At 38.7% G+C, this 144,179-nt stretch overlaps 1 protein-coding gene across 20 annotated transcripts; it reads left to right on the top strand.

The window, feature by feature from the left end:
- Positions 1-35,746: 35,746 nt before the first annotated feature.
- Positions 35,747-142,864, top strand: SLC4A7 (solute carrier family 4 member 7). Of its 20 annotated transcripts, XM_084990119.1 has the most exons (27): positions 35,747-36,059; positions 74,686-74,767; positions 82,374-82,520; positions 88,410-88,548; positions 89,108-89,268; positions 91,554-91,703; positions 94,708-95,076; positions 99,864-99,979; positions 101,390-101,449; positions 102,203-102,360; positions 104,018-104,105; positions 106,003-106,149; positions 109,937-110,043; positions 112,116-112,290; positions 115,879-116,012; positions 117,073-117,318; positions 119,122-119,227; positions 121,679-121,840; positions 122,231-122,344; positions 125,147-125,308; positions 125,484-125,735; positions 130,472-130,540; positions 131,846-132,019; positions 135,380-135,511; positions 136,493-136,590; positions 139,361-139,468; positions 141,361-142,864. In XM_084990119.1, the coding sequence occupies exons 1-27, from the start codon at positions 36,012-36,014 to the stop codon at positions 141,440-141,442; spliced, it is 3,786 nt and encodes a 1,261-aa protein (XP_084846245.1). In that variant the 5' UTR covers positions 35,747-36,011; the 3' UTR covers positions 141,443-142,864. The 20 variants fall into 20 exon arrangements, 19 of the variants coding, with proteins under 19 accessions (XP_084846245.1, XP_020927123.2, XP_013836883.3 ...); XM_021071464.2 differs by lacking the exon at positions 101,390-101,449; XM_013981429.3 differs by lacking the exon at positions 101,390-101,449 and having other exon boundaries at positions 91,554-91,742.
- Positions 142,865-144,179: the final 1,315 nt, after the last annotated feature.

The raw sequence follows: 144,179 nt of genomic DNA, 5'->3' as shown, positions 1-144,179 counted from the left end.
TGCTGTGCCACAACGGGAACTCCAAATGTGTATCTCTCCCAAGCACATGCATTTTATTTTATTTTATTTTATTTATTTTCCCACTGTACAGCAAGGGGGTCAGGTTATCCTTACATGTATACATTGCAATTACAGTTTTTCCCCCACCCTTTCTTCTGTTGCAACATGAGTATCTAGACATAGTTCTCAATGCTATTCAGCAGGATCTCCTTGTAAATCTATTCTAGGTTGTGTCTGATAAACCCAAGCTCCCGATCCCTCCCACTCCCTCCCCCTCCCATCAGGCAACCACAAGTCTCTTCTCCAAGTCCATGATTTTCTTTTCTGAGGAGATGTTCATTTGTGCTGGATATTAGATTCCAGTTATAAGTGATATCATATGGTATTTGCCTTTGTCTTTCTGGCTCATTTCACTCAGTATGAGAGTCTCTAGTTCCATCCATGTTGCTGCAAATGGCATTATGTCATCCTTTTTTATGGCTGAGTAGTATTCCATTGTGTATATATACCACATCTTCCGAATCCAATCCTCTGTCGATGGACATTTGGGTTGTTTCCATGTCCTGGCTATTGTGAATAGGGCTGCAATGAACATGCGGGTGCATGTGTCTCTTTTAAGTAGAGCTTTGTCCGGATAGATGCCCAAGAGTGGGATTGCAGGGTCATATGGAAGTTCTATGTATAGATTTCTAAGGTATCTCCAAACTGTTCTCCATAGTGGCTGTACCAGTTTACATTCCCACCAGCAGTGCAGGAGGGTTCCCTTTTTTCCACAGCCCCTCCAGCACTTGTTATTTGTGGACTTATTAATGATGGCCATTCTGACTGGTGTGAGGTGGCATCTCATGGTAGTTTTGATTTGCATTTCTCTTATAATCAGCGATGTTGAGCATTTTTTCATGTGTTTGTTGGCCATCTGTATGTCTTCTTTGGAGAAATGTCTATTCAGGTCTTTTGCCCATTTTTCCATTGATTGATTGGTTTTTTTGCTGTTGGGTTGTATAAGTTGCTTATATATTCTAGAGATTAAGCCCTTGTCAGTTGCATCATTTGAAACTATTTTCTCCCATTCTGTAAGTTGTCTTTTTGTTTTCTTTTTGGTTTCCTTTGCTGTGCAAAAGCTTTTCAGTTTGATGAGGTCCCATGGGTTTATTTTTCAAGCACATGCATTTTAAATGGCATTCCTCCTGGCTCTGAATGGTAGCCTCCCTTAGCAGAATCACTGACAGACGTATGAGGGACTTAGTGAATATACCAACTGTGCTTTCCAAAAATAGTTTCCAATTCTTATCCTTTTTTTCAGCAATGACAATTGTTTGAATGCTTATAGGGTACCATAGGTCAAATTTTGAGACTGACCATTCGGTAGTGTCTCTTGGATAGCTTCAACTCATGCTGGTAACAGTGTATCTGTCATTATAAACTGGTATTCCATCCTTATCTGAGAGCTAAGTTTAGATTAAGGAACATTTTGAGCAGCGTAGATATGTTCTAATGCTTGATTTTGTCCCTGGAATACTGTTTCGGTTGTGTTCGGTTTGGCTTTCTTCTGCGCTTGGCATTTTTCCTTTGGTCCCAATCTCTGAATTACTCTAACCAAAGTAATAGGCTGCTTTGAGCATCATTTTTTAAAAACTGAAGAAACCCTAGTTTAAAACATTGTATAAATTTCACATGTGCAACCTTGTATTTCAACCTCTGTATACACCACATATTGGTTGTGGTGTTGAGTATTGTTGAGTATTATTGAGTGTTGAGTATTATTTTTAACTGGAGAGACAGAAATTCCACCATGCTCCAGTCATAAGTCTGTTGCCAAAAAGTTTCCTGAGTGACAGTAATTGTGTATTTGTGTTTTATTAGAGAGTTTTGGTGTTCCAGAATAAGAGTAGGAAAATGAACATTTTAAGGTAAGTGGTGAACTGACTCAGAGAGGCTCTCCCATTCCTTTGAGGTTACTTGCACTCTTAGGAAGGGCGTGTGTGTGTGTGTGTGTGTGTGTGTGTGTGTGTTTCTGGAATTAGAGAAACTGTAACCATTGGTCTATCAAGTACAATCTTGAACCTCTGGTCCCAAAATGAAATGGCCAAAATTGTTATGCTCAGAACAGTTAAAGCCTCTAAACAATTTTCAAAGTCTTTGATCTGAGACATTTTTATGAGTAGGCACAGGGCTTCTGCATGCCTCATACAGTTGGACTGAAGCCTGGAAAGTCAGCCCGGTGTGTTTGAACAAACTGTAGCCCACAAATACCATATTTTTTTATATTGGAACATTCCTTTCCTTTTTTAAAGAGACCCAGTGTCTATCTTGTCCCTTTTACACATTCTTGAGTAGCCTAAGTAGCAGTCTCAAAAGTCTTCAAAAATTTACCTTTTATCATTTTATAAGGCTAGAAAGCAGTAAGTCAAGAATATAAATGCTGGATCTGCAATCTGCAATTCAAATTGGATTAAACATGTGTTTTCAGCTTACAGAATCCTTTCTCTCAACTGACTCACAGACTTTGAAAACAAACTTATGGTTACCAGAGGGGACAGGTGGTGGGGGAGGGATGGACGGGGGGTTTGGGACTGGCATATGCACACTGTGGCATATGGAATGATTGGCCAATAGGGACCTGCCATATAGCACAGGGAAGGCTACCTAATATTCTCTGATAATCTATATGGGAAAAGAATCTGAAAAAGAATGGATGTGTGTACATGTATAACTGAATCACTTCGTTGTATAGCAGAAAGTATTACATTGTAAATCAATTATACTTTAGTAAAACTTAAGGAATTCTCTCTCTTCTGTCTTTCCCTCACACACACATACACAAGTACATGCATACATATACATAGTATATACATGAGTAATAATATAGAGTTAACATTGTCAAAAGAGTACAAACAGCCTATTTATTATACACACTCATATATACAGGTAATAGATGAGTACACATCTTTTCTGCTTTAGTTGGTCATATAGTGAGATAAACTATGTTGATGTGAAAGGGTAGAATCAGGTAAAATATAGTTGAATCTGATGATTTCAAATATTTTCAGAATAGCCACAATTATTCATTCATCAAACTTTTGAATATTTTCTAAAGTGCCCAGATTCTGTTCTAGGCTTTTGAAATATAAAGATGAAAACCGTGAGCTGTCTGCCTTGTGTCTTCATAAATACATCATTGCAGGGATATCTCCAAAAGAAAGAAGGCTGTCATGATATGATGGGTTGGGAGCTGAAGGTTTGAACGGAGTGGCAAGGTGTAGGCTGGCCTCAAGGCTCGGAAAGCCTTTGAGAGAGCAATGGCCCACATGGATTGGCACTTCTTGGTAGATCAAGACGGCGGAGGAAGGCAATTCAAGGAGCATATTGCCCCCAGCCAGTGCAGCCCTGGGAGTGGCTGAGCCAGAATGAAAACTGTGAACTATCTGCCTTGTGTAGGAGGAGGCAGAAGAACAAACATAAGCTACAGTTCATGAGATAAATGCTGTAAAAGATCTTTGAGCAATGTGCTCTGGGAGTGTTATGGACTGAAAGTTTGTGTTTGCCACCCCACCCCCAATTTATATGTAGAAATCTAATCCCCAATGTGATAGTATTTTGGGGGTGAGGCGTTTGGGAGGTGATCAGGTCATGAGGATGGAGTCGTGAGCAGGATTAGTACCCTCATTAAAAGAACTCCTTGGCCCTCCTGCCACATGAGGGCACAGGAAGAAGACAGCTCTCTGTGAATCAGTCACAGAATCTGCTGGTGCCTTGACCTTGGAGTTCCTGGCATCTGGAACTGTGAGAAGTAGATTTCTGTTGTTCGTAAGACTCCCAGGCTATGGAATTCTGTTCCAGCAGCCCAAACCGATCAAGTTGGAGAGCAAACATTTAAGCAACTCTTCTGCATGATGGAGCTTTCTTACTGAAGAGACAGACTTCTTTTGAAACTTGAAGCATGAGCAGAACTAGTTTGGCTTAGAAAAGGGTCAAATACATTCCTGAAAGAGGTGCTATAGCATGTTACAGCATGTTAACAAGGATTGAGCAGATGTGATTTATAAGATGGGAAAAATAGAAATCAACTGATTTTTTTTTTAATTTTTAATTTTTTTTATTTTTGGGCCACACCTAGGGCCTGTGGAAGTTCCTGGGCCAGGGATCCAACCCATGGCACAGCGGAGACCCAAGCCACAGCAGTGACGATACTGAATCCTTAACCCACTGCACCGTAGCAGGAACTCCAAAAGTTTTTTGCTTTAAAAAGTTGGCTTTTTTTTTTTTTTTTTAATTTTTGCTTACTTTAAAATCAATTGATTTTTGTAAGTGGGGTATTTGTATTTATGGAGCCATTCTTGAAGTCATTGCAGACTCCTCTCTTTTCACATTTGCCATATTCTAACTATTGGCAAATGTCATTGGCAAAATCTGTTTAAAACACATCCCAGATCAGATTGTTTCTTCTCATGTCCATGGCTGCTTCTCCCCATCTCCATGACTACTAGCTGTCATCTCTTGTTTGGATTACTACCAAAACATCTTAGTGGACTGTGTTGTTTTTCTGTTGCTGTGTAACCAATTACCACAAACCATGCACGCTGATTTTCTCACAGTTTAAAACCATGCACATGTATTATCTCACAGTTTCCATGAGTCTGGAAGGAGTCTGAAAATAGCTTAGCTGACCCTGCTTAGCACCTGACAGCCTGCAATCAAGATGTTGGTAGGCTGCATTCTCATCTGGAGGCTCGACTAAGGAAGAATCACCTCCTAGTTAAATTGTTGGCAAAATTCCACGCCTTGTGGTTATAGAACTGAGGGCCTAGCTTCTTAGCAGTTCTTGCCTGGCTCTGTCCATACATCATAAAGGTCTCTGACCCATGGCCCACTCCTAGGCCAGAGATGGTTTGCTTCTTCAGCATAATCAGGGGAATTTCTCACACACTGGTCTGATAAGATGAAGTCTTATGTCATGTAACATAACCATGAGAGAGACATCCCATCACATTTGCCATATTCTGTCCCTTAGAAGTAAGCCATGAATCCTGCCTGAATTCTGGGGAGAGTCCTTATCCAAGGGGATGATTTATTAGAAGGCAAAAATTGACTGTTCAATGCTTTGGTCTTCCAGCTTCCATTCATGGCCTCCTGTGGTTTATTCTCCATACAGTGGCTAGAGTGATCCCTTAAAACACGTAAAATAACAATACCATTCTTTTGCTCACATCGCTCTACTGGCTTAGAATAAGGCTTATGGGATCATGCATATAAGAATACTGGCTACTTCGCTAGCTTCATTTTTCACTGGTCTTCTATCTGCTTGTTTCTCTTCAACCGCATAGGAATCTTTGCTGCTCTTCAACCATGCCAAGCATACTTCTGCCTGACGGTCTTTTCAACTGCGAATTCCTTTTCCTCAAACACTACTCCAACAGATCTTTATGACTTGAACCCTCTCTTCATCTAGGTGTCTGCCCAAAAGTCACTTTCTCAGAGAGCACTTCTCAGAATCCTCCAATCTAAAATATCCCCTCCACTCTGCATCTCTACATGTTCCCCCTACCCTATTTTCTTCCTGGCTCTTATCTCTCTGTGCATTTTAGAATATATTTGTTCACTTATTTATTGACTGTTTCTCCCACGAGAACTCAAGGACAGGGACCTTATCTATCTCATTCACTGTTGTTTTCCCAGTGCCTAAATCATTGCCCAGCATAAAGTTGGTACTTAGCATCCTGGGTGTAGATGAATAATGAAAGGAGTTAAGACACATAATAAAACTTTTCAAAAAAATTTTACTGTCGTTGATAATATGTTGAATTTTTCAGGCATGCGGTGACTAAGCTCTAAGCATGTTATGAAATCTTTCTCATGATCTAGTTTTACTGGAATAGTGAAGAACAATAATATCTCAGGTGAGGAGTTCCTGTAGTGGCTCAGTGGTTAATGAATCCGACTAGGAATCATGAGGTTGCGGGTTTGATCCCTGGCCTTTCTCAGTGGGTTAAGGATCTGGCATTGCCGTGAGCTGTGGCGTAGGTCGCAGACATGGCTCGGGTCCCGTGTTGCTGTGGCTGTGGTGTAGGCTGGCAGCTACAGCTCCGATTCGACCCCTAGGCTGGGAACCTCCATATGCCGTGGGAGAGGCCCTAGAAAAGGTGAAAAGACCAAAATAAAAAAAAAAAATCTCAGGTGAGATTTAAAGTCATTTGGGTAACCTCAGAGTGCTGTTTTTTTTTTTTTTTTGGGGGGGGGGGGGGCTTCCTCTACAGCTTGTGGAAGTTCCCAGGCTGGGGGTCGAATCAGAGCTGCAGCTACCAGCCTATGCCACAGCCACAGCAATGCCAGATCCAAGCCACATCTACGATGTACACCACAGCTCATGGCAACACTGGATCCTTAACCCACTGAGCAAGGCCAGGGATTGAACCCACATCCTCATGGATACTTGTCAGGTTTATAACCCCCTGACTAACAGGACCTCCAATAGAGGAAATTTTAAAAACCAAAATTTGGTTCTCTGAAAGCATCAACAAAACTGACATTTAGCCAGACTGACAAAGAAAAAAAAAAAAAGGAGAGGACTCAGTATTGAAACGAAGAATGAAAGAATGTATTATTGGTAATAATACAGAAAAAAAGGGATTATAAGGGATTATTGTGAACAGTTGTATGCCAACAAATAAGATAACCTAGATGAAATGGATGAAGTGTCAAGAAAAAATCAGTGGAGAAAGAATAGTCTAGTTCAACAAATGGTGCTAAGTGAACTGGTATTCACAAGCAAAATAACGAAGTTGGTCACCTACCTCATAATATAAAGTTTCACTCAAAAATAGATCAAAGACCTAAATATGTAAGAGCTATATCCATAAAACTCTTAGAATAAGCATAGGTATAAGTCTTCATGACCTTGGATTAAGCAATTGTTTCTTAATATGACACCTAAAGCATAATCCACCAAAGGAAACACAAATTGGACTTTATTTTTTAATGGTATTTTATTTGCTTTGCTTTTCTCTTTTTTTTTTTTGGTCATGTCCATGGCATGCAGAATTTCCTCCACCAAGGATCAAACCCACACCATAACAGTGATAACACCAGATCCTTAACCCACAGGAAACTCCTGGACTTTATAAAAATGTAAAAATTTTATGCAACAAGAAAGTGAAATGAAACCCACAGAATGGCAGAAAATATTTGCAAATCATATATCTCATAAGGGTCTCATATCCAGAATATATGAAGAATATTTATAACTCAAAAATAAAATGCAACCCAATTTAAAAATTGGTGAAAGTGAAGCTCCCATTCTCAGCAGTTAATGAGCCCAACTAGTATCCATGAGGATGTGGGTTCAATCCCTGGCCTTGCTCAGTGGGTTAAGGATCCAGTGTTGCCATGAGTTGTGGTGTACGTCGCAGATGTGGCTTGGATCTGGCATTGCTGTGGCTGTGGCATAGGCCGGCAGCTGCAGCTCTGATTCGACCCCTAGCCTGGGAACCTCCATATGCCACAGGTGCAGCCCTAAAAACACAAAAAAGAGAAAAAGAGCAAACATTTTGATTAGATAATTCTCCAAAGAAGATATAAAAATGACCAATAGGCACATGAAAGAATGCTCACCATCATTAATCATTGGAGAAATGCAAATAAAAATCATAATGGCAACCACGTCTCATCCACTAGGATGGCTTTAATCAGGAAGTTGGACAATAACAAGTGTTGGTAAGATTGTGGAGAATTTGGAACACTCAAAGATTGCTGGTGTGTAGAAAATGATGATTTTTATTCTGGTAAAAATTCTGGTAATTCTTCAGAAGATTAAACACAGAGTTACCATATCACTTGGCAATTCCATCATAGATATATAGTCAAAAAAACTGAAAACATCTATTCACACAAAAATGTGTACAGGAACATTCAAAGGAACATTATAATAGCTAAGAAGTGGAAAAAATTCAAATGTCAATCAACAAATAAAGAATATGTGATATATCCATAATGAAATATTATTCAACTATGAAAAGGAATGAAGTATTGGAGTTCCCTTGTGGCTTGGTAGGTTAAGGAGCTGGCATTGTCATTGCTGTGGCTCCAGTTGCAGTTGTGGTGCAGGTTCAATCCCTGACCCCCTGGGAACTTCCACACTCTGGGGGTGTGGCCAAAAGGAAAAAAAGAGAATGAAGTACTATACATGCTACAACATTGATGTTCATCCATGGATGTTCATGTTTTTAAGGTTTTTAAGTTTCTTAAAAACATGCTAAGTAAAAGAAGGCACATACAAAAGGACACATACTGTACAATATGAAATTTCTAGAATATGCCGTCAGTAGAGACATAAAGAAGATATTTGGTTTCCAGACGCTGGGAGGAGGAGGGGATAGGAAGTTACTGCTAATTTTTATGCTGTTTCTTTTAGGAGTGATGAAAATATTCTTGAATTACATAGTGATGATGAATGTAAAACCTTGTGAATTTAACAAAAACCCTGAGAAATCCAATTCTAAAAAGTGAATTTGATAGTATGTAAGTTATACATCGGGAGTGGCTCAGTGGTTAACAAACCCATCTAGGATCCATGAGGATGCAGGTTCAATCCCTAGCCTGGCTCAGTGAGTTAAGGATCTAGCATTGCTGTGAGCTGTGGTGTAGGTCACAGATGCGACTTGGATCCTGCGTTGCTATGGCTGTGCTGTAGGCCAGCAGCTGTGGCATCCGATTCAACCCCTAGCCTGGGAACTTCTATATGCTGCGGGTATGGCCCCTAAAAAGCAAAATAAATAGTATGTCAATTAAAAAAAAAAAAAAGAACTAAGAATCTATGAAATCCATAAAGAAGTGAGTTGTGAGGATTCATTTAAGTGACTTAAGAGATACAGCTCTTTGTAGAGTCCATGGCAAGTGTGAGAAACCTCCACCTCCAGCTAGACCTACCTTGGACCTGCTCTCATTCAGTCTTAGCACTACTTTTAGCATAACAGCCACAATGCAAAAGAAAACCGTTTCCCCAATTCCCTTCCCTGTAGCTGGGTTCTGTTCTTTGCTTCGTCTGAATGTCCCCACTCCCCTTAAGAAAGCATTCTGCTAGTCTGTTTCCTTCATTTTTCTTTCTCCTTCTCTCCCCTGTTCTTTTTTCTCTCAGGTCCCTTCTTTGCCTTCACGCTTTTCCAGTCTACTCACCACTCTGTCTCCTGTCTATTTCCCACCTGCCCTCCCACATCTTGCTTCTCTTTCTACTTGTTTCCTTCTCTCTTAACTGGCCATAATGTGGAAATAAGGCATATTTTAAAGTATCTTTGTAACACACATGTACTTTTGGCTGTCTTTCCTCAGGTAAAAAAACGAAGTGGTTTTGTTGCCAAGGGGGACGGGGAGAGAGTGGGATAAACTGGAAGTTTGGGGTTGGTAGAATTTAGAATAGATAAGCAATGAGGTCCTACAGTATAACACAGGGAACTATATCCAGTCTCTCAGAATAGAATATGATGAAAGATAATGAGAAAAATTATATATATATATAAGACTGGGTCACTTGGCTGTATAGCAGAGATTGGCACAGCATTGTTAATCAACTCCACTTTAATTAAAAAAAATTTTTTTAGGAGTTCCTGTCATGGCTCAGCAGTTAACGAACCCAACTAGCATCCATGAGGACGCTGGTTCGATCCCTGGCCCTCGCTCAGTGTGTTAAGGATCCGCCGTTGCCCTGAGCTGTGATGTAGGTGCGGCTCCAATAGTGCATTGCTGTGGCTGTGGCGTAGGCTGGAGGCTGCAGCTCTGACTGGACCCCTAGCCTGGGAACCTCCATATGCCACAGGTGTGGCCCTAAAGAGACAAAAAGACAAAAAAAAAATTATTATAAAAAGGAAGCAACTTTGATGCTTAATATTTCTTTAAGGAAAAACAACTGTAATCACAACGTAGCCAACAATTAAAAAAAATTATCCATTCATGCTATGTTACTAGTTACAATAAATAATAAGGTAAGATACTTTCGTGACCATTATAAAGTGATTTGTAAATATGAGCAGATACCACCTGTAAACACAGATAATATCTAGTACAGCGGTATTCACTGACAGTTCTTCATTCTCATTCAGCTGTGTTATGTGTAGACACACCTGAGTTAACCATTTAGGCTACAAAGTGAAAGCCTCTGACATAGTTTTGTTTGACTCATAAACCTGATCACATTTTCCTTCAGGAATGTCCTTTTTGAAATAAAAACACATAGTATGGCTTGCAAACTCCCCTGCTGTGAATCCATCTCCAGAATGCCCAATTATTCTCTGTTGTTCATCTGGAAGAGCGAGTAAGTACAAAAAGAAGACCATTAACCACCAAGTAGTCATCTTCTTCAAATAAAATTCTGATCTCTGGCTTGAATGTTGCAATGAAAGAGTCAGTGTTTTCTTGTATGAATAGGTCAAGAGAAATGATTTTTTTCCCCCTTGCAGTCTTTTTTTTTTTTTTTTTTTTTAAAAGTTTATTCATTTGTGGACAAAACGTTAAGAAAACGAATTGGTTAAGTTTCACAGGACTTTGTGATTGAAATTCTAGTGCCCAAAGTAGTGGAGTCAGAGGCATCTAGATAATGATCTCAGAAACCTTCCCAAACAATGTGACTATTTGATTCGAAGGTGGGAGGAAGGGAAAGGGTGACTTAATTCTTCCGTTAGCTCCTAAGAGGCCATCTATCTTCTTGGTGAGACAAAGTGCTTTATTGTGGGGACCACTCTGATATCTTGGTACAACTGTTATTTAAAGATTAGAATTTTATTTTATTTTATTTTATTTATTTATTTATTTTGTCTTTTTAGGGCTGTACCCACAGCATATGGAGGTTCCCAGGCTAGGGGTCTGATGGTCACTGGCCTATGCCGCAGCCATAGCAACTCTCGATCCAAGCCGTGTCTGTGACCTACACCACAGCTCATGGCAACACCATATCCTTAACCCACTGAGCAAGGCCAGGGATCGAACCTGCAACCTCATGGTTCCTAGTCAGATTTGCTAACCACTGAGCCACAACGGGAACTCCTAGAGTTGTTTTTAAATATTAAGTTTTAGGCAGCCTAAGAAGGGCTGAAGAACATGAACTCCCATTAACCAGTTCTAGTTCTCAGCCAGCAGGCACCTTTAAGGTCCCCTTAGTATGTGCTGAGAAGCTTTGAATTTACTTGTCTTCCTTAAGCCTCACAAAGGCTCTGTGTCTGGGTCTGTTAGCTATTTAGCATGAATGAGTTTCCTCTTCTTCCCTGTCCACAAATCTATAGCACGTTTCCCAAGCCCCCTTGCAGTTAGTTGTGGCCAGAACCAGTGGAATTGTGCAAAGTTGATGAGTACCATTTCTGAGACTAGACTGTATGTTTGTTTGTTTGTTTTGTTTTTTAGGATCACACCTGAGGCATACGGAGGTTCCCAGACTAGGGGTTGAATTGTAGCTGTAGCCTCAGGTCTACACCATAGCCGTGGCAACACAGGATCCAGGCTGTGTCTGTGAACTACATCACAGCTCACGGCAACGCCGGATCCTTAACTCCCCAAGCAAGGCCAGGGATAGAACTTGGGGCCTCATGGATGCTAGTCAGATTTGTTAACCGCTAGGCCACACAATGGGAACTCCTCTGAAGCCAGCCTTTTAAGAAATAGCCATATCTCCTCCTTGCTCTATGTCTTTATTTACTGATGGATGCTGATGAAAGTGAGGCCTCAGGGAAGGGGAGCTACCCTATAAACATAACACAAAGAGGCCTGAGGTATAGGACCAACACCATCACCCAGAAACAATTTACCTGAGCAAGAAACAAACTCCTGTTAGGCTTGAGTATTTCATATTTTGAGGTCTATTTGTTATAGCTGCTAGCATGACCCTGACTAATAATGCATCTGAACAGCTAGCAATTAAAGGAGGCAGCACCAAGAGATGTGCCTTCATGAAACTCATGGGAAACATTCCAGAAACCAAATCCTTTTGCTTTTCCCTCCTTTTGTTTCTCAGTTTTAGTTTATCATTGGCTCACTTTCTATTTCCTGTTTTAACTGATTAATTGGTTGATAGTGAGAGCTCTTCTTCAAATATGTCACATCAAACACACACCAAATAAGACTGAGTTTGGAAAAAATCACCAGGAAAGATTTTCATAAATTCTCCAAGGATGAAATGAGAGTGATATGGGAGCTTAGTGAAGAGAAGTGCGGTGATTCCTGGGAGGCCTGAAGAAGTAGGCAGAGGATTGGACTGGTTTCCTCCACTGTAATGGTGAGAAGACACAGCCACTATTAGGGATGATGGTGGATTGTTTTCAGGTATGTTAAGTTTTTAATTCTCATTCAACAAAATGCACATTGTTTACATTCCATCTACCTTTCCAACTGTCAAAAAGTAGAGGTAGGCGTAGCATGAACAGCCGGCCAGATAGTGTAAGCCATCTGGTTTATGAAGTATTTTTTCTGTACTTCTTCCTTCTTCTTTTTCTGTACTTCTTCCTTCTTACTTATTTTTTCTGTACTTCTTCCTTCTTTTTATTTTTGCCTGCAGCATATGGAAGTTCCCAGGCTTGGGATCAAATCAGAGCTGCAGTTGCCAGCCTACACCACAGCCACAGCAACACCACATCCAAGCCACATCTGTGACCAACACCACAGCTCATGGCAATGCCGGCTTCTTAACCCACTGAGCATGGCCAGGGGTCGAACCCACATTCTCATGAATGCTAGCTGGGTTCATTATCACTAAGCACAGTGGGAACTCCCCTACTTGATATTTTATAATAACCTATATGGGAAAAGAATCTGAAAAGGAATGGATGTATGTGTATGTATAACTGAATCACTTTGCGGTACACCTGAAACTAACACAACCAGACTCCAATAAAACAAAATAAAAAATACACAGTCTTTGAAGCACTGAGTTATGAGACAAGTGTATATCATATTTTATTGTAAGAAAGCTGAATGAAAGATTCAAGAAATAATTGTTGAATTCCTTCCATATATCAGGGGCTGTTACATTGTCTTCCATGGTTCAACCAAATCTATGCACTTTATTTTTCCATACATTTTCAGCAATAGAATATCAAACACATACTAGCATCTTCCAAGTTTTTGTGACACCATCTTATATGTAAATCTGATATAGACTAGGAAGAGTGCACAGATGATGGTAAGTCGAAATTAAAGCATTTTTATCCCTCTTGATCTTCTCATTTTATTTGGAAGTGTCATAGGTCAGGTTCCTGGGAAACAGATTCAGATTCTGAGACTGTTGTGCAGAAGTTTAATTAGAGGGTGCTGTCAGGAAGAGCACCTGCAAAGACTAAGGAAAGCAAAACTGGCACAGGGAAAAGGTAAACTATGATGAGGTTGCCAAAGAAGCCTCAGCTGATCCCACACAGGGCTTGGGAACTGGGACGGTCCTTTAGGGTTGTTCCAAATGGAGACAAAGCGTCTGGGCCTTTGGGGATACTGGCTCTCCCCAGGGAGAGGCAGAGGGGCCCTCAGCAGCCAATATCCCTCAGCTGGGGGAGCAAGTCCCTGGATCCAAGAGGGATCCCTGGGCACACAGCATCCAGTCTAAGCACATTATGTGGGATGTATCATTTTGTCATAAAAAGAACAATGACAGGAGAGAAATAAACAGGGGAAAAGGTGGGTAAGAAGAGAAGAAAAATAACGTCAGTATTTGGGGAAAAGGAAAAATAAAGAATAGTAAAGGTAAATAAATCTAAAAAATAAAATGTATGGGGTGTTCCCTGGTAGTCCAGGGGTTAGGATTCCATGCTAACACTATGGCTCAGGTTCAGTCCTTCGTCTGGGAACTGAGATCTTACATCAAGCCACCGCCTGCCACAGCCAAAATGAAATGAAAAAAAAAAATCAAATGAAATAAAAAATAAAGTTTATGTGGACTAGCCGCTAACTCTGATTTCACAGCACATCACATTCCCATGGAATACAGGCACTAAAATGGCCAAGGTCACTTGGTACAACAGAATTAGAGTTTCGGAAAACACCTGTGAATCATGATTCAGAGGCCTGTGCCATAACCTTCAAAGCACGTCAAGATGATTGGAAATGCATTTTGTTAAACTATTTACTAGCAAAGTTCATTCAGCCATAAGAACCCTGTCTGAGCACGAAAAAGCAAGTTTGATGAATATTGATGCTGTAAGTGGAGGAACTTAAAGCTAACCTCAGTCTGAGTCTGCCTCTGAATTGTCAAGTTTTGATCATCCTATGGCTAATTTTTAAATTATGGACATTATTCACACACTCATTCTCTATAAAAATTTTAAAGAATTAAAAAATGAATGAAATCCACTTAAAATTTTTTTAATCAAATAAAATTATGGACATTTGAATTTGGAATTTATATAAGAATTTGGAGAGGAGCCAGCTGATCATCTGGCTTTGGGTTTCCCCAGAAGCTGAGCTGAGACAAAGATTCAAGGACTAGGAATTTATTGAGAAGTTTTCCTTTTATTTAATTAATTAATTTATTTATTTAATGTATGTGTCTCAGTATTTTTATTGTTATTCATTCATTCATTCATCCATTTGTGCTGTGCTGGTGGCCTGCAGAAGTTCCCAGGTCAGGGATTGACCCCGGGGCCACGCAGTGACACGCCGGATCCTTAACCCTCTGTGCAATAACTCCTTAGTATTTTTATTTTTATATTTGTTAAATAGCTTGTATTTTATGATTAACGGGATGCTAGGTTGACAGCGGCAGCATGATGTAGGGACAGAGAACGCAGCCCATTAAAGATGTGTCAGGAGCTTAAACACACTGGAGAAAGATCTTGGCCAAGGGGCAGGGAATCGGATAAGAGTCGCCAGTGCTCTTGGTGCCTGGTAAGGGCTGTTCTCTCAACCTCAGGCCTGCACTGTGCATAGGGGAGCAGTCTCCCTGGGCTTAAGGAAACGCCTGGGGGACAGGGACAGAGACTGACTGTTGGAAGCCTGCAAATAAAGCCCAGGGGTGTGCGCAGGGACCTGTCAAGGAGGCCACTGCTCCATGGATGGTCGTAAACATATTTTTCTTGTTAGGATATGAGAGTTGGTTTCCATCCCCAGGAATGGGTCAATTCGTAGCCAGGGGATAGAGAGCTGGCTGTGTGCTGAGAAACAAGAGGAAACCAATGTGATACTACAAATCTTTGGGCATGAGTGGAGAGGGTTGACTGGAGCCTAACCAGGCACTTATGCTATAGGAAGAGTTCTGTGAATGAGCATTCACATGGGCCGTTTCCTCCGTGTGGACCAGAAGACTCCTGAGTTGGAGAATAATAGCAGAGTGGAAAGTTTTCAGGTGGCAGTTACCTTGGTCCTGTGCCAGATTGCATTACTCATTGCTCACAAAGCTCCAGCTGGTATTTACCACCCAACAAAAGGGGAAAGAAAAGAGAGAAGACCTTCTGCTGATCTTAACGTCACCTTGTAAAAAGCATGAGAGGGGAGACAAAGCCTCCCGGGAAGAACGAGAAAGTGGTTCATTTGTTTTTATCACTGGACATCAGTTATTTGCACCGCTTTAGGAAATGTAAGCATCTACAGTGTTCTGAGTCTCCGACTCAATTTTGTTTTTTAACCTCATATCTGAGGAAATAGCATTTAATCGGCTCACTTCCTGAGGGGCTGGTTTGATAGCCTTGACTCAGATTACCACTGTGTGGTCAGGGTCACCCCCTCCTCCCAGGCAGAGCTGAAGGGCAGTGCTGGGGCTCCCAGGACCAGCCACAGAGCATGAACGAGAAACATCCTGGTCCCAAACATCCTCTCACATCTTCACCAAGGAAACCTCCCTAAAAATATATTCTGTTAAAAACTTGCCAGGATCGTAGTATCTGGGATATGAGCAAGCTGTTTAATTCATTCATTGATTTAAAAAATCTTTTTTTTTGGCTGTGCCTGAGGCATACAAAATTCCCAGGCTAGGGATCGAATCCGAGGCACCACAGTGACCCACACAACTGCAGCCACAATGCTAGAGCCTAAGCCACTGAGCTGCCACAGAACTCCTGATTTAACAAATCTCTGATGTACTTTAGGTACATTATGAGAGGGAGTAGGCCATGTTCCTATTTCTCATGGAGATTATTGGTACTCAACACGGAAGGCATGAAAGTGATTCAAAATAAGCCAACAGGAAATGAAACTGTGCTCTGAGATCTTATAAGAGCATGAGTGGTGATCTCCCTTGGCCCAGTAAATCTTATTACCCTTATATTTCATACCTTATTTTTTAGTAGTTTTAAAAAATTCTGCTCTCAATTGATTCCTCTGGCTTTCTCAAGTCAAATGATAACCTTGTTATGGTCAGAAAAGAGATTGTGAGAGCTGTACTTCCTAATCTTTTTGTTTTGTTTTGTTTTTTTAGGGCCGCACCTGCGGCATACGGATGTTCCCAGGCTAGGGTCAAATTGGCACTGCAGCTGCCAGCCACACCACAGCCATATCTGAGCCAAGTCTGTGACCTACACCAAAGTCACAGCAATGCCGGATCCTTAACCCACTGAAGGAGGCCAGGGATCGAACCTGCATCTTCATGGATACTAGTTGGGTTTGTTACCACTGAGCCATCTTGCGAACTCCTGTACTTCCTAATCTTTAAGTGTGTACAAAGGCCCACAGTTCTGCCTACCCAGCAAGCACCTCTGACCAGCTCTGGTATCCCTTACAAAGCTCTGGCCGCACCACTCAGCAAATCAGATTCACAATTGCAAAATCACTTTTGAAACTAGACGTCACTTTTCTTTTTGGCCATGCCCTCAGCATTGAGAAGTTCCTGGGCCAGGAATTGAACCCGTACCACAGCAGCAACCACAGCTGAAGCAGAGACAACATCAGATCCTTAACCAATAGGCCACCAGGGAACTCCTAGACACCACTTCTATTGAAACGGACAGACAAGCTAGGGATTGCTAAAATACAGTAGACATGTCATGTACTCAGAAAATTGTAGGGCAGGAGTTCCCATCGTGATTCAGTTAAGAAACTGACATAGAGTCCATGAGGATGCGGTTTCAATTGCTGGCCTTGCTCACTGGGTTAAGGATCAGGCATTGCCGAAAGCTGTGGTGTAGATCATAGATGCTGCTTCGATTGAACCCCTAGCGTCCAAATGTCGCAGGTGCAGCTCTAAAAAGAAAAAGAAAGAGAGAAAGTTATAGGGCAAATTGAATGTGTTGTGTTGGAATCCCGCCTCCCCAGCTTTACCACACAACGCTATTCTATGTTCACAGGCCTAAAGATTAAGCATAGACACATAGCCCGTGCTGGTTTTTGTTTGTTTGTTGGCAGCAGTTTGATGTGGGAACTCAGTTCCCAGACTAGGAATCAAACCTCGGCCACAGTGGAGAAAGTGCCACATCCTAACCACTAGACTACCAGGGAACTCCCTACCCTGTATAGTTTAAAGGCAATGAAATGTGACTTTATGTTTTACCTCTGGCCCATTCATGGTATTGCTCAGATAACATCCCCTCAGGGTTGTTCTATTTGCTTTACAGAGTAAGTTCTTTTCTAAGGGAGGGTGTGCAGCTACGTCACGGGTTTCAGAATAATTCTCAGGTCTCACGGCTGGGTACCAATCTCAGAACAGTGAGTGGCCAGAGCCTGCAACTAATCTGGTCCAGGCTTTGCAAAGTGGCATGCTCAATGCAGGCTTCACCTCTACCAAATGTCCTGCCCTTTGGAATCTCTCTTCCTCACAGTGCAACTTGAGTGATTTTGGGTAAGACAGGTCTGATCAGTCATTTTCTGTCTTAAAATTCCTCTAAATGGCTCCCATTGCCCTCAGAAAATGTTGGCACTTCCTAACACAATGGAAAAAGCCCCACTCCCCACTTGCCAGCTGTGAACTGTGTGTTCTTCCTCCTGCCACCTGTGTAGGTCCACAGGTTCCACCCCCAGTTTCTCAAGTGCTGTTTCCTCTGACGACAGTCTTCCTCTGGTTTTATTCCTCCTCAACATTGGCCTCCCTTGGCAGTCTCTGCATTTGGCACTCCTTCCTTGACCCTGAGACCAAAGCTATTGGGCTTTGCCGGTATCAACTCTCCTATATGCTGCAGGGTAATTTCCTCTTTCCTTGTCTGCTCTTCCTGTTAGGTAGAGAGGTTCCTGGGCCAGGCCTTATCTTAGTCTTGTTCACATGGGACATTCCTGGCCTAGCACATGCTGGGCTTTCAAGAAGGCCAGCTCCATGAGGACACTGGGAGGGAGCTGTGCACTTGCGGTTTAATGCTTCCACGCTGCCTTGAACTGCTTAATCACTTGTCTCAGCTAGATAGCTAGGTAGCTAGACAGGTAGCTAGATAATATTACATTCATCTGCCCACAGCAGATGAAGTTCCCATGCCAGGAACTGAATCCATGCTACAGTAGCCGCCCTAGCTACAGCAGTGGTCTCGCCAGATCCTTAACCTGCTGAGCCACCAGGGGACTCCTGGATTTACATTTTGTAAATGAAGTTCAATGGAGCAATGGAGCACACACCAGGGGCAGGGAGCCTCAGCTTCCGCCTTGTCCCACCTGGTCCCTGAGCGCTGACTCTCTCTTCCTCGCCCATTTCCCTCCACCATCCCTCTCCACAATTACCCAAGTGTCCAGGGGTCCAGGATGCTGGGTAGCAAATAAAAGACACAATGACATGTCAAGAAGGAGACCACAGAAAGAAAAAAAAAAACATTCTTCTTGTTGTTCCCTCATGGCTCAGTGGATAAAGTATCTAGTGTTGTCACTGCCGTGGCATGGGTTCAATTCCTGGCCCAGGAACTTTTGCATGCTTGGGCATGGGCAAAAACAAAGAAAAAAAAAAAGCACTTTTCTCCTGCTTTTTGAACAAGGTCCCCTGCGTTTTTGTTTTGAACCAGGCCCCATGAATCATGTAGCTCTCCCCAGCTCTCAATGAGTACTGAGAATAGATGAATAAAAACAACTTGATGAACCAAATGCATGTGTCTTCAAAGCAACCACCTTAATGGATTTTCCTATAGTTGTAATTTCCTGTAACATTTCTGGAACTTCTTTTTGAGGAAGTCACCATGTGGTCAACAAATATTTTTTGAGCACTTACTGTGCCGGGTTCTGATGTATAGCAGTGAACTATTCAGATAAAGCTATGGAAAATCTATCCTTAGAATTGCTTCGGGGTGGATTTACTTTTCCAAAGAAGCCAAAAGTCTCTGGGGGTCATATCTGGTAAAGAAAATTACATAGGAGTTCCTGTCGTGGCGCAGTGGTTAATGAGTCTGACTAGGAACCATGAGGTTGCGGGTTCGATCCCTGGTCTTGCTCAGTGGGTTAAGGATCTGGCGTTGCTGTGAGCTGTGGTGTAGGTCACAGATGTGACTCAGATCTGGCGTGGCTGTGGCTGTGGCTGTGGCGTAGGCTGGCGGCTTCAGCTCCAATTTGCCCCCTAGCCTGGGAACACCCATGTGCCAAGGATGCGACCCTAGAAAAAGACCCTAGAAAAAGAACCTCCATATGCCGGGGGAGCGGCCCAAGAAATGGCAAAAAGACAAAAAAAAAAAAAAAAAAAAGAAAAGAAAATTACATAAAATGAAGTAATAGCAATAATAATATGGAACCATAAATCAAAACAATATAACTATGGAACCATAAATCAAAATTATTGGGCTTCCTATGTGGTTCTGAAGATAATTTCTAAATATAAGTTTCCAAGACATTTTGAATTACTTTTAATAAATGAAGAGTATCCCAAGGTATAAATTCTACTTTAAATATAGAAATTCTGGAGTAATAATTTTTTAAAGAAACTTTTTTTTTGTAATTTCTATTTTCTTTTTTTATTTTCTTAAACATTATTTTTTCATCTAATCCCATACACAAAAGAAATCTGCAACTGATCAAAATGTGGTCATTAGTAATAACTTGCATGATTGATTGCATTGTTCTTAAAATATCTATCATGATTTACTTACAAATGATGATTTTGTTCATCATTTTGGAATCCCCTGATAACCTATTTATTTTACCATACATCTCCTGTTTAGGCTGGCCTTTGTTAGCTGTCTAAGATAACTCTTGAACTCTTGGTACCTTAGTTTCCTCAAAGGATTGTGAGGACTAAATGAATTAATACATGCAAAGACCTTAGACTACTGCCTGGTGAATGGTCAATATCACAAGAGAATTTTATTACAATAATAACTGTGATCTGGCCCTCAGGTATCCAGGCCAGGTGTAAGAAAATTCTTTCTCTAATTGGCCAGACGGTAGATATTTAAGGCTTTGCTGGGGGCAGGGGTGATCTCTGTCACAGCTACCCAAGTCTATTGCTATAATGCTAAAATCACCCTTAGACCAATGAATGGGCGTGACTGAGTTCCAATAAAACTTTGTTTACAAAAACAGATGGCTGGTGAGAGTGTGCCCAGGGACAATTCACCTGCTGACAATCTCCCCTCCTCCTTTTTGACAGGTGAGTATATTTAGGCTTGGCCAGGGGTCAAGGGTGGGAAGCACTAGTGGCGTCAGTCACCTGAAGCCCAGGTCGCTGTAGTAATAGGCTTCTCTAGGTGTGATGGCCCAGAATGAGGGCAGAGGTGCCATCTCTGTGGACAGTACAGCTGGTGCTGCTGGAGGCAGTAGAGGAGATGAGCTACAGCAAGAGAACTCCATGAAGCTCACTCTCCAGAATTAATGTCCTGACAAGTGAGCATTTTATAAACATCTGCTCATTGGCTGGGTATGGAATGGTTTACTGTACTTTCATGGTAGCCTATGATATAATTTATGTTTTTTGAAAGATTTCTTTTCTTTTTTTGGCTCCGCCCAGTAGCATGTGGAAGTTCCCGGGCCAGGGCAGTACCCCAAGCCTCCGCAGTGACAACTCCAGGTCCTTAACCCACTAAGCTTCAGGGGAACTCCTTGGAGGGATTTCTATAATGTTCTTTGCCTTTATAGTTCTCGGTGAGTCCAAATATTAGAAGAAAGTGAACCCTTATTTGGTTATACTAGCCCTTGACCTGCCTGGCTATCGATTTCCCCAGAGTGGCTTCAAAGGAGCCAGGAAGTTAAGCTTGTATTTTTTTTTTTTTTCCATATCAGATCAGCATGCAATGTGCTTGCCTAAGTAATAGGTATTATCTAGATAAATAGGTAGATATGGACAGGATGTTTGTTTTCACTATGAATTTGACGTCTTAGTGTGTCTGGCAGTCATCATCTCCTCTTTTGCAATATGCTTCCAGTTTCTCATGGGCACTCTCCTTAAGGGAACAAACGGCCTTTCCCTGCCAGATTCTAACAGATTCTTTCCAGAGGCAGTGTTTCTCCTCCATGCTTGAGGATGACCCAGACTTAAAGTGATCTATGAGATACAAGGAATGAAATTGTGATTCACTGATTGATTATCTGAGAAATAGCTACTCAGCTCCTGATCGTATGTGCCAGATACCATAATGGCCCCTAGAGGTGCAGGAATGGGTAGATACCATTTCTGTTCTCATGGAACCTGCTGTTTGGTGGTAGAGGGACGTGTTAAACAAGAGTATCAAACAGATAAGGACAGCATATAATTAGAACTAGCAAGAAGCGCTAGTAAAGAAATGAAAATTTATAATAACATTTCTCAAATATTGCTGGTCATAGCAATCATCTAGGGACCTTGTTAAAATTACAGATTCCTTGGCCCCATCACAGATCTGCTGAATCATAATCCCTAGAGACGTCCATATATTTCACAAGTACCCCCAGACAAGCCCTATGAACAAGCAAATGGGGAAAACCCTCACCTAATAGAATTTAAAATAAAGACCAAAACTCTAGCTTCCAACTAGGCAGTAATTTTAGAAGCTTTCATTCTAAAGAAGGATTATTTGGCAGGTCTTTGAAGATTTGCTATAATAAGTAGCAGCAAACCTCCAATTCAAATTTGTGTTTGCTGATGCTGGTGACCTATGGACTTAAATGCCACTTTTATGAAACCCTCATTAGGTTGCTAGGCGATGAGCTACTTTAGCAACTGGGTTTAGTTTCCTAGACATGAGACGTTCTGAAGCTCCTGCAGTTTTCTTTCCCTTCCTTAAAAACAAAAACAAAAACAAAAACCTTTCTTATCCAGAATAGATGCCATTGAGAAGATTCACTTTAAGAATTTAACAACCTTCTCCTTTTGGACCCTGCAGCAGTCTTCATGGCAGGTTTTAGTTTAACCCATTCATTTTCTGACTTGGCCTCGATGAGTGAAGTGGTCCCCCTTAACAGGTTATGAATATCATTATGCTACCATTACACTGTGTAGTTTCAATTACAATTCATGTGTTCGCCTTTTTATTTTATTTTTATTTGTTTTTTAGGGCTGTACCCATAGCATATGGAGGTTTCCTGGCCAGGGGTCAAATCGGAGCTACAGCTGCCAGCCTACACCCCAGCTACAGCAATGCCATATCTGAGCCGTCTCTGCAACCTACACCACAGCTCAAGGCAACGCCGGATCCTTAACCCACTGAGGTCAGGGATGGAATCCGAAACCTCATGGTTCCTAGTCAGATTTGTTTCCACTGCACCATGACAGGAAATCCGTGTTTGGCTCTTCAAAAGTGCCATTTAAGTTTGGAATATTCTTATTGTGAAACATAAAATTTCCATTGGTATTTTAGACTATTTTGCCTTAAAAATAATGCTTACAATGTTTTTCTAAATATAAAAGGAGGGAGTTCCCGTCGTGGCTCAGTGGTTAACAAATCCGGCTAGGAACCATGAGGTTTCGGGTTCGATCCCTGGCCTTGCTCAGTGGGTTAAGGATCTGGCGTTGCTGTGAGCTGTGGTGTAGGTCACAGATGTGACTCAGATCTGGCGTGGCTGTGGCTGTGGCTGTGGCGTAGGCTGGCGGCTTCAGCTCCAATTTGCCCCCTAGCCTGGGAACACCCATGTGCCAAGGATGCGACCCTAGAAAAAGACCCTAGAAAAAGACTTTATTCATAGTAGAAGTTTTTAGAAACCTATAAAGAAATTTTAAATTTAAAAACAACCCATAATCCTACTACCCAGCAATGATAACTATTAGCATTGTAGTCTATTTCCTTCTAATCATTTTATTGTTAATTTTTAATATATTACTGGAGTTCCCTGGTAGCCTAGTGGTTAAGGATCCAGTGTTGTCATTGCTATGCCAAGGGCTGCTGCTGTGGTGAGGTTTTGATCCTTGGCCTGGGAACTTCTGAATACCGTGGGCACAGCCCAAAAAAATACATTACTTTCAATTGATCATTCATTGGTAATAGTTATAACTGGGTTATATTCTGTATCAAGTCTATATCCAGATCTTTTAATAGAACTTGGTAGCATGAGCATTTTTCCATTAAAATATAGAATGTCTTTTGGATGAATACATTATATTTCATCATATGATATGCAAACATTTAATAATTTTTCATTGCTTCAGTTTCATATTGCTTTTAATTTTTCATTTTCATACATAACATTGGCACGATCTCCTTTGTATATAATAAGTCTATGTCCATAGCTACGACTCATCTTACAAGACTGTACTAGTCATGAAATTACCAGAGTGAAGGTCATGCTCTTTTTTGAGATGAATACATGTTGCCAAATTGCTTTTCAGGAAATTGGACCAATTTAGGCCCAGAGAATTTCTTTAGAGGGAGAGACTAGAAATGATCCTTGACTAAATGGATCCACTGAGACCAATAAACACTAGGTGTGATTTATGGAAGCATCAATTTGCCTCCCTGTGACCTGTGATCCCTGACTTGTATTCCTAACCTTGACAATATAGTTTCACGAAGGAGCCGTGTCAACTTGTCTCTGCTATTGCATCAAAGTCTTGAAGAACACGCCTTTCTGATGGTACATAGTTGGTCCATCTTTGTATACAAAGGGCAATTATGACTGGAACCATGCTTTGTATCTCTGCTTATATTATAAGCAATGCTGTTTTTATTCTTTTTTGGGGGTAGCATGTCTGCATCACATGGAAGTTCTGGGACCAGGGATTAGTTGCAGCAGTGATGAGATCTGCTGCAGCCCTGACACTGGGTCCTTAACCTGATGTGCCACCAGGGAAATTCTATAAGCACTATTGTTAATTGGCATTTAAAGAGGAAATACAGCTAGTGAATAACAATACTAATCACTGGGGAGTAATAATACAAGTATTCCTATGTGCAGGGTATATATATTCTGAATCCTCAAATGGAAACATTTCCAACTTCTCAGTGCTTTTTCTGATTGTCTTTAAGATGAAATACTGGTGCTTGTAGCATCATACTTTGTAAAATACCTTTTTCTTCTTTCTCTCCCCACTCCTCTTTCAGTTGTGCGTAATGTCTCGATGGATGAAAAACAAGTAAAAGGAAAGCTTACAACTTTTCAGCCCTGGTTACCGCAAGTTACAAGGCCACGCTTATTATATTTAAGAGAAGTTGTTATGTGGGTGGGCATGCCCATTGATGAACTTGCTGTTCTCACCAAATGAATCAGTTGGTATAATAAAGGAATTATAATTTACTTGAATTGAGAGTTTCTGTTGCAACGCAGCGGAAACGAACTCTGCTAGTATCAATGAGAACGAGGGTTTGATCCCTGGCCTCACTCAGTGGGTTGAGGATCCAGTGTTGCCATGAGCTGTGGTGTAGGTTGCAGATGTGTTCCAGATCCCACAGCTGTGGTGTAGGCCAGCAGCTGTAGCTCTGATTAGACCCCTAGCCTGGGAACTTCCATATGCTGCTGGTGTGGCCCTAAAAGAAAAAGAAAAAGAAAAAGAAAAAAATTGAATATATTAGGGCTTATGTTGCTTGTGTGTGTGAGAGAGGAGAGAGAGAGAGGGGGAGAGAGGAAAGTAGGTGTACTGTTTCACCTACAAGTACAGGCTATACCTATCCTTGGCTTCTGGCCTCAAGCAGTAAAGGTTGCAGAAGTCTCCAGAAGACTGGAGAACACTCAGAAGCACCTCAGGGGCTTATGTTCCCACCTGCTCTGACTTCTCTCCACTCTCTGTTGGCAATTCATTACCAGCCTGAGTTTAACAAAGCTGCAGAACAATGAGAGATGCCCAGGTCCTGGATGGGAATGAACCCTTTATCAAAGGTAGCTGTTGTTTGTTTGTTCTGTGCTGGTAGCATGTGGAAGGTCCTAGGTGTACCACAAGGGAACCCCATAGGTAGCTGTCTTTAAGAGAATTCTTCTAGGTGAGGGACGGCATGGGTGGGGGACAGGAAAGAATCTGTGAAATAGACAGAAGCTGGAAGATGCTCCCGGCACAGGGAGAGAGAGGTTCCACACCAGAGACCTAGAAGGTAGGGTCCCCAGGGCTCTCTGTGGTTAAAGTAGATGCAGCAACCATTCTGGTGAGTAGTTTCTTTTCTATTACCTTATTTGGCTTTTGCAACATCTTTGAAATATTACAGGTCTGGCAATCCTTTATTTGAAACCCTTAGAACCAGATATTTTAGATTTCAGAATTTATCAGAATTTAGAGAAGTGATATTATGCCAGTTATGTATGTTATAAAAGCCCCCTAGTTGGGTCTGGGACAATATCTTGTTATCACACATATTAATATTTTGGTAATGAGGAATATGAATATTTGCAGTAAGGAGATAAAGACTATAAGCAGCCTCATCTTGGTGTAGATTCGATTTTTGCTGCCAAATGAGTTATGAAAAGCCATTGAGTTTTCTGAAATTTATGGAGTTTGTAACTGAAGATAAGGGATTATAGCCTCAATTATCCCCATTTTATGGGTGAGGAAACAAAAGTCCAGAGGCATGAAGAGACACGTCCAGTGTTCATTTTAGATTATTTTATTTTACTTTATTTTTGGCCATACCTGCAGCATGCATAAATTTTGGGGCCAGGGTTTAAACCTGAGTCACAGAAGTGACAATACCAGGTCTTTAACTTGCTGAGCCACCAGAGAACTCCAAATTATTTTAAAGTGGGGGTGATTATGCATAGTCTATGATGATCTCAAACAATGCAAGTACTTATTTTAACACTAATGCACGAAGAGTTTTGTTTCGAGAGTTCTGATTAATGGCAAAAACGTTTTCTTCCATCTCTGACTCCCTGAAAATCTATTACATCTTTGTCTCTGTTTCCCAAAATGGGACCTTGGGATTTTAGATTTCCCCTTTGGTTCAGATAAGTTCTTCTCCAAAATTCATTAGAGTCGCAGTCATGGGCCCAGTTGAAGGGACCCTTTCATAAAAGGGGGAAGCGTTCATTGAACCTTAACTATATATAAGGAGAGGTTCTGAGAGGAAAAAAAAAAAGCAGCAATGGTCTTTTGATGCTTCCTTAGGCCAAACACAAAGAGGAACAGTCTTTGGAAAGCAACCAAAACATTAACCACACCTACGTGTACCTAGGAGTGACCGAAATGAACTTGGATTTAGAAAGAACACTGCCTCAATCAAAACGGGCAACAGTTTGCTGGCACATCTTGAAGTCCCAGTTCTGGACTCACTTGCCAGCTGTTCTTTAAGAATCGATTACACTATTCCAAGACCTGAGCAAACTAGATGGTGACCACAGACTCTGAACTGCCTCAGGAAAAACCGGCATCGTTAAAGAAATAATGAGCAGATGTCAGCCAGCCTGGAGCGGTTGGTTCCCGGCCCCTTCCAAACTTGCTGTGTGATTGACCAAGATCTAGCTCACACTCTTTCTTTGAACAATGATAGTTCCTTCTGAATCTATGTGTTAGTAAACGAATTCTGAAACAGACACACAGGTAGTTTTCTATGTATTAGTAAGAAATCAAAATCATTGAAATGGGTCCTTGGAAGCTCTGAAAGTATTGTTTTGTTAGGGATGCTGTGATAGTCTCTTCAAAGCACAACAACATAGAACTACTATTTAATCACAGATATGTAAAATCAGGTTGGTGGAAAAACAAGCAAACCACTAATCCCAGATTGTAAAATGTGTCTGTGCATGTGTGTGTATAATATAGTATGTATGTTTCTTTTTGGTTTTTGTCCAGTTTATTGAGACATTATTTACATGCACATTAAATAAAATTCATTCATTTTAGTACTGAGTTTTGACAGAAGCATACACAGTTTGTAACCACCATCATGATAAAAAAATAGTAAAACAGTTCTATCACCCCAGAAAGTTCTCTCATGCCCCTTTGTATTCAATACCCAATCCCCACCCCCTAAACCATGGCAACCATTGATCTGTTTCCTGTCCTTTGATTTTCTCAAGTCGTATACATGCAATCAGGAAGAATGTAGCCCTTCAAGGTTGGCTTCTGTTACTTCAGCAAAATTCATTTTGGATTCATCTGGATTGTTGTATATGTCAGTAGTTGTTTTCTCTTTTTTTGTAGCTAGGTATTCCATTGTATGGATGTACCGCACTTTGCTTATCCACCCACTCATTTTCCCATAGCTGTCACTTATTTATAATTCTCATTAAAGGACAGGAGTATTGTTTCCAGTTGGGCCATTAGGAATAAAGATACTATAAACATTTGTGCGTAGGGGCTTTTAAATTTTTATTTTATTATTTTTTCTTTTCACGGCCTCACATGCAGGATATGGAAGTTTCTGGGCCAGGGGTCAAATCGAAGCTGCAGCTGAGGCCTATGCTGCAAGCCACAGCAACAACCGATCCAGGCTGCATCTGCAACCTAGGCCAGCTCCTACATTGACACATCAGAGTCACCCAATGTCCACAGTTTACAATATGGTTCATTGTTGGTGTTGTACATCTATGGGTTTAAACAAATGTTTAACCCATATATCCCTCATTACAGTATCATACAGAGTATTTTCATAGCTCTAAAAATCCTCCATGTTCCACCTATTCATGCACATCCACCCCAACCCTCCCATTCCTGGCAACCACTGATCTTTTACTGTCTTCATAGTTTTGCCTTTTCCAGAAAGTCATAGTTGCAGTTATACAGTATATAGTCTTTTCAGATTGGCTTCTTTTATTTAGCCAAATGAATGAAATTAAGGGTTTTCTGCATTTTTTCATGGCTTGATAGCTCATTTCTTTTTAGTGTAAAATAATATTTCATTGTATATATCCACCACAATTTATGTGTCTGTTCATCCTCTGAAGGGCATCTTGGTTACTTCCAAGTTTTGGCAATTATGAAGAAAGCTGTTATAAACATTTCTGTGCAGGTTTAGGTGTGGACATATGTTTCCAACTCCTTTGGGGAAATACCAAGGAGCACAACTGCTAGATCATGTATAGTAAGAGTATGTTTATTTTTTTAAGAAACCACCAAACTCTCTTCTAAAATGGTCATTCCATTTTATATTCCCAGCAGCAATGAATGACAGTTACTGTTGCTCCATATCCTTGCCAGCATTTTGAGCTGTCAGTGTTCTGGAACTTGAGTATTCTAACAGGCTTGTAGTGTTATCTCATTGTTTTATATGTACGTATGTATGTATGTATTTTGAAGCATGTGGAAGTTCCTGGGCCAGGGATCAAACCCATGCCACAGCTGTACCCAGAGCCACAGCAGTGACAATGCCAGAGCCTTAACCCACTGTGCCACCAGGGAACTCCTCATCGTTGTTTTAATTTTCATTTTCCTAAGAACATATGATGTTGAGCATCTCTTCATATGCCTAACTGCCATCTGTATATCTTCTTTGGTGAGGTGTCTGTTAAGGTCTTTTTGACCTGTTTTTTAATTGAGTGTTTATTTTCTTATTGTTGAGTTTTAAGAGTTCTTTATATATTTTGGACAACAATCCTTCACCAGATGTGTCATTTGCAAACTTAAAAATCACGTTCTCTCTTGAAGTGATTTTTAAGTCTTGAAGGGAAAGTGCCACTATTAAGGAAGAGAAATGGTAGTGTTACATTATAGGTCTGTGTACGCAGACTTCCTGTCATACTTAGCTTGATCTTAGTGATCTCTCTCTCCCTCTGGATGACTCTTCGAGTAATCATAGGTTCTAGAGTGTCTGAGAGGATTCTGGCCTAGGGATTTGGTTGCTTCAGTGGAAACAGATAAGCTTCATGGACCGGAAAATGTCCAGCTCAGTTATCAGTTTCAGACATGTTTATCCATCTCCAGCTGGATATCCCTGAGGACATCAGATTCAACCTGTTCATGGACCTGAAGTCATCTTCGGTTTTTCCTCCTACAGCTTCTTTATCTAAGGAGTCACTCTGTTCTATCCATTTTACTTCCAAACTATCTCTTATACATGACTTACATGTTCAATTTCCTTTGTTATTACCTTAGCCCATGCTTTGTAACCCAGGGTCATCCAGTAGAAATATAATGTGGGCCATATATGTAATTTAAAATTTTCTAGTAGCCACATTTAAAAAGGTCAAAAGATAATGAGAACAGACTTGTGGTTGCCAAGGGGGATGGAGTTGCGAGAAGAATGGAGTGGGAGGTTGGGGTTAGCAGATAAAAGCTATTATACATGGAGGGATAAACAACAAAGTCCTACTGTATAGCACAGGGAAATATATTCAGTGTGTTATGAGAAAAAATAATGGGAAATAATTTTTTTTCCTTTTCAGGGCCATACCTGTGACATATGGAAGTTCTCAGGCTAGGGGTTGAATCGAAGCTGCAGTTGCTGGCCTAAGTCACATCCATGGCCATGCCAGATCAGAGCTGTATCTGAAACCCACACCCTAGCTTGCAGAACACCAGATCCTTAACCCACTGAGTGAGGCTAATGTCCTCATGGATACTAGTTGGGTTCTTTTTTTTTTTTTTTTTTTTTTTTTGTCTTTTTGCCATTTCTTGGGCCACTCCTGTGGCATATAGAGTTTCCCAGGCTAGGGGTCTAATCGGAGCTGTAGCCACTGGCCTACGCCAGAGCCACAGCAATGTGGGATCCGAGCTGCATCTGCAACCTACACCACAGCTCACGGCAACACCGGATCCTTAGCCCACTGAGCAAGGCCAGGGATTGAACCCGCAACCTCATGGTTCCTAGTCGGATTCGTTAACCACTGCGCCACAACGGGAACGCCTACTAGTTGGGTTCTTAACCCACTGAGCCACATGGGAACTCCAGAAAATAATTTTTTAAAAAGAGTATAATCATTTTTTCAAAAAAGAGTGATTTACTTTGCCTTTCAGCAGAAATTAACACAGCACTGTAAATCAACTATACTTCAATTTAAAAAAGGTCAAAAGACATAGGGAAAAATTAATTTCAATGTTGATTTAACCCAATATATCAAATTTTGTCATTTCAACATGTAATCAATATGAGATAAACGAGATTACCTCCTTCTCATGTGCATCAGACCTTTTAAAAGTGCAGCATGTCTTGATTAAGATTAGCCATATTTCCAGGGTTCAAGAGTCAGCACGTGGAGCAATGCAGTCTGAACCAGTCTCTTTTCTCTTAGCATCTCTCCTTTCTGTTCTCTTATACGGTTGTGTCTGTAATGTCATTTCCCCTCTTAATGCTCTCTGATGGTGGGTCTGTAACTGCAGGTAAAAAAAAGTCCAAGTTCCTTCTTGTCGTTCACTCATTCATTCTATATTTTTAAAGTGCCCACCATGTGGCAGGTACCCCAGGGTGTTTCCAGTGATAAGGCAGTGTGGACCCTGCCCCTGAGGAGTGCTTATTCCAATAGGAACTTAAGCTCCACAGGAGACTGGTGTGTAAAGCCCCTCCCCTTGTATAAGCTGGAGCCCACCTTCTCCCACTTCAGTTTCCCAAACAGATATGGTAATAAATGTGTAATCAGTGTTTCTTACTTACTTTTTTTTTTTTCTTTTTTTTGGGCCACACCTTCGGCATATGGAAGTTTCCAGGCTAGGGGTTGAATCAGAGCTGTAGCTGCTGGCCTACATACACCACAGTGACAGCAACTCAGGATCCTTAACCCACTGAGTGAGGCCAGGGATCGAACCACGTATTCATGGATACTAGTTGGGGGTTTGTTACTGCTGAGCCAAAATGTGGAACTCCAGTGTTTCTTATTTGTTAGGTGCTGTGCCTTATAGCGCTCATTTAAACTTCACTACAAACTCATGTTGGTAACACTAATGTCCCCAATTACAGTGTCAGGAGGCGTTTCAAATAGAAGGCTGGCATGGGGGCAAGGTGACTTGCCTACAGACCCAACCACTATCAGGAAGGGGATCAGTCCCAGGCCCTTGGCCTCCAGATGGGAGAGTGCTTCACCACTGGGCTATCCTGCCTTTCCAGATGATGCCATTGATCTTGCTGTTGCCTCTGCCTACAAGGCCCTTCTTCTCCCCAACCCCCACCCCCGGCCCTTATTTGATGAAGGTATGCCATTATCATTCATGACTCAGCTGAAATCTAGTGTCTCTCTGTAACTTCCTATACATCCTTTCTCAGAGCCAGCAGGCAGGCCCCTGCCCCGTTCGCCTCTAGCCAAAGTCACTCTGTTGTCTTTCATTGCACTCACCTTCACTGAGGTCCCACATCAGAGTGTACACATTGCATTGTTGGCATCTGTTGCATTCCTCCATCTCCACTCTGACCTCCATGACATCAGGTCTGGTTTTTCTGTTTTCTGTTTTTTTTTTTTTTTTTTTTTTCCCCCGTTTACCTGTAGGCCTAGTCTACAGAAATAAAGAGTAACAATTTTTTCAATTATTTTCTTTCCCTCTCTTTCTTTCTTTCTTTCTTTCTTTCTTTCTTTCTTTCTTTCTTTCTTTCCTTCTTTCTTTCTTTCTTTTTCTTTTTTTTTTAGGGCGGAACCCATGGCATATGGAATCTCTCAGGCTAGGGGTCAAACTGGAGCTGCAACTGCTGGCCTACATCATAGCCACAGCAACGCAAGATCTAAGCTGAGTCTGTGACCCACACCTCAGCTCACTGGGCAAGGCCAGGGATCCAACCTGAATCCTCATGGATACTAATCAGCTGAGCCAGGACAGGAACTCCCTCAATTATTTTCCTTTTGTCTTTTCCCCATTGAGGCTGCCCTGGTGCTCTTGCAAACACTCTTCTAAGGAGTTTTGTTTTCCTTATAGAATCAGATGTTTGGGAACATTTAAATGTCTACTAGCACTGAGAAAAGGCAAGGAAGAGATAATGCATAGTTGTCAAAAGATCCTCAGCTAAAAGTTAAGGATGGTTCTAGGCTTTTCAAAATGACAGGGAAACTCCTATTTGTCTTTACAAAATGTGTTCTGGCTCACAGAGGACCATGTAAGGAAGATTATTCACGCCTCAAGAGGAAGATCTTTCCATGGGGTTATATCCAAGTTTCTGCCATTACCTACTGTTCCAGAAACCCAGGAAATGTCCCAGATTTGGGATAAAGCTACATGTCTTTAATTGTAGGTGCTCTAAATTCATTGTTAGCATTGAATTTAGGTTCAGATTCATCTTTGTTTAGCAAATGTTTCCCTGTGCTACATTTTGGATGAATATTTAAAATACTAAGAGAGGAGTCCCCGTCGTGGCGCAGTGGTTAACGAATCCGACTAGGAACCATGAGGTTGCGGGTTTGATCCCTGCCCTTGCTCAGTGGGTTAACAATCCGGCGTTGCCGTGAGCTGTGGTGTAGGTTGCAGACGCGGCTCGGATCCTGCGTTGCTGTGGCTCTGGCGTAGGCCGGTGGGTACAGTTCCGATTTGACCCCTAGCCTGGGAACCTCCATATGCCGCGGGAGCGGCCCAAAGAAATAGCAAAAAGTCAAAAAAAAAAAAAAATACTAAGAGAGGAGTTCCCATTGTGGCTCAGCAGGTTAAGAACTTGACATAGTGTCCATGAGGATACAGGTCTGATCCCTGCCCTCACTCAGTGGGTTAAGGATCCAACATTGCTGCAAGCTTCAATGTAGGTTGCAGATGCTGAGCTGCAACATGAGGATGTGGGTTCGATCCCTGGTTTTGCTCAGTGGGTTAAGGATCTGGCGTTGCTGTGAGCTGTGGTGTAGGTCGCAGATGTGACTAGGATCCTGTTTTGCTATGGCTGTGATGTAGGCTGGCGGCTACAGCTCAGATTGGACGCCTAGCCTGGGAACCTCCATATGTTGCAGGTGTGGCCCTAAAAAAAGACCAAAAAAAAAAAAAATATATATATATATACACACACTGAGGGAACAGTTTGACTTTCAGCAGCTTTGAAAGTTTTATAGCTATCGTCATTGGCATTAAAGTAATTTTAACACATTATCCTTATTCACTTTTTACCACTGTCACCTCAGGATTGAACTCTGGCTGAGTATGAGTTAAGTGGCAATTGAGAGTAATAAATTCCATAATTCAGGCCTTTATTACATTATTTTTCCAGCAGTTGGGATGAAGTGAGGAGGGGACAAAGTGCATGGCAACACAGAAATCACTCAAAAAATAATTGTGGACTAAATAAGTCATTTTTTCCCCCCTTTTCACAAGTTGAATTATGAGAAACATTTTCTAGCATGGTCTCCTGAGCATATATTTGTAAGCTCTTATTGAAGTTGTCTACTTAGCTTTTCAACTCTGACTCCAAGGGCATAGGCTCATACTTTGCTCCTGTCACTACTTTGGCCATATCCTCAGCTGTCTCCCAGGGTACTCCTAGTTCTTAAAGAATGTTGGTCTTCAGCTTCCCCACCTCCCACTTTCATTCATTTAATATAGGTACTGAGAGTTTACCAAGGCCAAGCAATCGGCTATGCATGCTGGTAATAGAATAGGAAATGTAACAGATGAAAAAAATTGCATGAGGCTTATATGGAGCACACATTAGTGTGTGTGTGTCCACAGAAAAGTTAATTGACAGTAATCTAAGAAAGAAATGGACAATTTTTGAGGCAGCCTGAGGGTTTTAACCCAGGAGACAGTCTTTCAGAAAGCTCTGAGGACTGGTTTGCCCATTAGCAGTCAAAGCACAGTTATTTAAGTTTTGGAGATAAAGAATTCTACATAAAAATTCTACACTGACTTCCCCCTGCAATGGGAACGCTGCATCTTGGGAGTGCTGGGATTCAAGCTGGATCCCAGGCTGGCACAGTGGGTTAAGGATCTGGCTTTGCTGCAGCTGTGGCTTTGGTTGCAACTGAGGCTTGAATCTGATCCCTGGCTCAGGAACTCCATATGCCTAGGGGCAGCCAAAAATTGAAAAACCCACTCTGACAGTTTACATAGTTCAACAATGTGAGTAGTGGGTCATTGTGACCCCTTACAGGATTGAGAAAGGAATATTATCTCCTAAAAAAAAAAAAAAATTACCTTGTTGCCATAGCAACGAGGGATGTGAGCCGCGTCTGCGACCTACACCACAGCTCATAGCGATGCTGGATCCCTAACCTGCTGAGCAAGGCCAGGGATCAAACCGGCATCCTCATGGATACTAGTTGGGTTCGTTACTGCTGAACCACAAGGGGAAATCCCTGTTGAACTTTCTTTAATGAGGCATTAGAATGGTGCAATGGAAAGCGCAGTTCCACTAACTAGGATTTAAAACCAATTATCTCCCTGTGCCTCAGCTTCTTTATCCCTAAAATGGGGATAACAGAACATATATTGTAGTGTGAGGATTAGAGATGGAGTTTGCATTAATGTACAGTGTCAAATTGTAGTTTAAATGGTAGCACATGTGCTCTTTATACAGATAAAAAAATAACGTGTGCCTAGAAGTAACTCTGGGAAATTTAGAAAAAAGAAGACTAAGACCCAAAACAGGAAGGAGTCAAGGAGTCATTCATCAAACTTACCTTTTTTTTTTTTTTTTTTTTTGGTTTTTTCTGGGACTGCACCTGCGGCATATGGAGGTTCGCAGGCTAGGAGTCTAATCGGAGCTGTAGCCGCCGGAACCACAGCAACGCCAGATCCCAGACGCCTCTGCGACCTACACCACAGCTCAGACAACGCTGGATCCTTAACCCACTGAGTAAGGCCAGGGATCGAGCTGCAACTTCATGGTTCCTAGTCGGATTCGTTAACCACTGAGCCATGAGGGGAACTCCCAAACTTACCTATTTCTGACTTTAGAAATATCCTATTTGAGATGGATGGAATAAACTCTCCAGACCTGCTGTAATAGAAAGTTTCCTTCCACAGAGCTGACTTAACTCCTCTTCACTAACCCTTTTGTTCTTTTGTAAACACCCAAGATAACTTAGTCAACAATGATGCCTAGTTAACAAGCAGGCACTTTTCCGAGTCATGCACGTTTCCTGATAGCAATTCACTCAATCCTCCAATGACCTTCGTGGCAGGCACCATCACCACCTCCAGTTAGAGCTGTGGATACCGGAGAAGTACCTTAAGAGGTGGACGAGTGTGGGCGCCGCCGTGGCACACGAGGACACCTGGCCGGGAGTGCTCCCCTTTTCACTGGCCCCGAGTTGGGCTTCTTGCCTGCAGGGCTGAGAGAAAAAGAACTTGCAGCAATCCTGAAGACCGTTAGTTCCTCTGGGGCTCCCTCGAGCATCCTTGAAACGGGTGGCAGCCTTCTTTCCTCTTGCCACTAAAGAACGTGGTTAGGAGCTGGGCGCGGTGGTGACCCTCACCCAACTTACGACTAGAAAAACGAGTCAGACACTTATTTTTGGTCACTTACGATTTTACCAAGGGGGGCCAGCCTCCTGAGAAGGCGGCGTGGCGGGAAGGTGAGTATGGAACCCCGAAGGCTTCCGATTGGCTGGGACGGGCGCCCTCCCGCCCCCTCCCGCCCCCTTCCGCCCCCTTCCCGCACCGACTCGGGGCGGCGGGGCCCGGGGGCCCACCCGCGCATTTAGGAGGCCCGCGGGGCTGCCGGGCAGGGGGCGGGGCGCAAGGGGCGGGTGGTGGGCGGTGGGCGGGGCGGGTGTGTCGTCACGGCTCGGCCCCGCCCCCGGCCTTCGCGGCACCCTCTTCCCCGCCTCGGCCTCCTGCTCGCTCAGTGCTTGCTCCACGTTCCACGCCGCGGCCTCGGGCCCCGCAAGAGGCAGAATCGGGACCGCCGCGTACGCGCCCCTCTCGCGCGCACGGTTCTCCCCACGCGCGCGCCCTGCGCACGGACGCACGTTCGTTTCCCCTCGCGCGCCTGGCTCTCGGCGGCGGCAGGGAGCGGATCGTACGCGGCACGGCGGAGCGGCTGCGGCGGGCTGGAGGGCCGACTATGGAGGCGGACGGGGCAGGCGAGCAGATGAGACCACTCCTCACCCGGGTAACGAGCTGGGCGCGGACGCAGCGGGCGACGGGCTCCTCGGCCGGGGCACGGGGCGCGGCGGACAAAGGCGGGGACGCGGTGAGCCGGCCACTGGTCCCGGCTCGGCCCCCCAGCCGCCGGCGGCCGGCGCGCCAGGCAGCCCCTTTGTGTGTGGCCGTCAGGGACGAGGGGCGGCGGCGCCGGGGAGGCCCGCGTGTGGCGGCGGTGCGTCCGGGGCTCTCGGCTTCCGGGGAACCCGGGGGTCCGCCGCTCAACAGCCCGCCCGCGCCGGTCTCCGTCTGGCCCACTGCCCCGGGATCTCCGCTCCGGTGGCCTTGGCGCTGGAGCTGAGGCCGGCCCTTCTCTCAATGGGCAGGAGCGCGACTCCACCTGTGTAGCCCCAGGCAGCGGCGCGGAGCTGGGTGAACCTTTCCCATCTTTTCTGTCCCCCATCCGGCCCCCGTGCGCTTTGTTCCGGGACTCCTCTGGCCTCGTGGACGCCGCCTGCCTTTGCGGCCAAGGCTGCCCCTCGCTGCAGACTGCCTGGGCCGCCGCCTCTTCGGGCGAGAACCGGAGGAGTGTCCTCCTGCCGCAGGCCAAGTAGAAAGAGGAAGGTGTCCCGAGCCCCGCGCGCTGTGCCTTTCAGCGGCCCAGGCTGGCCTTGGCCTCACGGTTGGAGGGGTGTGGTGGTGGGCTTTTTCAAAAGGTCGGTCTTCGCGTTTGTGATGCTGGACGCGGGGCCCAGGCTTGAGAAACTGACTTCCTGCTTTCACGTGGGATGCATAGGTCCCCCCAGGTCTCTCCTTCCTTCATAGTCCGTGACTCAAAAGAGCATAGAAGTGTTAGAAATTTTCCTCTTTCCAGCCCTTACTTTGTAACCAGCAAAGGAAGGAAGGTTGCAGTGAAAATTTTCCAGTCTTTCACAACTAACAGGGAAATTGTTTTTAACGTGTTTTTATTCAAGAATTTCACTTATTCCCCCACTCTCACCCCGCCCCCGTCCTTTTAAAGATTACCGTAAGGCCCCCGCAGAGTAGCCATTCATCATCTCAATATGTTCACCCATAAATTCTCAAAACATGGAGGAAAAACTTAGCCTCCAGACATTGAAGTCAATTAACAGTGGTTTTTGGGACGATCACTCGTAGTGGTGGTCATGGAATACTGGAGAAACCCTTTCGTCCTAAGGAATCCTCTGTAATTCTTTGGCCTTTGAATAAACTATATTTTGCATGTATTTCTTCGCACCTTCTCTAATAGCGTGCCTCAGATACACTTGGCTGCTCTTAAATTTATTATTTGCAAATTTTCGATTCAGAGTAGTAAAGAGCATCTTCGATTTCATAAAGCTGGAAACAAATGATATTTTCTCAAAGATTGACTCATTAGCTAGCAAAAGAAGCATTTGATAATGCTGGTGCTTTCCAACTCATTCTTTCATTCATTGTAAGAACACTTTCTTCGAACCTGTTCTGTAGTATTCAGCAAGATAGGACCAGCTCAAATGAGGTAGACCAGTGACACAGATGATCAAACACTGTTATTGATGGCATGGCAGGGCAGCACTTTGGAAGAGTATACTCCTGAAATCTTGGAAAGATAAGCTTTGGCTCCAGTAACCATATACAAATTGATAATGTAAATCAAATATAAAAAGCTATCATATGGTCTAAAAATAGAATGAGAGAACAGGAAAACTATTGCTTCAAGTAGTAGAGAACACTTGCTTGAAAACTGGGAAGAAAGGAACTGTTTGCACTGAAAAAGTTAACTCTTTCCTCACCGATATTTATCTGGTAAATGAAAGCCATAAAAGTGGACGATTATGATATTCATCAGTCATAACTTCTGTAACTAGTAGCCCAACTGCTTAGCATGTTGAAAAATAGAATAAAATTATTATTCATAAAATGCTGCCTTAGGTATGTATGCAGAAACATAAATGGTGGCAGTTTATAGTACTCTGAACCTGGAGCCTGTTTCATAATTTATGCTCTAAAGTTTCTTTTCTTAAAATTCTGTAGTTTTCATTGATTGTGGTTTTGGGCTAGAGAGGAAAGTCATCTATTAAAAAAATGCAACCTTTGTTTGCTTTGTTACAAAGACTCATCATCATCCTAGACCTCCCTGAGAAATGATTTTGAACTGTCATTCTTATTTTCGTGTATAGATTATTTCCTGTCACAACAAATGGCACTGTTTTGAAGGTTCTCAGGTTTTAGCAAATGTTCTGCTTTTAAACGGCATATGATTTAACAGAACTCTGTTATAATTGTTACATAACTTCATTCATTTCACAGGTACCTACTAAGTATCTCCTAGGTGGCAGGCACTGGGGATATAGGCAGACAAGATAGAATCCTAAACTCATTGAGTTTATTTTGGCGTGTGTAGTGAATACAGTGATAGCATTTGCATTCCTGCTAATGCCATTCGTGAGTGTCAGTTAAAATATTTTCATGAGCCTGTTAGAAAGACTTTCAGAAAAGCAGTCCTTTGTAGGAATGATATTAACAACACAGCGTGAAGTCAGTGGTGACTGGCAAGGGGAGGTTCTTTGGTAAGTCTGTAGTGTGCGTTCTCTTTGAGGAGCCCTATGGCTATGGTCATGATAGCTCTAGAGATATTATGCACCCCAGGCACATTATTAGGATCTTAGTTCCCTTTTGGCCTGATAATTGGTATCTCCTCCATTTTTTACCCCTCCATGGATGGCGGCAATCATCCATCCTTGGGGGGGCAATGAAGGGAGAAATGACAAACCTGTCATCAGGCCAGATGAAACTGTAGAATAGTTGAGCTGGATTGAAGAATTGTTTTATTTGATAATTAAGCCTAGGGAGTACACAAGTTTTCTTTTAAGAGAACTTTAGAGATGAAAAGAGAGTGTCTTGTTAGAATTGATTCCTCTTAGTTGAGTAGGTTAAAATCGAAACCCAAAGTAACTTTGTGTTGGAGGAACCTGGTTTATTATCTTAGTGGTATGTGGTATGCTAAAACCTAGGTAGTTACACTTGTCAACATCCTGTAATGGGTTGTTTTTCTTCTTCTTCCCCTTCTTACTGTATTTTGCCACAAATGGTGATGTTAAAGTGGATAGTATCTGCAACCTACCAAATGGGCCATTTATATCAAGGAGCATACAGGTAATTCATGGAATTAATATGACAGATTATTCAGTGTGGCTTTTGATTTATATTCTAACTTCCTCTTGTTGATTACAGATTCTTATATAGTTACCACTTCTTATGCATATATTATTTCCAGTTTTGCAATAAGCATGTATCAGTAATGAAGATCAGGGTTCATATATGTAAAGATTGTTCACTACTCTCCCACTCAAAAAGTTCAAAAGCCTCTTTTGAACAAGAGAGTTTTTGATTCCTGTGCAAAATAGGTAGCTATGCCAACATTCTAACTTAACATGAAGTTTGCCTCTGTTTTTGTTTGCAGACAATTTCCTATCTTTCGTTGAGGGATACTTACTGAATTTTACAACAGAGGGAGACATTTAGGATTATTTGTAATTACAGTTGACCCTTGAACAGTGCAGAGGTTAGGGGTACCAACTCTCCTAGTGGAAAATCCATGTAAAACTTTACAGTCGGCCCTCATGTCCACGATTCCATATTCGTAGACTCAGCCACCTGCGGATCCTGTAGAATTGCCCCTATTTGCTGGGAAAAAAAACCCCAACAAACCCACATGTAAGTGGACCCCCCTGAAGATCAAACCAGTGATGGTCAAGGGTCAACTGCATAATAATAACAAACCCTGCAGGGGTCTGCAGTTGCCCTAGTGCAAGGAGAGTGCTTGGCGGCGCTGCTCCAGACGTCTTGAGGTGGAGGGCTTGCAGTCTGGAGTAGTGCTAGATCCTAGACCTGACTCTTTGCTTCCCTCGGCTGGACAGTTGCAATGACTGCTGTAAGAGGGCCAAAAAAAAATTTTTTTTTTTTTCTCAGTGCTTGGTTTAGGAAGATAATGAGATTAGGATATAGATTTGCATTTCTGTCTGGAGCCGATGATATGTCAAGGGTTCTAGTTTGGCTATTTTTAAACAGATTTTCAAATTCCCTCCCAAGAGGTTATTTTTAAGTATTTTAACTTTTCGTAAGCCATAGTTTGGATTTTTAGCAAGTTTATCTAGAGTAGTTTTTTTTTTTTTGAGGGGGGCACTGTCCCAGCGAAGGGTAAAACACAGTCCACCTTTCGTAACAAAATAGATGCAGTAATATTTTAAATATGCTTTTTCCTTTGTAGAGAGGGTTATGTTGACTCCTGTCATTTGGTTCTCATTCTTTTCACAAGTCAGGTAGTATAGAACCATCCTCCATGGATTCCAGGACTGCATTGACTCTTTTTGTCAAATTGCTCGACTTGGAGATCTGTTGAGTTGTGTCACATCTGATTAGAGACTTGGAAAGTGGATGTATCTTTTGAGAATGGATTCCCGTGTGCAAGATGCCTATACTCTTAGCATGAGAAGGGAAAAGGTGATACTTAAAATCTTTTTTTCTCATAATTTCCCATAACATAATTAACACTTGGTGCTTTTGTGCTTCCTGCGTGTGCTTTTATATATATAGAATATTGTCAACCTACTCTTACTCTTTACTCTGGGAAAAAAACTGAAAATACTTACACAGAACTCCTCTCACCTTAGAAATTGATGTATTTCAACAAAAAAAAGTAATACAGCAAATTGAAGTAGACACTCTTTTCCCAAAGTTCCATGGTAGTATTGGCGATGTTTCTGTTAACCTAAGTCCTTAAGAAAACAAATTTTTAAGAATCTAAATTAGAAGTTCCCATTTTACTATACTTAGGCCCCTGGGATAGTGTCTTGATCTAGAAAACATCTTTTCTTTCTCAAAATTTTAGCACTTTTAATATTTGCCATGGGTGGGAGGGGTTTTGAGGGGAGGAAGTGTCAGGGAAGGGAGGGAAGAGGGCATTACAGGACTGCGTTTGTCTCAGTTACAGCAGAGGCAGCATTAGCTTTGAGCTTCATGAGAGGAGCCTGGGCTGGACTTCAGCCCCTGCTGGCTCTCTTCTCTGAATGCCCTTCTGTGTCACCTTCAGAACCAGGTATAGTGGCCCTGCATGTAATCACCTTTTCCATTTAGTGCCCCTTCTCTCCTAATCATTTCCCTGCTAGACTATAATCATGCTGGGGGATTCTTTGGTCTACATTTAAAACATCCAGAGTTTTTTTTCTGTTTCTCCTGGGCTTTCACATAGTCCCGTTCAGATTTGCTGCAGAATTATATTTCTAGTAGATGCTGCTGTCTAATGTAAAATGTATTGTGTCTTTAAAATCCTGGATGAGATTACCTATTGTATAAGATGAATTAGAGACCAGCTTTCTTTTTTAAAAAATTTTATTGTAGTTGAGTCATAGTGTTAAAGACAAACTTTCTTACTCCTGTAAGAACCTCATTTATTTATTTAAATTAAGAGACACCTGATAAAAAAAAATCAGTCCGCAGCCTCTTGTAATAGTTCCCAGTTATTTAATAGAATTTACTTTGCTTGGTATCATTAATTGTTAAACATGATCCCTTTGAGTATACTTTATTCGCTTTGCACCAGGGAACAACTAATGGTGAATTCGCTGCTGTTTTTTTCATTAGCTTTGAGTGAAAAGTGCTCTGAGTTCTGTCCTAGAGTTTGAGTATTAATGGTGCCATATAGCACTGTCTGTTTAAAATTGCTTTTATATGTGTATATATATATAAATAAAATTGCTTCTGAGATAGATATGCCTGTGGGACTGTGGAAGGGCCTCAGGGATCAATGAATACCCAGAAACTGAAACATTTTAAGCTCGTATGGATTCTTTTCTAGAAGAGGGTCAAATAGCTTTACATCAGATCTTAAAGAAGTTTATAATTCAAATAACAGCTGAAGTCTAGACTAAAAATTTGCTCGACTTGGTTTTATGCCTTCCTTAAAAGTTCATAGTCTTATATTTTGCTTAACTAGATGACAATAATTATTATATTCACCCTAGTATTTGCTAAAGTTTGTTTTGCAGAATACTGTATCCTCATAGAAGGTTTGTGCTAGAGAACCATTCTGTAGCCAAATACATGTGGGAAATGGCACATGCTATGCTTTTGGGATATTCACAGTGGATAACAGTGTATCAAAGGCTCTGAGAAATCCTATAATAAATACATTAAGCCTTGATGGGAAGAGAATGCAGCCATGTGAGGTAGAAATTGCTGATGGTCCTTACAAAATGTGAACAGTAGTTCACTAATATGTTGTATTATTATAGGTCTAAGAAAGCAAATCCTGTGTATTTATAATTCACTTCATTACAGTAACAGGAGATATTTGATAAATGTATCATTTAAGATGCTTTGGAAGCAACATGATAGAGCAGTAGTTGAATAAATTATGGTATATCCACACAGTGAGACACCACAGTGAGACACATATAAAAGGGATGAGAAAGATCTCTTTGTACTGATACAGAGAGATCTCCAGGATAAATTGATTTAAAAAAAAATCAAGGTATGGGTCAGAAGATATTATTTCCTTGCCTTTTCTCTAGGGGTGGGGAATGGGAATGAATATTTTTATTTACTAGTATTTGTATAAATATCCTGGAAACATTACCAAAAAACTGATTGCCATTGAAGGTATGAAGGAACAGGACTTTTTGAGACAAGAATGGGAAAAATTCTTCAGTTTGTACCTTTCAATATAAGATTTGATTTTTTTTCTTCTTTTTTTTTTTTTTGGTCTTTTTAGGCACCCACCCGAGGCATATGAAAGTTCCCAGGCTAAGGGTTGAATCAGAGCTGCAGCTGCAGGTCACAGCCACAGCCATAGCAATGTGGGATCCGAGCTGAGTCTGAGACCTACACCACAGCTCATAGCAACGCCGGATCCTTAACTCATGGAGAAAGGCCAGGGATTGAACCCGAGTCTTCGCGGATACTAGTTGGGTTTGTTTCCACTGAGCCAGGACAAGAACTCCTAGATTTTTGAACCATACAAACATATTGAGTAAAATTGGAAGATTTCTTAAACAGTTTTTTTTTTTTTTTTTTTTTGTCTTTTTGGGGCCGCACCGGTGGCATGTGGGGTCCAATCGGAGCTGTTGCTGCCAGCCTATGCCACAACCTGTGGCAACGCCAGGTCCTTAACCCACTGAGCGAGGCCAGGGATCTAACCCACAACCTCATGGTTCCTAGTCGGATTTGTTAACCACTGAGCCATGACGGGAACTCCTTCTCACACTCTTTTATGTTATGGGTTGAGTATCCCGCTCTTTATGAGAAGGAACTGTATGTCTGTTGATGTAGTCTAATATATTATAAACTCCTTAATTCTTCATGTTATGAAGGTAACACATAAATACCAACAAGTAAAATCACATACTCCCGTGCCAGTTATGGTATTGAGCTCCCCTCTTAGGAAATTTTCAGTTTGTATGCTGATCTTTCTCTCATTTTCAACTCCTTTCCATCCAGGCCTTTGGATCAGTGAGGAGGAAATGGAAGGTGGGCTGTGGGAGGAGACTGAGGGCGATGCTGTTATAAAAAGTGCCTTAGGCATAAGGAGATAACTTCAAGGTTATTTACATATGTCTTTACACTTAAAATTTTCCTTTCTGATTTTTATACTTCCCTTTGATTGAGACTCATGTATATATTTTTAAAAGTTATCCGGATTAGTTACATTTGTTGAGATGACTGTGGCACAGTTGCAGGGGACACTGTTTACCCTGCTTTTCATTTTTTGCTCCAGAAGGCATCCCTTACCTTGAGGGCCATGTGACTGGTTTTGCCTGGAGTTGTGCGACGTGGCAGCACTGTGGGAAGAGGTCACTGTAACTGTAGATTCCTTGTGTTGCTGTGTGTATTCCATGTGAAATGTCTGTACCTGCATTAAAAAAAAAAAAAAAACAACTAACTAAAAATAAGACTAAAGAAATGATTTCCACTTAGCCAGTTTTTAGAAGCCACCGATTTGGAAAAGAGAATCATTTTTTCCCTCTCTGGGAGGTATGTTTATGTTTCCAGTGGAGTGTAAACCTCTGTGGTGTTCTGAGACTACAGCACTCCAGATGCAACAGTGAGACTCTTCCTGTAATTGCCCCACTGGCTGGAGGATGTCATGTTTCTCATACGGATGCGAGTCATGTATCTAGGATTTTTGGTTGTGTCCTTGGTGTGGCTGAATGGGTGGAGAACTGGTCACTGAGCTTTTAGAGAAAGCCTGCTTTAAAGCTATACTTTTTTTTTTTTTTTTTTGCTCTTTTTGCCATTTCTTGGGCTGTTCTCATGGCACATGGAGGTTCCCAGGCTAGGGGTCGAATTGGAGCTGTAGCCACCGGCCTATTCCGGAGCCACAGCAACGCAGGATCCAAGCCGTGTCTGCAACCTACACCACAGCTCACGGCAACGCCGGATCCTTAAGCCACTGAGCAAGGGCAGGGACCGAACCCGCAACCTCATGGTTCCTTGTCGGATTCGTTAACCACTGAGCCACGATGGGAACTCCTAAGCTCTACGTTTTTTAAGGCCTCTTTAGATCTGTAACTGTTTCCGTTACAGATGTGAACCCATAGGCTGAAAGGGTTTCTGAAGTTCCTCTGACCATACAGTTAATAAGCGAAGCTGAGATTTGAGTGCTCAGTTGGTGCTAGGTTGCTAGACCACTGCTCAGCACTCGTCTTCGTCTCTCGTTAGTCTGGAGTCAGGAGAGATCTCTGTTGGTCAGCACTGTTTCACATTAAGCTTATTAGCCGATTTTGCTTGTGTGGTCATTGAAAGCTCTGTTTGCCTCAGATAACTGAATTAACCGTAGTTTTCTTCAATATTTAAAAGCTTTTATTACTATAACTTGTGAATTAGTTGCTAATATTATAGAAATCAAACATTTTAATGACATTTGCCTCTTTGCCTCCAGATTCTCTGACGGTTGGGGTAGAATTTTTCTGGATCATTACACAGTCCTCAGGCCTATTCTAGGTTTTCCAACATAGAAGGCACTCAAGGAGTAATTGTTCAATGAAAAAATGTTAGGCTAATACCATGAACTCATAAGATTTGAAGTTGAATATATTTCTAATTGTTTAACAGTCAGTTAATAAATTATGTAGCTTTTCCTTGTGGTGTAATCATTAAGAAAAAGGCTCCTACTTTGCTTGATATAACTGCCAGTAGAAGAGAATAGAATGTTCCCTTCCTTGATTCTGTTGAGGAGGAATATTGACTGCATAGTTTGGATTGATCCCAAAGTAAGAGTACTTAACATTTTTTTTTTTTTTTAAACCTGAGGTAGGATTTTAGGCAAGTCAGCATTAGCATCATTAAAATGAAAATTTTTTGGAGTTCCTGGGTGGCTCAGTGGGTTAAGGATCCAGTACTGTCAGTGCAGCGACTCAGGTTGCTGCTGTGGTGTAGATTCAGTCCCTGGTCTGGGAACTTCCACATGTTGTGGGTGCGGCTGGGAAAAAACCCCGAAAATCTTATGACTCTTAAGGTATTTTTACAAGTTTGAAATACATTTTTATATTGATTGTTAGAAATCAGTGGGTAATTTACTTATATTTTAATACTCGTATAATATTTGCTTTGAAAATCAGGGACTTTCAAAGTGTATATGATTACAGTCAAAGACAAGAAAAGGGATCTCAAATCCCAGATACAATGTCACCTGCCACATATGTTGGTTTGAAATTGTGCTATTTCTATTAATTCTTTAGAATTATTACTTACATAACAGACATTTTTTGTTCATCTGCTTTTAATTTTATGATTTGAGGTTCATGGACCCTCTTCCTGGACCCAGCCTCCCCAACTTTGCAGTCCATGCCTCAGTGTTTGTACAGGTGCTTTAACTCACCAGGGCATTGACTCAGTAGAGTCCTCTAATATTTGGTATTTATTTTTGTTTTCCTTTAATTGTTCCCAGATGACCTCATAATATGTTCAGGAGGAACTTCCTTATCCATTTCTGCACGTGCCATTAGCAGTGTCCTCAGAATAAGGTTCTGTTATGAGGCTGTTTGTATCTGGGCAACTTGGAATAAGGGCTTCATTCAGACTAAAATTGGCCGTCATTTTACTTTGTCGAGCTGTTTTTGCTCAGTAATAGGAAATTCACCAAATAACCACACGCCCTGAACCTCTTTTTCAAAACAAGGTAAAACTTGGAAGTAGCTTAGCTTTAGCCCCCGATGTAACAGGTATGTGCTTGGGTTTCAGACACACCTGGGTTCCCTGTCCCTAATCTGCCACCAGATGGCCTTGGGCAGCTACCATCTCATGTTTTTTTATCTGTAAAATTGAAATTATCACACCTGTGTCAAATTACAGGACTTTTTTTCAGGATTAGAGAAAAGAATGTGCTGTATAAAATGCTCAATGTGACCTTGGAAATTTACGAATAATCATCCTGCGTTCTTATAAAATATCTCATATAATAAAATTCTAAAAGAACTAGTATGCGTATTGGTTGGAGAAATAGAAAACAGAAAGTTGTAATTCTCCTGAAAGCCTGGCATTGAGATATTCTGGTTAGCACTGTGGAGACGGGCTGTGTATTAGGAAAAACTCAGTTTTCCTCCTGTGTTTCTTGTTTACTCTCACACTACTGTCACCCTTGGCACTTCTGACACCAGCCCGATGTTCTGTAATCCACTCAGTTCTGACATGGTCTGCCTGGAGGGAGCACCAGATCCCACAGGCACGGTCTGACAAGGTGCCCCTTCCCCCAGATGCCAGTTGCAAGTCCTTCGGGGGAGGTCTCCTGGGCTTCTGACTGGTGAGCTATAAATCAGAGGTTCCCATGACTCCCTCCTTGGAATTGATTAATTTGTTGGATTAGCTCACAGCATCTTTTGCCAGATTGTTATAGAAGGATGTGGTGAAGGATACAGGTGAACACCCAGATGAAAGAGATGCACAGGGCGAGGTCTATGGGAAAGGCACCTCCACATGTTCAGGCACCCAAAGCTCTCTGAACCCTGTACTTTTGGAATTTTTATGGAGGCTTCATCCTGTAGGCATAGCAGTCATTAAAACTTTTTCCAGCCCTTCTCCCCTCTCTGGAGAGTGGGGAGTAGGGCCGCTGAAAGTTCCTTGTGGTGACCAGCTGCCATCCAGGAGGCCACCCAGAGTCACCTCATTAGAACAGAAGGCACTACTCTTACCCACGAAATTCCAAGGGATTTGACAGCTCTGTATCAGGAACTAGGGTCAAAGGACACATTATTGGAACAAAAGATGTTCCTAGTGCCCTTACGCCTTAGGAAATTACAAGGATTTTCGGAGTTCTTTGCTAGGAACCGGGGGCAGAACCTGTCTGTCTTTCTGTGTGTGTGTGTGTGTGTGTGTGTGTGTGTGTGTGTGTGTGTATGCGTGTGTATGCTTATATCACAGATTAGATAATGGTTTATTGCCTTAAGCTCAAATTTAAAAGAATATGATTTGATTTTGATAAAATGTTTAGAAGTTTAAAGCATCATATAACTATTTTTCTTTAAATATTTTTCATCATTTGCCAAAACATTTAAAATGTGATAAACGAACTATAATGGAAAAAATAAAATTCATTAAAAAAATGTGATATATGTCTCCGTTTTTTTTGCTTTGTTTTTTGGGGGGATGCTGAGCCTGAAGCATGTGGAAGTGCTGGGGCCAAAGATTAAACCCAGAACACAGCAGCGACCTCAGCCATAGCAGCGACAATGCTGGATATCTAGCCATTAGGCCACCATGGAACTCCCATATATGTCTCTCCTTTTAAAAACAAAGTATTGATCATTAACTGACTTTAGGCTAGTGGTATTTTTAATCTTACCTTGTTTTAAGGATTTTCTTTGGTCATTGAATTTTTTATCCGCTGTAGATTTATTATAAATAACAAATGAAATCTCACAGTTACCAAATGGGATAGGAGAAAAGTTTTCTGTTATGTCACTCTGACACAATTATCATTATTATAGTTATTATTATTAGGCCACACCTGCTGCATATGGGAGTTCCAGGCCAAGGATTTAAACCCTCACCACAGCGGAACCTGGGCCACTGCAGTGATAACGCCAGATCCTTAGCCCACTGCACCGCCAGGGAACTCCCACTGTGGCACAAATTTTACCTTCTGAGATGGTCTTCTGATTCTTGGCTTATTGTCATTAGCTGACGTTCCTAGATAGCTTAATTCTTTCTTGATGAGGTTTTACTGTATTTTCTTGTTACTATTAGTATTTTGGAATTTAGTCTGTAGAGTATTATAATGCATAGGAGTTTATTAGTGCACTGCTTAGCAGAATAGATGTAAGATAGTTCCTAATTATCCTGCTGAGGCATGATGATAAGAAATTATACTTTATAAAGGGTTCATAGTTTCTTCTCAAATTTAATTGTCATTTTTTTTTGTGATCTGAAATAAGAATGTCTTATTGGATGAAATGAATGTTTGGAATTTTGTTTTGCATGTGCACACATGTATACATATAAAGGTACACTCATTTTTATGTATGTGATTATTTGAACCATTGGATAATTAAACAACTTAGAGATATTTGGGAGTTTTCAGATTAACTATATAAACATTGAATTTTATTGAGTTAAAATAGTCACGTTTCCACTTTATTTTACAAACATGGGACTTATAAAGGTCATGAGAGTTTTAAAGTAATGGAATTTGTCTTAAGGGGGTCAGTATGGACTTTATTAAAGTTAACTGCATTTTTCTGAGATTGATATTTTCTTGTATTTTTTCAAACTACTTCGAAATTTTTTAAAGGCAGTTTTGATAGAGGTAAGATATGAATAGACAAAGGTAATTTATTGATTGGAATATTTTAATGTAATGATCTCACAGCAAGGTACAGGCTCCCCCAAGTTCAGGTTCACATTGGAGGTGTGATGAGGAGAGGTGGGAGATAAGGTGGTAACAGAAAAGTGGTTTTAGATTAAATCTCATTGTTTCAGATCATAGTTGAAAAATGCCAGTTGCTGCTCATTTTTTTCTGTTATTTTGCTGTCATCTAATTGCGTTGATTAGCAGTCCATGGGTTTAAAAGGTTAAGTGATGAATATTGAGTAGGTTAGCCACCAGGGCTTGTTTCTACTTGAAGAGCCAGTGCTTCTTCAGTTATGGATGTGATCTTCAGATAGTGAGGGGCAGTTTGAGACTACAGATTGGTGGCAGTGAATTCAGAGCAACCCCCAGAGTTCAGGTCACTGGGGGTTGCTTATCTCCCTGCCTCTACACTAGGCGGGGTGGGGGGTGGGGGTGGATGGAGGAGTAAATCATGTTTGTTGAGACACTTTTTGTAGTGACCGTTTATATCCAAGAAGCAAGGTTGGGGGCAGTGGATGGAAATATCAGAGGGGGATTCTTGTTCGACCAAGAATTGGCAGAATTGCTGAAGGCAGGAAAGGGTGATAATTACCAAAGACGGGGGATTGTTGCTCAAATTGGAATCTGTAGGGAAAGACGGGGAAGCCCAAGGTTGGTTTAGAGGATCCTAATCCAAGTTTGGTCACCGAGGAGAGTCTGTTACCCTCTTGCTAGAGGGAACTTTGTACCACTGATTGTCACTCCGCTGTTTAAAACCCATTGCTCTCAGACTGAGTAATACTCAGCCAGGTCCTGAAAGGCCTGGCCCATTTTGTCTTCTCCATCTGTCTCCATCTGTCTGCCTTCCTGTTTTACATTTCAGCCATATCAAATGTATTTTAGTTACTTGAATTTACTAGACTTGTTCTCATCTCTGGGTCTGGTTATATCATATCCCTATTCCTACAACCATGCCTGGCACATAGTAGGCACTTGGTTGGCATCTGTTCCATGATTAAGTTAGTAAAGGAACAAATGAAAGGTGTCTTGTAGTGGAAAAAAAGGTGTAATAATCTCTGAACTATATAGTTATCCAAATGGTTCAGGTAATGAAAAAAATACTCTTAAAATCTGTTCTTCAACTGAAGAATTTATTGATGATGCGGGGACAACTCGGCTGTTTGCGAGGGTGGGAGATTTGTATTTCAGACTGTATTTTCAGTTAGATGCAGATTTGTATAAAATGAATGGAAAACCATTTGCATTGAAGAAGCCTTTGATGTAGAGGTTGGGGCTCACTTTCCTTACATTCAGGTTTGAATGCTGTGTCATGACTGTGTTCTTGATTGTCTCTTAGAATCACGAGGAGGGAGACCTATTAATGAGTACTGAGACCTTTATTATGACTGGAAAGGCAAATGACAATGTTTTTGTCTTTACTATGCTAAGACGAATTTATTTTAACCTTTCTAAATATCAGTGCTTTCAAGTTAAAACAAGTAAAGATTTGCATGACTTGTTTGGAACGATACGTTCTAAACAAGTTCTAGCGTAGAACGTTGTATGTTGTTTTTATCACTAAGAATCTACTGCATACATAGAGTTAATACAGAAAAAAAAAAGAAAAAAAGGAGTTCCCATTGTGGCTCAGTGGTAACGAACCCGACCAGGATTCATGAGGACATGGGTTCGATCTCTGGCCTCGCTCAGTGGGTTAAGGATCTGGTGTTGCTGTGAGCTGTGGTGTAGGTCACAGACACAGCTCAGATCCCACATTGCTGTGGCTGTGGCCGTGGCCGGCAACAGCAGCTCCGATTCGACCCCTACTCTGGGAACTTTTCATATGTCGTGAGTGCCCCCCTAAAAAGACCAAAAAAAAAAAAAAAAAAAAAGGGAAATGGTGGTGAAGATGTACAAAATGAATTCAATTTTATTTAACTATAAAATGTAAGAGTAACGTAGTATGACCAGTAAAGATGATCCTGCCGTAGGATGGTATTCATACTTAATATTTAGTTGAGTTCTTATTTTGTGCCAGGAACTTTTCTAAGCACATTACATTCATTATCATGTTTAATATTTTATAACCTGTCAGTTGTAAATAAGTAGTTATTATCCACGTTCAACAATGAGGACAAAGATTCAGTAAGGTGAAGTAGCAAGCCCATCTAATGAGTGGAAGAGCTAGGATTGGAATTCGGGTGGTATCTAAAACCTATTCTCATTAATGTTTTATTTTCAGCCAAAATAAGCTGGTTGACAAATTGCATTACGTATGTATTGTTACGGTTGTCAGTACATTTTATGCTAATTAAGTTTGTGGAGATAATTTCCTGGGATAGGTCATTAGAAGCTATTTCTCAAATATGTAAATTAATCACTTAATAAAATTTTATGCATTGTTTCATTAATTAAACGTGATTTTGCCTGTGCTTTCTGTGTCCTGCTGTATTTATTCCATAGCTACCTGTCTTAAGGTGGCTCTTTATTTTCCAAATGAGATGACCATTCCTTCATCCACTTTCCATCTTCCAAAGGTTTTATGAAATATCTCATTTGTTGTAGTTTCTTCTATTCTTTATCCTTGTTAGCTTATCCTTTAAAACTTACTTAAGAAGAGATAAACCCAAATCCAAATCTCTGATTTCTCATGTTACCTGGATGCTCTCCAAGTTGTTTCTCTTTTCTTTTTTTTTCTTTTTATGGGCACACCTGTGACATGTGGAAGTTCCTGGGCCAGGGGTCCAATCGGAGCTGCAGCTGCAGGCCTAAGCCGCAGCTTGCAGCAACACAGGATCCTTCACCCACTGAGTAAGGCCAGGGATCTAACCTGCATCTTATTTATTTATTTTTTTTGTGTTTTTTGCCATTTCTTGGGCCGTACCCACGGCATATGGAGGTTCCCAGGCTAGGGGTCGAATCAGAACTGTAGCCGCCGGCCTACGCCAGAGCCACAACAATGCGGGATCCGAGCCGAATCTGCAACCTACACCACGGCTCATGGCAACGCTGGATCCTTAACCCACTGAGCGAGGCCAGGGATCGAACCCGCAACCTCATGGTTCCTAGTTGGATTCGTTACCACTGTGCCACGACCAGAACTCCTAACCTGCATCTTAATGGAGACTATATTGAGTTCTTAACCTGCTGAGCCACAATGGGAATACCTCCAAGTTGTGTTTCTTTACTCCTCTACCTTTTGTGAGCGTAGAATGAGTTACTCTTGTAAAGAAGTTATATTTTTACTCATAAAATATTTCTCTCATTAGAAAACAAATATGGAAAAATTGAGAGTCTGTGAAATGTTTGAATTGAATTACTAAAAGTACTTAAAAGTAAGATTGTATTTTATTGAGCATGAATATAGTTGCCTGATGAATTCATTTTCATTCAGATTTGGGTGGTTTGAAAGTAGATATTATCTTGACTCTTTAAAAAGAACTAGTATCGGAGTTCCCGTGGTGGCTCGGTGGCTAACGAATCCGACTAGGAACCATGAAGTTGTGGGTTCAATCCCTAGCCTCGCCCAATGGGTTGGGGATCTGGTGATGCCGTGAGCTGTGGTGTAGGCCCGCAGCTACAGCTCTGATTGGACCCCTAGCCTGGGAACCTCCGCATGCCCCGGGTTCAGCCCTAGAAAAGACAAAAAGACAAGTCTCCTCCCCCAAAGACAAAAAGAACTAGTATCAAAGAGTAAATGGCAACAACCATTTTTTGTAATTGATAAAGACCTGTCAGTTTGCCTGTATAACAAGTGTGGCCATATTTTAATCTTAAAGATTTTAAATTACTGCTGTCTCATAATTGACAACTTTTATATCGGTAAGTAAAAACAAGTAGAATTGTTTGAGTGTTCCAGGTGGGGTTCTTTTGGTTGCCTTGCATCAGAAATATATTTTAGCTTGTCGTCGAAGAGATACTTATTCTAAGATATGTACAGTTTTTGCTGGGATCCAGGAGAAAGCAGAACAGAATCTTTGAAAAGAGGAGCGAGAACAGAAAACAGCTTCCTCTAATCCTTATCTTCTCGTCTCTGACGTAATGGTTTCTTTGCCAGATAGCGCTTGAAGTTACTGATTTCTTCTATCTGCATCCACCTCACCCCCCCCCCCCTTTTTTTTTTCTGTAAAACCGACTGGGTCTTTAGTCTGGATCCTTCTAAGCAAGATTAGGACTATGCATTTCAGTTTCGGAGATTAAGCAGAAAACTGTGTTGTGGTGAAATGCTCACAGGGACAAGTTACAGTGACTTTCTAGTGTATTCAGTTGTAGTTCAAAAACCTGAGGATTCATTCTGTAAGGTTTTAAAAGTATGCATATAGAAAAGTTTTCTGTCCTACCTTTACCTGAAAGTGTTATATTGAAACAACAGTAGGAATATATTTCCTAGAGTAAAATTATCCATGGGACATCATTGATCTGTTTGTACACCAGGATCAGGTAGCTCACAGTAAAACTCTAAATGCAAGTTCAGGATGCATTTCTTCCTGTAGAGTTCATTGCTAAGTGTAGCTTTTGTAAAAGGATGGAGGCCTAGGTTATGTTTGCATTCATGGTAACTTTGGAGGAAGAATCTGGTAGATTTTTTTCCTTGTACGGGAGGCTAGCTGCTCCCAGGTATTTCTAAAACAGAGGTTCTCAGTGTATGTATGTGTGTTTACTTCCTAAGGGCCCTTGGCAGTTCCTGGATGTGTTTGTCTGTCCCAGCTGGGGAGAGGGGATATGTGAGCTGCTGACAGGTAGTAGGTAGAGGCGAGACACGATGAGCACCCTGCTGGCACAGGACCTCCCCAGAGCAGACCCAAAGACCACCATTGCTGATGCTGAGGAGCCCTGTCTTGGAATCGGGGATCATGGAGCCAGAAGGTCACGAGATTCAAAATACAGAAGACAAAGATTTTGGAGTTCGAGTAGTTACCTTTCACTGGTTGGTTTTTTTTTGTTTCTTGGGGTTTTTTTTTTTTTTTTTTTTTAGCCTTTCACTGGTTTTGAGTCATCTTAGAGGAAGTGAGAGAGGAGTTCACTTCTGTTGAAAGCTTGACTTTAAATATATCTGAATTCACTGAATTAAGCCATATTTTGTTTTTGGTTCTTGTGTATTTAAGCCAGTTTCAGTTGTATTTTAATTTCTTACCAGATTATTTTTAAAAGTTCTTGGGTTAATTTTACTAGATAATGGTAGCCCAAGATGAGACCTTCAAGAACAAAAAATAATCAACATTCAGAAACATTGTCACTAAAAATTTACTCAATGCAAATGTAAATTGAACTTCCTAATTCTTACCTGTAGCATTTAAATGTGCAGTATTATTAAGAAAAATAGAGATGCATTTTGCTAAGTACACTTGCCATTTTTTGTCATTATGTTTTTGTTTCTGGTAAGTTTTTGGTAAGACAGTTTTTACTCTGTTAACTATATTTTATCTGTGAATTAGATTCTTCAGCTCTTTAATTTTCATGGTATTATAGATGTGTAAACATATGTTTGAAAACAAAATTCCAGAGTGCTGCGGGTATTTGAAACAATGTTAAAAATGTGACTATAATTGTGCTTCACTATAACACATTGATCATTTAGTGGTGCATATAAAATGCCCATGTGAAAAGTACAGCTCTACTGTATCCTGAATATCCTAATTTATAAATGGAATATTTATTAATATATTTAGTATTTAAGTTTTTTTGAATGAAATCAAATATCAGGTTTTTAAAACCAACTTCCAGGAAAGTTTTTTCAAACTCTTAATTTCTTTGCCTGCAACAGCTATTTAGTTATTCTCTTTATTGTAAGCAACAGTAGGAGGAAAAGTCCCTGTGTCTGATAGCCACCAGATGGCGCTTTTACCCTGCATGGATGAAGGCCAGTTACCCTCCGTTGACGGTTAGTAGTGAGTTGATGAAGGAGTAGTGAGACCCTAATTGGTTTGAGCAGTGTGAACGCAGCAATGATACTTAGCGATGGGGAGAGGTATGAACTGGCATTGCTACTCTCAGAAGAATGTTTTAAAATTAGATTTCCTTATGTTTTACAGAAACTTTTCCTTCTTCTTGGCTATTTGCTTCAAATTTATCTGTGGAAACCAAAGTAAAATAATATCTCCATATATGTATTATAATATTAGTACTGTTATTGTGTTACAGTTTTTGCTTTTTATGGTGGTTACTAGGCTGTTACCAAATTTCTAATAGTTTTAAGCATTGAAAGTAATTAGGTGAATGTTTTTGTAATTGTGAGTACTTTTTATTTTACTTATAATTCCCTGAACAAGGCATATGAGCAAATAAAATTACATGTTGTGTAACTAGGGGAAGGTATGTGGCCTAGTGGAAAGAGCTTACTTAGGCTGTGAAGTCAGACAGCCCTGGTTTGGGAAGTGATCAGCTTACAGGGTTTCTCACAGTGAGAATTAAAAATAATGTTTGTAAGTGGCCTCCTGAAAAGTGCATGTCCCTGAAAGCAAACGACATAATTTTAAGTTCCAGCTTCTCCCAGTACAAGCTGTGGGAACTTGGGAAAACGACTTGTTTCTTTCATATATTTAGGATAGTAATATCTTCTCCTAGAACTGTTTAGGATTGTAAATGAAAGAATGTGTGTCAAGCGTATTTTTAGTAAGTGATCCCTGTTATTGGCATCTGCCGATGGCATAAAAGCTGGTAATAACCATAGTGTATGTGCCTAAGAAGTAGAAATGACTTCCTTGCCCATCCGTTATTAAAGGATATTGTTTTCTCACACTTCTGTTTCTTTTTTTTTCTTCCTAGCTTTCTTTTTGGCACACCTGTAGCCAGCAGAAGTTCCCGAGCCAGGCATAGAACTTCTGCCACAGCAGTGGCAATGCTGGATCCTTAACCTGCCGAGCCACCGGGGAACTCCTCCACACTTATTTCTAAAGAATTTAGGAATATATGACGAAAGTAAAACTTTTCAAGATGTTAATTTATGTTTTATTTGTATTAAGAATGCACCTCCCTTTTTTGGTCAAATGAAGAGAAACTTTTATGGGTTCTTTGTGTTATGTCAGTAGCACTAGCTGCATTACTAGCAGTTACTCTCAGTATTCTGTTCCTTTGCTAAAACACTAGCTTTGTATCCGCAAAGGGAATTTAAATGGCTACCAAATGTGCTTACTTGATCATTTTCATTCCTGTATGATTCTCTCTCTCTCTCTTTTTTTTTTTTTCTTTGTTTTTTAGGGCTGCACCCTCGGCACATGGAGGATCCCAGGGTAGGGTTCGAACCAGAGCTGTAGCTGTTGGCCTACACCATAGCCGTAGCAAAGCCAGATCGTTAATCTACTGAGCGAGGCCAGGGATCAAACCCGTATCCTCATGGATGCTAGTCAGGTTCATTAACCACTGAACCACGATGGGAACTCCTGTACAATTCTGTAGCTAGCTTAAATTTCCAGATTATTTTCCTCTTTGGTGGATTCTAAGCTTAATACATCTTTTTCCTGCATTTAACATTAAAAAAAAAATCAGTTTATGTGATTACATTATTTTTCTGACTTAGATGCTGAAAAATGTTAGGTTTTTTTTTTTTTTTTTTTTTTTTTTCACTGTGCCTACAGACTCATTTTTAGAAAATTGGAGGGGAATATGTTGAAAATTTTGAACCATCTTCCGACCTTGTGAAATGTGCTTTCAAAGATGTTATTTGCCTTGTTACGAAAATTGTATTTATTAAAATATAAATTAGTCATAGTTTTGGAGTTCCCTTGTGGCTTAGCAGGTTAAGAATCCAGGGTTGTCTTTGCAGGTTCAGTCCCTGGTGTGGGAACATTCACATGCTGCAGGCGTGGACAAAAAAAAATTAGTCATAGTTTTGAAGAATTGAGTACAATGGTAATTTTTCACCATTAGTGACTTCCTTATGGTTATCTTTGATATTAAATGCTATGTATTGAATTAATAGATTTTTAGAGAAGCATGATCTTTTTTGAAACAGATTGACCAACCTGTATATCCTCCTATACTTTGTGTTTACATTATGTTCATATAAACATACACTCACAATGTTTTATCCTTTGTAAAACATAAAAAATATGATCATACTAAGCATATAACTAAAACTTGTTTCTTAACAGTATATTACTGATATCTATTGAATGGGACCTTGTATTTCCCTCTCATTCTTTTATCTTTATAATATTGCATGGTAATCAGTCATCCCCCATGTGCTTTCAAGTTGTTTTATTTTTATTTTTTTGCAATTTAAACAGTAAACATACTTGGCCTTACCTTTTGGTGTTTTTATTTCTGATATCCAAAAGTAATATTGCTGCACAAAAAATATTCTCAAAAAGTTTTAAATAAATCCTTGCTCGCTTACTTTCCCGAACATTTTGAACAACTTTCTTTCCCACTAGAAAATATGAGAGTGTCTGTGTCTCCCTATCTTTGCCAGCTTTAGGTGTTAATTAAACTTTTTTATTTTTGCTAATCTGATGGGTAAAATTTGTTGAACCACTAGTGAAAGTATCTGTTTTAATATGTGGCTATTGGCCACATATTGGTAACTTTTTCTTAAGGGAATTACTTGATTCACGTTCTCGGTTTTTCTATTCCTTTTACTTTAAAATCAAGAAGTTTCTTGTATTAGAAATATTAATGCCATGTCTATTGCATATATTTCCTCATGTTCTACCTTGTCTCTTTATTGTGTTCTTTGCTTTAGAGAAATGTTGGATTTTTTTTTTTAATAGCATTAAAAAATCGGTCTCGTTCTTGATGGCGTTTACATTTCTCATCCTGTCTAAGAATACATCTCCACTCCACAGTATAACATAATTCTAAATTTTAAATGCTTCCATTCAGATTATCTTTAATCCATTATAATTTATTTTTACCTGTAGTTTGATATAGATAACTTCATCAAATTGGAGAGCCAAACAGCCTTTCCTGCAGTGTGTGTGTGTGTGTGTGTGTGTGTATTTGATCTGTTTCTTTGCTCTGTTTTGTCTTACAAATATTTATTATATTGAACTATTTGTGTTGGTGCCACGCAGTTTTGCTTACCATAGTTTTATGGTGTATTGGAATTTTTATTAGACAAAGTATCCTCTTTTTTTTTTTTTCGTGATTTTTTTGTAATTCTGGTTTTATGGAAACTTCAAAATTTTCAGTTAAAAAGATAAACATAACCCTTTGGGATTCAGATTTACTTTATAATTTCTATATTAATATAGAAAGTTTTATTTTTGTTTTTCTTAGTATATCTAGTTAAAGTCTCCCCATCCAGGAGAATAGTGTCTTTAGATTATTTTCATCCTTCAATTAAATTTTATAGTTTTTTAGATTAAATTTACTCCTGTGGGCCTTGGGTTTTTCTATATATACATTTTTTTCCTTTTTAGGGCCACACCCACAGCATATGAAAGTTCCCGGGCTAGGGGTTGAATTGGAACTGCAACTGGGGCCTATGTCACAGCCATGGCAACCCTGAATCTGAACCACATCTGTGATCTATGCCACAACCTGTGGCAATGCTGGATCCTTAACCCACTGAGTGAGGCCAGGGATCGAAGGTGAACCTTAGAGAGATGTTGAATCCTTAACCCACTGAGCCACAATGGGAACTCTGGTCGTTTTGTCCTTGTATGGAATTTTTTCCTACGTCTGTCTGTAGTTTATTATTGGTAATTTAAAGAAAAACCATTGGTGTTTATCTTGTAACTAGCTGCCATCAAATGAATCTTTTTATTTGTGTTTATTGGTTGAATCTGTCATATTCTAGGTACACAGTGATATCATCTGCAGATAAAAATAATTTGGTTTTTTAAAAAATTTATTACATTAGCTCCAGTATACAAATTGATGGATTATCCTAGAGATAGTGGAAAGTTATGACTCATCTAAAGAATGAAATCTTGAGCATTTTGCACTTTAATATGTTTGCTTTTAGTATCTGGTCAATAATTCCTCATTCTTAGATGGGTTTTTTTATTCTTATCATACTTAAGTCATATTGAAAGGGAGTTTAATATTTGAAAGAGTCTCTTGAGCAACAGGGATTTAGTGACCTTTTCTCATGGTCCAGTCATTCCTCTTGATTATGAATGAGATAACATTTAAGTAATTCTAATACCCCTAATTATTATTCTTATTACTGTTGTTGTTTTTACTTAGGACTTCAAGATAATGAATTTTGAGGGAATACAGTTTGGCCTATGATAGGCAGGGAATGCAGAACAAACAAAAACAGTGGTAAAGACTCCTGAAAACGTATCTTGTCTCCAGCTTGGTGGTCGTCCACTGTTCTCTTCCTTCAGGGTTACTGTTGAAATGGTTTGAGCCAGTGAATGCATATCCTCACTCTTCTTCTGCTTCCTTCCGTAACACTTGTTTTAAAACCCTTGGTTCCCTGAAAATTTAGTTACTATCTAAGATACCACTGCAATGCTCACTCAGGGCTTGATTTTTTTTTTTTTTTTTGGCCGCACCTGCAGCATATGGAAGTTCCTGGGCCAGGGGTTGAATCTGAGCTGCAGCTGCGGCCTACCCCACAGCTGGGGCAATGACAGATCCTTAAGCTATTGTTCAAGGCCAGGGATCAAACCCACATCCTCACAGAGACAACATTGGGTCCTTAACCCACTGAGCCACAAGGGGAACTCCAGGGACTGATCATTTTAAAGACTCATGTCTCTTTTTCATTCAAGCATACTCTCAGTTTATTTTAGTTTATAATTTTCTTTAACCTGTTTTCTCTTTACCTTTTTGGGCACTCATATTACTTGGCAGTTGAAGCTTCTGAACTGGTCGATTGTTTAATGGTCGTAATATTTTCCACTTCTTTTTGTTGGCCATCTGAGATATTTCATCTTCTAAGCCTTAGCCCTTATATTTTATACACTGAAAGACTTATTAATTTTCCAAAGTTCTTTTTGTTTTGTTTCTTTCTATTAGTATAGTTATTTATTTATTATTATAGTATAGTTTTTTAAATTTTTTATTTTCTGTCTTTTCTAGGGCCTTACCCGTAGCATATGGAGGTTCCCAGGCTAGGGGTCTAATGGGAGCTGTAGCTGCCGGCCTGCGCCAGAGCACAGCAATGCAGGATCTGAGCCATGTCTGATACCTACACCACAGCTCATGGCAACACTGGATCCTTTTCCCTCTGAGCAAGGCTAGGGATCGAACTCGCAGCATCATGGTTCCTAGTTGGATTCGTTAACTACTGAGCCATGATGGGAACTCCTAGTAGTTTTTTTAAAAATTGAAATAAAATATACACAAACAGGTACCAGTAGTAAATGTGGGCAATTATCAAAAAGTAAGCAAATCCTGTCACTTTAGAAAATAAATAGGGGAACATTGCTAGTGCTCCAGGAAGACCCTCTTAAGGGCTCACTTCCTCTTCCCTCCTGCTTAAAGGCAACACTGTTCTGAGTAGAAACACAGCAGGCTTGTTTTCCTTATTTAAAAATTTTATCAAAGGGAATCATTCAACATGTATTGTATGTTTGGGTTTTTTTACTCAAGATCCTATTTGTGAGATTTATCCATGTTCTTCCTGTAACAGTGGTTTGTTTAGTTTCATTGCTTCATGGAATTACATTATATGAATATACTACACTCTTTGTATCCCTGTTTTGGGATAGGAGGATCATATCCAGCTTGATATTACTATGCTGCTATGAACATCCTTTCACATGTCTTTTGGTGCATATGTAATACATTTTTGTTGGACATGTTAGCTTGGGTTTTCCTAAAAGCAAGAGCCTGAGACAGAGACTTGTTTGCAGGTGATTTATTTGTGAAGTGATCCTAAGAAGCGAGAGTAAGGGACGGAGTGGAAGAGAGGTGCGTGAAAGACTGTGCTGGCCTTTGGCCCCTGTAGTGAGTAACAGGTGCTCAGTCCTGCAGCCCCTCAGAGGAGCCCGTGAACTGAAGCGGGCAGGAGGGGTGCAGAGCATGTGTCAGCTCCCCAGAGCCCACTGGTTAGCGGTGGCACCGGTGCATCAACTCCGTGTGCTTCTGGGTTGTGCTCTCACACATGCCTTCGGGTGCTTTTTAACATGGGGTTTTCAGTATAAATACAGAATGTCAGTGTTATCCAGTCTTGATATACAAATAAAAAGTCAATACTGAGACGCGGAAGGGCGATTGTAAGAGAGAAAGGTGTATATGAGTGAAAATCTAATTTTTCCTTTGGTAGAATAAACAAATGACATCCCAAATGGTACATTGTTTGAATTATGGCAACTTGAGCCACCAGGAACAATTATAAGGCAGACACAAAAGTAGGTGTATCTGGTGAGTGAAAGTGAGGTGGAGGGGAGCACTTATTTGGGGACACTACTGTAAGATTTGAATTTTTCTACCATATACATGTTAATGTAATAAATTACATTAAAATGTAGTTCTCATATATTCATATAGAAAAGTCTTTAGGATTATTTTTAAGTGGAAAAAAGCAAATTATTTATACAACAGTGAGTTGTATGCAACTACTTTTTTTCTTCAGGATATATATTATGTATATATGATATATGTAAGTTATTTGTACTCTCTCTCTCTGTATATATATACACACATACTTCTATTTTCATAATAAAAATGGAGAAAACATTGAAAATGGGGCAAAGAAACCAAGGGAATAAGTGAGACTTCTTTTTTTTGATTTCTGTAAATGTATTTATTGCTAATTGAAATAAGCCAGACACAGAATGACAAATATGGTATGATTTCACTTATACGTAGACTCTAAAGTAGTCAGAGTCATAGCAGTGGAGAGTAAATTGGTGGTTGCCAGGGAAGGATGAGGGGAAATGAGGAGGTGTTGGTCAGAGGGTGCAAAGTTTTTGTTGTGCGTGGTAAATATAATGTATAGCATGCACATGCACACACACACACACACACACACACACACACAAATAATAATAAGGGGGTAGGAAGAAACTTTGAGAGGTGACTTATGTCTGGCCTTGTGGTGGTGATGGTTTCCTGAGTGTATACTTATGCCCCAACTCATCAGGTTGTATGCATTAAATATGTATAGATTTTTACATGTCAATCATGCCTCAGTAGATTGGTTTAAAAGGAATAAGTATTGTTAAAAAACGGAAAAGAACTCTTTAAAGGACTAGTCAGGTTAAACTTCCTGAGTTTGTATGTTGAGTTAGTAACTTTATTTTATCAAGAAAGTAGTAAACTAAAACTAACTTCACCTTTTAATTTAATCTATAAACCCCGATTGAAGATTTTTATTTGAATATTGGTTTAGTGGTGCCCAGGATAGCATCGCAACAGGTAACATATTGGAGAAATGCTTTTCTGTATTTTGATGAAGAATATTTTGTTTTGCAATTTGGGAAATGAAAAATTTGTATGCACCTAATTCCTCCTTTTCTCCTGAGGCCTCTTAACCTTCTTCTTTTTCTCTCCTTCCCTTCTTTCTACCTAAATCCCTGTGCTCAGGGTTCTTATAGTCCCGTGTGGGTGTGACATATGCCAGACCAGGAGATTAAGCTCTTAAGCACTAGTTGGGGGAGGAGGGACATAAGATTTTCCTCAGGAGGTGCATTTCAAGAGATCATTGTGGAAATTGGTATTGAACCTGATTGTTTGCAGACGCTCTTTATTCTGGGCTTGATGTTTTGAGGATTTTAAAAATTAGTGAATAGCATATATTACGTCTATGTGTTTCTTCAGATTTATGTTCACTTGCCAAGTATAAATCATTGGAAGGTTGAAGCTTTTAAAAATTTTAAAGTTTTGGAGTTCCTGTCATGGCAGAGGTAATGAACCCAACTAGTATCCATGAGGATGCAGGTTTGACCCCTGGCCTTGGTCAGTGAGTGGGTTAAGGATCCAGCATTGCCGTGAGTAAGCTGTGGTGGAGGTTGCAGATGTGGCTCAGATCCTGCATTGCCATCGCTGTGGTGTAGGCTGGCAGCTGCAGATCTGATTCAACCCTTAGCGTCAGGAACTCATATGCTGCAAGTGAGGCCCTATAAAAAGACAAAAGAAAGTTTTTTTTTTTTTTTTTTTTTTTTTTATTGTAGCTGTTGATGTCACTGGAGTCTTTATTTCATAGAAAAGTTAAAAAACAAACAAACAGCTGTGCTTAAAGGGCGTGGTATGTCTTTGCCTGGTTGATGTCATTGGGGTCTCTAATTCTTAGAGAAGTTAAAAAAACCAGCTGCCCTTAAAGGGCGTGGCGTATCTTTGCCTGGTATCTACTGCCTCATAGAGATCATGGAAGTTTGAATTAACGTGTTTTTTTCCTGTTTGATATATTATTTCAATTTAAATTTTGTTATTTGGTGCCTGTTGTCAGTCACTTCTACAGGATTAGTTGGTAGTAGGACTACTTTTGAGATATAGATATTTCTGTGGAAAATATCATTTGTTTGTTTCTCAGGAAGCACATCTGTCTATTCATAGAGCATATTTCTGATTTAATTTAGATTACATTTTATTTGAATTCAGTAAACATTTTATTCAGTTAGAATTTTAACCAACTGTTACTGGAAAATTTTTTTTCTTAAATTTTTAATCCATTGCCCATTAATGCTAGGACTTTGGAGAAGGGATTTAACTTCTCTGAGTTTGAGAGGATTAAATACCTGGATGCGCTATATAATATTACATGCAGTAGTGTTTAGCATAGTTTTAGCACATAATATGTGCTAATAAATATTTTTATCATTTTCTAGAAACCCAGAATAACAAAATAATACATCTCAGTCTTTAACGTATGTAGTCTTAAACACGTTAAAATATCTAATGAATAGCAACACAACAGAGAAAATGAAAAGCATATTCACTTATAATTCTTCGATTATGTATTTTAAACCTATATTTTTTTATTAGAAGTTCTCACCCCTGCCAGTCCCTGATTTCCTTTCAGGGGATCCGCAGGATTTATTATTTTCATAATAATGCTAAAAATATTACTTGCGGGGAAGCCCTTAAAAACAAAACATAGTTGTTCACTTAGGCATGTCCTTGATGAAGCTGTAAAATATAATTCTTTCTTTTTTTCTTTTTTTTTAAATCTTTTTAGGCCCACACCCTCGGTACATGGAGGTTCCCAGGCTAGGAGTTGAATCAGAGCTACAGCTACCGGCCTACACCACAGCCATAGCAACACCAGCTCCAAGCCACGTCTGTGACCTACACCACAGGTCACGGCAACTCTGGATCCTCAGCCCCACTGAGTGAGGCCAGGGATTGAACCTGTGTCCTCATGGATACTGGTCAGATTCATTTCCGCTAAGCCATGATGGGAACTCCAAAAGCTAATTATTTCATTAAATATGAGCCTTTGAAAACAGGTTGCTTTAAGATTATGAATGACAAAATAGGAAGCATGCATAGAAACACATCTGCTCTGTACCAAGGAATAGTTGTTGTCTGGAGAAAAAGCACTGATGTGGTTTTCTTGGAATTGTGAGCCCCTCCAGCTGCGTATTTTCACAGGATACCGTTTTTACTTGAAAGAACGACAGAAAACTATGGTTACTCAGACTTGACATTTGATGGTGTTTCCTTAGAAACGAAGTGAGCCTATCCCTTCAAGAAAAACAACTGGTGGTGTTTGTTACTAATGATAATAAGCCTAGCTTTCATAAAAAAATTAAAATTTTGAAAAACGTGTCTGCCAGCCTGACCGTGACAGTTTCTTAATACTTAAATTTATGACATTATTGACAAAGGTTATTATGACATTATTGACAAAGGTTATTATGGCATTATTAACAAAGGTTATTTTTGTAACATTGTTGAATGAAATATGAAATTTTAAAAATGAGTGAGAAGTCCATTCAGAGTGTATGACAGACCAGTGCATTTTAATGTAGCAGTATGTACAATGTTCATTGGAAATAGTTTTAGATTTCACTTTACAACCTAACCTTAAAAAGTGACTACTTGAGTTTGGTGACGTATTAGGAACATCCAGTTCCCTGGAAAGCGTGTGAAGACACTCTTCTCTTTTCCAGCAGAGTATTTGTGTGAACCTGGATTTTTTTTGTGTGTGTTGTTCAAATAACAAATCATCTGAGACTGATCACTGAAGTAGATATGAGAATCCATGTCTTTCTGTGAAATCAGATATTGAGATGTGCAAAACTGTAAAAGCTATTCTCAATCTTGTTTTTGAAAAAAGTTTTTAATTAAAATGTTATTTATGTTAACATGTAATGGCCTTATTATTTTAAAAAAATGCTTTTAAAGAACTATTTTAAAGTTTTCTCATTTTCATTTCCAGTATGTTTAGTATAGATGGTGAACTTTATAAACAAGGGCCTTTGAGGTCTTCAATAATTTTTAAAGGTGGAAAGAGATCTTGAGGCCAAAGGTTAGAGGGGTGCTGCTTATTTCCTTTTCCTTGTTAGCTGTTGTCCATATGGATACTTGAATTTGGGATAAAATGCTAATTAAGACCACAATATGATTTATTCATGCTATAATTAATATGATTACACTAAGTTAGTGTAAAAATAGAAATGGTAAAAAGGCAAAACTGTTCAGGTGAAAACATATTTGCCTCTTGCCCGAATTAAGTGAAATTTAGGGCTAAAATTTAACTATGATGTTGAAATTTATTCTCTTAAAAAAAAAAAGTCACCCCCATTACCTATATCCTTAGAGTAGGTTCTTTTGAACTAATGTTATAGAAAGGTTTCAGTAGAAAACTGATTGCAGCACTTCCCTTTGGTATTTTCAGTTACAACTAAACGTGTGTATTGCTTTCCAAATCTCTTCTGCTGTGACCCTGTGTAAGTTGTAGTTATTAGCTTGGCAGATTAGGTAACTTAGAGGCCAGTGATTGGCTGTACCGTGAAAGCAACTTAGAAGGCTTCATCTGTGCAACACCCGGTGACCTAAATCAGGTATGCCCTCACTGTCCCTGGACTCTTCAAGGGACTTACTGCATTACATTATCAAACACAGGGCATTTCTGTATCACTATGGAAAGACTTCGCCTGGAGAAGAAGTTCCCTGTAGGTACCCAGTTATGATCTTGTATTTTATGTACAGACAAGTTTGTGTCTCTCAGAGTGTAATAATGAAGCTTGAAGGAATGTCAGGCTTATTAGCACTGGCTTAGAATAGTATCATCCTCTGTGTCCTTGGCTATGGAAGTCATCTGCTGAAAAGAGTAAATCCTTGTACAAAGGTAGCAATGTTTGTACCATTTTTATTCTCTACAGTTTGATAATTGAAATATAACTTGAATGAGGCTTTAAGAAGTTTTATATAGCTGAGATATTAGGAAAGAAATCACTTTGTCTTAATGGTCCAGTATGTTTTGAGGCTAAACTGAAGTATTTGGTAACTATGAAATTATTCTGCATGGTTAATAATCATAATTTATGGGAGGTGTTACTTTTGGGCTATAGCCACGCGTCTTATGTAACGAAGTTAATACTATGTGATAAGGATCTTCCGATGCTGTTTTAATAATGAATTTTGTAAACCTCCAGTGCCAAAAGAGGATAATGGGCTAGGCTTATGCATATATTCTTAAATAATCTTTAATATTCCTTTTTTCTCTAAGATTATGCCTTTGGCATGTTAAGGTCTCATTTTTGATCGTTTGACCAAGAAAATACTACTATGGATTTAGCCTTTTCAAGCAGGATAAATGACTGTGAGTGAAATTAGTAAGACCTCTTTGAAACAAGAGTTGTTTGGTTTTTTGCTGGGAGTTCCTATTTGTGAATTGAATTTGGATTTTGTAGTGTGTGGATGCTGAGCTTTTCTGTTCATAACCGATTTATTAAATTCCAGACTATTGAGTATCTTTCTGTGTTTGAGCTTTAATTGTGTTCATAAGGAGTCCGTAAGTGTATCCCATATGAACTTTTTAGTCCAGTGTCTTGTCTTGTGGAATATACTCAACAGTTAGCACGTACTTATTGGAGAACTTAACCAAGGGCCGGGCCCTGCTTGATGCTGAGGAAATGGTGATTACAAAACAGACGTGATTCCCCTTTTCTTGGAACTTACTTTTCAGGCTGGGAAACAGTTAAGTAGTTACATAAATATGTAGTTACAAGTTTTAATAAATACTAGAAAGAAAGAGTACTGTGTTTTCTCAGCATGTATTTCAGTGACCTTGGTCTGTTGTCTTCTGAATAAAGAACCTCAAGTCTCTTAAGCTGTGTGTGTGTGTGCATGTGTGTGTGTAAAATGAGAAGATTGAACTCTGTGAGTACACCCCATCCATACCTGTGAGTCTTGAGGCCTCATTTATTCATTAGAAATGGAGAAGGTAAGCATTTCCCTCTTGATTTCTTATCATGGGGAGCCCTGCCTTAGCCGTAGATTTTAACTGATAGGCTGACCGTTTGATTATAATACAGTTTTTTATTCACTGGTGTATCCCCAGTACCTGGAATGATGCTTGGCACATAGTATACACTCAGTAAATATTTGTTGACTGAATGGATGAGTCCAAACTCCTAGTCTCTTTTTTTTTTTTTTCCCCCATTTTTTTTTTTTTTTTTCTTTTTGCTTTTTAGGGCTGTACCTGTGGCATATGGCAGTTCCCAGGCTAAGGGTTGACGTGGAGTTGCAGCCGCCAGCCTGCACCACAGTCACAGCAACGTGGGATCCAACCGCATTTGCTACCTACACCATAGCTCACAGTAATGCCCGATCCCTGACTCAGTGATCGAGGCCGGGGATCAAGCCCGAATCCTCACAGATACTAGTTGGATTCGTTTCCACTGCACCACAGTGGGAACAACAAACTCTTAGTCTTTAAGGAAATGAGACTTCTTTTATGGTTCATCAAATTCATGGGGCCCAGGAGTATTAGCCGGGGGGGAAGAATAGCCAAGCAGACCATATAACTGAGGGATTTCCTGGTTCTTGTTTATTTTCAGTAGGAAAAATCCAGTGGAATTCTAAACATACCATGTTCATTCTGTGTCAATGACTACCCCACCTCCAAGGCTGACTGAGATTGGGGAATTTTGACAGAATACTTGATAGACCTTTTGCTGAAACGCATTTACTAGATTTCTGTGTACAAAATTTATTAGACCTTTTGTGCAAAATGCCTGTGCTTTTTCTATACATTTTAATCAATGATAAAGTTGAGATTGTTTTTTGAAAAGCCCATTTTAGAAATAGATTTTATTCTTATCCTCAGTTCTGTTAAACAGTTTATACATACTTGATAACCTAAAGTAGGTAATTCCTATGTGTTTTTTGGTATCTGTGCACTGACTTAGAACTTAGAATAAATACTTGTGATTTATAACTTCAGGTAAACCCTAATGAGGCTTTCCATTTGACTGTGACTCTTGTGCTTTGTAATGAGGTTTCTGACAATAACGTGTGTCATTAACAATGCTGGAGGCTGTTACCTGCCAGTTTTTATATCTCACACTTTTCTGAGTTCTCTTGCTCTTATATTCTTTGATTTTTTTTTTTTTTATTTTTTCCCCCTCTGTAACTTTTCCTTAAAACTCAGATTGTCTTCCGTGTTAATCATGGTGTGTGTATTTGACGTAAGATTTTCTGAAGTTTTGTGTTCCAGTATCTGAATCTGTCTGGTTCCTCGTCTGTCTCATGAGAAAGCATTTTTCCCAAGGCTTTAAATTTTTTTCTGTGGAAATCACATGATTGCCTGAGTGTAAACATAGCAATTTTAAATTGCTTAAATTTTCCATATACTTTTTACATCTTTTACACTTAGAGTAATGCATCAATCAAAAAATGCCAGATGAATTCTTTAGAAATCATTCGTTGGCTTTTTATTTCATGAAACAGTAGTCATCAGTGATTTCTCCCTTTAACTGGATTAGGGAAGATAATTTGCTTACTCTTCAGCTTTTTGCCCATAAAATAAAGTTTTCTAATACTATAGTTCAACTCTTGTTGGTAGGTGGGATGGGTTTGGGAATTGGGGTTATTTGGAAGAAACTCGTATTTTGGGGAACAGCATTTTTTTTATATATACTTCGTTAGATTTCTTTGATACAGTGTTGGGGAAAAAGTTCTGACATACAGATGAACTTTTAGAGGAATACTTATAGATTTAGGGTTACTTGTAGTACAGTGAAAGTATACAGTAACTTTAGAGTATTTTTGGTGTGAATTGGAATATACACTACTTCATTTTCAGGAGGATTAAAACACTGTGAATGAAATGAGAGTGCCACCTAGAAGCCCACCTAAAATGGTCAAGGGCGGGAAGCAGCCCCTATTGAAGAGCAACTTAAACATGTACAGCTTAAGTCTGTAACACAACCAAGGCCATGGTGTTCAGACAGGAGTGCTGCACCATCACACAGAGGGGGTTGAATATATAGGGGCTTGGGCTCCACTCACGCCGCTGGGTCAACATCTCCCAGCAGAATTTCTAATAAGTCAAAATCTAAAGCCCTCTTAAAGTTATACTGTTTTAGATCCTCATGAAAGTTAGTTGCCTCCTCTTGGCATTTTGTCCTAAATATGAAAGAATGTACTTCTGATGAATAATTCTCCAGTACAGCCACAATACTGTTTCAGGGTACATTTTAAATCTTGAGTATTGGGGTTCCCATGGTGGCACAGTGGAAACAAATCCAACTAGTATCCATGAGGTTGCAGGTTTGATCCCCAGCCTTGCTCAGTGGGTTAAGGATCAGGTGTTGCTGTGAGCTGTGGTGTAGGTTGAAGATGCAGCTCGGATCTAGTGTTGCTGTGGCTGTGGTGAAGGCCGGCAGCTGTAGCTTCAATTAGACCCTTAGCCTGGGAACCTCCATATGCCGCAGGTGTGGCCCTAAAAAAGCAAAAAAAAAAAAAGAAAAATAAATTTTCACTATTGAGGAAATTAATATAGCTATTCATTTTGGTAATTGTTAAAAGACTTTGCTAATTAATCTAGTTTTAAAGCTTATATGGCAGATGAAAAAGCATTTTTTAAAGAAAAATAGTTTTCTTTCTCAGATTCAGTGAACTGTGGGCGTCTTCTGTGGTTGTGCACTTGTGCTTGGTGCCTCTTCCCACAGCCCTTTCAGATGCATGTGACCCTGTGAGGGTGGGGACCTGAATAGATGGGTGACAAGTCATTCAAAAGATTGCATACTGACATCTGCCTCTGTATTCATGTGGTTAACATAAAGCAATATTAAAAAAAAAAAAAAGTCCCGAAAACTACTTACTGCCAGAGGTACCCAGTTCACTACTTTGCTCATATGTCCTTTCAGTGTCCATTATGTAAATTCAAATATTCCTGTTCTGGAGACTTTCTTACCTAGCAAGTAGTATTCGGTATATGTGGTTCTCTACCTTGTGTGTGTAATAGGTCTTAAATATTTTTCGTGTCAGTACGTAGCATCTTCTTCTTTTTAGGAGCTTGGCATTCCATTGAGTGCATTGCTATTCCTCTTTTAAGGGACTGTTGGATGATTTCCAGTCTTTTCCTATTACAGGCTTCAGCAAATCACCTTGCACATATGTCGTTTCATATGCAGAGAATTTAAACTTTCTTTATAGTCTTATGTAGATAATGCTTAAATTTGTTGCCTGCTATGTTATAGAGCAGTTTGTATTCTGAATAGTTATCTTATTTTTTAAATAAGAATTTGAAACCACGACTAAATTATTTTCTTAAGATTAGAGTGAGTTAATCTTGTATTGATATACTGAGGGTGCCTTTTTTGTTCTTCTGTGTATTTTAGTTTTCCCAGTGCCTTGGCTTTATTTCCTCTTAGGTAGGCTTTGTAAGGACTGGCTTATGTGACATATTCCTCTGGGGTTAAGAACGAAAACATTTTGATGTCGGGGGTGACTCTTTGCTGTTGCTATTTTTAGTTTTCAACCATACACTCACAGTTAAAGATTGAAGAATGATTTTTTTTCTAGATTCAGATTTAAAAAAAGTAACACGTATTACATTGAAATTTGAATTTATTCTTTTTAAAATTACCAAAATTACATGTTTATTATAAAAGAAAATTAAATACTTTGGGGTTATCTGTCTCTGTTTTTCCAGCCATTCATGTGATGCAGTATCAGCAGTTTGCTGTTTAACCTTTTACGTATTATTTTTGTTGTTGTTGTCTTTTTGCCATTTCTTGAGCCACTCCAGCGACATATGGAGGTTCCCAGGTTAGGGGTCCAATTGGAGCTGCAGCTGCCTGCCTACGCCAGAGCCACAGCAACGCAGGATCCAAGCCACATCTGCAACCTACACCACAGCTCACGGCAACGCCGGATCCTCAACCCACTGATCAAGGCCAGGGATCGAACCCGAAACCTCATGGTTCCTAGTTGGATTTGTTAACCACTGCGCCACAAGGGGAACTCCCTTTTACATATTTAATATGTATTTTTTGCATATACTTCAAGAAAGAACACATGTCAAGTCATACTTTATATAGTGTATTAACTTTACCGATTTTAGAAATAATGGCTTAAAACATTATCCTAAAATGATAGGATTTAAAATGCAATATATTTGTTTCAGAAATGTATTTCCGCCTTGAAACATAAATGGCTTTGTTCTAAGGGATTTTCAGTATATAGACATCTGCATGCACCCTGCATGCTTCATTGAATGACTTGTAAAGTGCTCAGGCGGGCATTGTGTGTGCCTGCTTATATTTGCCTTTATAGCAGACTGCCTTTCTGATTCATGTTTCCCAGTTGTTGAAAAGTAGAGGATGTTTTTCAGGGAAGGGAGACATGCAGACCTACCCTCCACCCCAGCCTTTTTTTTTTTTTTTTTTTTAATAGTGTTAAATGTAAAAGTTTTTATTTATTTACTTATTTTATTTATTTATTTATTTTTTGTCTTTTTGCCATTTTTAGGACCACTCCCTCGGCATATGGAGTTTACCAGGCTAGGGGTCTAATTGGAGTTGTAGCTGCCGGCCTACACCAGAGCCACATCAACTCTTGATCCGAGCCGCGTCTGCGGACCACACTACAGCTCATGGCAACGCCGGATCCTTAACCCACTGAGCAAGGCCATGGATCGAACTCGCAACCTCATGGTTCCTAGTTAGATTCGTTAACCACTGAGCCGTGATGGGAACTCCTGTAAAAGTTTTTAGACTTTAAGCATTTTAACTTTAGTTAAATAAAAGCATTGTCACTGAAAACCCAAACATTAACAATAAAATAATATTCTCACTTGGCTTTAAATCAGATCATTCATTCAGGTCTCCACAGAGGGTATCTGAGGGAGCATGCTGGGTGGACCTACAGAGGAGCTGTGGGACTTTCTCTTTTTTATTTATTTTATTTTCTTATATAATGATTTTTATTTTTTTCATTATAGCTGGTTTACAGTGTTCTGTCAATTTTCTACTGTATAGCATGGTGACCCAGTTACACATACATGTATACATTCTTTTTCCTCACATTACCATGCTCCATCATAAGTGACTAGACACAGTTCCCAGTGCAACTTCCTCTTTTTTGTGTTCCTTTTTGCACACATGGGAGTGTATCTCATTGGTAGGTGTTTAGAGGTCAGAGAGTATGTGTATTTTAAGCATAAATATGGTGAAGTTGCCCAGCTTGGGCTGTTTCTGAGTGTTAGTTGGTTAGAGTCAGTACATCTACATCAAAAAAGAAGAGTTTTGTTGTTGCTGTAGTTCGGGATGAGAGATAGGCATATTGTTTTGTGTCCTTGGCAATTGTTCTGTTGAAATGAAAGTTTGGAATGGGAGCAGTTAATCCCTTTTAGAATACACCGAGTGCTACCTCTTGGATAATACAACTTCTGCCTCTTCTGTTTAGGAGACAGCTTCTCTTTTGTACCTACCTGTGCAGGCTTAGGGACTGAATGACATGAAATCATTGGAGGAAAGCGAAAGATTTTAGAGTATGACGTGCTTGATGGATGGTAATTTTTAGTTACTGCCTCTTCTCTGTGTGTGTATTTCCTACTTGAAATTTTCTCCTTACTAAAGGAGTGTGATTGCCCTGAGGCAGTTTGACCGTGCACGCAGTTGTCTGTCTTCTTAGTCCATTATATGAAAAGGTGTAATGGTCTACGCAGGCTGCTTCCCAGTCCTTTAGCTATACAGCCTTAGAAAGTCATTTAACTTGCGTGTTTCCTGTATTAAATTGAATGTGGTCCTTTAGAGTTATATACAAGTATCTCTTGATACTCAAATCCATTTGATTCTACAATTTGGCCATCTAGCCTTCCTTCAGAAAGTAAGTTTGGGTATTGAGATCTGCATTTTCTTAATATGCTCTGTCTGTTTCTGAGTTTGGGGTAGCAAATAGTGAGGGTTAAGGTAGCAGGAAATTTATTCGAAAATTTAACTAAATTGATTCAGCGTCTGAGTTTTAAGATATGAGAATGAGGGCACTGAGAATATGGATATTTTAAGATCACAAGTTGGAGGAGACCTTTAAGAGATCATTTTACCCATCCTCCTGTTTGAGCCTTTCTAACACAAACGGGTCTTCCAGTTTACACTTGGATGTTAAAGTGCTGAGAAACTTACTGTGGTATGTGTCCGTCTGGCTTATTGTTGTCAGTGCAAGAGGAGGTGATGGGCTGTAAGAGCAAGCACAGAGGAAATGGGAGTGGTTGAAAGTTTCTTCTTGCAAAATCTGAGAAATAATGTCATCTGATGGATAAAATAACATTGTTCTAGAAAACTGCCATTCAGTGGAGTGCTAACAATGTTATAATGAATGTCAATATTATCATTTTGTTTTTATTCAGTTCTCTCTTATCTTTAGTTACCTCTGTTGCCTGTGAAGTTATCATTAAAGCATAGGGACCTGTGAAGAGAACAGATATGGACTATGTTTTTTTCTTTCTCGAAAGCCATTTGCTTTTTCCCTCCTGCTTTGGGAGATTGGTGGTACTCTGCTTCTGTCTGAGCAGAACATCGTCCCTTTCCTGTTGCCCATCTTTGGCCTGCTCTGAATGACTGGCTAGGTCATCTACACCTTCATCAAACCTGGCTCCTTCCTGTTTGTTTCTGAAAGCCTCTTCCTGGGCCATCCTTTTCCTTGCATTCGTTTTTTGCTTTGATCCTTTGGCAGCGGCGTTGTGGGACAGGATCTCCAGTGTGGTGGCCTTGCAGAGTGAATTTCCACCTTTGGGTTCCTCTGCGTACTGCACACACGCAGACCCTGAGAACTGATCCATGCCTTTTAAAAATTTAAAAAAAAAATTTTTTAAACACCTGCTATCTCTTCCCCAGAACATTTGCGAATCTTCTCAAAATCTTGACTGCCCTACCCCAGTAAGTACTCCAGTCCCAGGTTTGGTTGAGGACCATAGCATCTTTGTCCACTGGCCCCTTCTCCTGGTATTCTGCTCACTAGTCTTTGGCTCTTGGTAACTTATGAGTGAAAGTGGTGAAAGTGATGCTATATGTTAAGGCTATAGACTTATTTTGACCATTGTATGTTTAACCATAATCTGATCCAGTATCCAATACAGTTGAGTAAGCGTGGTTGGGTTTTGTTGTTGATACAGTACCTGGTTGCGGGGTCGGGGGGGGGGGGAGAAGTAGAAAGAAAAGAAAAAAAGTGTTCAATATTGACATCTAAGGGTTTCTCTCACCCCTGATTTTCTTTAATTTCTGACCTGATGTGTCTTCCTGTTGAAGTGAATATATGTACCAGTCACTTGGTATCTTCCATAGAAAACTAGTGGAAATATTTGTCATTTCAAGTTTTTTTTTCATGACATTTTTCAATGTTTTTCTGTGGGTTAAAAAAAAAAGCCTATAAAGATACTTTCAAAAAGAATGTGGTTAACTATAATATGAATTCAGTTCTTTGAGAGGAAGGCGGTTTGTTATATATTTTTGGCTGTCTCAAATAACATACCCAGTAGAAGTAGGTCTTCAGTATATGTTGATTTCATGAGTGAATGAGAATAATTTCTTTTTAGGGTCCTGATGAAGAAGCTGTTGTGGATCTTGGCAAAACCAGCTCAACTGTGAACACCAAGTTTGAAAAAGAAGAACTAGAAAGTAAGTTTATTTAAAAGAACTTTGGTTTAGTAGGATAAATTGTTAATGAACGTTTGTTAGTATCCTTTAAGTTTTACCTATAATTTGTTGAAACATTTGTTGTTATTGTGAGCTAGAGCATACATTTAGAAGACTGTGCTACACTTTTTAAAATACAGTTTAAGGAATACACAGCAGAAGCCCATGTAACCACTACCTATGTATACAAATAGAACCTTCCCTGAAACATAAATTCCAGAATGTTTTTGAAACTTCACTGAATGTTACCATAACTTACCTTGGAAATTCAAATGCTACAGTTACAAAATCAGATAATTCTTTACTTTTTTTTGTTTTTAATTTCTAGCAGCCTGGGTAATTTGAATTATGACCAGACTACAGCATGCCAGACTAATAAGCCACAGTTATCACTGGTTGTCATCTCAGTGTTCATTTTATAGGTCTGTTACATCAGCCTTTTAAAATGCTATAAAAACCTCAGCAAAGAATTGTGTAGCAGATGAGTTATTTGCCAGTTTATCTTCCTGAACATGAAGAAGTTCTAACAAATGGTTTCTTGTTTCTTTCTTTTTTCAAAAAAGTAATTATAGATTAATTATTTAATCTTGCCAGGATAGTACACAGTGTCCCTGTGTACTCAGCTTATTCTAGTGTTAACATTTTATTTAATCATAAGTTTATGAAAATGAAGAAATTAACTCTGGCATACTACTACTAACTACACTATAGATTTTATTCAGATTTTACCAGTCTTTCCACTGATGTTCTTTTTCTGCTCCAGGAGCCCGTTGAATAGCACGGAGTTAATGCCATAGGACACTTAGCAGTCAGGCTCAGGTCTCCTTGATCTCCTCTAACCTGGGATGATTTCCAGGTCTTTCCCCATTTTCCGTGACCTTGATACTTTGAGGAGCAGTGGTTAGATACTTGTAGACGGTCACCCAATTTGGGTTTGCCTAATGTTATCAAATTATAACATTATAATCTCATACCCCAGATCATGGATACCTGGGAGGCACACCACAAAGTGTGATAGGCTCTTCTCTAGTGTGAACATATGACATCAGTGTAACTTACTGTTGGTGATGTTAACCTTGAACACTTGGTGAAGGTGGTGTTTGTGGCGGATGTTTTGCTAGAGTTATTTTGGGGTCTTTTTGAGACCTACATTTTTTAAGTAAAAGTCTTCCATGGCAGCTGAGTGGGTTTATTGCTTTACAAAAAAGAGATGGAAAGAGACACAAATAAGCCTTCTCCACATTTACTTTCTGAAATGGAGAGAATTCCTCTTGATTAAAATTGACTTTGGAAGTTTAGGCTCACCAGGACTCCTGCAGAGAACTTCAGTTACCTAGGTGCTTGATTCTGTGAATTGTAGGCACTAGAGAAGTTAAAATTTTTTAGCCATAATTTTATTAATTCAGATGTGCGGTGATACATGTAAACCATGTCTTATGTCCTCCCTCAAATACATGTGATCAGAACACGAAAAGAGAAATTGACTGTGATCCTTGGCTTCCTTTGCTTATTCAGGGCCCTTAGCTTTTCTCACTTGGTACATAATCTGAATTAAATATCAAGTTCGAGGAAGAGATACATTTCATCTCAGCACTGGATTGAATAAGCCTTTGATGGAATACAGTAAAAATGAAAGGAAAAGAGAAAATTATAACAGAGAAAAACTAAGGGAAGTAATAAAAGCAGAAAAAGTAATAGTTCTATCTACCAATCTTTGGATTCTGGCATATTGCTACTGATTTTATCTAAGCTTTCTAAATTTCAAACTCATAGAATTGAGTTTTATCTTGGTACATAAGGGCTTGTGTGCCAAAAACCCATTAGTACTGATTGGAGTAGCAATTTTGTAACTCACAGTGCACAGTGATTCTTTAATTTCCATTCTTGGTTGATGTCCGGAAGAAAATAGTTTCACTAAAATAAAACTGTAAGATTGCCGAGTTTTATAGTTTTGTTTTGTTTTTTACTTAGATATAATTTATATAATGTAAAATTCACCAAAGTGATTTTTTTCATATATTCACTATATTGTGCAACCTAATTTCAGAATATTTTCATCATCCCCAAAAGAAATCCTCTATAATTTTTTTAATTTAATTTTTTAATTGAAATATGAATGACCACATACTGCATTAGTTCCTGGTGCTCAACATGGTAATTTGATATTTCTGTTCATGGCTAAATGATCACCACAGTAAGTCTAATTACTGTCTATCATCGGGCAAAGTTACTACAGATGTAATTGTGTTTTTTAATTTGGGATTTTCAAGTAATTTTTTTTCAAGTAATATTAAATTTCTGAAGTTCGTTATCTAGGCAAAGTACCGGGTACTGGCAGATGTTGAAACAAATAATTTTAGTTCAGTGTCTTTTCATAGGACTGGTCTTCTTTTAGTTTAAAAGATTATTTGCTTCATTGACATTAATGTTTTGAAAACTGAAGCAAGAAGTCAGAGTGTCAACTTTTTCAACCTTAGCTGGGAATGTGTGCATCAGGCAACTCAGGATTTTTTCTGCTCTGTGCATATTTGTAAACGACTGAGAAATCACCATGAGTATGTATTTTGGGATTGCAAATACATTTTAGTGAGTCATCAAATTTGCAAATACAGAATCCATGAATAATGAGGATTGACTACTTTCAGATCTCATCTAAAGATAAAGATCTTGGGAGTTCCCGTCGTGGCGCAGTGGTTAACGAATCCGACTAGGAACCATGAGGTTGCGGGTTCGGTCCCTGCCCTTGCTCAGTGGGTTGACGATCCGGCGTTGCCGTGAGCTGTGGTGTAGGTTGCAGATGCGGCTCGGATCCCGCGTTGTTGTGGCTCTGGCGTAGGCCGGTGGCTACAGCTCCGATTCAACCCCTAGCCTGGGAACCTCCATATGCCGCGGGAGCAGCCCAAGAAATAGCAACAACAACAACAACAATAATGCCAATAATGCCGCAGGAGCGGCCCAAGAAATAGCAACAACAACAACAACAACAAAAGACAAAAAAAAAAAATAAAGATAAAGATCTTGAGTTTCTTTTTTTTCTCCGACCATCCTACAGAATATTGTAGAAACAGAATGTCATTTACAGTTCATATTTCATTAACTTTTTTCTGTTGTGCCTAGGGAAGAAAGCAACTCTATGCCAGACGGTTTTTTCATGGTTGCAAGTTAGTTAAACTTGTAGTCTTTGTCCCAGCTTCACTCAAGACAGCTTAGATAGCAACCTCATTGAAATTGAGAGATGAAGTTCCTTCTTCTCAGTGTTCAACATAGTGCTGTTGACTTTCCTGATGCAGTTTCATTTAGTGGCAAAAAGCAGAGAGTACCATTCATAATTGTTTTGTTAGTCAGCATACAAAGGTAGGACGATGCAGCATCAGCAATTGCCTTTTCTATTCTAAAAGTATATGATAAACTTACTCTGTTGCTTTTTTAATCCAGTCTGATTAAATTTCTGTCCTTTTACTACAGTATTTGGACCATTTACATTTAATACACCTCTTATTAATTCGAACCTAGCGAATCTGAGATTCTCAAAACTTAAAAAAATTAGTAAATATTTATATATATCCATTTATGAATAGTCATCGTGAAAGCATATATCTTAAGGACCTGTACTAACTCAGGTTGGGCATAAATGTAGATGGCACACATTCATTCCCGATTTCAGGTGGGCCCAGTTCCTTTCTCTCAAAATACCTTTTCAGACATCCAGACTATTTCTTCCAGAAGTAACCTGCATATTCAGTATGTTCATCAGTCAGTGGTATTAGCCTTTGGTGTAATATTCTGTGTAGTGCTCTATAATATAGGAGAAATAACAGACTAGCATTCTTAGACTTGCATGTAACTCTTTTTGTAGTTGTTGTTGTTGTTTTAGGGCTGCATCTATGGCACATGGAGGTTCCCAGGCTACAGGTCGAATTAGAGCTATAGCTGCTGGTCTACGTAAGCCACAGCCACAGCAACACAGGATCCGAGCCGCATCTGTGACCTACACCACAGCTCATAGCAATGCCAGATCCTTAACCCACTGAGCGAAGCCAGGGATAGAACCTGTGTCTTCATGGATACTAGTCAGATTCGTTTCAGCTGAGCTATGATAGAAACTCCATGTAATTTCTTTTTTTTTTTTTTTTTTTTTTTTTTGGCCTTTGGTCTTTTATCTTTTTAGGGCTGCACCCGCAGCATGTGGAGGTTCCCAGGCTAGGGGCTGAATTGGAGCTGTATCTGCTGGCCTGTACCACAGCCACAGCAATGTGGGATCTGAGCCGCATCCTCGACCTATACCACAGGTCATGGCAACACTGGACCCCCAACCCCATTGAGTCAGGCCAGGGATTGAATCATGTCCTCATGGATACTAGTTGGGTTTATTAAATAACCACTGAGCCACAATGGGAACTCCCCATGTAATTATTATTATTATTATTATTATTTTTGTCTTTTCTAGGGCCACACCTGTGGCACATGGAGGTTCCCAGGCTACGGGTCTAATCAGAGCTGTAGCCACCGGCCTATGCCAGAGCCACAGCAACTCAGGATCTGAGCTGCGTCTGTGACCTACACCACAGCTCAGGGCAACTCCGGATCCTTGACCCACTGAACATGGCCAGGGATTGAACCCGCAACCTCCTGATTCCTAGTCGGATTCGTTAACCACTGAGCCACAAAGGGAACTCCTGTAATTCTTTTTTTATCAAAGTAAATTTTGCTATATGTTTGTGTATATCATTTTTTTTTTCTTTTTAAAAAACCAGTACTGGCAGTACCCAGACACTGCAGATTTGGTTCCAGACCACTGCAGCAAAATGAATATTGCAGTAAAGTGAGTCACATGATTTTTTTTGGTTTCCTAGTGCATATAAAGGTTGTGTTCACACTATGCTGTAGTGTATTAAGTATGCAGTAGCACTAAAAAAAGCAATGTACATGCCTTAAGGGTGGTGGTTGCTAAAGGCTGGGGTGAATTTCTTTTTCTTTTTTCTTTTTTAATTTAATTTAATTGGAGTATAGTTGATTTACAATGTTGTATTAGTTTCAGGTGTAAGGCAAAGCGAATCAGTCATAAAAATATATCCATTCTTTTGTTTTCCCATATAGGTTACTACAAATTATTGAGTAGATTTTCCTGTATTATATAGTAGATTCTTGTTAATTGGGGTAAATTTCTTAAAATAAGACAACAGCGACGATTACCACTTTGATTGGCTCTTCCTTTCATGAATGATTTCTCTGTAATATGCAAGGCTGTTCAATAGCATTTGACCCGCAGTAGAACTTCTTTCAGAATTGGAGTCAATTCTTTCAATGCCCCTGCCTCTGCTTTATCAAGCTTGTGTAGTATTCTAATTCCTTTGTTGTCACTTCAGCAACCTTCACAGCATCTTTACTGAAGTAGATTCCATCTCAAAAAACCACTTTCTTTGGTCATCAGTGAGAAGCAACTTCTTATCCATTCAAGTTTTATGATAAGATTGCAGCAGTTGAGTCCCATCTTCAGTCTTCATTTGTAATTCTAGTTCTCTTGCAGTTTCCACCACAGCAGTTAATTCCTCCACTGAAGTCTTGAACCCCTCACAGTCCTCCATAAGGGTTGGAATCAACTTATTTCAAATGCCTATTACCACTGATGTTTTAACTTCTTCCCATGAATTATAAATGTTCTTCATGGCATCTTGATTGACTTGGCCCAGATCCATGAGAGGAATCACTATCTATGGCAGCTATAGTCTAACAAATGTATTTCTTTTTTTTTTTTTTTTTTTTTTTTGTCTTTTTGCTGTTTCTGTGGGCCACTCCTGCGGCATATGGAGGTTCCCAGGCTAGGGGTCTGTTCGGAGCTGTAGCCACTGGCCTACGCCAGAGCCACAGCAACGCGGGATCCGAGCCGCGTCTGCAACCTACACCACAGCTCAGGGCAACACCGGATCCTTGACCCACTGAGCATGGCCAGGGACCGAACCCACAACCCCATGGTTCCTAGTCGGATTCGTTAACCACTGCGCCACGACGGGAACTCCTAACAAATGTATTTCTTAAATAATAAGACTTGAAGGTTGACTCCTTCATCCATGAACTTCAGAATGGATGTTGTGGTAGCAGGCATGAGAACAACATGAATCTCCTGTACATCTCCATCAGAGCTCTTGGGTGACCTGGTACTTGTCAAGGAGCAGTAGTATTTGGAAAGTAAATTTTCTTTTCCTGCACAGTAGATCTCAATAGTGAGCTTAAAATATTCAGTAAACCGTATTGTCAGCAGATGTGTTGTCATCCAGGCTTTGTATAGCCTATAATGGAAAAGAATCTGAAGCTGTAGACCTGAAATTAATACAATATTATAAATCAACTATAGTTAAATAAGTAAATAAAATATATAGATAACATGTAAACTATATAGAGCACAGGTGGAGTACATTGAGTATAAATCTTAAAGGCCCTAGGATTTTCAGATGGAAATGAGCATTGACTCAGCTTAAAGTCACCAGCTGCATTAGCCCTAAACAAGAGAGTCAGTCTGTCCTTTGCTGCTTTGAAGCCAGGCATTGACTTCTTTTCTCTAACTGTGGAAGTCCTAGATGGCATCTCCTTCTAATAGAAGGCTGTGTTGTCTGCTGTGTTGTCTGCCTTCTATCCGCACCACTAAAACCTTTTCCATATCAACAGTAACAGTTTCAAATTTTTTTTTTTTGTCTTTTTGCTATTTCTTTGGGCCACTCCCGTGGCATATGGAGGTTCCCAGGCTAGGGGTGGAATCAGAGCTATAGCCACCGGCCTACGCCAGAGCCACAGCAACTCGGGTTCCGAGCCGCGTCTGCAACCTACACCACAGCTCACGGCAACGCTGGATCGTTAACCCACTGAGCAAGGGCAGGGATGGAACCCGCAACCTCATGGTTCCTGGTCGGATTCGTTAACCACTGCACCATGACAGTTTCAATTTTTTTTTATCATCTGTGTGTTCACTGAGTTGTACTTTGAATTTCTTTCAAGAATTTTTCTTTGTATTCACATCTTGACTGACTGGAACAAGAGACCTAGCTTTTAGCCCATCTTAGCATTCTCATGCCTTCCTCACTAAGCTTCATCACTTCTAGCTTTTGATTTATAGTGAGAGAAGTACGAGTTTTCCTTTCACTTGAACACGTAGTGGCCATTCATTGTAGGGTTCTACATTGGCCTAAGTCAGTATTGCTGTGTCTGAGGGAATAGGGAGGCCCAATGAGAGGGAGAGAGTTGGAGAAACAGCTGGTCAGCGGAGTGTTCAGAACCCACACACTAAATGATTAAGTTCACCATCTCATATGGGCACGATTTGTGATGTCCCCAAAAAATCACAGTAGTGACATCAAGGATCACTGATCACAGATCATTCTAACAAATGTCATGATATTGAAAAATGTGGAACATTCTGAGAATTACTAAACAAATGCGACACAGAGACAGGAAGTGAGCAGATGGTGTTGGAAAAATGTTGCTGATAAATTGGCTTAATGCAAGGTTGCCACAAACCTTCTATTTGTAAAATACACAATCTCTGTGACATGCAGTCAAAGAGGTCTGCCAGTGATGTTTCTGAACATTTTACCAGGTCATCGAGCTGTGTATATAGGTGTTCACGTCCCATTCAGTAGAGAGAGCCGCCGGCGTCACAGGCATCGTGGACACAGACATCACCACCGGAGAAGGAAAGACAAAGACTCAGACAGAGAAGATGGACGGGAATCTCCTTCTTATGGTAAGGAAAGTGGAAAGTTCTCCATTCAGTTCAAAGTTCCTTCTTGGAAAGTTTTTTTTTGTTCGTTTTTGTTTTTTAATATTTCCGTTTAGGGGAATTCCTTGGTGGTCTAGTGGTTAGGACTTGGTGCTTTCAATGCTGTGGCCTGGGAGCAGTCCCTAGTCCGGGAACTGAGATCCTACATCAGGCTGCTGCACCTCCGCAAAAAAAAAAAAAAAAAACCCTAAAAAAATTAAATATTTCCTTTTAAGAATTGTATTTCTGTAGTAATTTAAGACATATCTGTGCATTTAGGAATACTAATTGAAGTAAGTGTTCTTTTCTACAAAGAAAAATGTTGAGTTTGTTGGTTAAGATATACTTGGGATGAGTGAAAAATATAAGAAGCTTTGCATTTTTCATTGTATCCCAGCCTTGGAATCATAAATGTTTAGTCTTGGCACTTACTTAGCAGGGTTTTATTTCCTTTTCTCTATTATATATTTCATTATTGCATATGTAGTAAACAAATATCTGGAATCCTCAGGTTCCTGGGAGAGATTGAATTTTTTTTTTCTTTGTTAAATACATTTTTTTGGGTAGAAGATTTTATCTGTTAAGCTGGATTACTGGTTTCTCTGCAATAAGAGTGCTTTGATTTGATAGTATTGTCTTTAGAAGGACAGAATTTTTGTTTAAAATTAGAGGATTATTCTTTACAATAGTGCCAGTAGACAGAGGCACTTCTATCAGAAAAGAAGGGCATATAGTAGAGGAAAGAGAGAGTTATGTGATAATAAAGGTTGATAGTGATTTAAGTGGCCCCGAGAGTGGGAAAGGTGGGAGCCAGGAAAGTTAGCTCTGCAGCCAGAGGAGGACCCTTGGACATTGTACTCAGTGAACATGTATGGTGCTGTTGATTTCTTAGGACATCATGGCTCACATGGCCATCTACACTGTAGGTCTTAGTGTGTGTGCTCTCAAGAAGCCATGTAAGTTGCACCCCTGCAGTCATTTGTGTGCTGTGCTAAAGGAAAGTGTTTTTGAAGAGGTAAAAAGGGAAAGAATTACGGTGTAAAAATACAGCTTATATCATCATCTCAAGAAAGAAAATACTGAGGTCTTATAAAATATTAAGTGCCATTTCTGTGCTAGGCATTCCACCAAGCCCTTAGCATATACTCTTGGATTTAATCTTCTCAGCATTTAAAAAAAAAATAGGTAGTATTGTTTCCATTGCATAGATAAACTTCAGCTTAGAGAGGCTAAACCAGTACTTAGAGATACTGATGGCCCAGTAAACTGTTAAGTGGTTACATAGCTAACAAAGATATGCTGCTAGCAGAGGAAAAATCGGCACTGCTTTTAGAAACGCTCACTAGTGCACTTTGATGACGTTACATAACTGAGGTGTACTTTGCTCTTCATTTGCTGCATCTGTCCAGTTTAGGAATCTTGTGTTATTTTGTGAATGGATCAATGTGCTTCTTTGTTTCATTCTGAATAAAAAAGCGCACAGTATTTTAATAGAAATGCTATATTTACTAACTGTCAGTATGTTTATATGTTCACTTGGCTAGGTGGTTTAATGGTTTAAGGTAAGCCCTGACATTTGAAGTCTAAATATAGTGGTTTGAAAAATAAATTTGGTGGGGAAAATATTTGTGACTTTTTCATGGAGTAATTATGCCTAGAAAAGTGTTATGCCGTGGAAAATGGGTTTATTTTGGCTTTAACTGCCAATCTCTATCCTAGAAATTGCTATGAATGAAGTCTCTTTCCTCTCTCCACTCTCTAAAAATAGTTTAGTCAGGTCTTTTGCTTTTGGACATGATGGAATAACAGGAATTGAATTTGTCCTCTAATTTTAAACAGGAAACTGGATAAAATATATCAAACAGTAGTTTTCAGACACTGGACAACAGGCACCATAGGACTCTGACCTCAGAGAGAGGGGAAGCAAGTGAGATGAGCCCTATGATTGCCTGAGCTTATTACCTTGAGGCAGTTTCCAGGCCACAGCATGAGGAACTTGGACAAAGCCCAGCAGGCTCTCAGAGTTGAGGAGATAGAGACTGGAATTTGGGGAGGCCTAAGAGGTTAGAACTTGAGGTGTAGCATGCTAGGGAGTAGAGAGCTACACACAGAGAGTATTCCAAAGGTCTGAAGAAGGGTCCTTTTAAATCCTTTGCTGAGTACTAGTCTGGGTATATGTGACAGGAGACTACATGAAGCTAGCTACATAGCCACCAGAAAGCAGGATAAACAATTGCTGGATTTCACTCAAAGACTAGGGATAGGATGTGTTCCCACTGGTCCGAGTGGGAAGACCTGTGACATACAGGGCATTATGTAGAGGTCTCAGAAGGTACTGCCTTGGTAGTAGGTCTAAATTACTAAAGGCTGCAGTTGGTCCATTAAAAAAAATTAAAATCAAGGCTTGAAAGACATAAGTTGACTTCAAGTATCTTCATGACTGAACAAAGTATAGTACTGCTAAAAGAAATACACTAAAATATAGCACCTAACCATGTGAAATGCACAATATTTGACATCCACAAATTATTTGAAATAGAATGAAGTAGGAAAATAGGCATAATCAAGAGAAAAATAAATCAATAGAAACAGATCCAGAAACAAGAGTTGATTGAATTTAAAAACAAGCATGTTAAAGCAATATAATATGTTCAAGAAGAGAGAGTAAAATAAGTGTGTGATAAGGAGAGAGGTTGAAAATATATGAAAGTCCTCCAAACTGTAATAAAGTGAAAAATGCAGTTATCTGCAGTATCTGAAATAAACAGTACACTAGATATGATTAACAGATGATTTGACACTGCCGAAAAAAAGATCAATGATTTTTGAAGATATAGTGATAAAACTCATCAAAATTAAACAGAAAAAGGGCTGAAAAATGAATGAACAGCATTGGTAATTTGTCAAGGGTATCAGGTAGTCTAACATAATGTTTAATTGGAGAAAGGAGCATGTCAGAAGATTTATTTGAAGAAGAAATGGTTGAAAAGTTTTCAAATTTAATGAAAACTCTGAACAGGTCCAAGGAGTTCAACAAAACCCAAGGAGAAGAAACATGAAGAAAAACCACGCAAAGTCTCATAAAAATCAGATTGCTGAAACCAAGATGTAACAGTTGTAAATGTATGTGTATGTGATAATATCTTCAAAATACATGAGGTGAAAACCAATAAAACTGAAAAGAGAATCAATCCACAGGTATGATTGGAGATTGCAAGTCTCCTTTCTCAGTAATGGGTAGAACAAGTAAAGAATGCATCAATAAGGATATGGAAGATGCAAACAAAGCCATCAGTCATATTGATACTCACATACTCGCATAGACCACTTCACCCAATGACAGTAGAATACACATTCTTTTACAAGTGCATATTGAACATCTACCAAGATGGATCATATACTAGGCCATAAAACAAATCTTAATACATTCAAAAGGACCGAAAGTATATTCTCTGACCACAATAGAATTAAACCAGAAAGATGTTAAAAATTCCCAGATATTTGGAAATTAAAGAAGCTTCTCAATAACCTATGGCTTAAAGATGCAGTCACAGCAGAAGTTAGAAAATGTATTGAGCTCATAAAAATGAAAATCTTGCACAGTGAGGATATGGTTCTGACATGCACAGGTTTCATTTAGTGTGGTTCTTTGCAAAGTGAGGATTGCTTACATAGTGAAATTTTTAGATGCAGCTAAAGCAGTGCTTAGAGAAAAATTTATAGCATTTACTTATATTAAATCTTCTAACTTAAGAGACTGAGGGAGAAAAATAGAGCAAATCAGACCAGAATAGAAAAGAAAGGAAACAATAAAAACCAAAGCAGAAATCAATAAAATAAAAATCAGAACAATAGTAGCAAAAATCAATCAGATTGATACCTGGTTATTTAAAAGGTCAAAGGTCAAAAGCCTGATAAATCTATATAGCCAGACTGATCAGGTGAGAAAAAAAAAGATACAAATCACTCAGTACCAGAAATTTTCAGTACAAATCCTATGGATATTAGAGACTAAGGAGGTGCTACCGTGAATGACTTTATGCCAATGATAATTTAGCTTAAGTGGGGAAGTTCATTAAGAATACATGCTTCTTAAGCAGAAATGGATAATCTGAATTACCCTTATATGTCTAAAAAGAAATCAAATTTGTAGTCTGAAACATTCCCACAGTGAAAACTTACTCCCAAATGGCATCATGGGTGAGTTCAGTCTAACGTGTGAGGAAGAAATAACTCAGGCTCTGCCAGGAAATCGAAGAGGAGCGGACACTTTACCATTCATACCCTGGTACCAAAACTTGATAAAGATGTTACAGGAGAATAAAACTACACACTAATAATTTCTCATGAATGTAGATTCAGAAATCCTTAACAAAATAAAAACACGTCTTATCCAGCAGTATTTGAGGGATCATATAGTGAGTGGTAAGCTGAATAGTGGCTCCCCGCAAACATCTATATTCCTAATGTCCCGGACCTGTGAATGTTAACCTTGTTTGGCAAGAGTGAATTTACAGTTGTGACTAAGTTAAGATTTTTTATTTTTTTATCTTTTTTTTCTTTTTGCCATTTTCTTGGGCCGCTCCCACGGCACATGGAGGTTCCCAGACTAGGGGTCAAATCAGAGCTGTAGCTGCCAGCCTGCGCCAGAGCCACAGCAACGCCAGATCCGAGCCACGTCTGTGACCTACACACAGCTCACGGCAATGCCGGATTCTCAACCCACTGAGCGAGGCCAGAGATTGAACCTGCAACCTCATGGTTCCTAGTCGGATTCGTTAACCACTGAGCCACGTCAGGGAACTCCTAAATTAAGATTTTGAGAAGAGGAGATTATGGTGGATTAGTGAAGGTGGGCCAGATTTAATCACAGGGAATCAGAAGATCGGGGTGGAGATAATGGTTGTAGTTACATGATGGGGAAGGGTCCAGATCCAAGGAACATGGGGTGCCTCCAGAAGCTAGAAGAGATAAGGAAATGGGCTTTCCCTTAAAGCCTCCAGAAAGAATTGGCCTCATGGTTTTTAGACCTGTGCGAAACTCATTTTGGACTTGTGGTCTCCAGAACTGTAAGAGAATAATTTGTTACTTAAGCCACCAAGTTTGTGGTGATTTGTTATAGCTATAATAGGAAATTAATATGATAAAACAAGTGGAACTGTAGGGTTGGTTTAAAATGTAAACATCGGAGTTCCGGTTGTGGTACAGTGGAAATGAATCTGACTAGGAACCATGAGGTTTTGGGTTCAATCCCTGGCCTCTCTCAGTGGGTTTTAAATGTTCTATATTATCTAACATTTCCATCTATTTTTAGTGAGGAAAAAGTCCTATCTTATGCATAGGGTTCCTTGTTTTCAGATACTGCTTACTTTTTTGTTTGTTCCTATGTTAGTTTATTAAAGATTAGTTTCACTTGTCTTTAACATGTAATTTTCCCTTTTTGTCTGTGGAGGTGATCTTTCTGTGAAATTCTTTTGTTTTAGATTGTTGGTCCACATTTCCCTCCAGAATTATAGTATTTTAATAATAATTAAAAGAAGTCAGTTTGTTTGTTTTTTTGGCTGCTCCTGCAGCGTGCAGAAGTTCCTGGGCCAGGGTTGAACCTGAGCCATGGAAGTGACAATGCCAGATCCTTAACCCATTAAGCCACATGGGCACTCTTAGAAATTAGTTTTGATGATATCTGTTTAATATTTATCACAGTTATAAATTTTTATAAATTTTTATAAATATAATTTTTTATAAATATAAAATTTATACAGTTATAAATTTTATCTGTATAATATTTGTAACTCACATTTACAGAATTGTGAGTTCACCTTTATATTAATTGAGGAAGATGTTGAGTGCATTTAAATTCTGATTTTTGTCAAGACACGCCGTCCCAGAGAGTCCAGTTCATCCTGGGCACCGAAGATGACGACGAAGAGCACATTCCCCACGACCTCTTCACGGAGATGGATGAGCTCTGCTACAGAGACGGAGAGGAGTATGAGTGGAAGGAGACTGCCAGGTAGTGGCACTCTCAGGTTTTTCCGTGGCCTTTACTTGGTCTCCTTTTGTAATGAGAATGTAAATTGAAATGATGAGATAGCCGATACTTTAAAACAGTGAGTAGAGAATTTCTTCAAATCTGGAAACTCTGTCTTTAATCTTTCTCTTCATTCTCAAAATTCGTTTCCTCGAATAATCCTTGGTACTAACACACCAGAGGAATTATGTGACTATAGATTTTAATGTCTTGACCGAGAGAAACACGTTTGAAAAATCATACTCTTGCATATTTAAAGTTTGGAATACCACGGGAAGTCAAAATATGAAACTGCAGCATTTGTTTCGGTAGACTTCTTATTGTGATAGCTGGACTAGAAAGAGGAGCTACCGAGGTAACTCGTGACCGTCAACATCATAGACCAGTAGCCTAATTCCTAAAAATAGGTGGGCAGAGAAATTTGGTTTTGGCGGTCGTGATGTTTGTTTCTCTTTAAAAGAACAGGCTTGTGTCTATCATATTAAAATAAACAGATGGAATTCACTATTTACACAACCTTCTTACATGTAATGCATTTCAGATGGCTGAAATTTGAGGAGGATGTTGAAGATGGTGGAGACCGGTGGAGTAAACCTTATGTGGCAACCCTCTCTCTGCACAGCCTTTTTGAACTGAGAAGTTGCATCCTAAATGGAACAGTCATGCTGGATATGAGAGCAAGCACTCTAGATGAAATAGCAGGTTACAGCAGATCGACTTTTTTTATATGTAAATTATGCCGAAATCAGAGATATGTCAACAGGAAAACAAAGTGGGATTTTTGGACCGTTGATTTAACAGTTAAATGTTGAGCTTTCATTCTGTGCAGCGTACTATGAGGAGTGGACATATAAGTAACACTCTTTGTCTTTGATAATTTGGGGTCTAAAAGATTAAATTAGACATAGCTACAGTATCAAGTAGAAAGTGACTTGTGTCATAAGCAAGATATGGAGTCTGTTCTCTGGAAATGCAGAGGAAAGAACTTTCAGGTTTTTTGTTCTGGACCAGGGTATCGGGAAGATCTACAGGGCGCATTAGCTATACAACTTCCCCATAGACTTGGAACACATGGGGACGAGGAGCAGTTGGTGCAAGTGAAAAGAAGGTATTTCTAAGTAAGGAGGAGGAAAGGAAGAAAAATCTAGAAAGTATAGGCAGATATGAATCTCAGAAAAGTCTGTTCTCTGTGTGTGAACAGATTTCTTGAGATATGTTGTGAGTATAAATTAGAGACAGATTGGAGCTACCCTTGAGCTACTGGGTTAAGCAGTTGGATTTTATTTGGTGGGCATTTTGGTTCTCACTGATTTTTAAGCTGGAGAGTGTTATGATCTAGATGTGTGTCAGAAAGATGATCATTCTGGCAACAGGTAGGGCGGCTTTGGATTAGGAGGAGGTTAGAAGCAAAGAGGTCATTTCTCCATTTGGCATGTCTAAGCAAGAAACGATGGTAGGCGGAAGCAGTGGGAATACAGGAGAAAGAAAGTTGAAGGGTCTCTGGAGGTAGAACGAAGAAAAAGACAGCTGCGATAACTCTACTTCATCATTAACTGATATTGCTCAAAACCAAAATCAAATTCATGAGCAATAAATTCCGTAGTGTGACTATCATTATAGATTGCCCAAGTAAAAAAAAAAAATCAAGAGAACCATAAATTCATCAGAATTTCTCAGGCCAGACCTACTGTATTTCCCTGCAAATCTTTAAGCTCTCAAACTCCTTACTTTCTTGTCTTGTATGATGACTGAAAAACTGAGTTAGGATTAGGAAGATTGAATTTAGACATATGGGTCTGTCTTTGTCTTTCCAGTTATCCCGTAATACATTGTAGTATTTTAGTAAATGTATAATCTACTTTTCACTTGTATGGTAGCCTGTACTCATTGTGTTAATGTTAGAGTTTACATGCTAGGTTGATTCCTTCCATTTTTCTCTCAGAGGACTCTCTTCATGTGTTTGAAAGCTTGATTCATCTCAAGTTAGTGGTTCTTTAAAAAGATATTTTAAAAAGATATTTATATATGGGAGTTCCCGTTGTGGCTCAGCAGTAAGAAACCCAGCTAGTATCCATGAGGATGCTGGTTCCCTCCCTGGCCTTGCTCAGTGGGTTAAGGATACAGTATTGCCAGGGTAGGTCGCAGACGCGGCTCGGATTCTGTATTGCTGTGGCTGTGGTGTAGGCTGGCAGCTGCAGTTCCGATTTGACCTCTAGCCTGGTATCTTCCATATGCTACAGGTGCAGTCCTAAAAAGAAAAAAGAAAGAAAAGATCTTTACACATACTTAATGAATTAAAAATAGTTCACTCAGCACAGTAATTTATAAAATGTAATTGCCATCAGTCTTCCCATTTTACTACCCCTCCAACAGCCTGATATATTCATCTTCCTAAAACTTACTACTTCATATTGTATTTAGTCATTTATTTATTGGTTTTTCTGTCTGTGGAAGAGTGAGAGCAGAAACTTGATCTGCTTAGTTAATTGCTGTATTCCCAACACTGAGCAAATAGTTGATACTCAGTAAATAGCTAATGATTGAATGAATGAGTATGGACATTCATGTATAGTTTGGGGGGAAAACGAGGTGAAGCAATAAAATACCTTCACTTCTTTGGGAGCCAGTATTATTGAATATCCAGTTTAATAGAATTTATTGTATCCATGTCAGTAAAGCACTTTCACATATATATATATATATATATATATGAAGGCTATTGGTGTGTAACAGTAGGCTTTTTATCAAAAATAGAATTTATTAAAATAAGGGTCTCTATGTAATATGTTCATTTTTGTTGGATAATGTTTTATATTTATCTTTGTACACATGTTCAACATTAGGCAAGAATGATACCCTGTAGAGCTACTTGAGAGTCTTTGTTTTTCTGGTCTGATTTCCTTTACAGTTTATTCTGTGTGCGGATCATCCGAGTGTTAGTTTATGTAATAAAGGTGATGGTTGTCTGTGTATCTTCCTCTGCCTAGATATGGTGCTGGACAACATGATCGCCTCTGGCCAGTTGGATGAGTCCATAAGAGAGAATGTCAGAGAAGCCCTCCTGAAGAGGCATCATCACCAGAATGAGAAAAGGTTCACCAGTCGGATTCCCCTTGTTCGATCTTTTGCAGATATAGGCAAGAAACATTCTGACCCTCACTTGCTTGAGAGGAATGGTGAGATAAGTCGTGGCATCCGGTCTTTGCTAACCCTTCTCCTCTAACAGCATTCCAATGTGTAACAATTAGCACTGGGGAAAGAAAGATGTTTTTTTTCTAGATAATTACACAGGTCCTTTTATGTTTATAATCTTTTAAAAAAATAATAGTGCATTTAAAGATTTCATTTCTAAAATGTCTTTCTTTACAACATGACAATTATCTGCGGAAATTACTTAAGTGAAAAAATTAAGCATTTACTCTGTGAAAATGGGACGTTTAAGTATTGATGATATTACACTCTATGTAGCCATGAATGATTCTCCTTCTTGCCTTTTTGTTTCCATTAGAGAATTCTTATATAATTGATAAAAGAGCCATAAATGATTATCTATACATTAATCTTTTAAAAATTCTAAGTCTTGTGTGCAAACTTTTAAGATCTGTATTAGATTTTTCTAAGTGATTTTTTTTTCCTCCTGAGTATACTTTATTTGCTGGGGATAAACAACTGTTTTGGGGTTCGGTGCTGATTTCACTGCCTTTTATTTATATGATTTGTGAGAGGTTTTCATGCTTGTTCCTCTTTTATGCTGGGGTGACCCAGTTAATGTCGCCAGCCATTGAGAAAGGCACAGACCCCCACACTGTGGCTATTGTGCTGTCTTTCTAGCAGTAGGTTGTGTGGGAGTTGAGGAGGCTGTGTTTTGTAGCCACCTGCCTCTGTTACTGTCTTAAGGCTGGCAAACTATCACTGGGGTTCTCTTTGGCCTCAAAGCTGGCTCTGATGACAGTGACTCTGGAAAATCCAGGTGCAAAGGGTTGGAGTAGGTTTGGAAGGTCTCTGCTGTCTCTTGCTGCTGTTGTACCCAGCCTGTGAGAATTACAGTGAGGAGGAGTGCAGACTGGGCCACAGTGTCATCCTGCTCATCCTGCTTCTGAAAGAACAATATGACTTTTTTTTTTTGCCATTTCTTGGGCCGTTCCCGCGGCATATGGAGGTTCCCAGGCTAGGGGTCGAATCGGAGCTGTAGCCACTGGCCTACCCCAGAGCCACAGCAACGCAGGATCCGAGCCGCGTCTGCAACCTACACCACAGCTCATGGCAATGCCGGATCCTTAACCCACTGAGCAAGGCCATGGATCAAACCCCCAACCTCATGGTTCCTAGTCGGATTTGTTAACCACTGAGCCATGATGGGAACTCCAAGAACAGTAAGACTTTTAGGTGGTCTATAGGCAGACAGTCACAGGTGGTAGACTTTAATGTATCTAAGGTTGACAGTATGTACTCATCTTCTGCAGTTCAGTGTAAGATACTTAAGTCCATTTTTTTTTCAGCACATTTGACGGTTAAAACTCTTTTTAATCTGTTTCAAATTGTGCCTTTTTATATTTAAGGAACCTTAAGGATAAAATAAATCTCCTATGGACCTACGTTCAATTTAAAAGCAAGCTACCTATATCACGTTTTACCTTTTCTTTTCACCTTTCCATGTGTTGCATATTTTCTACTTTAGTGAATTCATTTACCCAGAGAGACCATATCAAGTCTTTATTCCTCATATGCAGTGGTTCCTGATTATTCTCCAATTGTCATTTGGTTCCTTTTAATCATAAGACAATGGCTCTTTTCTTTTGGATGCCATTTAAGCATGGGCACTCTCTTATTTTGTTGCATTACAGTTGTAATTTAACAGTTTTTCTGCATGTAGCTTATCTTTAAATGGTAGTGGTTTGTGGTTAATCTTTATTTTTAATATTTCTGGGATCTCTTGAGCTGATAGCTTTGATACTTAGATCATATGAGATTGTTGTATTCCTCATGATTTTCCTAAAAAATGTTGTTCCATTAAGCTGCACTTCATTAGAATAACCATGTAGTTAACCACTTGAAGTCTAAGTATACACGACCTTTTGAAATACTCTAGACTTTTTTTTTTTAAGCACCATACCTGCAGCACATGGAGGTTCCCAGGCTAGGGGTTGAATTGGAGTTAGAGCTGCTGGCCTACACCACAGCCACAGCAACACAGGATCTGAGCCGTGTTTGCAACCTACACCACAGCTCACAGCAATGCCGGATCCTTAACCCATTGAGCGAGGCCAGGGATCGAACCTGCAACCTCATGGTTTCTAGTCGGATTCATTTCTGCTGTGCCACAACGGGAACTCCCTAGACTTTCTTTCTGATTGCTGTTGTTAGTAAAAAATATTTTATTCTTAGCTAGTTAAAGGTTATGAGTATTTGTTTTAATTTATCTGCTATATTAGAAATGGGAGCATATTTTAGGACATTTGTTAATATTGTTAGATAAGGAGCCCAAGAGTATGTAACCTTTAAAATTGACATGTTTCTTTTGAAAAACATTCCTATAACTAGTCTTAGGTTTTTGAATATTACTTGAGAGTGCTATCAGTAGGTGATGCCCTATCGACTTAATGTTACAAGGATTTGATATCACCTTTAAATCAGGAATTATTAGATACCATTAATGTGGATTTTTCCTGTGAGAGAATCTGTAGCGTCGTTTGGTACAGTGTAGAAAAAATATGCTAAATATATAAGCTGGTAAGTTTTGTTTGGGGTTTTGTTTCTTAGATTATTTTTGTGTTTTATTCTCATTTGCTATTATTTAAGCAACAGCTTTGTCTTGGTATTGTTCTTGTTCTTTATTTTTAAAGCCATACTATTGGGTGTTCTCATAACTAACAGTATTGTCCCCCACCATCTATCATTAAAATGGTTTTCTTTTTTTGTTTTGATTTTTGGACATATCTTCAGAGAACTAATTAGAGTTTAAGCCAATTTTCAATGACTTTCTAATATTTAAAAACCTGATTGCCATACTAATTCTGACAGCATGGATTGGACATTTTGGACCTAAGCTTGAGGTTTACATTGTAAACTGGTTTTTTGTTTGTTTCTTATTTGTCTTCTGCAGTGAACTTCATCACTTTTCATTTATCTGTTTTGTCTCAGGGGAAGGCCTTTCAGCCTCCCGCCACTCTTTGCGAACAGGTCTGTCTGCCTCAAACCTTTCCTTGAGAGGAGAATCACCTTTATCTCTTCTTCTCAGTCATCTTCTTCCTTCTTCGAGAGCTGGGACCCCTGCAGGCTCGAGGTGTACAACCCCTGTTCCCACCCCTCCACACAGCCCTCCTTCCAGCCCTAGCGTCAGTCGCCTCAACTCCAGAAGTTCCCAGCAGAGTCAGCTTCAGGCCCCAGAGCTACTGGTTTCTCCTGCCAGTGATGATATTCCCACAGTAGTAATTCATCCGCCTGAGGAAGACTTAGAAGCACTGAAAGGCCAGGAGCAGAAGAATGAGGAAAATGTTGACATATCTTCAGGCAACTATTCAAAATCTTCCATGTGTGGTGCTTTCTGCCTCTGGATCACGTGCACTTGGAATGCTTTCAGCACATGGCTTCAGCAGCATACATAGATAGCGCTTATCATTTATTTTGACTTCTGCATGTTTTTTTTTTTTCCTTTAATAGTATATTATAGAGAAAGATAGAATCATTAAAAGTTTTTAGTTTAAAAATATTGTGAAGAAGACTACACATAATTTAAACCCTTTCACAATTTTTCTCTGAGATTTTACACGTCGGCACATTTGAATGGCGCAGAAAAACATAGACATTTTTATAAGTAATCTTTTAATTTGCCATGATTTAAAAAATGGTGGCTTTTCTTGTGCGTTTCATTCATAAGGTGAATGAACACATGTTGTAAATAAATTAAAATGAGGTGATGTGCCTTTTATCTATTATTTGGTTCTTTTGTTTAAGTGATGCGATATGTTTTAACCTTCCTAACCAGAATAGAACTGAGTGTTCTTTTTCTCATTTTGTCTCTTGAGAAGATTGAGGTTCACCAGTGATTCACCTGGGATCATCATTATTTCAAGACTAGTTTTATATTTTGCAGTAGACTTTAGTTGTCCTTTATTTAATGCCATATCTATCTTTAATCCAAATTCACCTTGAAATTTTCAGGACTAGAGTTTGTGGCTAGGAAATAATTTGTGTGTGAGTTACAAAAACTATTTCTTAGTGGATGAAAGGTTTGTAACTCATTTAAGGATTATTATATATTATAATTTTGACTCTTCCTCTATATATTAACAAATGTACATTTATATATAGATACATCTTTCTACCCATTCATGTAAGAAGTATTCTTAGTGACTATGTTTTAATCACAGCTGAGCGTCATTGAGACACATGAGTGAGTGCTAACTAGTGGTTTTAATCATAAAAATTATCACATTTCTGCCTATGCAGATAACATATAATAACTTAGTGGTAGCTTATAGTTATTAAAGTAGTCTATTTAATAGCTATACAATTTTGGGTGAGTTAGGTGGATTCACCCATTTTCAGAAACCCAGACTCAGAAAAGTTAAATAATGTCTCCCAGATCATACAGCTAGTCAATGGCAGCCTAACTCCTCTGACTGAAAATCTTAGTGTTCCTACCACTGTGTGAATAACCAACCTCTCCTTTTCATTGACTTTATGTAGACATACCAGATACACTTAATCAAAGCTCATTGTATGTGTCGAAAAAGATGAACTTTTAGAAGTAAAAAATGGAAGTTTTGTGGTTTTGTAACATTAATTATGATAGAATGTGTAGTAACCATTGTCTCATCATTTGTTACACACAGTGATATGTACTTTTCTCATCTAACAATTGTGATGAGTTTATGTTATTGTTATTTGTAGAATGAAGAAAATTAAGATTTAAAGATGTTAAGGTTGTACCATAAATGACCAGAGCAAGGAATTAAACTCAGAGCTACTGACTCAAAATCTGTAGTGTAGAATTCTATTGTAAGCTTTAATGCTCTGTGGAAAAGATAGATAATAAAGAGGTAATTGAACAGAAGAGGAGAAAAAAATACCTAGAAATAATTGTTCAGAAATAATGAACACTTATTTTAATTAAAAAGGACCAGCAAGATTTACTAGTTTTCTTTAACAAAACTGACTTGAAAGTTACTTCCTTGTATTTGTTTTTATTTATTTAACTGTCAATAATACTGAACATTTCCTGTTTTACTAGCTATGTTATTAATAATAAGGGACTATCAATTTTATATGGAAAGGAAGGGAATACAGATTCGCAGTAGCTTGTTAGCTTTTGTTATTAAGAGGAAAAAAAGAACAACTAACGGAAAATTGAGAAACGCAATTAGATTTTTTCTCCCCCTTCTGCCCTAAGTGTGCCATGATATTTATTAGACTTTCCAAAGAAAGGAAACAATGTAGGGAAGAGAGGGAATATATAAGGACAAGAGAGAGCTCATAATGACTGATCAGGCATTTGTAGAAGGAGTGTAATTAAATTAATGCAACTGGGCAGCTATATCTTCTTCCCTGTTGAATTATCTTTGCTGCTCATAGCACCTGGACATTCTAGTTGAGTTTTCTTAAAGTCTAATGAGGAAGGTGGCCTCAGCATCATTTTTGAGAGACTAATGTCATAGACTTTTGTGTCATGGAGTCAAGATTGTGTCATGGGGTCAGAATACCTGTGGGGAAAAAAAAGTGGTATTTCCCATTACTTATTTTTTGGAGAATAATTATGTAAAAGAGGTAGCTCATTTTTAGTATTCATAACTCTCCTGGCACGGTGTTTCTTACCCGTGGCACTATTGACAGTTTTGGGCTGGACCCTTCTTTGTCGTGAGGGCCATCCTGTGTGTTGTATGGTGTTCGGCAGCCTCCCTGGTCTCCACCCACTGGCTGCCTGTGCCCTCCCCAGGTGTGACAACAAAGATGTGTCTAGACATTGCTAGGTGTCTTGGGGGGTGGAGGGGGACCTCTGCTCCACGTAGTTCTACTTTCAAACTTTTCATGATAGAAAAACTGACATCTTTGTTTTACTTCTCAGGACATTTGCTATTTTGAGAACAAAAATGTAAGGGCAAGGTGATAGATTTATCAGAGTATGATTTTTAAATCCCAGTATTGACTTTATATATATTCATATGTGCTTTTTCTTAAATAAATAAGATCCTTCTGAGTTAATCTATGCTAATGACAGATTAGCTTATTAGGAGGCATAAGCTAATCTGATTTGGAGGAATTTCCTCATTTAATTTCTAGCACTGGGGATTTACTGGAGGAGCAGGGGTACTTCCGTTACCTTGTGAAGACATAGCTTTAACTTAACTGAGGTGCTGAAGGATATCATAGAGAAAGCGCTGATGTGCCTAAGGTGTGCCTGGCGCACCAACTTGAGCAGGTTCTAGTTGACCAGTGGCTTGAGGGCGTCCCTTCTAGCTTTGTCAGTACTGAGTTGCGTATCATTCCCATTTCCCGTTCCTGTTTTAGCCTTACTTTTCCCCAGAGCTTTCTCCTCTCTCTACTCTTCTCCCCAAAACCTGGTGGCTGGGACTGTTCCAGGGAGCTGTGCATGTTTGTTTTGGTTCCTTGTCGGCGGACTGAATGCATTGAGTCGTTAGAGGTGTGTGTGCTGATGGTCAGTCACAGCTGCTGCCATGGCCTTAATGATACCCTTCGTTTTCATTGTGGGAGTTCATGGAAACCACTGAAAAATACTGGGCAACTTTTTTTTTCCACTTGGTTATGTATTTGAATAAAGGAATGGAGTTTAGGGACAAAAGTCAAGAAGAGGCTAAAATGGTGAAAAATGCCTTGTTTTAGGAGATAGGTTTTATTTCAGAATTAACACTTCAAAGAATGAGTGCTTGGCTAAATAGATTGCCTATGCTTTTTATCCTGGGATTTTGGGGTCACAGTGACATCCTGGTGTAGGTATTTACCGGAGAAGTGGGTATCACAAAGGTCTTCTCTCATTGAGCTTAAGCGGTAAACTCAGATGACTTAGGTTCAGTGACTCATCTGTATATGCTGTACTCTGTAAAAATGAAAACTCCCTTAGATGCGTTGAGTATATTTGATGTGCTTAAAATTGAGGAACTTAATGACCAATATTAACTTTAAAGTTTATAGGACCTAACCACAAACAGTTTAATTGAATTCCTCTGGGTCACTAGATTATTGTGAGTGGCACAGTAAAATAAAGTCTGTTGTAATTGTTTGGTGCCTTTCCTCCTGTGACACTTGGTGTTTTGGGTGATACTAATCTATATTCTTGAACTAGAAAATTTTGGGTGTTTTGAAAAACTTAGGTACATTTAATGGTGGAAATCTGTGTTTCTGACTTTAAATTTTTTGAAATTTGAACTTTGTTTAAAACGTAGTGGTAACCATTGCTGATACAAGACAGGGTGTTTTTAGGTTATTTTTGTGTGTGGGTTGTTGCTCCTGAATGTTTCTTGAAATGAGTTTACTTAACGCTTGCAGTCCCAACAAGCTAAGTTAATCGAACATATATCTGTCATTTCTAATCTAAACAAACAAATTGTATAGGTTTGTCTGAATCTTAGAGTTTGGGTGATTTACTTAAGGTCCCAGAGCTACAAAGTGGCAGGGTGTCTTTATTATAACATAGATCTGTTTGCTTATCAAACCCTTACTCTCTGTATTTATAGTGTAAAATCATTGCTATTATATTTTCACATATTTCTTAGGAGTCATGACAGTAGGCAGCACATAAATTTTACCCAAGAGAAATGAACATTCTTGAGGAAACTATGAAGATTATGGAAGATTATGGTAAAATCAGTTTTCCGTTAGTTGATGTACTCCTTACATTTTCTGAGTCACATTGAGGGTTTATCAGAAAGTTTATGTTGTTACTGCTGTAAGTCTGCTCAGTGTAGTTGGACATGATTAAGCACTGCAGTTCTCATGTGTATTAGAGTGCAAGTGGATTCCCCGAGTATTTTCAGGGCCCTCAGACCCAGGCCTTCCACCTTCTCTCTTTCCCTTCCTACTCACTTTCTTTTCACAAAAGGCCACCATTTTTTGAAATTCCCAACTGTATTAAGTATTAAAACGTATAGCTTTGTTATTGCTTAAAATGTTATTCTACTCTTGCTGGTATGATACTAACACTTGGCACTTTTTTTTTTTTTTTTTTTTAACCCAGCACATTGGCTTTTAATAAACCATCACTTATAGGTTATGAGCATATTCAAGTTACAAAGTGAATTTTCTCCTTACTGGTTTTGAAATTTGTTTGTTGTTAAATACAGGTATGTTGGCCTCTCCACAGTCTGCACCCGGAAACTTGGACAATAGTAAAAGTGGGGAAATTAAAGGTAATGGAAGTGGAGGAAGCAGAGAAAATAGTACTGTTGACTTCAGCAAGGTAATTGTGTGAGCAGCTATATACATTTCATGATCATTCTTACTGGGAAAATTGTTAGCAGCGTGGTTTTATTAACATTGGTTAGAGTAGTTTTTTAATAGACTGGTGCTCACAGCAAACCTGCGTGTGATGCTTGTTAACTTAAGATTAGTCCCGTGAGAAAGGTAACAATCTCAGTAGCACATGAATGACGTTATGTCTTACTGGTTTTAGAAATCCTGACAAAAAAATATGAATAATATGGTGTTTTCATCTATACCTACCCATAGACATCATGAAACTTCAGTACCTTTTGAATTACAGTTATTTGTTCTAGAGCCCCCACCACTAGGGAGATTTAATTTGGGACTTATGTTATATCAGTGATGCTGCAGCCTTTTTTCAGCTGTAATGTGATCCCAGAATTACTGTCTTATGGTGTCAGTACACTCAGGAATGTCATGGGGAAGCACTGCTACTTCCCCATAGGTAGGTCAAGGTAAAGGCATGGAATTAAAAGCAATTCATCTATCTCAACTCTGATTCTTGATTTTGGTAGATAAGTACTTAGATGAAATAGAAAAAACGTATTTCAAAAGAACAAGGCCAAAAACTACAAGATCAAATTACAGTTGAATTTAAAGCATACTTTATGAGTATTACTTCTGAATAATTGATTCTGTGTGGCCATTGTAATTTTTTTTGATGGTGTTTGATGGTATTTGCTGTAGGATTCAGTATTAAACTTTTAAATATGTTTATTTCAGAGTTCCTGCTGTGGCTCAGAGGGTTAAGAAACCGACTAGTATCCATGAGGACATGGGTTCGATCCCTGGCCTCGATTAGTGAGTTAAGGATCTGGCATTGCTTCAGGCATTGGTGTAGATGGGAGATGTGGCTGGAATCCTGCATTGCTGTGGCTGTGGTGTAGGCTAGCAGCTGTAGCTCTGATTTGACCCCTAGCCTGGGAACCTCCATATGCCATGGGTGCGGCCCTAAAAAGACAAAAAAAAAAAGTGATGATTTCACATCAGATTCGTTTTCCTTAAGCCTTAATTTTATGACACAAAGTCTATAAATCACACTTTGTAGAATAGGAGTTTAAGTGATAATTTGCATTATAGCTTTGCTGAGTTTCATGCTCTAAAATTATAAAAAGCCTTGCATATGGGACATTGACTGTACAAAAGGCTATTGTACTTCCAGTTCTTTCAAGTCAGCCACATTTTTAGTGTTCCAGTTATTTTAGATGCGTGGAAAGTGTTCAGTAAATTGCGGTTTATTCTTGTTAAATGACTAAATTCATGTAATTTACATTATAGAGCTCCTCTAGACATGGCAGGTGCCATTTATTTTTGTTCCTCTGTCACAGTTTTACTTTTTTTTATTTGGTCTATCCCTGTATACACCTCCTTATCTCCTATTGGGCAGGAGTCTGCCTCCTGGCACTGTAGTTGTGGCACACTGGGTGTGGGACTCAAGAGGCCCTCTGTAAGTGCTGGTTTTATTTTAATAGATAGCCCTTTAAGTGGTTGTTTAGTGACTTGTGTGAAACTGCGTCAAATGAAGAAGTTCCCATATTTTGATATTATGTTCATAACTTTTTCTTTGTAATTATACACAGACAACTAAATTTGATTATATAGCATTACCATATTATATATCTTTACCAAAAATGACTATTTCAGTTTTAAATAAAAATGAAAGCAGTTTTTCCCACTTAATGAAAATCCTGGGGAATGCTCAGAGTTCTTTGAAATAAAAAGGACTTTTTAAAAATACATAAAATATAAAGGAATGAATTCATGTCCAAGATTAAACAATAGCTCATGAGTATTTTAATACTGTGTATAATTTCATGGACCATTGTTAGCTTGTGAACTATATTTTTGTCTTTAATAGTTTTTAATGAATAATGCTGTATTCATTGAAAATTTTCTCTAGTTTGTATGTTTGGTAATTTTTAGATCTCTGGAATAATAAGATTACGACAGTCAGATGGGAGTATTGTTTGATAGATGTGTTCTGCTTGCTTTTTTTATTTGTCTACTTCATTCTTTGTATTTGTGAGAATTTTGCCATGTATACATCCCTTAGATCACCAGTTTTGATTAGCAAGTAGTAGTCTTAAAAGCATCTTTTCTTTCCAGTTTCCCTCTAGTCTTTATTTAAATACCATGCACAGTATTTATAGTATGTATACCATGCACACTTTATTTTTAATTATTATTTATTTGTCAATAGGTTGATATGAATTTCATGAGAAAAATTCCTTCGGGAGCCGAGGCATCCAATGTTCTGGTGGGAGAAGTGGATTTTTTGGAAAGACCTATCATTGCGTTTGTGAGACTGGCTCCCGCTGTTCTTCTCTCAGGGCTAACCGAGGTCCCTGTTCCTACAAGGTGAGGGGTTCATTCTAATTAATGTTGGGAATCTCCCAGCATGTCCAAAATCTAAAAAATTTTGTTCAGAAGGAACATGTCGCTTTATGTAATGAAAGCTCCTTTTAATTGTTAGTTTTGTCATTACATCCCTGTTTTGACTGTTAGAGTATTAAAGAGTTGTCTTTCTGTAACTAAAAAGCATCCTTTAAAAAAGATATGCCATTTATACTTTTATAAGAAGTATCTTAGGAGCTTTGGTTTAAAAAGTCAGTGCATCATTTTAGACTTAGTATGTTCTATGCAAGCACGGAAGTCAGAGAGAATGGAGTTGAATCCTTGCTCTGCCACTTTCTGTGGGATGGTGTAGCCAGACTTCAATTTTCTGAGCTTTGTTTGTAAAGTGGGAACAACAGTACTTCACAGGGTTGATGAAATGTAATACTACTTCTGAATTGGGCAAATGCCATGTTCTCACCTGATCACATCTTCTGTTCAATATACATTATAGGTAAAAATTAAAATGGAAGTAATACCCTAAATAATTGGCAGATTGCATTAAAAGGGTATTCAGGGAGTTCCCGTTGTGGCTCAGAGGAAACAAATCTGACTAGCATCCATGAGGACTCAGGTTCGATCCCTGGCCTCACTCAGTGGGTTAAGGATCCAGCCTTGCCGTGAGCTGTGGTGTAGGTTGTAGACTTGGCTCAGATCTGGCGTTGCTGTGGCTCTGGCATAGGCCGGCAGCTGTATTTCTGATTTGACCCCTATCCTGGGAACCTCAATATGCCGTGGGTACAGCCCTGAAAAGACAAAAAAGAAAAAGAGAATAATTGAAAATATTTTTTTCTTGTTTTTATAATAGTAGATATGAAGAATTAATTGCAGCTTGATTGAAATGTATGGCTAATTTGTAATAAGTTTTACTGAGTTGTGTTAATGGTACAGTATTAAGATAAATGAAAAAAATTACTCCATGGATTCAAATTTAAATTCTTAGAAAGCAGGAAGATGAATACTTCCAGTTTGGATCATGTAAATGTTAATATTTTACTGTAGTGTTAATAATAAGGATATAACTAAGTCATATGTTAAATAATTTTTATTTAGTCACTACAAATAAATTAAAAATAAAATAATATGAGGTTTGGTGTTAAATTTGGAGCTGTAAATAAGAATGCTTTTTCTTCTCAAAGAGATTAGTCCCTTAGTTGACACATTAATGTCTTTAACCAGACTCTAGTTTCAGGGATTTTTTTTGTACCTATCCTTACCTATTTTACTAGGTCAAAGTATGTACTTAAATGAGATGGTGGTCACTTTATTTACTAATTTTCTTCTTTTCATCAACACAGACCAGAAAAGAATTTACTCAAAATTCAAAAGGATATAGAAGATGGGAACTTTTAATGTAAAACATCCAATTCCTTAATTACTGTCTTACTGTGGAAAGTAATAACTTGGTAGAAGGTTGATTTTGAATGCCTTTGTTAGTTTTGTGATCTGCTTTAGGCTGGAGAGAGTTGCCATTTTTTTTTTCAGCCATTGATGTGTGAGGATGACTGAACGTTGTTCCTGTGTTTACATTTAAATGATTTCTTAATGATTCCTAGATTTATGTGTATATTTTTATGTGTATGTTTTATGTTTAAATCTCTGCGTTTTCATGTTTCCTTAGGTTTTTGTTTCTGTTACTGGGTCCAGCAGGCAAGGCACCGCAGTACCATGAAATCGGACGGTCAATAGCCACCCTCATGACGGATGAGGTAATTTAATGCCCTTTGACATTTGTGGACCCTGATTAAGAAGCTTGTAACACCTGTTAAATTATACTTCGCCTTTCACAGTGAAGCTTAAAAAATTGTCCTTGCTTGTCTTCACTCTTTTATCTTGTATTTACTCTTCTGTTTACCTTTGGTAAGGCCTTTAAGACCTTTCTGTCAGGCATCAGTGGGTGCTGTTTGGTCTCCCCTCTAACGCCCCCCAGGTGTTTGAAATCATTGACTACCTTCTTGAAATTTTGAAGCTTTCTCTATCCTGCATTCAGAGTATTGGTTCTTTTGGTTTTCCTTAGGACTTTGTCTTTCCCCCTTTTTTCTCTGTAATTTCTTTCTTCCTTTTGCGGACTTCATCTCTGTAGCCTGTATTGATCAAGACTTTTGCCTTTGGGAGAAAGCTCTGTAGTCAGGTGCTTGTGAGACATTTCTGCTTTGTCTCCCTGAGGTGTCTGAAACCCCACAGAGGACTGAACCAACTTTCTTTCTCTGTTCTGTCTCATTCACCAGATTCTGTTGATTTTACCTCTTCAGTGTTTTTTTGCACTTAATCTACCATCTCCTGGCCATCTCCACCACCTTGGCTCAGACTCTCCTGCCTTCTTTTCTTTGGCGTTTAAAGTGGATTACATGGCTCTTTCTCTCACAGTATTTTCCTCTGTACTTACACTAATACGTAGATTTGAATAAATCATTCCCTTGATCCAGATGTATCAGTGACATCCTGTTGTATATGTGTTCAGGTGTAAACTCTTTCCTGTTGTTTTAGTAGGGCCTGCCTAATCTAGCCTCAATACTTTTTTTTCAAATAATATATGCGACTACTTGTCATCCATTTGTGCCGCCCACATCAGCTTCCCTTTTGCTCCTCGGATGATGCTTATTTCTGCCTCTGCACATTGATAGCTGCTCTTCCCTTTGCCTGGGTGCTCCCTACCACCTCACCCCACCTCACCTTTTTCCCTCATTTCAGTCAGACTTCTCCCAGGGTGTTTATTCCTCTAAGAGACCTTCCTTGGCCACGCTCTTCTTCCCCATCAGCCTCCCTTCCTTTGCCCTGCTTTATTTTGATCAGAGCATTTGTTATTAACCACAGTTACTTATTTATGTAATTATCTGTTTCAGTCTTCCCCCTAAGTGATTGAGTCTCAGGATTTGCCTTATCTGTGTCCGTTGTACTTCCCACAGTACTTAGAATCGTGCCTGCAAGTAAATATAAATAATCAAATAAATTAATTACCTAAGGAAAATTGTTTGCCTACCCATGATTGTTCCTTTAGGATAATTGACATTAAAATGTCATAAAAGTGGAATGGTACATATGCCTTATTTTATTCTGTAGTGAGTTCCAAGTATTCCCATGTAAAATTTTCTCTTTTTAAAAGTTGCCGTGTCTTTTTTTTTTTTTTTTTTTTTTTAAGGGCCGCACCCATGGCGTATGAAAGTTCTCAGGCTAGGGGTCGAATCGGAGCTGTAACTGCTGGCCTACACCACAGCTACAGCAACATAAGATAGATCCAAGCCGCATCTGTGACCTACACCACAGCTCGCGGCAACATCAAATTCTTAACCCACCGAGTGAGGCCAGAGATTGAACCTGCATCCTCATGGATGCTAGTCAGATTCATTTCCGCTGGGCCACGATGGGAATTCCAAATGGTTGTGTCTTAACACATCACTAGTTTCCTTTATCGTTTGATGGTTCCTGTTAATTCATCTGGTAATACCAGCAGTGGGTTATTTTTTATAGTTGTTACCCAGGGTGGGTAAGAGTTTAGGTAATTATCCTGATACATGGACTTATTCATGCTATCTGGAGTAGATTACCATGTATAGAATTTTCTTTCAACTTTAAAATCCTTTTACCCAATATGCTTATTTTCTTTAGATTTTTCATGATGTAGCTTATAAAGCAAAAGACAGGAATGACCTCTTATCTGGAATTGATGAGTTTTTAGATCAAGTGACTGTCCTCCCTCCAGGAGAGTGGGACCCTTCCATCCGCATAGAGCCGCCAAAAAACGTTCCTTCTCAGGTAAGAACCTACACCGCACTTCCTTGAGTTCCTTTTTTTTTTTAATTAAAATTTTTTCAAATAGTGTGTATAGTTCTGTATGTCATCAGAACTCTGTGAAGAAGTCCACTCAGAGAAGAGTGGTCCTCTGTCTCCGCCCTGTCCCCTGTCACTTCTTCTTCCTGCCCCTGTACCCCCCTCCTCTGGTCGGCATTTGTTATTAGTTATTTGTCTTCGCTCCAGTTTTCACTTAGTGCAGGGAAATGTCTTGTTTCCTCCTCTTTCCTACCAGACGTTAACATCCCGTTTGTACTGGTCTGCACTTTGCATTTCTCTCATGGCAGTATTTCTTGGGGATCTGATCATCAGAAAGCATGGAAATATTCCTTCTTCTTTTTCTCACAGCTCTGTTTTATTCATTTATGGATGCAATCATAGTTTATTCTGTTTCTGGACGCATGTTGTTTTTAGTCTTTTGCTGTTAGAAACCAGATTATAGTATTCATAGGCCATTTTAGTCTTGTGCACATGTGTCTATAGGATAGATTCCCAGAAATAGGATTGTTGGCTCACATGGGAATGTATTTGTAATTAGCAGATAGTACCAGAGACTCCTTTTACTGGGTCAAACTATTTTGGGCTGGGTGATGAATGAAAATGCCTATTTTCCCTACAGCCTCACCAACAGTGTGCCTCAAACTTTGGGATATTTGCCAGTCTAATTGGTAGTGTTATCTTACTATATCAGGTATTTTAATATGGTTTAAATTTGCATTTCTGTAATTAGCGAGGTTGAATATTCCTGAATATTTTTTGTTCATTGCCTTCCACTGCCTTTTTTTTTCAGTTTGAAGCATTTGTCGATCCTTTTGAGTTTGTCATGATGTGTTATGTGGAGAATGCGTGCAATTTATTTTTTTCCTAAATTGCTGCCTAGCTGTTCCAGTTTATTAAAGAGCATTTCTCCACTTGATTAGTGATGTTGTCTTTCATGTTTACTAAATTTCCATATGCATTCAGGTCTGTTTCTGGAATTTCTTTTCCATTAGTCTATAGATCTATTCATGGACCAACTTGATCCTTTAATTTCTGATACTTTTTGGTGTAGTTTAATATCTAGTAAGTCTACATTCATTCTTGACTCCTCTCTCACTCTGCTTTCTCTGAATTTTCTTGGCCATCTTTGCATATTTATTTTTAATACAAGCTTTAAAGTCAGCTTTCTATTATAGAAGTAAATTTTAAAAATTGGGATGGGAGTTCAATTTCTAGATGAACTGAGGGAAAATTGACATCTTTATAATATTGAATCTATTCAAGAACATAGTCTATTTTTCCAGTTGTTTTCCCATTTCAAGTAGTTTTGTGTCCTTAAGGAATATTATGAAGTTCTCCTTATCTGTGGCTTACACACTTCTTGGTGAGGGTATTCGTAAGTATTTTATCTTTGTTTCCATTACGAATGAGGTCTTTGTTCCATTATAGAATCTATGTGTTGCTTTTATATATACACCTTTGGCTATTGGTTATTGTATATTTCTTTTTTATCCAGCTAGCTACCTTTCTTAATTCTTGTATGTGTGAGTTTTTCAGTCATATAATCTGCAATGAGATAATTTTATTCCTTTCTTTTCTAATTCTTATACCTTCAACATGTTTACCGTTGTCTAATTGTATGGACTAAACTCTCTAATGGTTTTAGTAGTAGATGACCATAAAGGACATTTCTTATTTTTTCCCAATTATAGTCAGTGTCCCTAGTGTTTCTCTCATTAAGTTACTGACTTTGGTGCTAAAACACACATTTTATCATGTTAAGAAAGTACTCTAATTTCTGTTCTATTGAAATTTTTAATATTAAGTGAATGTTGAATTTTGTGAGAGGGCTTTTTAGCATCTCTGGAGATGATCATACTAATTTTATTTATCAGTTATTGGGGTAAATCACATTAATAGTTTCTTTAATTTGAACACACTCTTGCATTGTTGGAATAAATCCAACTTGGGCTTTAAAGTGCCTGTAGTTTATGTCTAATATTTTATTTAAGTTGTTTGTATCTCCGTTGATAAGCAAATTGGTCTGTAGATTTTTGTGCAGACTTCACATTTTGGTATCATTGTTATACTCGTTACATAAAAACAGATTTATAAGTTTTCCTTCTTCGGTCTTCAAACTTTTAATGGCTTGGAGAAATTTGATTCTGAAAGTTTGGAAGGTGTCTTTTATAAAATTTTCTGAGCTTATTTAACTCGTATCATAGATTTCAACAACTTGCAGATTTCTTCTGTGGAAATTGGTTTGTGTAAGCTTTTTCTTTTTTTCTGAACTAGGTTTTGGTAAATTATATTTTCCTAGGAAATTACCCATTTTATTTTCTGATGTCAGTTTTGAAAAATTATGTTTTTTTAGTTTATTACCCATTTCATTAGGGTTTTTCCTTTATTTACATAGGATTGTGCTGTATAGTCTGTCTCTATCTCTGTTTACATATATATTTCTTATATATATATATATATATATATATATATATGTAAAATTTGTGAATTGGCTCTTTGTCATATCTTTTGTTGTATATTACCTAGAAATGATTTATCATATTTTTCAAGATAGAACAGCTTTTAAAATTTATTTCATTTCTCCTTTTTAAAAATAGTATATTGTGTTTTCTAATTCAGTTTCTGCTTTTAGCTGTTTTATTTTATTCCTTTCACTTTCCTTCAGGAAACACTTTTATTTTAGCTATTATTTCTGAGTGAAATGCTTAATTGACTTTTTTAAATTCTTGCATTTTTCTTAATATAAGTGTTTAATTTTCTTGAATGGTGCTTGTGCTGGGTCCCATAGATAATGATAATAACAATTTTTTGTTATATTTATTAGTTTTCTAGAAACCCTGTAATTTTGTTTTCTCTTTCCCCTTTGAGCTAAGATATGTTTGTTTTAATTTTGACATTTCATATAATATTCTTATGATTATAGATAAGTTGTGCTGCTCTATGAATATTGAATATGTAAACCAGACAGTGGATTGTATTTGAGCCACAGCTTTTAACCCAGAGGACTTCCTGGGACGAATGCTACCCACTTCCCCCACCTCCCTTTCTGTCTCCACTGCCCCCCAACACACACACACACACACACACACACACACACACACACACACACACACACACACACACACACGCATTTTTTTTTTTTGGCCCAGCAACATCTTATCTTTGGAGATAACGAATTGAAAACTCACTTCAGTGAGGGGGAGAAGATCCTTTACCATGAGAAGAGTACTCTTGAATTTATAATAAAATGTAATGGAAAATTGATTTTTATGAAAATATGTTTAACAATTCTTGTGCTACTTCTATCTTGATAAAGGAAGCATTTTAATAAAAGAACAATGACATTAACTTTTCTTTCTTGATGTGAAGTATGTTTTTCAGTTATTGGCATGAGCTAAGATTTTAATAGTTCTAATTGGAGAGATGCTTTATTGGATATTTATGTTGCTGTGGCTGAGTAGTACTTTGAAGCAGTATGTGTGAATGTTTTATAGAATATTTGATGTTAGAGTATAAAGTGAAAAAAGCCAATCATAAATTTAAGATATTAATAGGAACGAATACTGGATTCTCTTTCAAATTGCAATTTCTTTAAAGTGAACGTTTACATTAGGAAACGTAATGTAAACGTTCTAGGCGCATTAGTTAGATATATAATCAATATGAGCTCTCATCTTCCCTCTAATTGAAGATGTCATCTCAGCTTCCTTAAAGCAGAATTCTGAAAGTGTGTTTTTTTTGTGAAATACAGGAAAAGAGAAAGATTCCTGTATTTCCCAATGGATCTGCCCCCAGCCTGGGTGAGACCCCTAAAGAGGCCGCCCACCATGCTGGGCCTGAGCTCCAGAGGACTGGACGGTGGGTACAGTTACCAATACAGCGTGTGTGTCTTTTGGGGGGATAAGGGTGGATTTGATGGAAAAGGCATAAACCTTCTTTCTCTTTGCAAGTATTTGGAAACTGATTTTGTGTAGTATTTTTTCCATATTTTTGAAAAATGTGCATTATTGTATAGGTATATGATAAGGAAAATTAATGTGCGTTATGAAGTAGTTGACTAGAATAAATTAGGTTCTGTATACCAGGATTTAATTTAAAATGAAACTATTATGCAGCATAGGTTAAGAATATGGCAGTTCTCTAGTAGGTTAGTTTAATTGCCTGTACAGAAGGTTCTTGAGGAAAGCGTGGGGTCCTATTGCAATTCTCATATGAAGTTGGAATTAAGGGATCAGAGAAGAATTATAACCATATGTTGTTGTGTGTGTGCAAAGATGTAAAATTCTTACTAGAGGAGCATTATATCTTGAGGTAATATAAAATTGGACAGACAAGCATAATTAAACCATAGTAATAATCTCTGGAAACCTAGTTAGAAAAATTGTTGCAGAAGTTAATTTTTGGACTAATAAATCGAAGTATTGCCAGGTGCAAACATTGTCTTAAAATATTTCGTAGAAGTAGAAAAATGGTATGGTATTGCTATAGTGTAGAAAAAAGCATGTGAATAGTAATATTGTTTTGTCCACTGATGGTCCCTATAGAACTAAAAGATCTTGGATCTTAAATATTTGTTTAAAAAACCAGGGTATGTTATATAGGATATCTTAATGCATTGACTAATGTATTAGTCTCTGGACATTAGAGTAAAACTCTGTCCCCTGTGAAAGATGCTCATTTAATATGAGCTATAATTTTTGTTTCTTCCCCAAACTGAGGGTTAGTCACTGAGAAGTCCCAAACTAGGCATATAAATGATCACTGATGATGTAGTTCAATTATCTAGATTATCATTGGCACCTTTTATATTGCAGGTTGGCCCCCTCTTTATAGCTTTTTTTAATCCCCTTGCTCTCATACTACTTATAGGATAACCTCCTCCAGTTGTCAATGTATGTTTAGGCCTTATTTCAGTATTAACTTTGGAAAAAGCTAGAATGGTAAAGCTCAAAACATCTAAAGTATTTGAAAATCATAAGGTTAATTTTTGGTGCATTTTCTGCAGTGGGGATTTGAATGATAATATATTTTATGTCACAACATCTTTTTGGATTATTGATTTGTCACCAGTATTTATTGAGTACCTACTATTTCCCAGGCAGTGTTCTAGACATTGGAGATAATGGCAATGATTAAGAAAAAGTCTCTGCCCCTCACAGCTTAGATTTTAGTGAAATGCTTTCAAGTTAAATATATCAAAAAATCTGATTTAAAAAACATTGAAATGATAAGGATGTGATCCATAAACATAGAGTTTAAATTTACTGATTAAAACTTCTTAGGTTTATTAATATGATTTGACTACGTATGCAGTAAATTACATACACTGAAATGGTTTTTAGGCTTTTTTTCCTGAATCAGAAATGTTTATGTACTTGAGGTACTAATTTTAAAGCTAACTAAAATTATTTAATTTGCTGCTGAGTGCACCTAAGCACAAGGTCCTGTATTCATGTTGAAGGGTTTTGGGAACTTATAATTTATATTGTAATTGTGTTCCTGGTATTTCTGACACTTGCCTTTAAGATTTGTAGTGTAGATAGTAATTAATAGAATTGCCTACACACATTTTCATGAATGAATAATTAGGTTTTATTTATTTTTTGCTATAAATTTCCTTGCACATTTGTGTTCAAAATTACCTTTATTCCTATAAAATCATTTGCCTGTAGTCTTTTCAGTATATAGTCCATAAGATATAGATAATGTGTCTCTTAACTTAGTGAGATCTACCTTTCCGCTACCAGTGAATTAGGTTAAATGAATTAAATGAATGTATCGTCTGTAATTTATACCATTATTTAAAGAGAACATTAATTTGTGTTGACAAAACACTAGGCACCAGCAGTTTTATGTAGGCCATAGTTTTAGTTTGAACTAGCCAGAATCCTCTAGTGTACAGTTTGACGAGTTTCATCTCACCTATTTAGGCTTTTTGGTGGTTTGATACTTGACATCAAAAGGAAAGCACCTTTTTTCTTGAGTGACTTCAAGGATGCATTAAGTCTGCAGTGCCTGGCCTCGGTTCTTTTCCTATACTGTGCCTGTATGTCTCCTGTAATCACTTTTGGAGGGCTGCTTGGAGAAGCTACAGAAGGCAGAATAGTGAGTACAAAGATTGGTAGTGGCCAGGCTCTTAGCTCTTCAGAGGCAAGTGTCTGTGTGCATTTGTCTCACAATTCATACTTTTATTATTGAAGAGTCTACCCACAGCATGATTAACCTGTCCCAAAGCAGACTTCCCCCAAAGGTAATTGCTGTGGAAAACATGGGGAAGCCATTTGAGCAGGAGAAGATGCACAGTTGAGGTAAAACAAACAAACAAACAAACAAAAACTAAAAGAAAAAGTTTGTCATGGCTTGCTTGGATGAATGGCTTTATAAATTGAATAAAAGGCTTATATTGTCTTTGTGGGGGGAGTGGGTGGCGGGGAGACAGACCAATTGAACTGATTCTGGGAGGGTGGTGGGTGGGAGGATTTATCAATGGGGCTACTTTGTATTCTTTAAGGCATCGTAGGTTAGTTAGACCCATGTGATCAATTAATATTAACTTACCAGCCCTGGCAGGTCCACCGGGCTAAACTGTTTGGCATAATTGTGGACAAATGATGGATTTTTGAAGTGGTGTTTACTTTTAATTTTACCATTACTAAATTTGTGTGAAAGTTGCCAAAGCATTCATTGGAAAATATAACTAAAAACTGCATCCATATTTTGATGACTAAAATGAAAGTTTTTATTTTATTTTATTTTTTTGTTCTTGGTAATCCTGTGTTGGGGACTGTTGCAGGGGGCATGATAAACAAAACATAGTATCTAGTGCTTTGTAATATTTGGAAAAATCTGTTGTTTATATATATATTTTAATGGTATTTAAATGAGATGATTTGTGGTTCTTACGTGTATTTTGTTTAATGATATTTACTCTTTGGAGGAAATTTATTTTTTTTAGAGATAAAAGGTTAAAAACCAAAATCTAAGTAGTAATAATTGTTCAAGTATTTCATAAACTGAACATGGGATAGACCTGACAACTGAAATTTCCTTCCAACTCAATTTATTTTCAATTATTTAGATTCTTTTCTGTTATTGTGTAATCATTGTATCAAAGATGAATATTTTTAGTAAGTTGTTTAATGTGCTGTCGCAAGTTGTACATGTAAAGTGCTGGTCCCTGAGGAAACGTGTCTTATCTGTTATGTTATGCAAACACTGCTTCTTTCCTCTTGGACTGTCACTTGCTGCCTGCCCAACCCGTCCTGCTCTTTAAATGCCCTGTGCATGTGCTCGAGCTTTAGGCCCTGGAGGAATGTGGAGCAAAGGGTAAGACTTGGGCATGTGTCTTCTGTCCTCAAGGGTCCTAGCCTAGAAGAAGATGACAAGATGGCATCTATGTAGATACTAGGTCGTGGTGCACTGAGCCGCACAGGAGGGAGACAATAAAGGAGGACCTGTAGGAGCTGAAATCATAGATGCAGTGAAGTCAGAAGTGTTAGGGAGGGAAATGATATGGAGATGATGATGTGTTTATTTTCAGATGCTTTATTGGAACTTCAAGTAGAAATGGAGATATTAGGAGGTGCAGTTCCCGAGTTTATAGAGTGGTAAGAAGCAAATAGAAAGATTGGGAATGGTGCTAGGTACAAGCGAGGGTTGAAACTGAGATAGATGAGATTAACCAGGGAGATAAATTTAAAGGGAGAAGAGAAGAAAAAGGGGCAGTCACTCCCATTTATGGAAAGAAGGAAGGTCGAGAAGGAGGAAAATGGCCCAGCAAATTCGACACAATCACCATAAGAGCTCTGAAAGAGAAGTCAGGGTGATGTCGTTTTGCAGAAATCAAAGTGGAGGTTTCGAGAAGGAGGAAAGGTGAGCAAGGAGTGTACAGTGTCTTGCGGTGGGGCACGTGGAGAAGATGAAGGCAGAGCTTCTGATGGGATGAGGGTTAGGGAAGGCAGTGGAGTGGGGCTGTGATTCCTTTAGGGAGAGATATGCTTCAGTGTGAACATAGGCACAGGAATGAACAAGGGAACAGTTTAAAAACTGGGGAAAGTAGATTTGGGTAACTGGCAATGAGGGATTTGGGGAGCGGGGAAAGCAAGCTGTTACCTGGCAGTTTCTGCATTTTCAGTGCAACACTGGGGAGGGAAACCATGATTTTGTGCCCATCCGCCCCCATTAGCATTTCTTTATTTGCTATTTTATCTCTTTGATTCTCTTCTCAACTTGTTGCTTTCTGTTTCTAGATGCCATTTAGACATTTTTTTTCCCCTTTGGTTTGAGCTCTGCCTAAGTTCGTTCCTAAATATGCATATCATAATTGAACTAAGGGTTTTTATAATAGCTTAGGTAACAAAGAGCTGTTGTTTGTGGGCAGGAAGACAAATTTATCTGATATAGTTAATAAGTACGTTATTAATATGGACACTTCATTTTTCCAAAAGTCAAGTTTGTTCGAGGGTTTGATCCTATTTTTGTACTGAAAGTTGGACAATATTTTGACTGCATACTGTCTTTGTTGTGACTTTGATTTTGGAAGATGCTGTTATTGCTATTGATGGGAATTGCTGCCATTTATTGAGGGCATTCCACATGCCAGTGTGCTTACTAGATATTTTTAGAAACACTGCTTCACTATGTTGTGGCTGATGTCACCCCCATTTAAAAGTTGGGCTAGACAAGTTTGAGACATGGCCCTGGTTTCATACCTCGAAGGAACCATCTTTTACATCAGGTCTGGCTCTGGAGCCCTGCTCTGTCCACTGCTGCACTGCCTCCTCTTCCAGGAGGCTTGTTTCTCACAAGCTTCTTTCCTTGCCTTTTACTGAGGGTGAGTAGGCGGGTGGGCTTTTTCCTTTCTTAATCATGCACTCCAGCTGACCTTGATGTTTGTGAATGGTGACTCTTCTTTCCTATCCTTCCCCTCTGTCTAGTGGCATACATAGCCTCACCAACTGACAACCTACCTAACCACTTAGGATGCAATGTTGGTGGTGAAACTAAATTGGCCTGCCAGCTTCCAGTTAAGATTTCTCTGAGTCTTTCTTTTTATCTTTTTTTAAAAACCCATCTTTAATATAATATTTCCTCATTTATGATTGCTGTGAATTTTTTTTAACATTTCGCATCTATTTTATTTATGTTAAGCATTTCATTTTTGATATCTGTTGTAAGCCTATCAGATTAATTTCTTTAAAATCTGTGGGAAATTGCACTTAAGCAATCAAACTGAAGGTAGGATCACATGCTGAGTTCTTATTCATGTGATCAAATATTTGAAGGAGTCTCTTTTCGGTCGCACGCAGGATCAAGTATTTAATGTTTTGTATTTTCTTAAATGAACTACTTCAGACATTCAAATGTGTACCGAATAATAGGGGTGGAGCCTCTGTGTCCATTTTCTATTCACCCCTCCCCCCTTGCCTCCCTGAGTGTTGAGTTTTAAATTAAGGTTGATTGCAAAAGTTAACCTTTAATATGTGAAAACAAAACAGTTTTCCCTATGTGTTTAAAATGTATTTGTAATTTCCCCATATTTAAAATTTAAAATTTGAGATTCAAAGTTGTGTTTGCTTTATATTTTTAACTACTTGATTAATATTTTTATTTCCAGATGTCAAATATGTATACATAGGTTAGAAATATGTTTACGATGTATTACTTTTATTCATTTCTTTTTTCCTTAAACAGAGTGCAATAGAGTCTCTTTTTGGAGCATCATTAACTGGGATTGCCTATTCGTTGTTTGCTGGGCAACCTCTAACAATATTGGGGAGCACAGGTCCAGTTTTAGTGTTTGAAAAAATTTTATTTAAATTCTGCAGGTATGTAACATTTGTCACATGTATTTTCAAACGTGTATAATTATATAGTATTGTTTATTAACTTTACCTAAAAGTACGTCATGTATTTAATAGCTGAAGAAGAGGATCCAAGCAGTACATATACTTCAATATTTTGGGGTTTCAGTGTGGTCAGCCCTACTCTTAAAATTAATGGATTTGAGTACTGATGAGCAAGTCGCTTGAGGGACAATAAAAATCCCTTGTGTTAGCAAGTTTCAACCCAGTAAGAAGGTGTTACTGTGTTTACTGGATGGTATATTGGTTTTATAAAGGAACGGGGTGTGAGATAACACCGAGAGGCTTGATGATGGTGGGGAGTCAGGGCAAGTACTATAGCTTGTAGCCCTGGAATTTGACACTCGGGGCTCTTCGTTGTGTGAGAGAAATGCGGTGGAGTATTTTAGTCTGAAAACAACTTGATGCTGTTACATGTATGATTCCTCTAATTACTCTTGTTCTGATTCTTTCTTCACTGATTCTGACTCTGACCTGGCACAATACACAGATAAATAGGAAATGCAGTGGCCCGAAGTGTTTTAGACTTTGTGGTAGTAATATCCTATTTGAAATTGAATTGGAAAATGGAGTCACTGCCTGTGGTGATACTGGTGGTAGAGGAGCAACAGGGTCAAACGCCGGGGTGGGGGGGCGGCGTGGCTGCCTTGCTGACACCAGAACGACTGGCTCTTCAGAGAGTGACACACATCCAGTTGTTCTGTCGGCTGCGTATCTGTTGTTTCTCCTCCTAACTAAAGCGAGGTCTTTGGTTTGAAGTATTGATTACCTATTAGATGTTCACTGTAAATCTTTTATGTAAGTAAAATATAACCACTAAGTCTGCTAATAGGCAGCTAGTCTTCAGTTTAAGTAGAAAAACATGTAGAGCTTTTTTTAGTCATTATTTTGTTATTCTGTGGCTTATTCTCTTTTAGGAATTTTAGGTTTTTATACTGTTCTTTTTGCTCGTTATGAAAATTTTAAGTACCAATACTGTTGGCATGTTTATGTTAATCATGTCCACATTTTTCCTTCTAAACAGAGATTACCACCTTTCCTATCTGTCTTTGAGAACAAGTATTGGTCTGTGGACTTCTTTCTTGTGCATTGTTTTGGTTGCCACAGATGCAAGCAGTCTTGTGTGTTACATCACCCGGTTCACCGAGGAGGCTTTTGCAGCTCTCATTTGCATCATATTCATCTACGAGGCTTTGGAGAAGCTCTTTCATTTAGGAGAAATATATGCATTTAATATGCACAACAATTTAGATGAACTGACCAGCTACTCGTAAGTGTTTCTGTTTCCCTGAATATTAAAATGCATTTTTGCAGCGATGTCTGAGCAAAGAAGATGGATTTTTTGCAACGTGATGCTCACTGTCTGGCCAACCACCCAACCCACCATGTGGAGGTTGGCCGATTGTTACACATGAGACCTTAGCAGAGCACTCAGGGGACGTAAATGCAGTTGAACAGGCTCAGTTATTTTTATTCACTAGAACAATTTATTCAAGTATTTTTTTTTTTTTGTCTTCTGTTGAATTAAATTGATTAGCCAATTTAAGTTCAATCGTTTGGCAACTGACCACCATATATTCATATATTCCTCTTGTATTTTGCATTTTCACTAACATTTTTGAAGCCCGATAATTTTTATTAGAAGTTATTTTAAAGAATAATTTCAGTACACAGTTTTATGCCATTTAGTGTATTATTATCTTTGTGTTAAGAAAAGCATGACATGAAAATACATTTTAAGACTCTAGAGTGAAATAGGATTTGAAAAGTAATTATAATAGTTATTACAAAGGGTTGGCAAATCAACTTAAACATCAAAAAGGTTATGACAGTTAGGCATATCGAGGAAGATGCCTGTATTTGCTATCTTCAGCATGCTTGGTTTAAGTGAGCTCCTGCGTTACTAACCTACATTGGGAAATGTGGTTACCAAAAAATGCCCCCTTTCTGCCCACCCGAGCCCCTAATCCCTGTGTCCTCCCCCTTTCCCTTCACACTCTCTCTCCTTGCCTTCCCTGCCCGCTCTCAGCTTTGATGGACACACCAGGGAGAGATACAAAACTTCCTATAAGACATTGACCTATTTGGAAATATCAGTGACACTTTGATGCCAAATCTGTTTTGTGTTATCTTCTTTACTCTCAAAACTAGTTAATTTTTTAATGTTATTTTTTGTCTTCTCTGTTTCCCTGCGACTTGGACCTTTAAGAAGCATGGTTTTTATAGCTCTTGCCAGCCAGTTAGAGCAGGGTTTCCTACGTGTGAACATTGCTAACATTTTGTGAGCACTTGCAGGCACTGTTTTAGGAGTGTTGCATGATGCATGTCATGGTGTTAGTCATTCATGTCACAGCCTCTTCTCTGTGCAAAGAAACCAAGGCTCGTGGAGGTTAAAACTTGACTTGGCTCTAACAGCTGGTAAACGATAGAGCCTCTGTGTTGAATCCAAAGTCCAGCCTCCTGCCTTTTCTCTCACAGCTCCAAATCCAACTGAGAATGTTCCTGTTTGTCTCTTGCAATCCACCTTTAGAGATTTCTTTGCTTATGTGTTTCTAGCTTTTACAGGCAGGTGAGATAGTTCTGGATATGCACTCAGCTCTGATTGCTTTGCTCCTCCTAATCCTGTCCTGAAAGACTGTGTTTTACTTATTACTGTAAGAATGAATCTTAAGATGAGTAAAGAATGAACGTGAGTAGGTGGGGCTAGAATTAATAGATGGGAACCAGTGCACCTTGTGTGTAGACGGGGAGGCAGCAGCAGCTCCGACAGAGGTGAGTGGATAAGATGTCGTAGAGCCTGACCTTGCAAAAGAAAACAGTGCTCCCCCAAGGGAGCTGCCCAACCAGTTTCGTTGGTAAACATTTTGTTGAGATTTCTATTTGTTTTGTTTTATTTGTACAAGCCAAACTTTATTCCATTCCATTGTTTCTGATGTGTTTCCCACTTTTTAGTCTCCATGCTTTGCAACATGGAGAAAAAGTTAAGCTAAAGCCACCACATAGTGGTCAGTTTAATAAAATGTAAACGCAAAATGCAGCATTGTTAAGACTTTCTCCAATTCTCATTTCTCAGGTGTGTTTGTGTTGAGCCTCCTCACCCTGGCAATGAAACTCTGAAGGTGTGGGAGGAAAGGAACGTAACAGCCCGGGACATTCCCTGGGGGAACCTCACTGTTTCTGTGAGTACATGTGAAGCGAAGGATGGTGCAAACAGCAGCCTAGTTCTCTAGCTTTCTCTGAGTAAACTGACATGTTCTTCTCGATTAATGGATATAGTATGTTTTCAGAATAGAGTGTTGTGTTGGCCAAATAGGTGTTACCACACTTTTATTTATCATGTACGGAAGTTGTGTAGGCTGAAAAGATGTTTAAAGGTAACCTAAACAAACTATTTTCGACTTCCAGGATGCAATTATTGGAAAGATGTGAATATGCCTCAGGTCTCTAATTCTACTTGGGTTGGTAATTCATGGGCCTCTAGCGGCAGGTCCTAGAGGTGACAATTCAGCAGCCTGAATCCACTTGTCCAGCCTCTTCTGTTTGTCAGTCTGTCTGCTCCATGAACCACTTATTTAGGAGATTAAGAATGCTCACACCCAACCTGCTTACCTTGCAGAGCTGAGTCTGACTTAAGTACTGAGGAGAAAGAAAGGAGAAAGGACAAAACCTATAATGAGCACCTACTGGGTACTGAAGACTATTACATACATATTTCTGTATTCTGGTGGGAAATATAGTTTTAGCCCTCAAATATGTTTTGGATACTCCCAAGGTTGGGATTTAGAAATAAAGATGTCCAGTGTTGCTGGCAGTATCCATTAGAGCCAAGATTCCTGAGCTTCTCTGGTTCCTTTTATATCGGTAAGCAATTGTAGGCCATGCTTTTCTCGCTAAGGGTGAGAGTGATCTCCTAAATACATCATTGGAGGGGTATCATCTGAAATTTTATCCCATTGGTAATTTATGACTGGCTAGTATGGTGGTCCCTGGCCACATGTGTCTATTTAAGTGTACATTCAGTAAAATTAGTTAAAACTTGAGTCTCTCAGTTGCACAAGTCACATTCCAAGTGCTCAGTCCCCTTGGGTAGCTAGACCCCTGCTGTGCTGAGCATCAGACATGTTGCATTTTACCAGCACAGACAGCTCTGGGGACAGTGCTGGTTTAAAAGAGTAAAGCTTTGCTCTTTTATATTGAAACAGTCATTTTTGTTAGGAAAGAGGTAAAGTTCAGGGTGCTCAGAGGAAAGTGATTTGTTGAAAAAAGCTCATGTCACAATGAATAAGAAGCCTTGGTATTATAGATATGGGCCTTGTCAGTGGGTTTTCTTGATATCTAACAGGCCAACAGGTTTGGTTTTTTTTTTCATTTTTTTATTACTCAATGAATTTTATTGCTTTTATAGTTGTACAACACTCATCATAACCAAATTTTATAACATTTCCATTCCAAACCCTCAGTATATCCCCCCACCCCCCAATCCCAACAGGTTTTTTTTTGTGTGTGTGTAGATATAGCTTTTATTTCCATGACCCATGTTGTAAATTGCAGGATTACTAATCTTACAAGATAGAAATTGAGAATAATGGAACCTTTAACTGTTTTTCTTTCAGTAAACCTGAGTTCTGTTTTTAGAATGGGTCTCATTAGGAATTCCCAGGTGGCTCAGTGGGTTAAGGATCCAGCGTTGTCACTGCTGTGGCTTGGCTTCCATCCCTGGCCTGGGAACGTCTGTGTGCTGTGGGTGTGGCCAAAAATTAAAATGAGTCTCATTAGAATATATACGGAGATGACTTTGTGACCACGTGCCTTCGTTACTCTGGTTACCTTTCAGTTATTTTTCTCCCCAAAGGAAAATCAAGTCAGTATATTTCTATAATTATATTATATTATGCTCTATTACTTATTATATTATTGATTTTATTAACGTATTATTATTTCAGTGGTCAACTTTAATGCTCACAGTCCCTTGTTTTATTTATTTATTTATTTTTGGCCATCGCATGTAGACATTCCTGGGCCAGGGATCGAACCTGCGCCACAGCAGTGACAACACTGGATCCTTAATGCCTTGAGCCACCACAGAACTCCAACACAGTCCCTTGCTTTACTCTCATGGTCAGAAAAGTCAAACATAGTTTTTATTACTGACTGGAATTTATGATTACAGCCGTCTCTTACTCAGCATTGGTAAAAAGGCAGAGTGGTAATTTTCGTTATGTTGCTTTTGTTGTAAGCAACTTGTTCAGAAGTAAAGATAGTGACGTTGTTGACTGAGAATGCAAACAAAAAAATTAGGGAATTAATGCTCAGTAGAGAAGCCTATCACTGAAGGAAATAAGGAGTTGAAAGAAAGCAGTATGATGGAATAGCTTGACAGAATACGGTCCTTCAGTTCAGTGATGTAAGATGTATGTGTCAGACCATGATTTCCCTGAACTCAGGATATGTCTTAAAATTGGTGGTGTGTTAGTGTTGACTTGTAATTTTTTTTCTGAGTGAAACATTAAATAATGGTGTGTCTTACTATCATTATCATCTCAGAGGCATCAAAGTTCCTTAGTAATTTACCGGATGGCTGAAAACCTTCTTTACCCTCTTCTTTTCTGTTTTTCCCCCCTTTTTTTCAGGAATGTAAAAGCTTTCATGGTACATTTGTAGGATCAGCTTGTAGTCACCATGGACCTTATATTCCAGATGTGCTCTTTTGGTGTGTCATCTTATTTTTCACGACGTTTTTTCTGTCTTCATTCCTCAAGCAATTTAAGACCAAGCGCTATTTTCCTACCAAGGTAATCAGGGTGTGATTTTGGAGTTCTGATAGTAGTCATGTTTTTAGTTTTCATTTCCTAGGTTTATTTCAAAACGGAAGATTTGATTTTGTTTGAGATTAGGACTTTAGGCGACATAGCTATAAAGAAATTATTTATAGGGAAAAGTGTACGTTACATGTCTGAGCTATCGGTAGGAAGACTTCGGGGTCATGGGAGATGGTCGGTTGCTGTGAAATGTGTTTCTTTTGCAAAAAATATTAAACATGAATTTCACTGACACATTGTCACTAATTAAAAACCTCATTCACACTATCTAGTGGCATATTTTAGTCTGTGGAAAAAAAGAATTATTTAGAAAGGACACATAGTATTTCTATTTTGTGTACTAACATAATTTCTTTAACATAGGTGCGATCGACAATCAGTGACTTTGCTGTATTTCTCACCATAGTAATAATGGTTGTAATTGACTACCTTGTAGGAGTTCCATCTCCTAAGCTTCATGTTCCTGAAAAATTCGAGGTAAGGATTAAAACACTTGGCCGTATGTTACTTGGGGACACTAAACTACCTTAAAGTGAGACATTGCCTCCTAAGGAGTTTTTTGGTTTTTTTTTTTTGTCTTTTTGCCTTTTCTTGAGCCGCTCTCACGGCATATGGAGCTTCCCAGGCTAGGGGTCTAATCGGAGCTGCAGCCACTGGCCTACACCAGAGCCACAGCAATGTGGGATCCGAGCTGAATCTGCGACCCACACCACAACTCACAGCAACGCCGGATCTTTAACCCACTCAGCAAGGCCAGGGATGGAACCTGCAACCTCATGGTTCCTAGTCGGATTTGTTAACCACTGCGCCACAACGGGAACTCCGGGAGTTATTTCTAAAATATGAATAGCCTCTGGAGTTCCTGTCATGGCTTAGTAGTTAATGAACCTGACTAGCATCCATGAGGACGTGGGTTCGATCCCTGGCCTTGCTCCTTTCCATTCTTTGTTCCTTTATAAAGAAGTAACTCAAGGAATTTATAAGAGTAGCAAAAGATCCTCATTAAAAGTTTTAGGAGAGTGGTATAATATATCTGACAGTAATTGGAAAGCTTCCTGTAACATTTTCCAGCAGAATCAGGAGAGAATCAAAAAAAATTTTTTTTCCCCACAAGAAAAATGATGCTTAATCGAAGCATTTATGAGCCCTTTGATTTCATTAGTAAACTCTAGTTCTTTTGTGTACAATACACAGTGTGCACAATATAGCATTGGATATTTATTTTCCCTTCTAAGTTGGAAGTGGCAGCTTTTGGATAGTTTCTGGATTTTTTTTTTTTTGGCTGTGCCTGTGGCCTGTGGAAGTTCCCAGGCCAGGAATGGAACCTATGCCACAGCAGTGACCCAGGCCACTGCAGAGACAACTCTGAATCTTTAACCTGCTGTGTTGCAAGAGAACTTCAGTTTCTGGATTTCTTTTTTTGCTTTTTAGGACCACGTTTGTGGCATATGGAAGTTCCCAGGCTAGGGCTCAAATTGGAGCTACAACTGCCTGCCTATGCCATGGCCATAGCAACACAGGATCTGAGCCAGGTCTGCAACCTACACCACAGCTCACAGCAATGCCAGATCCTTAACCAACTGAGTGAGACCAGGGATCGAACCTGCACCCTCATGGATCCTAGTTGGGTTTGTTAACTGCTGAGCCACAAAGGGAACTCCCTGGAAATTTTTAATAGTCATGTGTTTGTGTCGCTGCTTATATTTACATTTAGCAAATTACATGACTTCCTTTAGAAGCAGATGATTTAAAGGGCATTAGAAATAAGGAATATAGTGAAAGGATAATTGTTAGTAACATAATACATAAATGAGTATAGAGCCATTGGATATATATTGTTCACTAAGAATATGTAATAAAAAAAGTTTGGAGAGCTTTGTTTAAAAGCATTGATACTGAGTCACTAAAGATTTTAGGCCATTAAGAGATGACTGTATCAAAGTCATTCTATTTTTACTAAGTCTTACAAATAGATGAAACTATAAATTATATTGATAGAATTTCCTGTAGTCCTGATCCCATATCCTTGTTCTGGTTCCCAAATATATCCTTGTTATTCATTTACTCACCTAGCTTTTAAGTAGCAAATTGATTTAAAGGGGCATAAAATACATTTGGGAAAACAAATTAAGGAACAGTTAAGAATATATGCATTGTATAGCTAAAACATTTTTATTCATTTATTGAATATGAAGCCATTTAATGTATGTAGTATGGGGATGGAATACCTGAATTCAAAAATAGTAAATTTCCCTTTAGTATTGACAAATGTTCTCATGAAGAAAAAACAGGCTTAATATGAAGTCTAAGTAGAAACATGTTTAAATTTTAATATATCCAACATCCTCTAAGAATATATCCTTCCTGATAAACTGATCTTTAAAAATGTTTTATTATAAAACAAATTTTATGTTATAGCACTGAAAATGTATTAGTATCTGATATAGTGCCAGATTTTTGTCAGTCGATGCTTTGGAAAAATAGTGCACCGATTGAGTGCTGAGACTGCTAGGATCACTATTCTGTAAGATCTCTGAAGCAGGCTAGTTTAGAAGTTCATCTAGTAGGTGGATTAATTCACTTGACATGAACTGTATACAAGCATGTTGAAGTGTTGTTACTCTGCTTCACTTGTCTATTCCTGTGAAACAGACCTCCCCAAACATAATGCCTTTAATAGCAGTCCTTTTTTTTTTTTTGGTTCATAAATCTGTGACAATTGGGACAGGCTTAGCTTTGTCTTTCTGTGGCTTTGTCTTTATTGCCTTGGTGGGGGCAGTACGGCCTCATTCACACGCCTCAGTTCAGGTGCCTGGAGGAGTCGCCTCCCTCCAACATCTCATCATGTTGGCTCTCATCCTCGGAAAAGCTTGTCCAGCCTTCTTCCACAACTTCATCTCAGGGTTCCAGGAGGGTTAGAGAAGCAGCAGCAAGTGCCCTTGAGATCAAGACTCAGAAGTCACAGAGTGTCACTAGGGCCTTATTCTGTTGGTTAAAGTAAATCATAAGGTCCTCTAAGTTAAAGGGGAGGAAATAGACTCCACTTCTAGATGGAAAGAGTGGCTGTGTCATGTGAACAAGGGGCCTGTCTCTAGGGGTGGGAAGAATTCCTATGGTTGTCTTTGAAATAATTCACAGTATATCCCAAGATTTATCCAGTTCTTTCTGATCTCGTGGCATTTCTTGGAGTAGACAGTCTGTGCTGTGGAAATTTTGTGCAGTAGGAGAAGAAAACTTCTTTCTTTCTTTCTTTTATTAAACTTTGAATTTTTTAAACAGCCTACTGATGCCAATAGGGGCTGGATCATAAGCCCGCTGGGAGAAAATCCTTGGTGGACCTTATTAATAGCTGCTATTCCAGCTCTTCTTTGTACCATTCTCATCTTTATGGATCAACAAATTACAGCTGTAATCATAAACAGAAAGGAACACAAATTGAAGGTAATTTAAAAATTTTGTCTCAAGTATTGTAATTTCTTTGAGTTGAAGGTTTTTTCATAATGACTTAGAAGGTTAAAAGATGTCAGGTTAATTTCTTCTCTCTTTATAGGTAGTAGAAGATTTTAACCTAAAAAACAATATGCTTACAAATATTTATGTTTCATTCACTTTTCAGAAAGGAGCTGGCTATCATCTTGATTTGCTCATGGTTGGTGTTATGTTGGGAGTTTGCTCTGTCATGGGACTTCCATGGTTTGTGGCTGCAACAGTGTTGTCAATAAGTCATGTCAACAGCTTAAAAGTTGAATCTGAATGTTCTGCTCCAGGGGAACAACCCAAGTTTTTGGGAATCCGTGAACAGCGGGTTACAGGGCTAATGATTTTTATTCTAATGGGCCTGTCTGTGTTCATGACTTCAGTACTAAAGGTAAAATCTCTTTATTGCAATATCTAAAAATCTTTTAAAATAACTAAAATTAGTTTAATTTCCTAGGACTTAACTTGAAAAATAATGTTTTGGAGTAGTGGTTAGTAGTCTAGACATTTCAGTGTCAGATTATGTCCTATATAAAAATAATGCAAAAGAATAGTATTGACAATAAAAGCTTTGGAAGGAGTTAATCCATGGCTTAGTTATGATCTGAAAGATTTTATAGGAATATTAGAGGAAGTAATATTGAAAGATGGATGAAAGAGTTATTTGACCAAAACATTAAAAATAATATTGCTATTAATTAATATATTCTTCCTGATAAACTAAATAGAACATAAGTAGTAGCACTCATTAACAAAACAAAACCAGGAGTTCCCATCGTGGCTCAGTGATTAATGAATCCGACTAGGAACCTTGAGGTTGTGGGTGTGATCCCTGGCCTTGTTCACTGGGTTAAAGATCCGGCGTTGCCGTGAGCTGTGGTGTAGGTCACAGACGAGGCTCGGATCCTGCATTGCTGTGGCTCTGGCGTAGGTCGGCGGCTACAGCTCTGATTAGACCCCTGGCCTGGGAACCTCCATATGCCTCAGGAGCGGCACTAGAAAAGACAAAAAGACAAAACAAACAAAAAACCCCAAACCAGCTAATATTATAAATGAAACATGTAAGAAATTATACTTTATGTTAAACATCTTTTAGTCACAGCTAATTTTTACTATACACATCGACTGAATTTAGTGATTTAGAGAAAAAACGGTAGCTATAGCAAATAGAGCTAAGTATCTAATCTAAAATTTTCTATTTGTCATGGAGAGCTCAACTCCATTTTTTCCCCCTTGGCATTGTAGTTATTTTTGCTGTAAAGAAAACGACTGAGTAAAAAGTTGTAAATATTTATACATCAGGGTATGAATTTGGAGTGTGCTTAAGTATGTGTTACATATTAACCCTCCAAATTGTAGTTAATACTAGAATTCTTTAGCTTTCTTTCATGAAGCCAATTAATGGACCAAATATTTGTTGAGTAGTTTCTGGGCTGTTAAGTACCAAGCAAACAATAATAAATAGGACATGTTATTGTCTCTTTGAAGAAGCAATCTAGTTGATGACAGATAGGCAAATGAGCAGTTAATGCCGAGTGGTATGTTGTTAGAAGTGCTTGGCACGAGAGAAGTATTCAGTTCAGTCTCCTACTGATGAAGGTTGCCTTTTAATTTTTTTTTTTTTTTTACTTTTTTTGACTTTTTGCCTTTTCTCGTTCTGCTCCCATGACATATGGAGGTCCCCAGGCTAAGGGTCGAATCGGAGCTGTAGCCACCAACCTACACCACAGCCACAGCAACACAGGATCCGAGCCACATCTGCAACCTGCACCACAGGTCACGGCAACACTGGATCCTTAACCCACTGAGCAAGGCCAGGGATCGAACCCGCAACCTCATGGTTCCTAGTCAGATTCGTTAACCACTGAGCCATGACAGGAACTCCTAAATTTTTTAAGTATTAACTGCATATAGCTAGAAAAATTCCATATGCCACAGGAGCAGATGTAAAAGAAAAAATAAATAAGTAAATAAATGAACAATAAAATGAGAGTTAGTCTGTTTTCTCTCACTTTCCAAAAGGAACTCTCCAGAGGTAAAATTTTCACTTCTTAGTTTTTCAGGTTATTTTGGTAGTTAACACCGTTATAGTTTTACACACTTTCATTTTATTTCTCACGTTATTTTCTTTACCTAAGATAGTAATTCTTTTTTTAAATTCTATTGTAGTATAGTTGATTTACAATGTTGTATAAATTTCTGCTGTATAGCAAAGTGACTCAGTTATACATGTACAATATATATATATATTTTTTTTCATATTCTTTTCCATGATGATTTACCATAGGAGACTGGCTAGAGTTCCCTGTGCTACACTGTAGGACCTTGTTGTTTATCCATTCGTATAGAATAGTTTGCATCTGCTAACTCCCAACTCCTATGCCGTCCCTCTCTGACCCCCCTGCCCCTAGGCAGCCACAAGTCGTCTGTTTTTTATATCTATATTTCTAGACTTGTTAATAAAGTCTAGTCTGAGGACTTCTGGGAGTCCTGGACACCATGTTGGGGGTCTGCCTGATCCTTCCTTTTCCAGTTAGATAACTGTGTGAGGCTGGATTGTCTTCACATGCTTCGGCCAGCACAGCATCTTGCAACAGATTGAATGCAGGTGCAGCTATGAGAATTCATTTGTCTTCTGTTAAGCCACCCACTAGAGAGATTTACAGACATACAGAACAGTGTTCCTCTTCTCACTCAATCTTATGTTCTTTGAAAATTATAGTTTTCCAGTAAAAATATGTTCTTTATACTAAATGGAATGAGTTTATTATTTTGAAAGGTATTTAAAATAACTTAAAATTCTTTAATTTCTGCTACAGTGAATATCTATTTCCCATTTATCTAACTACCTATTTATCTAACTACCTATTTATTATAAGTGCTATAAATATAGAATCTACTGCTATTTAGGAGATGGACTGAGACCACAAGCCTTGGGAGCCTCTGACCTCAGGTCATGTTGTCATGAGGAGTTAGCCCAGCATCCCATTCTCCCTTCTGTCACTTGCCTTTTGTTGACGGTTTTAAGTTTTTTGTTATTATAGAGGTTACTAATGTTTACATCCTGTGCTTTTTCTATAAACTACATTATAAAAATGTAAATAAGCCCTTTGGGAACGCACAATCAGTATTGTGATCTAAATTTTCGCTGAGGATTTAAGTGGTGTGATCAGCCTGTGGAGGTGGAAATATTTCTCTAAACTCCTGCTATTTTAGAAAAATAACCCAAGCCTCAAGACACAAGTTTTCTTAAATATATTTTAACTCCTCTTACTTAAAAAAAAGTACATATATAGGTTCCACTTTTTTTTTACATTTCTTTTTTGTATTGCTAAAGGAACTCCTTGGGTGATTTTTTTCATGTATGGTAGCATAATTAGTAAACTTTCATAGTTTTTATATCTTTGAAAATTACCCTTACATTTGACTAATAGATGGATATTCATTTCAAGGTTCAAGTTTACTTTTTGAGTCTTAAAGTTATTCTTGCCTAGAGATCAGTGGTCCTAATAAGACATCAGATAGTTGTTGGTTTTTGTATCTTTAGAGGCTCCCCCCCCCCCTTTTGAGAAGCTGCCAAAATGTCCTTTTTACTCCTAGTGTTTTAAAATTTCGCTAGAATATTTAAGTAGAAAGTTGGGGACTTTTAATTGACCCTACTTGTCTGGGGGTCATTTTACTCTAGAAAGTTGTGCCTTTAACTGGGAATTTTCCTCAGTTGTTTATTTCCTCTTCTCTCTTTTCTTAGATATTTCTTCTACTTGAGTTAGACAGATATTATACTTCCTGGATTCCTCTTGTCCTCATGCTTTCACTATAAAACTTCTCCATTTTCCTTATCATTATATTGATATCTTTAGTCTAATCACAAAATCCTTTTAAATTATTTTTATAATTGTATCTCTCATTTCTGAGAGGTTTCCCCCCCATTCTTATTATTCATTTTTCCAAACATTCTGGGTTTTTGTTTGTTTGTTTGTTTGTTTTTTGTATTTTTAGTGCCACAGCCGCAGCATATGGAGGTTCCCAGGCTAGGGGTTGAATCAGAGCTACAGCTGCCGGCCTATGCCCTAGCCGTAGCAACGCAGGATCCTAGCTGTGTCTGTGACCTACACCACAGCTCACAGCAATGCCGGACCCTTTAACCCACTGACGGAGGCCAGGGATTGAACCTGCATCCTCTTGGGTGCTAGTGAGATTTGTTTCTACTGTGCCACGACGAGAACTCCCATTTTTCCTGACATTCTGAAGTTGTCTTATGGATAAAATATTTTCTTGAGCTTTCCTGAGGTTATTGGTTAGATTGTTGACCTGTTTTCTTTCTTTTCCAGGGCCTTTGGTAAGAACACCCCAGGTGGTTTAGTAAAGAGGAGTATCAGGGAGTGTGTCTCCTCTGTGACTGTTTAAGTCTTTTGTGCTCTTGGCCCTCTCCCTGTGGGAGGGCAGTGCTGGGTGTGTTGTTTGAGACAATGAATGGGACCTGTTCCCAGCTTTCCTGTAGGGTGCCTGCGGTGTGGACCAGGGAGGCAGTTTGGGCTCCCTCTAACTACCAGAGCAACAAGGACTTTCTTTTGGGGGTGGAATTGAATTATTATATATGTTCAGTAAATAATACTGAATAATAGTCACTCTAGGGTGGTGATAGTGATAATATGGCTCACTCCTTCTGAGTGATCGACCCGTACCATGTGCTTTTCTGAGCGTTGTATGTGTTTGAAATTTTTTAATAATCTTCAAGACAATCTGATATAGAAACCAAGGCACAGAGAGGTCAAGGCTTAACAAGATGTTAACTGGGGTTTTAAACCAACTGAGTCGTCTCATTGTAGTGTCTGTGCTCCTAACCTCTGAACATACCTCTTCTTAGGAAGGAACATGTAGCAGACAGATGATTTTTCAAGGAAGTTATTGTTTATAGAAAAGTTAGGTCTCGTCACTGAAAGATCTTTTAATTTTACCTCCATAGGTACTCACTGACTATGTTTTTATGTATTTTTTTTACTTAAGTCTGTCTCCATAGGTGCTCACTGACTGATTTTTTATGTTTTTTGTTTTTTGTTTTTTGTTTTTTTTTAACTGAAATTGTTTTCATAGTATGGGTTCTAATTGTGGTCATTTTACTTACAGTTTATTCCAATGCCTGTTCTGTATGGTGTTTTCCTTTATATGGGAGTTTCCTCATTAAAAGGAATCCAGGCAAGTCTTAAGTATTTAATGATTTTGTAGAAAAATGTAAATGTTTTATAGTTGCAAAGATTGTTTTTGTGATGCTAGTGATTTATTCTCAACTCTGATATTTTGGGAGCAGGTGACTTCAGAAACACATTTTCCAAGTAATTATTGCATTATTGTATGTACATCTTTGCCCCTGAGAATGAGATCATGAATGGCTATGTCCTTGCCTATTTTTAATGGAATCTAATGAAAGGTGACCATCAATGAAGACTAGTCTAGTAAGAAGGAGGATCGAAAGGATTGGAATGGGGAAAAAAATACTGTTTCTGACATGTTAGAACCGCGATTTCAATGACTTAAAAAGAAAACATAAATACTAACTCATTTTCTGTAACAGTGGTAATACCTGCCATTTGTATGGTGCAATACAGGTTATAAAGCCTTATCCATAAATGATCTTCTGGCATCCTCAAAACAACTTTGGGAAACAGAAGAGGGAGAAACACTAGTTCCCCCAATCATGAAACAGAGCTTGACTTACTGAAGGTTTTTAAGTAAGCCGTGGAGTCAAGCCTAGAATCTCTTATTTTCAGTACCCTGTTTTGTCTTATTTATGGCATTTTTTGGGAACCAGCCTGATAGAATCTATTAAGATCTGTGGGGACCTGATCTTAAGGTAGGTCATGTAGCTGTTCAGGTGGGGTCACCGCCCTCCCCACCCCCACCCCCCACCCCAACCATACCACCAGGCAGGAGCTGCGCATGTCTGGGTCCACGCAGTCCAGGGTCTAGAGATGATCACGTTAACTCACCTGATTGTCTTACGACACTTTTGTGAGATACGTAGGACTGATCTTATTCGCAGTTTATAAATGAGGAAATTAAAGCTCAAAGAGACCAAGGGATTGGTTCAGAGTTTCCCTTTCCGTGGATGGAAAATTGCTTATAGTTATCTCAGGTCATTTTCATAAGATTGGCAATATTAGACCCAGAAAGACCCTTGGGAGGGTCTTACTCTTTGATTTTATGTATTAGGAGACAATTTAAAAGGGAATAAATGACTTGTGAGTTTATCCCTGCCCAAATTAAATATTTTGACTAGTTTTCTGATTATTGAATTACATTTGTTCAAATGGTTGCCTTTATATTTTCCTTCTTGGGATCAAGATGTAACCTGAAGCATTTCGCCTGTGCTGTCAGAACATATCAAGGAAGTTATTATGGTTGAAATCCCAAAACCATAAAGTGGAATTTCTTTTCCCAAGTAGCAGAAATGATATTTTTGTTGAAGCCTTTTTCTTGTCTTGTTTTCCACTTGATACATAGTTTTTCGACCGCATAAAATTATTTGGAATGCCTGCTAAGCACCAACCCGACCTGATTTACCTGCGCTATGTGCCTCTCTGGAAGGTCCATATCTTCACGGTCATCCAGCTCACCTGTCTGGTCCTCTTGTGGGTGATAAAAGCTTCAGCTGCTGCAGTCGTTTTCCCCATGATGGTGAGGGGTTTATTTTTAAGACTTCATCACTAATTAATAACATTTTTTTGTGTGTTTTGGTAGTAATTATCTTATTAATATTTATAATTGACTTTGAGCAAAGGACTTTTAAGCACCTGAGGAATTAGCTCTTTCTAGCTGTGAAGCCAGTCATTTTCAGAATTGAATTTTCTTGTCATTTTCTTAATTTTGGCCTGTTTTGATTTTTAGATATTAGGCTATAGAACACTGTTGTTGTTTTCTCTCTCTCTCTCTTTTTTTTTTTTTGGTCTTTTTAGGGCGGCACCCACTGCATATGGAAGTTCCCAGGCTAGGGGCTGAATTGGAGCTATAGTTCCTGGCCTATACCACAGCTCACAGCAATGCTGAATCCTTAACCCACTAAGTGAGGCCAGGAATTGAACCAATATCCTTCCCCAGTCAGTTTCATTACCACTGAGCCACAATGGGAACTCCTGTTTTCTACTTTTGAAAAACTTCAGAGCTTAGGATATTTATGGAACAAACATGATAGCCAGATATAAAAGGCAAAGCAACCAGAACATCATGGTTCTTTAATAGGATATTTCAATAAATCTTTCTCAGAAATGAATAGATCTGGAAGTTAAAAAGCAATAAAGAATTATAGATGATATTAATAAGAATGAATATAATTCATTAAATTATTGCATTACAGAATTGCATTTTGCAAATAGAGGCTATTCATCCTTTTGCAGATAATTTTTAGAAGTTGGTTAGGTACCTGGCCACAAAGAAAAATCTTTATAAATTAAAAAGCTGTGGAAATTATCCACTTGATATTCCCTGATCACAAATATAGTTTTAAATAAATAGTGAAAACTCATTAAAAAATCTTCAATATTTAGAAATCAAATTCTGAAATAAGCCTTGAAGGAAAACAGAATTTAAAAAACCGTTGTGGAACCACTGAAATTAGGAACTTTGGGGAGTTCCCTGGTGGCTCAGTGGATTAAAGACCTGGTATTGTCACTATTGTGACACAGGTTGGCATCCTGACTCTGGAACTTCCACATGCTGTGGGTGTAGCCAAATAAAGAAAGAAATGAGTAACTTTTTATCTATGAGATAAAGCTAAAGTTATACTCTTAGGAAAATGTATGCCCTTCATTGCCCTTATTATTCAAAAAAACTTAAATACAACCAAGTTTTTTATTTGTAAAGATTAATAATGGATAAACTCATAAGTAAAGAAGAAAATGAGAGCAAAATATGTAAAGGTTAAGAAAGAGAAAAGATTGGAGTTCCCATCATGGCTCAGTGGTTAACGAACCCACTAGGATCCACTCATTGGGTCAAGGATCCGGTATTGCCATGAGCTGTGGTGTAGGTTGCAGATGTGGCTCGGAACTGGTGTTGCTGTGTCTGTGGTGTATGCTGGCAGCTGTAGCTCCTATTGGACCTGTAGACTGGGAACCACCATATTGCTGTGGGTGTGGCCCTAAAAAGAAAGAGAAAAGATATAGCCTTTTGGAAGAGATGCAAAGGGTCTTAAGAAAATAATACATGAATCTATAGCAATAAATATGAACATCTAGAGGAGAGGTCAACAAACTTTTTTATGTAAAGCATCAGGTTGGTAAATTTTTGGCTCTGTAGACCACTAGACTCTTGTATAGGCACTTAATTTAGCAAGAGAGAAGTTTCCGCAATTTTTTATTGATAAAATTTAAAAAGTAAGTATATAGTTTATTTGTTTTTTAATAAAAGACTGCTGGGGAGTTCCTGTTGTGGTTCAGTGGTAACGAACCCAACTAGTATCCATGAGGATTCAGGTTTGATCCCTGGCCCTGCACCATTGGGTTAAGGATCTGGCATTGCCATGGCTGTGGTATTTGCAGATGTGGCTCAGATCCCACATTGCTGTGGCTGTGGTGTAGGCCAGCAGCTGCAGCTCTGATTTGACCCCTACCCTGGGAACTTCCATATACTGCATGTGCGGCCCTAAAAAAGCAAAACAAACAAAAACCGAAAAAAAGAATACTAATGAAAAGAGTGGAATTTTTTTATTTGGGATAATTGGAGTTCAAAGTTGGTGTTCCTATCATCAAATCAATAATAAATGTTCATCTACATAAGCTATTCTTAGCTCACAAGCCATACAAAACAGGTGGTAGAGCAAATTTAACCCAGGGGCTTGTGGTTGATTTAGAGGAAGAAGTTCACTGTTTACTATTGCTGTTTGATATGAATTGACAATTCTGTTATATGAGTAGTACAATAATTGGTATAAAAAGGAGATAACATTATTTGTCAGTAAAGTGATTGTGTACCTATTTACCCAAATGAAGCAAATAAAACCTAAAAACTAGTAGAATTAATAAGGATTTTGTTAGGGTGGCTGAATACAAGAAAACTTGAGTATAATATACGGGCTGTATCTTAGTAATCATTCTAAAGATGGAAATGGAAAAAATTGTATCCACACTAGCGACCAAAAACTAAAATAGTTAAGAATAAATTTAAAAGAAGAAACCCATTTAAAGAAAAAAAATAATTTATGATAATATCTGTATTCATTTCTTAGGATAGCTGTAACAAAGTTTCACAAGCTTGTTGGCTTAAAGCAACAGAAATTTGTGTCACAGTTCTGCAGGCCAGAAGTCAGAAATCAAGATGGGACAGGATAGGGCCCTGCTCTCCACAAAACCCCAGGGGAGCAAACCATTCTCTGCCCCTTCCTAGCTTTCTCTGGCATTTGCTGAGGCCTGGCAGTCCTGGCTCCCTGCTGTGTGTTGCGTGTCCTCCGTGCAGCGCTGTGTGGTGCCTGTCTTATGTGACCGCTAGGTGGACACCATGCAGGAAACTATAAGGCAGATTAAGCAGGATGCGTTTCTTCACAGCAAAACAAGATTACTATTTTTATTGCTTTACATTTATACATTATATAAGTAGATAGAGGTTTTTTAAAATTTCTTAAGCCGCACATTAGCGAACCCATTTTATAGCACTAGGTTTTCACTTTCCAACCATATTTGTGAAAAAGACGTATAATTATTTTAATTTGCTTTTGTTTTCATGGCCGCTGAGGTTGAAGATGTTTTCATGTATTCACTGGCCATTTCTTCTTACTATTTCCTATCTTTTGCCTGTCTCTATTATTGGTTTTTGTGACTCCTGTTCATGAATTTCTAAAAGTTCTGTGTAGTTTGGATAGAAACACTTTATAGCTGTCTTATATGTTACAAATATTTTCTCCCAGTTCATAGTCTGATTTTACTATAGATATGCAAAACATTTAATTATCATGTGGTCAAATATATCACCTTTTTTTTTTCTCCAAGTGATATATTGTGTGTATTTTTAGATGTTACTCAATATTCTCTCCCTCACTTTTTAAAGGTTCTTGCATTAGTCTTCGTACGCAAACTCATGGATCTGTGTTTCACAAAGAGAGAGCTTAGTTGGCTTGATGATCTTATGCCAGAAAGTAAGAAAAAGAAAGAAGACGACAAAAAGAAAAAAGAGAAAGAGGTAAAAACATAAGAATTTTAAATGTGTGGGGTTCCCGTTGTGGCTCAGCAATTAACAAACCTGACTAGCATCCATGAGGATAGGCCACTATGCTGAGTTGCAAGGGGTACTAGGAAATTTAGTTTAGGTTTTATTCTTTTGTCTTTTATTATTTTTGTTAAGGCTGGGTACATTACCACCCTCAAGTAGTGGGGTTTCTATTAGTAAAAAGGAAGAGGTAATGCTCTCTCGGTGTCTTCTTGTACTGCCCGCCCTCCCTCACCCATATAATCATGTCATGATTTTGGTTCATGTCTCTTAGCTAAGATGCTCTCAACTTGGGGTGACTTTGTAAAAAAATTAATTAATTAATTATTTGACTGCGCCCAGGGCATGTGGAATTTCCTGGGCCAGGAATCAAACCTGTGTCACAGCCGCAACCCGAGCCACTGCAGTGACAATGCCAGATCCTTAATCCACTGAGCCACCAGGAAACTTCCTGGAGTGACTTGGATTTTCAGAATGGAAGGGTCTGCGACTGACACCTGATGGGCTGCTGAACATCCTGTACACACAGGACTCCCTCCCACAATGAAGAATTGTTTGGCTCTAAATGTCAGTATTGTTGAGATTGAGAAACCCTGCCTTATCCAAATGAGGTTCTGATTATGTTGTATTATAGTGAGAGCCAGGAGATTTCACAAAATTTTGTCTCTCATTGTACACCTACTTAGTAATTGATGTATGTAGCAAAATTGATAAGCAGTAGGAATGATTAACTTACATAGATGAAAGTTATAACCTCTTGGAAATTAATCCTTACAAGTTATTTTCATCTTGTGCCACAAGCATGTGTTCACAATAATAAAGAGAAATTTTAGGTCATGGCAGATTAACTAATATTGCCAGGTCGGATTTCTAGTTCTTTAGGATGTTACATATGAATTGATTCTCCTAGAAATATTCTGGGAAAGGTAACCTCTTCATGTTTGTGCTTTAAAGGAGGCTGAGCGAATGCTTCACGCTGGTGAAGACACTGTGCACCTTCCATTTGAAGGGGGAAGCCTCTTGCAGATTCCAGTTAAGGCCCTGAAATACAGGTGAGATGCAGCTTTATCTTGTAAAATGTACTTCGGATACACGTCAGGTGCATGAATAAGCCATATGTAATGTTTCTCTAAAGTCATGATACCTATTTTTTAAAAGATGACACACCTTGAACCTGGCATGTGGGCTAACAGAGGGCTTTGCTATCTCCCCTTCATGCTCACAGGTAGGAGGATAGGCGACGTCAGCTTGCACGCCAAGTAGGCGAGGTTGTCCTGTCTTTCATCACTCCTCTTGTTTCAGTGTCATTTAAAATCAGAGTTCACATTGTGGCTCAGTGGTAGTGAACCCAACCATGAGGACCTGGGGTCATCCCTGGCCTCGCTCATTGCGTTCGGGATCTGGCGTGGCCGTGAGCTGTGATGTAGATTGCAGACGTGGCTCTTTGGATCTGGCATTGCTGTGGCTGTGGTGTAGGCCAGCAGCTGCAGCTCTGATTTAATCCCTAGCCTGGAAACTTCCATATGCTGCATGTGCAGCCCTAAACAAAACAAAACATACCAGGTTTGAAGGCCAGATGTCTCAAATAGCGCTTTGTATAAATAATCTGGCAAGGATACCTTAAAGGTTATGAAATATAGAATGAGATAGTTATAAATATAGTAGACAAATCAGTTTTAGAATGTATATAGGTCCCTTTCCTGACCACTTAATGAAAAATATTTGTTGATATTTAATGAGCTTGCTTTAACCTGTTTTCAACTAATCTTTATAGTTTGTATAGAGGTTGCATTTGGACCCATATGCATTGATTAGTTTTGATAAATGAATTCACAAGTAATATTCTAATACTTTTTACCATTAATTTTCAACATTGGTATTATTGTTTGTTACCTTTCATGACTTTCCCTCAAATTTTTATGTACTTAAAATTAAATGCCAAGTATAGACATTGTGATGTATCCAAATGCAACCTTTGCTTCTCTAGATGCTATAAATGTTTGTTAAATGAGTTAATGTATTGACTTTGTTGCCAAAAAGAGTTTAGGAACTGTCATGATAGTTATTAGTGACTTAACAGTTCACTGAGATTATTTGCCACTTAATTTCTATAGGCTCTGCATTATCACTTTCTCACTGTGGTTATGCATGGACCTTAACAAATTTAAATGCAATCCATACTTAAACTGATATTTCACAAAAGGAATGGGTAGATGTATATTTACTTTTATCTTTTAAATGATGACAAGAGCCATGATTAATGCTGCTTTGCTTAAACATCTAGAATGCAAGGAACTGGCTGACCTCTTTATCTGCCAGAATTTCTACTTGCCATGAAAATGAAATGAGATAACATATAAAAGTGTTTGGAAACTGTGAAAATAATATATTTACTGTACACGGATTTTTTCCTATCTAGTTTTATTTTGGGGAAAAACAAAATGTATACTTTCTTCAGAAAAGGTCTACTAATGAGGAATTTCTTGCTTAGAGAAGGACATTTAGAAGCTAGAAGATGCTTCAAGAATTTCTTCAGTTATTTAAAGTTGGCAGCTGAACAAAGAAACTTTACTTGGGGTAGACAGGGTTTCAAGTTGGACAGCTCTGCCACAGGGTGTTCAAATGTGTGCCCTTTTCAAACTTGTCTTGATGAAGCATTTGTTCTGAGAGGCTCTCCTATGACCAAGTCACATCTCTCTGCAGTCCTAGAGCATAAATGACGTGCAGATTTAAAGTGTGAGCAAAGCCAGAACTTTCTAAATGACTGCTATTTAGTCATTTATCACCTGGCTGACATCACATTCTTAATTTAACGCCTAACTTGACATTTGTATTTGATGCTTGTTTTCGTGAAATGTTTCCCTTTTGGTGAAGAAAAAGGACCTGCAGCTGTATTTCTCTGAACTTCCGAGTACTTTCATATTACTTGTGACTGACAGCCTTGAGCACAGTATTATTTAATGAATATCTTCATTATTGGATTTGAGGTCTGGAAATAACTTTTACAGTATTTCATAGGGATATGGAATGGTTACATTTTTCTTATAATGAGAGTATTTTGTTCTTTGGATTTTGATAAGTTTTATATAGTAACACCTTGACACTGAAAAATGTTACTGATACGGTAATAAAATCATAATTGTAATTTTACATACTCTGGGTATTTGATGAAGTTGAAATTTGTACCGATTATAAAAGTTTTCGAATTGACTTGAGGTTGTATCGCTTTTTATATTTAAACACACGTTAATGTATTCTTTTTTGTTATTTCAATAGTGTACTTAGAGCCAAGATGACCATCTTCGGATATCACTGTCAATTTAATTAATCTTATTCCTAGTTTTGACTATACAGAAAGATGCAGTTTTCCATAAGACCTTTATAATAGGAGTCCAAAATACTAATAACTTGCTAGACCTTGGTACAGTGCATGGCAGAGAGTTTTCTCAATTTTATTTATTTATTTTTTCTGTGTTTTAGGGCCGCACCCGTGGCATATGGAGGTTCCCAGGCTAGGGGTCTAATCGGAGCTACAGCTGCCAGCCTACACCACAGCCACAGCAACGCCAGGTCCAAGCTGTGTCTGCGACCTACGCTACAGCTCATAGCAACGCCAGATCCTTATCCTTAGCCCACTGAGCGAGGGAAGAGAATGAACCTGCAACCTCGTGGTTCCTAATCGGATTCATTTCTGCTGTGCCGTAATGGGAACTCTGTCAGTTTTAAGTTTATGAAAACAAATACTATATAGATAATAAGAATGACAGTATTAATGCTTTTGCAAGTAATGAATACTAACCAGAAAGTATATTTGTTCTTCAGTGTTGATCCCTCAGTTGTTAACATATCAGATGAAATGGCCAAAACTGCACAGTGGAAGGCACTGTCCATGAATACTGAGAATGCCAAAGTAACCAGATCTAACACGAGGTAGCCGTAATGATTTATGCTTTTTCTAACTGTAGCCAACTTTCAGTTTACTTATGGATAGCTATTAAGTAAAACCCTTAAATTTAACTCAGTTTACATAATTTATATTCTCCTTACTTGACAAAACCAACCTTCTTTTCTTACTCTTTTTCTTCCTTCTTCTTATATCCATCCATCACTTTACTATATCCTGGAATCAGATATAGGTACTAATTTTTCCGATATTTTTTTAATTTTAGAGTTGCCTATTTGAAAAAAAAAAGAGTTGGAGTTATTTTATCAAAAATGAATATATACATATGGAATAAATATATAAAGGATCAGAAACCATATAAAGAAAGATAATTACTAGGGATTAAATGCTGAAATAGAATACTACCTCAGTCATGGTTTCTGTTCAAGAAAAAAGACATTTTGGTTTTTTTTTTGTTTTGTTTAAGCCTATTATTTCTTCTAGAGAGGGTAAAATTTTGTGAGTAGGTATTCGTAAGACATTTAATCCATGGATATAAAGGCCATTCAGTTTTGTAATGGACCATGTATTTCATAACTTTTTTTAACCCCTTCCTTACGGTTCTCGTTGTGTAACCACCCTTTTTTCCTTCCTTTTCCCCTCACTTTGAATTCTGGCTTGACAGTCATTGGTCATTCATCCCTGAGATCTTTGGAGAAGTGAGATATTATTATCCTATAGGGTATTCACAGTCAACAAATACTTATTTAGTGTACACTTTGTGCCAGACACCATGTTGCGTGTTGTTACACTCTGCTTGGGCATCAAACCCAGACTTTTCCAGGCAAGCACTCACATAGCTATGTTATTGTCATTCTGGCGACTGTCTTTTTGATAATCATTGATTAGGTTTTTCTCCATATTTACCTACTTCCTTTTAGAACCTTGCTGCTACCTAACTTCTCATCAACTTTTTTTTTTTTTTTTTTTTTTTTTTTTTTTGCTTTTCTGTCATCCTTTCTTGAGTTTTAATTCTCTAAGCTGGACCGTTTCCTTTCTTCACTTCCATCTTTGATCTCAAAAGGTTTTAAGTTAAACTCGGTCATTTTGGATTATTCCATGCAGCCGGAATTTCACCAGATACTCTTTTTACTCTTAGTGATTTTCCACACCTTCTTCCTGCCCCTGGCCCAGAATGTTAGTATAGTTAGGATCAATATAAAGACCTTACAGTATTATTCTTTTATGCTTCTGCCTTTCGTTCATGTTGTCCCTCAATTCAAAATCACCTGGAAGAAAAAAATGTTTGCTTATGTTATTCAACAGAAAATGTTTGGGGTATCTTCCTTCAGTTTTGTCTGGAGAAGGCATCAAACCATAGCATGTTTCTATTCTGAAAAATTTTCAAAGCCCAGATATTCATGTTACAATGAAGTCAGTTACCAGTTAAATCCATATACATTGATAATAACTTGAAGATGTAGAATATGTGTGATGTTATATTCGTGAACCAAATTAAGGGAGACAAGGTTTGTAAATGTGTTACATTTTACAGGAAATTATTTGATGTTTGGCTATCTTAACAAAGGTTAATTTTTAACAAATTTGTCAGTAAAAGTCAAATGCTACAACTCTTTAAGGTTGAAAAATCATAGTCATGATATACGAAGCAGCTTAAAAGAGCTCCTCTTCACTTGTAAGAAAAACATGTATTTCGGTGGCTAAACTATTAAAATAAAAAACTAAGACTTTTTAATATTAGCCTTTCCAGTTAAGATTACTGATAGGAAAAGAAAGCAGTAAGATAATAATAGCAAGTCATCTGTTCGTACTTTTAATAGTCATGTCAAAAAGTGAGATGGAGATATACTGTTAGCCATGTTTAGAATATAATATTTGTCCACTTAAGTCATTTATTCTCATTCTTCATTTTAAATAGCCCTGAAAAACCTGTAAGTGTGAAAATAAATATTGAAGATGAACCAACAAAGAAATACATGGATGCTGAAACTTCATTATAGAATTGAACCAAGAAGATTATGTATATAAATATACAGATATAGATATATATACATATGTGTGTGTATGTATATATAATGTATGTATCCCATGTCACTATGTATAACAATATTGAATGTCATGCTAATTATGTGTGACTACTGGGTGTTTTGAAATAGTGTCTGAAGTTTCTTAGGAGCACCATGGAGACTGTATAATGAAATAGTCTCTTAGAAGTGAGGTACACGGTTCTTACTACTTAAGTATTTATTCTTTTGAAAATTTTTATTTTCTGTTCTGCAAATAGAAAAATGTGGGGAAATGCTTTCAGTCTTCTTTTCTTTGAATCTATTTATTCAACAGTGGCAATTCACCAACTTTCGGTGATAAGTATTTTGCCCATATATTTACATTTTTTTATTGAGTTATAGAAATTTTCACATATTATTTCCCTTCTGCTAGTGCATTGTGGGAAGACCAGGAAGTCTGCCTGTACTGGGTCATGCATGGTATCAGTCATGGCTGCTGTTTGTGTGTGTGTTTTCCATGTCCATGTAAGTCTATCATGTTTCACAAGTGATGGGAACTTTGGCTGTAAATGTAGAACAGTGGAAACTTTCTAGATAAGAACTCTCATTTTGACCTTTATATTTTTAAATTTTGTTTTAAATCTTAAAAGCCTCCATTTCTAGGTTTCCCTTCTGATAGACAAGTATAAATGCAGATGATCTTATAATTTAACCCTCAAACCAGTCATTGGTTTTTGAATTTTAGAAGCTATAAAATACCACTTTACAATAGTTAAATTTTGTTCCCTTTGTAGGGTTTTGTTTTTTTTTTTTCCTGAGTCCCAAATGCCTGCTCTGTTCTCTGCTTTTGCAGTCTTTTACTTCAAATGTGTTTTAGCTTATATCAGGTTCAAGTCCTTGATTGTTTTGCTATTATAGGCAATATGATTAAATAATCAGGAGTCAGAATTCTCTTAAGTGGGTTTATGATCAGTATTACTTTATTAAGAATTACCTTTCATATTCTATTTACGTTCTTCCTGTTGTATAGATAATATTTAATAGATTGTTATCTGTGATTTCATTTTAAAATATTTTATTTATTTTAATTGATATGCTTAAGTATTTGAAAAAGTAACAAGTGTAGGGTAAATTGTTAATGTAAATAGTTGGTGCTCACTTGCATTTATGGTTTATTATCTGAAAGCATTTGATTTTACATATTTGACTTTATATAAAGTACTGCCATATTTGTATTTTAAAAGAAATTGAGACTTGTTATGTATAGCTCAGATTGATGACATTCTTCTATTTTGTGTTTGTCTATGTTATTTAGATTTTGCTTTTCTGAGCTTTTTTAACTTATAACAAATCTTTTTTAGTCAACCTTTATATATTTTAGCTTCATATACAATAAATAAATGTTGTTCTTGCTAAGCCTGTAGGACTGGATGAATGGGTTTTTCAAACTGATTTTGGCAGGAGGATGATTTCTAAAAACCAAATGAGTATTGAGGAACCACTGAAATATTGAGAATAATAACATGAATATTAGGATGAAAATTTTAATGAACTTCCAATGCTCTCTTTAATCGTTTATAATTAAGCACAGAAGTATGAAGAATTGGTCTTAGAGAGGATCATGAGGAATGCCAAGAACTGATATTTTAGCAATTCTAGCAATCCATTCTAAAGTACTTAACTAATATAATTTCCACATCTAGGACCGTATTGTCTGATTCTAGTTAAGATAATGGATTCAACTTCTTCCTCATATGAGAAGTTGGAAATGTAGCTGTTTTTCCTTAGAAAATATCATCATTTGGTACTGCATAAAGGAGGGAGCTTTTGTTGGCAGTTGATAATGAGTGTTATCCACGGTGCTTGTTACTGTGTATGAGCTTCCGCTGAAGCAGTTCCCTTTTATTCATAGCAGCATAATCATTTCCAAAGATCCCAGTATTTGCTGCTGTAATTCAGTAAACTCCCTTGATGAACCTGAACAAGAGGATTCCCTCATATCATTTCCTTGTGTCTAGACATCATAGGGTTAACAAATATGGTGATTTTACAGGAAGCGATTTTAAAATTTAAACTGAAAACTGCCTGGGATCATAGTATGTATGTGATTTTATTTAAGTATGAATACTAGTTGTTCAGTGCCAGAAGAACCATGACTTGCAAAAAGGCTTTGCACTCAAAATATTTTTATTTTGTTTGTAACTGTTAATAATTTCTGCTTTCTTTTGACTACTTGACTTACAAAATGATCTGACTACTGCATTGAGAAACAGGTAACTTGTTTATAAGTAATTGCTTGTTTTATGTGGTTGTAATACTTTTCCACTATTTTTGAAAAATAAAAATCATGGGTAGCATTCATTGAAAGATAGTAAAAAATATAATTTACTACATATATTGATTCTTTAAATGTTGCCTTAAACAGGTATAAACGAGCAGTAGGAATTGCTGTGTACTTATTTACCTCAAGGTGCAAAAGAATTAAACCTGTACCTATTCCATTGATAAAATAAATTCACATGAACAGCCCTGCACTTTCTCAGATGCCTTGGTTTCCAGGATGGAGCTTAGTGCTACTGAGTACCCTGGCGGCAGAGCCACCTCAGGATCGTCTTTATTTATAGATGTCTGTTTACAAAGACTATCATACATCCTCATGTTGACCATCTGAAATTTGCTTCCTTTTGAATGCTATTTCACTCTAAAATTGCAGCTTTTGAGAAAACAATGA

The sequence above is a fragment of the Sus scrofa genome, chromosome 13, assembly GCF_054392235.1.
Source record: "Sus scrofa isolate SSC_HxYL_T2T_F1_AM1 chromosome 13, Sscrofa_HxYL_maternal_Yorkshire_Landrace_v2.0, whole genome shotgun sequence".
NCBI lineage: Eukaryota > Metazoa > Chordata > Mammalia > Artiodactyla > Suidae > Sus > Sus scrofa.
Note: the sequence above shows the minus strand (reverse complement) of the source record. Positions and strands in the feature narration are given on the sequence as shown.

What these genes read in the sequence shown, in the direction of transcription:
- SLC4A7 (XM_084990119.1), top strand. Translation starts at nt 36,012, where the DNA reads ATGGAGGCGGACGGGGCAGGCGAGCAGATGAGACCACTCCTCACCCGG. An exon ending in GTACTGTTGACTTCAGCAAG is followed by an intron (nt 99,980 to 101,389) that starts GTAATTGTGTGA and finishes CCTATTGGGCAG; the next exon opens with GAGTCTGCCTCCTGGCACTG. An exon ending in GTTAAGGCCCTGAAATACAG is followed by an intron (nt 136,591 to 139,360) that starts GTGAGATGCAGC and finishes TTTGTTCTTCAG; the next exon opens with TGTTGATCCCTCAGTTGTTA.